This window comes from Nyctereutes procyonoides, unplaced genomic scaffold (genome assembly GCF_905146905.1).
Source record: "Nyctereutes procyonoides isolate TBG_1078 unplaced genomic scaffold, NYPRO_anot_genome, whole genome shotgun sequence".
NCBI lineage: Eukaryota > Metazoa > Chordata > Mammalia > Carnivora > Canidae > Nyctereutes > Nyctereutes procyonoides.
This window is the reverse complement of record NW_026575046.1, coordinates 19,520,223-19,638,971: the sequence shown is the minus strand read 5'-3', so window position 1 is coordinate 19,638,971 and position 118,749 is coordinate 19,520,223. Positions and strand designations below refer to the sequence as shown.

The window sequence follows — 118,749 nt, the reverse complement described above, 5'->3', positions numbered from 1 at the left end:
ATTTAACCTCCTCTTGATACATTTAACATACCTTTTAGCAAAGCTGTACCATTATCAGATTCCTTTTAAAAGTACAAAATATTTTAAAGTGTCTGAAGACATTTTAGAATGGAGACCAATCTTAAATTTTATTTTTTTCAAAGATTTTATTTTATTTATTTATGAGAAACAGACAGAGGCAGAGAGGGAGGCAGAGGCAGAGGGAGAAGCAGGCTCCCCGCAGAGCAGGGAGCCTGACATGGAGCTTGATCCCAGGACCCTGGGATCATGACCTGAGTCAGAGGCAGATGCTTACCTGACTGAACCATCCAGGCGCCCCTTAAATGTTTAAATATTGTATCTTTTCCTTATTTCAAAAGCATTTAAGGGTGACAGAAAAGATAGAAATGAACCTTAAATGGTTATTGCTAAGGGAAAGAAGCCAGTCTGAAAAGACTCCATGCTGTATGATTCCAATTAAGTAGACATTCTGAAAAAGGCAAAATGATAGAGACAGGAAAAAGAGGACAGAGTTGAACATGTGAAGCACAGGGGATTTTTAGGGTGGTGAAAATATTCTGACCCATAATAGTAGACACACTGCATTGAACAGTTGTCAAAATCTGTAGAACTTTACAGTGGAACTTGAACCTGAAGGTATGCAGATTTTAAAAAGTCAGTTGCAAGGCTGTGGTGTAGGGCCTAATATTAAGGTTCAATATTACATATTGTTGCCTTGACATCTGGTAATATTGAGAGGGCCTCAAAAGGCATAGTTATAGGTTCCCCTCCCCTTTCTGCTCCCACAGTTAAGTTTCTATAGCCAAACAACCCTCCTTACCAAAAGGCCAGGCATAGTTAGTGCTAATTCTTGAGTAGTGAGTTCAGTTCCCTGTCAGCATGTAGAATTATTCAAGTAACTAGTCACATTCTTCACAAGAACCAGGAGGGAATCCACCCTATTGATACTACAAATCCTGCCTTTTGAACCCACTGGTTGGTTGTTCTGTTCCTGATTGCAACCCCTGTTAGTATGTGACCAAGAGACCACTGCTGATGGTCCTCTGTTTGGTGGTGTGCATTTGGCCATCTGCATGACCCTAGGAGGGAATTCCTCCCTCAGCAACATGGTACATAAGAGATTAAAGCAAAAATTGGGGCATTCCAGAGCAGAATGCAGATTGTGACAACATAATCTATTGGTATTATACTACGTAAAACGTCCTCACTGAAGAGGGTGGAGGGCAAAGGTGCTTACCTAAGGAAATGGTGAAGTCCAGATTAGCACTTGGAAATGAGGGAGTCTATAAAACTAAAGACAAAAGGAACTGCACAGTTGTTATCCACAGAGGTAGGGTTAACAATTCTGATATTTCCATAAATACATCTGCTACTCTAAGCAATTAAGGAAAGGATTGTTAGATAATGGAAGCTAGGTTTCTTGCTGTTGGAGTGGGAGTTTACAGGTAAGCAAAGGAAAGAGACTAGGATAACCTATGTAGTGATGGATTAGAGTTGGTTGTATAAAATCATGTTTAGCTATTACAGATAGGGGCAGTTGTACATATAGCAATATTTAGAGATATGGGTATATTGATAGTATATACACATATATTTTCTTGCTCTGTCAGCTGAGAGAGTCTAGAAGCAAGGACACTTCAAACACCAAATCTTGGATTCTAATACTGCTCTCCAATAAAAGTAAGCAGGATACCTTGGAGAAATGGCTGATCCTAGCCCTGGGGCAGGAAATAATACAAGATGATTCTGGAACATCTTGTAGCGCCAGAAAGTAAGGAAGTGCTAAATAAAAACACAATAAAAATGACATTGATGAAGGTATGTCAAAAGGATACAGGAGCCAACTGAGAAAGCATCCACTGATCAAAGCTGGAACAATTTATTGCTCAAATTGCAATATTTGAATTGCAAGGGAATTGAATTATAACCCAGTTATAATAACCCGAAGGGAGAATTGGATTATAACCCAGTTATAAAATAAACATTCATGAATCTACACTGCTGTAAATAAATGATTGAATAAATGGGAGAGAAGAAGCAAATCTGTGAAGAATTCTAAATAACTTACGTAGATAGCATACCCTAAAGGCAGGGGAGCATAACTCTCCAATCCTTAATTGTGGGCTGTGGTTAGTGATTTCCTTCTATAGAATACAGAAAAGAATACAGTATGGAAAAAAGGAAAAAAAGAGTAAGTCTACAGTAGAGAAACCTGACAAACACGACCTCTGGCAGGTAATTAAGGTCAACACCAACAGTGATAAACCATGTACGTAAGTGTGAACCCTTGATATAAGATTAAAATGGACCATTGTCTGTGTTCCTCCTCCCAAACCACCAACAATCAGTCTAGGCATGAGAAAAACATCAAATTCCAAAAGAGAGGCAGTCTACAAAATACCTGACCAATACACCTCAATACTGTCAAGATCATTAAAACCAGGAATACCCGAGGAATTCTCACAGCCAAGAGGATCCTACAGGGGCATGATAACTAAATGCAATGTGGTCCTGGAACAGAAAAGGGAAATTTGGTAAAAATTAAGGAAATTAGAATGTAGTGTGGACTTCAGTTAATGATAATATATCAATATTGGTTCATTGATTGTTACAAATGTACCACAGAATGTAAGGTATTGATAACAGTAGAAACTGGCTGTGGAGTACATAAGAACTCTGTACTATCTTCGCATCTTTTCTTTAATGCTAAAGCTGTTCTAAAAAATACTAAAAAAGGGCAGCCCCGGTAGCTTAGCGGTTTAGCGTCGCCTTCAACCTGGGGCCAGATCCTGGAGACCAGGGATCCAGTCCCACATCAGGCTCCCTGCATGGAGCTTGCTTCTCCCTCTCCTGTGTCTCTGCCTCTCTCCCTCCCTCTCTCTCATGAATAAATAAATAAAATCTTAAAAAAAAAACAAAACTAAAAAAAAAAGCATCAGAGGCAGGGGTGGGGGGCACCTGGGTGACACAGTTGGTTAAGAGTCTGACACTTGATTTCAGCTCAGGTCATGACCTTATGGTATTGATATCAAGCTCCACATCAGATTCTGCACTGAGCATGGGGCCTGCTTGAGATTCTCTCTCCTTCCGCCCCTCCACCGCTCATGCCTTCTCTCTTAAAAAAAAAAAAAAAAAAGGATCTGGAGAGCTTAAAGAGTAATATTTCCCTTAAAGTAAATAAGGGAGCTTGGGCAAGCTGAAGTGAAGAGGCTTTGCATGTCTGTTTCTTACAGCATCCCTTCCAGTTTACAATACACCCCTCCACTGAGGACAGGACAGCAGCCCAGACCAGAGGGAGCTAAGCCGGGCAGCTGCATAGGAGTCAGTCTGTAAGGGATACTACACATCTCTGAGGTGCCAAATTATCACTCAAATTTGTATTTACCTGAACTCTTCCTGGAAAGGGGTAGTGAAAAAGAACCACTTTGCTAAATTACTTGTGGTGAGATAAGAGCTCCCCGGCTACAGAAAACCAGCTTAGATTGAATGTGTGCTTAGATGGCCTGTTGACTGCAGTCTAAGAAATGAGGTTCTAGTAACATCAGTGTCTTTGCTCCCTGGAACAATGCTCTGCAATCCTCTATTTTGTGCCTTTCCACTTATATAAATGTCAAACCAATAAAAATTTTTTAAAGATTTTTTTTTTTTAAGTAACCTCTGCATGCAACATAAGGCTCATACTCATGACCCTGAGATCAAAAGTTGCACACTCTTCTGACTGAGCCAGGAAGGCACTCCAATGTTGAACAAATTTTTAAATCATATTGTTTTGGTGCGCCTGGGTGGCTCAGTTGGTGGAGTGTCTGCCTTCTGCTCAGGTCATGATCCCAGGGTCCTGGGATCCAGTCCCACCCCCATCAGGCTCCCTGTTCAGTGGGGAGTCTGCTTCTCCCTCTACCACTCTCCCTTGCTTGTGATCTCTCTCTCTTAAATGAATAAATAAAATCTTAAAAAAAAAAAAAAAAAAGAATATTGGGATGCCTGGGTGGCTCAGCGGTTGAGTGCCTGCCTTTGGCCCAGGGTGTGATCCTGGAGTCCCAGGATCGAGTCCCACATTGGGCTCCCTGCATGGAGCCTACTTCTCCCTCTGTCTGTGTCTCTGCCTCTGTGTGTCTCTTATGAATAAATAAATAAAATCTTAAAAAAATATTGTTTTGAAGGGAACCAAACTGCTGGTCTGAATGGAGAGACAAATTATTAGCCCATTCAAGGTATCCAAGCATTTATCAGCTCCTTGTATTACCAAATTGAGTAAAAGCAAGACTAATAGCAACCAGAAACAGGACAGTCCAATTACTTTTCTCTCCATATAGTCTCAAGGATATTGTTTCCTTTAGCTGATAGGAACAGGGCAGCAAAGTTGTTACATTTTTTGTTGAAGGAATACACCTTCTGCTGCTGATCATGGATAGGTCTACATGCCTGGTACTCAGAGAATCAACTGGGAGATGGGTAGGGTTGATGTTTTCTCATTAATAAGAAATAAGCCAACCAGGATCAACCAGCCACTTGTACATAGAGATGGGCCAAGGGAGTCCTTGCAGACAGTGCTGATTTTCCCTAGAAAACAGTTCTAGGCCTATATCTATAAGGATAATTGAAGCTAAAGTTTGTCATCATGAGAGGGTTCTAAACATTTTTTTTTTTTTGCCTAAAAAGCTTTTTTTTTTTTTTTTTAAAGATTTTATTTATTGATTAGAGACACAGATTGAAGCAGAGACATAGGCAGAGGGAGGAGACACAGGCTCCCTGCAGGAGCCTGATGCGGGACTGGATCCTAAAACTCTAGGATCATGTCCTGAGCTGAAGGCAGACACTCAACTGCTGAGCCATATAGCATCCCTTGCCTAAAAAGTTTCTAATTAGGAGTTAGGAACCATCTAGTTAAATAGAGGAAAATAGTTCACAAACAAATTTTTATCACTAACATCTTGGAAGCTTCTAATATAAACTGTTCTTTTTTTCTGTCTCTTCCATAGGCTTATATTGCTTCTGGACTCTTCTAATTATCCATATTCTCCAAGTAAATCTTCTGTCCTTGGATCCCTTAATGCCCTACTTAATCTGCCATTTGTATGGTGATGACACCCAATCTGTATCTCTGGGCTGACTTTTCTTTGGAGTAATAGACCTGTATTACTAGTATCACCCTGGATATCCTTACCCGAATGTCTTTTAGACGCCCTAATGTTACAAGTAGAATTCATTATTTCTATTGAACCTCTATTCCCCATTCTCCCAAAAATCCCTCCAGAGGTCGAGAGGTAAGTAAGATTTCTTCCTCACCCTCTCTGTCCACACCAATCTCTGATGTTGCTAATTCCATGTCTATTTGAGATTTTTCTTCTTCATACATAGTACCTGTCTCATCATTTCATCACCAGTTCTCCTGTTTTATCACCACTTTGGTCTTGCTCTTTTCCAAACCATCCTCCATAATGAATTCAGAGTTTAATTTTTTTTTTTCTAACAGTTAAACACTTTTTGACTGTATGATATATGTATAAGGTTCAAAACCAAAAAGTTAAGTGTAAATATGGGAAAGTCTGCCCTTTGCACCTGACTTCTTGATCACCATTTTCCCTTACCAAAGGCACCCATAGCCATCAATTTCTTTAGTAAAAGTAATTCTAAAATGCACCTACTTTATATCTTCTGTGGTTCATCACTCCATAACGTCCAAATTGAGAAGTACATATGAGGATTTTTCAGGATTTACTGTTTGTCTTTTGTTTCTTCTAACAAATCCCTCTGTACATCCAGATTTCATCCCCTGTATCTACTTTGTTTTCCCTGAAAAGCCTAAGGCTTCTTTCCCTCTGTGATTTTGCATATGCTCTTCCCTCTGCCTGGGATGCCTTGTTCCCCATGTTTTCTCACACCCTGTGCCATCCTTCTTTGAGTACAGTGCAATACCCCTTGCCCTTCCCCTAAATATATTCAAGTTGAAGCTTTATGGACCTCCACAGATAAAGGTTATGCCTTCCCTTCATTCAACCCCTTTTAAAGGACCATAGAGTGGGGCACCTGGTTGGCTCAGTTGGGGGAGCATGCAACTCTTGATCTTGGGGTTTGAGCCCCATTTTGGGTGTAGAGATTAAAAATAAAATTTTTTAAAAAAGGACCATACATATGTCTTTATTGTAGCACCTAGGACATTGCTTTGCCATGTTGAAAGCAGTATTGTGTTCCTTTGTCTTTTGAGTCCTTAGAGTCTAGCAAACTAATACCTACTTGTTTAATAAATATTTAATATTAGTTACAATGTAACTACAACTAAGGTAAGGCCCTATTAGGCTGCATTAAGAGAAGTATAGTGCTCAGAATTTTTAGTTCTGGACACCATATTTAGAGAGAGAGAGAGAGAGACTGAAGAAGTGTAATATCCACCTGTCAGTGTACAGTTCACTAACACTGTGATGGCCTTAACAAGAAAAGACCAAGAGAATGCACAGCTCTCATAGGATCCCTGAAGGGCCGGAGGGGAAACAGCTGACAACTACTTAACTTCCTCCTGAAACCCAAGGTTCTCCAACAGGGTGTTGGGTCATTGTGGTTATGTCTTCATCAGTGCTGAGATGTACTGCAACTTATTTGTACTTATAAAAGCTGAACTACTGAAATCTGAAAACAGTTTACCTTTCCCCTCCCTCCTAAATTAGTGTGGAATCAAGGTCACTTCTGTAAAGTCACTCCTGCCCACTTACATTCCAATCTACTTGGCTTGAGAAAGGGGTAGAGTTACAACAGATGGGTCTGGAAACTGGGTGTAAACCAATTTGCTTATCTTCACTTCTAACCCGGGAGAATGTTGAGCATGTGAATACTATCTGAGTAGGAGGAAATAGAGAACAGTCATCCTAGACTATGAGCTCCTCCAGGGTAAGGGATTCCTCCATGAATTTTCATTTTGTATTTATCTACAGGGTCCGGCAGTGTTTGAAGAAGAAATGAGCGAGGGTTTGAGCATGGATCAATGCGAGGATGAAAGAGAGCGTGCAGGAAAATGTGACCAAAACTTGAATGAAGGAAAGAGAAAAAGCAAGCGATTAAAGAAGGCTTATTTACCTTCTTAGAAATTGTTAACTGAATTCAGTTTTTAATCATAAGGAAAAAAAAAAACAGCAATAAAAGCTGCTTAAATAGAGACTATGGAAGACCAAATAAGGTGACCTCTAAGTTCCCAGTCAAGCCTTTTTGATCCAAGATTCTCCGTTTTATTTCCCCAGTAATGCCTTTGAGTAAATGGTCGCATTTAATGAATATATATTAAATAAAACTATGATCTAAAATATTAGAACAGAAGCAAACTGATGTTTCTGTTAAAAAAAACCCATATAATTTTCTTAATTGGGTTTTCATAGTTTCGTGAAGAGATTGCCCATTGGTTTGCAAAATGCAGCTTCAGTTTGCTCCTTTGTAAAATGTTTTGTGGCTCAACCACACACGACTGAGGTACCTTGTGATTCTTTTTTCTTTTAGGTTAAAAGAAATAACAGAACTTTGCTAGGTTGAACTCTAGACATGATGCAGATTTAAAGTAATTTAAGATGATACTTCAGGGTAAGGAATTAAAGTTTTTCTTTTTCTATGAGAATCCAGTAATCTATTTCCGCTTTGTAGAGATCCAAGATGCCTGAGCTGCAGAAACTCAGGAGGCAACAAGTAAAGATGAAGAGACCACAGAGCAAAAAAACAGTTACCACTGCCCACTCCCCAAGTATGTTAGTAACCAGACTTCTTAACTTTATGGTCCTTCAGAATATGTGCAGTCCATAATACATCAGAAACTGATTATCCGAGGCTAGTTGTAACTGATGATGTAATTCTAAACTCAAGCTTTTGCTTCTCTTGCAGTATTTAATGCATGTTGTTTTGCTTTCATAAACAGAATATAACAGTCAGACGAGCTGGGTAACTTTGATTAGGAACAAAAAGGATAATACTTTTAGTCTTACTTTTTTATATTATTTTCTCGATGGGTTCAACTCTGTCCATTGACACTGGCCCAGATGCTATCACACTGCAAAACTGAGATCGTATCTTGTTTTTTTGGACACTTCACTTTGCCCACGTCAGTGGAATTCAACTGAGTAGTGAACTGGCTTAAACATTTAACACAGGGACGCCCGGGTGGCTCAGCGGTTGAGCACCTGCCTTTGGCTCAGGGTGTGATCCCAGGATCGAGTCCCACATCGGGCTCCTTGTGGGGAGCCTGCTTCTCCCCCCGCCTGTGTCTCTGCCGCTCTCTGGGTCTCTCCTGAATAAATAAGATCTTTAAAGAAATTTAATACCAACAAGCATATTTCACCCGCCCCCCCCCCCGTGACAGGCCACATCCCATTTGTATAGATGATAGACTAAATTGCACTCATCCCAAGTACGATAAATATTTGTCGGCTGACTTGGTTGATGCAACCATAAGCCTCGACTTCAGTTCAAAGTCCACATTTTACCGGAAACCTAAACATGTTAATTCCTACGTGTGTAACATCCCATTCCTGAGCACACGTACCGTTCGCACGATTCCCAACCGGCCCTTTCCCACGGGGCTTGCCTGGGGAAGGGAACTTGAGAAAGGCCTCCAGAGGCAGGAAGGCCCGACGACGCCACCCGGGCTGTCGAGGCGCCCAACAGCAACCGACGGGCTCACAGCACCAAGCGCAGCCGCAGCCGCAGCCGCAGCGGGACGGGTGCAGAGAGAGGGGGCCCCGTCGGAGACGCCAGGGGCACCTCCCGGTGGCTTTTCAGGTCCATCCGCGCCGCAAAAATGGGCAGGCTGGGAACCGGTGACCCCGCGCAGTCCCCGGCCGCGTCCCGCCGCCCGCCCGGCCCCGCCCTGGGCGCCGCAGGGAGAGCGGCCCCCTCCCCGGGAGTCGCCGGCAGCGGGGGCCGCCGCGGGCAGGACCGGCCGCTCCGCAGTCCCGGGGGCCCGGGCGGGACGCGGCGGCGCGAGGAACCGGGGCCCCGCCGCCCCGCCAGGGGGAGCGTGCGCGCCGGCGCCGGGGCGGGGGGAGCCCGAGGGGCGGGGGCCCGGCGGGCGCGGCTGGGCGGCGGCGCGGCGGCTCGGAGGCCCGGAGGCCGGCGGCCGGCGGCCCGCCCGCGTCCCCTCCCCGCCCCCCCGCCCCCGGCGCGGCCCTGCCCGCCCCCTCCGCCCCCTCCCGCGGCGCCATGCGCAGGCTCAGTTCCTGGAGGAAGATGGCGACGGCCGAGAAGCAGAAACACGACGGGCGGGTGAAGATCGGCCACTACATCCTGGGGGACACGCTGGGGGTCGGCACCTTCGGCAAAGTGAAGGGTGAGGACCGCGGGGGCGACGGTCGGCGGCGGCCGGCGACCCGCGCGACGCGCGCCTTCCGCGCCTCTCAGCCCCCGCCCCCCGCCCCGGCGTCCCTGCCCGGGCTCGGCAGCCCCCGGCCTGGCGGCGGCGGCAGCGGCGTCCGAGGCCGCGGCGGGACTGCGGCGCGACCCTGCCTGGCCGCGGGGGGGGGGGGGGAGGCGGTCGCCATGGCGACGGCGCCGCGGCCCGAGGGGCTCGGCTGGGCTGGGCTGGGCTGGGCTGGGCGCTGCGCGGCGCGGGGCGGGGCGGGGCGGGGCTGCGGAGGTGCGGGCTTGCCCAGGTGGGGCCGGCGGGGCTGCGCCGCGCTCCGGGGCCGGGCGGGGGTCCGGGCGGGGGGCCCGGGGAGAGGGTTAGGGTTAGCGGGGGCCGCGGCCGCTCCCTCGGCTGCGCGCCGGCCCCTCGCTCCCCTGGCGGCGCCCGGGCCGTCCGTGTTTCCGTCCTCTCTAGGAGGTTCTCCCCTGACCTGCCGGGGCCGATTCTCGAGTGTGCAGCGGGCGCCCCCTCCTCAGCCTCCCCCAGAAAGTAAGCTTGCTTTGGGGGTAGCTTACGGAAATTATTATCGTTTTTTTTTTAAGGGCCGTCTTGTTGGGAAGGATGACTAATTTTTGTTCGGAGCAGTTAATGAATATAAAACTGGTCCTGTATTTGCGATGCACGGTTTATGTTCTGAACGCAGACTCCGTGCCTTCAAGTGTCTCTGAGTTACCAGTTTTGCAGACTCTGTGCCAAACTTGGTAGGTAGTGCAGATGTTGCCCCCAGACGGTATTTATTAGCTCATTGACGTAGTTTGTTTCCATTTATTTTCACAGGATATGTATGTTTTAATAATTTAGCGCACATCATTTGAACCTTTTTAAAGGAAAGTATGGAATCTCTTACCCTTGTGTTTCAACACGATATTCTAGAAATAACACATTTGATCACGAGTCCACCAATTCTGGCACGAAAAGTTCAATTGCAAACTTTGTGAGGCATGAATGTTTTTTCTTTAAGATATTTGACTTATTAGGGATGTAGAGGAAGGAAGCATGAAACCGATAAATAAAATTCATGCATTGGCTTTGGATAAATAACCTAAGACTTGCACATACTAAGCTCTTGGTAAATGTTTGACTTGAAAGAAAAAAAAGTTGTGAAAGTCTGAACAGTGAATTTACTAACTGAGCCTTGCTTTACCGGAGCTAAATAAACATTTTCTGATTTTATCTAGGGATGGAAGAGGAGAACCCTTCCTTCTCTTGCTCTTTCTGAGTCATAGAACTGGAAAATTGCTGTATAGCCCCCAGGGAAGCAACTGCCTAAGCCTTCTTATGAAAATCAGCAAGGCCAACAATGTAAGAAAGTAAGAAGCAAATGCCAGAATAGGGTAATAAGAGCCATCAGGGTGGGTCTATATTAGGCCAGTAAGATGTCTCTGTGCGCTCAAAGTTATTTTTAGCCATGTTGTCAGTCTCTTTACTTGTTAGCAATTACTAACTGCTTTTAGTTGACAAATATTTGTAAGGAGTGCTCATTAATGCCCCAGAATAGTGATGACAGTTTTGATGCCCTTATTCCTCCCAGGGTTCTGCTTGGATTAGGATGCTCATCATTCTAATAAAGACCTGTGTAAAGTCAGGTCTCCTATTCATGTTTGCTAGGTAGCTTTTGGCATGGTGGTAAATAGGAAAGCAAGAGGAAATTTTTCATTTTCTGAATTTGATCTGTGATGTGTCTGTGACAAGAATCCTTCCAGTGAGGGCTGTTCCTTAGCCTTCATTCTTCCACATGTGCCTCTCTTGAATACTAAATACCATCAGCCTCTCCTCTCGTATCATAGAAAAGCTAATATTCATCAAAGAATCAAAGGTTTCATTGATAGGGTTGAATTTGTTCATAAATACATTGGTTGATACTGGTCAGAGTCCTCATCCAGTGCATTTTTAAGTTGTCAAGCAGTTGTGATGCTTTTTGCTCCAAGTATAGTAATAGAAAATCAACCTAGCCAAGAATATCTCTGTGCTTCTCTCCAAAGCACAGAAGCTTCAGCATACCTCTCATGAGTCTCATGGGCTCGTCTAGTCCTTGGGATCTGGGATGCCTTGTGCCAATTGGTTTAGGCTTATGTTCCTAAGTAGGTACTCGCAAGAGAGATAGTGTTACCCGTGGTGGAATATGGCCCACAGTTGAGTGTGTGTGTGGTGAGGGCATCTTCTTCTGATGTACTTAGTGGAGGGAGACAGGGTAAATACCTATACAGAATGGGTATTAATTGTTAGGAGAGAGAAAGGTGGACATAGATGCTCATTTTTTTTTTTTTAATTTTTATTTATTTATGATAGGCACACAGTGAGAGAGAGAGAGGCAGAGACACAGGCAGAGGGAGAAGCAGGCTCCATGCACTGGGAGCCCGACATGGGATTCGATCCCGGGACTCCAGGATCGCGCCCTGGGCCAAAGGCAGGCGCCAAACCACTGCGCCACCCAGGGATCCCCATAGATGCTCATTTGAGCAGGTTAAAACAGCTGTTACAATGGTGGTGTTGGTAACTTACACTAGCCTTAATTTGACAGGAATTCTTACGAATGATATGATTAGCCATGTATTTCAGTGGAGATAGTTTGGAGTAGATAGAGCTTTTAAAATTAGTTACACGTTGGTAAATATAACATAGGAAAGGAATCTAACAGAATATTAGATATTAGATGATATTAATCTACAATATCATCTAATATTAGATGATATTGATACACAGACAAATTCCCACTATGATATATGCTTAGAAGAAATTTTATTTTGGGGGGCGAAGGAAACTATAAATTTGCAGTGATATTTTGTTTCCTATTACAGGCTAAAAAAGTCATTTGGTAACTTAATGATATCATTGTGAGGGGAAAGTTTAAACAGACTACTAAGGTTGGTTTGGGATTATGCTTGAATTATCGTTTATATTTCCAAATTACCTTTTTTTAATCCTGGCTATCAGGGTGTTAGTCTCTATTCCCTTGCAGGGTCCACTCCCCTTTCCCTAGGTACAACAGTTATAAAAGCATGGATGAACAGAGAGTCATGTTACTATTGCAGTAAATTAAAATGGCAGTTTTTGTTAAGTTTTCCAAGAGAAGAGAAGATGGTCTCTTTAGTGGTGTAGGTGGTCTTCGGCAAATGAGTTGTTTATACACGCAACCTATTAAGTTGGGGAGCATTTTTCTACATAAAACTGCAATTTCAGGTAAATAGGTGAATCAGTCACAGTAGAGATTATTTAAAAATTTCTTTAAGGAGGGATGCCTGGGTGGTTTAGCACTTAAAGCGTCTGCCTTAGGCTTAAGGAGTGATCCTGGGACTTGGCGTGATTCTGGAGTCCCAGGATCCAGTCCCACAAGGGGCTCCCTGCAGGGAGCTTGCTTCTCCCTCTGCCTGTGTCTCTGCTTCTGCCTGTCTCTCTCTGTGTCTCTCATGAATAAACAAATAAAATCTTTAAACAAAAACAAAACAAAAATTTCTTTAAGGAGGGCAGTTCTTGGCTAGCTTAGTCAGTAGAGCATGCTACTCTTCTTCATCTTGGTTCATGAGTTCAAGTCCCCACATTGGATGCAGAGCTTACTAAAAAAAAAAAAGTCTTTAAGGAAAAAAGTTATGTATTGTATCTATCTATCTATCTATCTATATCAGTTTAGGTAGTCTCAAGTTTATGAGGTTAGGCCACAAAAACTGAAGAAGTAGAAGAGCATGTACTGTCATGTTATTTATGTAAACTTTAAAGTCATGCAAAAACACCCAAACATTGCTAATGAGAGTAAATTATTGCCACCCCTATAGAGTGTGATAGTATTTATTAAAGTTAGCCCAGCAATTCGACCTCTAGGAATTTATCCTATAGATATACTCCTGTGTGTAGGAAATAATGAATTTATTCATTCCCATATTGTTTATAAATACAAAGGGTTGGGAACAACCTTTCTAGTAGCACAATAGTTAAATTATGGTTATCCATACAATGATATGCCTTGCAAACATTAGAAAAAAACAAGATTTTATATAATTTAGGGAGCAATTTCCAAGGTGTATTTTTAAGAGGAAGAATAAGGGGATAGTAGAACAAATTAGAAGAGAGTATACCTACCATTTGTGTATAAAAAATAGGAGCAAATAAGGCATTTAAGTGTAACTACTTGCATATGTATGGATATACATACCCTTTATTTTATTTTTTTTAATTTTTTTAAATTTTTATTTATTTATGATAGAGAGAGAGAGAGAGAGAGAGAGAGAGAGAGAGGCAGAGAGGCAGAGACACAGGCAGAGGGAGAAGCAGGCTCCATGCACCCGGAGCCCGATATGGGATTCGATCCCGGGTCTCCAGGATCGCGCCCTGAGCCAAAGGCAGGCGCCAAACCGCTGCGCCACCCAGGGATCCCTAAACATACCCTTTAAAGATAAACATGAAACCATTACATTAGTTGTTCAGAGGAGAGGAACTAGGTAGCAGGGGGACATTTCACTATATATCCTTTTGTACTGTTTAATTGTCTGATGCAGGCATTAGAATATATATAAAATTAAATTTGTAGAAATAAACAGGGAAAACATTGTTACAGTATTGCTTATGGGTTCATACAGGAAGGGAAGACAAATACCACATTCGAAGTAGTGGTTACCTTTTGGGAGAGAGAAAGGAGAAAGAGATCTGGGAGGGGCATACAGAGCTTCATTTGCATCTGTGATGTTTTACTGCTTTAGCTAGTGGTGGGTGGAACATGGGTATTTGGTTTGCCTTTTGGGATGCCTGAAATGTTTTGTTAGGAAAACCTGCCTTTCTCAAATTTACACTTATAGCTTTTAAAGCTCACCCCTCTCTAGAATTATTTTCTTTATTCTTGTAGGAGTGAGGTTTTTTGTTTTGCTTTGTTTTTGTTTGTTTTTAAGATTTATATATTTATTTTAGAGAAAGAATGCGAGAATGGGGTGGATGAGGGAGGGGCAGAGGGAAAGAGAGAATCCTAAACAGGCCCCCGAAGTGCAGCTCCATTACAGGGTCCTGAGATCTTGACATGAGCTGAAATCAGGAGTCCTATGCTTAACCAACTGAGCCACCCACGCACCGAGTGAGATTCTTTTTACTCTTAATTTTAGAGTGGGAATTATATAGGTGATTAGAATATCTTTAGTAGATATTTCTTTGTGGTATCTCTTTCCTATTTAACATTTTCTCTTCCAAAGTATGATCTTGTTTCACTTTAGGATTTACATATCTGATTAGGAGAGCATTTGTTACAGTGTTCTACAGTTAGACAAAGTTCCCTTTAGAAAGCAGTAACATGTTAGCTAGTAGTTGACTAACTTGTGAGGGACACATTGTGAATCCTGGTAACCTTTGCTGTGAGTGACCTGCAAGTCTTCCCTGGCAGAAATACCTGTCTTCCCGTTTTGTTCAAAAAAGGTATCTTAGGAATGTGTGGGTGGCTCAGTCCATTAGACGTTGGACTCTTGATTTTCGCTCAGGTTGGGATCTCAGTGTCATGAGATGGAGCCACACATCAGGCTCTGCAGTGGGCATGGAGTCTGGTTAAGGCTCACTCTCTCCCTCTCTTTTTTTTTTTTTCTCCCTCTCTCTTTGTCCCTACCCCTGCTTGTTCTCTCTTTCTCATAAATAGATAGATAGATAAATAATTCTTTTAAAAAGCCCAGTATCTTAGCACTACTGTAAAAACAGTGACAGTCTGGGGTACCTGGCTGGCTCAGTGCTCGAGCATCTGCCTTTAGCTCAGGTCATGATCCTGAGGTCCTGGGATTGAGTCTCACATCAGACTCCCCCTATGGGGAGCCTGCCTCTCCCTCTGCCTATGTCTCTGCCTCTCTCTCTATCTCTCATGAATAAATAAATGAAATCTTTAAAAAACCCACAGAACAGTGACAGTTGGAAGAGTTAAGTTTTGAGCTTTTGGAAAGGGGAATGGTTCTCTTAATGCATATTCCTGACCAGGTCCACTTGTTATTGATGTAGCAGCAATTCATTTGTCTGCAACTGAATTTAGTTCAAAGGAGAATCTTTTGCGTAGTTTTATTGTTTTTTTTTTTTTTTAAGATTTTATTTGAGAGAGTGAGCGAGAGTGGAGGAGGGGCAGAGGGATAGGGAGAAGCAGACTCCCCTGATGAGCAGGGAGCCCAGTGTGGGGCTCACCCCAGGGCTCTGAGATAATGACCTGATCTGAAGGCAAATGCTTAACAGACTGAGTCACCAGGCACCCATCTTTTGCTTAGTTGTGAGGAAACAGTTTAGGGTTTGATATTGTGCCAAGTTTCTCCCCCCTCCGCCCCCAGTTTTCTGCATATTAATGGTGCAGTGGAGTAGATAGGTCATAAGACTTGGAGTCAGAAGACCTATTCCAACTTGATCACTTAATAGCTTTATTTAATCAAATTGCATAATCTCTTAGAGCCTCATAATTACCTATATCATAGGTTTGTTGTGAGGCTTAAGTGTGATGTTTTTTCTAAGCTATAAAACACTATTTTCGAAAGTATTGTTACTAAAATTCTAATGTTGAAGTTTGTTAATTGGGTTCAAGGCAAATATATTTGTTCCTATAATTAAAGAAAAGAACAGATTATGATATGATAGCTTTACATTACCAAGATTTTGCTGGGAAGAAAGAGGGAGAAAGACAATATTCAGAAGGGCTATTGCCTACTCTGAAAGAGAAAATATTTGAGCCATCAATTTTGGGACACTATTTGAAAACTGTGGCAGGAAAAGCCTGTATTTAAGTAAGACAGGTTAAAAATGTTTGACAGGTTTCTTTACTAGGCCATATAATAATTCAAAAGCCATTATTGTGTTAATATGCATAGTAGTTTCCAAAAGGGAGAGCATACATCCATTCCCAGACTTCCTTCCTTATGCTATCTTTTTCTGTGGAGAGTCTTCACTTCTAGTATTTTGTAAAGCATAATTCTTAAAATTCATTGTAATAATTTTAGCTTTATGAGTTTTGGAGCCCATAGAAAATTCAAATTCCCAAATTAGAGCATTGGAGAGAGGGCTGTAAGAGTTAACTCCAGGTAGGCTGTGAAGGGTGCAACACAACTTCAAAAAGCAGAAACCATGGAGCTGGAACCTAATAGCCTAGGAGCAAAAGAAGTCCTATCCAGCTAACTTCCACAGATGTCACTGTGTGAGGGGACAGAGGAGTAACTGATGCTCATCAAAGGTGAATATTATGTACAGCATGTTCCATTTAAGAATTCTTGGGCATGCGTAGTACCTATGAGAAAACCTGCTTTCAAAAAAGATTCTTTTGTTAACTTGTTAATCTTCATGGTGAATATCATATTTTAGAAAAAACAGTGTTTCCTAGGGCTGTAATAACAAAGTACCACAAACTCGGTGGCTTAAAACAACAAATTTATTCTCTCACAGTTCTGGAGGCCAAAAGTCCAAAATCAAGGGGTTTGTAGGGTTAACACTCTCTTGGAAGGTTCTTGGTGAGAGTCTCTTCCTTGCCTCTCCAAGCATTTGGTGGCTCCTGGTGTTCCTTGGCCTGTGGTAGCTAAATTCCATTCTGTGCCTCTGTCTTCCCTGGTCTCCTGTGGGTGTGTCTTTGTTCTCTCCTCTTCTTTTAAAGGATACCATTCATTTGATACAGAGCCCACTCTAAATCTAGGATGATTTCATCTTCAGATCCTTAATTGATTACATCTGCAAATACCCCATTTCCACATATGATCCATCCTAGGTTCTGGTGGAAACGAATTTGGGGTCCAGGGGCAACATTCAGTCTATTACACTTGTCATTTTATATGCTTTTTGGTTTTATGCTCTTGGTTTCTCCCTTATAATACTTTAATTTTCAAGAAACTTTTAAATTGGTCTGGTAGAATGAATGAATAAAGTGTGTTCTTAGTATCTTGTCTTAGAACACTGAAGTTGTTATGAGGCAGGTTTTTAGTAGACTGAATTAATTTTGTCATCTAGGAAAAAGATCGTAGTGGCAATGCCAGGGACATAGTAGGTGCAGATACTTAACTATTTCTTAAACGAATGAATGAATGTTTAGAATAATTCTCAGTGGTAATGGGGCAATCCAGTCCATTATTCTTTTCAAAACTGTAAGACTATAGGGGCGCCTGGGTGGCTCAGTTGGTTAAGCATCTGACTCTTGATTTTGCATGGTCTCAGGGTGGTGAGATGGAGCCCTGCCTTCAGTTAGGAACTCAGTGGGGATGGGGTGGAAGGTTCTCCATGGGGATTTCTCTCTCTCTCCCTCTCCCTCTGTCTCTCCTCCCACTTGAGTTCTGTCTCTTAAATAAATAAACCTTTTAAAAAAAACCTGTAAGACTATAAAGATTACTCTGATAATGTTCAACTTCTTAGATTTATGTTTTATTGAAAGGATATCTGTATTTGTATTATACTATGTGTAATGCCCTTTTGAGGATTATCTTTAAAAAAATTACCATATTTCACTTACTGTTTTGGGAATAGCACAAGTTTTTGAGACAGATGGGGTTCATGTTTTGATTCTGCTAGCCCCTAGCAGTGTGCCTTTGGGCAGGTTATTTCATTCTGGTTCCTCAGTTACCTGTAAAGTGTTGGTAATTATATCAGTCTTCAAGGGTTGATTAGAGTTAGAGAGTCAGTAGGTTTGGGCACAAAGTGGGTATGTCATGAATATTAACTACACAGTTGTATATCTTAATTACGTTATGTGTTACAAATCAACTAAATTTATGACTTAAACTCAAGTCTAATTCACCTGTTTTTTTTTTGTTTGTTTTTTTGTTTTACCTGTGTGCTCTTGTGTGATTGAATAAATGTTCCTATAGTTTTTAGGTAGTAGGTGAAATCACTGTCAAGTACTTGGTGCTAAGTGTGTATGTCTAGCAATAATATGTTGAAAATTAACCAAAGTCAGGAAATGGTTGAACTTTGGAAGCTGGAAATCTCAGGATTGGTAGTGATGGAAAGGGGGAGGATAGAGGTTGGTGGAATTTAAGCTTATGGGGATGGGAACTAGATGCATAGAAGTTAAAGCTATTAATTATTTAGCACTTATTATGGGCTTAAAGGGATGCTACTGAATCTATGTGGATAAGGAGGACAAATCAAAGAGCTGAGATAATTGGCCATATGAGAATTAAATCAGAAAATTTATGACTGATTAAATAGGGGTAGAGGGCAGGTTTGGCCTAAATAGTAATAGCCACCGTTTATTATCAAGCGCTTACTGTGCCAGCCAGGTGCTATGTAAAGTGCTTTACAAACCCTATTTTATGTATTCCTTACAATCACTCCTATGGAGTATGTGGTATTTTTATTTTTACAGACAAATGAATAGAAGGTTGAAGTAATTTAATTTGCCCAGATCAAACATTTTGTAAATAACTTTTATACTGGAAAAACCCAGGTCTGAGTATATATATATATGAAAATTTTGAAATCAAAATTTTGAGATCAAAACCCAGGTCTGAGTATATATATATAAGAAAATTTTGAGATCAATACATGAATGAATTTGAGAGAATCTGAGTGTGTATAAATATATATATATATATACACTCAGATTAAATGTATATATATTAAATATATATATATTTATTACTCCTAATGTTTAATGCTATCAGCTGCCCTTTTTCCCCCTAAAAATGTTCTATTGGTATACCAGCCATGAAAAAGGAATTAGTGCACTAATTTTCCCTTAAAAAAACCCAACTGATCATGTACCCTGCTTATTTATTTAGTTGTGTGTGTGTATGAGAGAGAGAGAATTTGATCTCGTTACAGTGGCTGTCGTAACACCTTCCCCTCCTCTGCTGCTGTTCAATTTTTGTTTGAATACTATTTATACAGTCATACTTTGGTGATTTCTGTTTCAAAAATGAAGAAGATATGCCTCTATTCTAATTTATAATTTGATGAAATGCTCATGTATTAGAAAAAAGTCTTCAGTTGTACCTTATTTGGTTATTGATTTCATTCTGCTTATTTAGCCTTCTTTTGGAGGGGGCTTCTATTCACAGGTGGAATAATATGCTACTCCCTGTTTCTTAAGAATTGAATTTTACTTGATTCCCAATTTTTGGTCTATCACCATCCCTCCTTGTCTTTCCAATTTCTTCCTCATTTTTGGTATGTGTTCAATAAAATTTTCTGTCACATTTCTGTAACTTACTGCTTTCTACATGATTTTTAACTGTTCTGTTGTCTTACTCTGCTTTTATTTCATAACTTCTATAATTTCTTTTTTTATTTAAAAGATTTTATTTTTTTATTTTATGTATTTATTTAAAAAAGATATTTTTATTCATGAGAGACACACACAATGAGAGAAAGGCAGAGACACAGGCAGAGGGAGAAGCAGGCTACATGCAGGGAGCCTGATGTGGGACTGGATCCTGGGACTCCAGGGTCACTCCTTGGGCCGAAGGCAGGCCTAAACCGCTGAGCCACCCAGGGATCCCCGAAGATTTTATTTTTAAGTAATTTTTATATCCCATCCAATGTGGGGCTCACACTTAAAACCCTGAGATCAAGAGTCCCATGCTCTACTGATTGAGCCATGCAGGCACACCATAACATCTATATTAGCACTTGGTGATAGCTAATTTTTTTCTAGAACATTAATGTAGTTCTTGGATGAGCATTGTTAATGTCTATTCTTTTTACTTTAGTCTTTTGTACTTTAAAACTTTTTGGTTTTCTTACTTTATAGTTATTTTGGTCATCTTTAGAGGCCAGGGAGGTCCCAAGGATCCAGGTTTTGGTCAGTAATGTTTTCTGTGGCAGCGTCACTGGCATATAGTTGATGCTTAATACATGAATAAATTTGAGAGAATGCTTTGAATCACCTTTTCCAGCTCCTTATTTAATGACAGAATATACTTGTGGAGTTTCAATAAGATCCAGTTGTTACCTAAAGTGAATTGGGGTTGAAATTAGGTTGAGTGGGGTGGGATATGAGAGGGGATTGGTTGATTTGTAATGAATTGGAGTTCAGTCCGAAATGGATTCTGCTGTAATATTCTTTCCAAATCAGAGCCTGACAGTTGTATCCAGCATTGTGGTGTTACCAGTCTTGTTTCATCTATGTAGGTAATGGGACAGGGTTTCTAATAAGCCATTGCTTGAAGGTTTTGTGGGTAGTTGGGACAGATGAGATTACTACTTGTTCAGGTATCAATAAACTAGGTCTAAGAAGATACTTCCTGAATTGGGGTTTAATAGTCAAGTTGACTCCTCTTAAATCACATTTGATTGGTTATAGGAGATTGGAGATAGCCTTACCAGAAATTAGAATATGCTTCTAATTTCCACAGTCCATTTCAGCTCTGATTATAGGTTTTTCTCTGTCCCTGATTTCATGATATTTTATGAGGTTTTTTTATTAGTAAATTTATTTTTTATTGGTGTTCAATTTGCCAACGTACAGAATAACACCCAGTGCTCATCCCATCAAGTGCCTACCTTAGTGCCCGCCACCCAGTCACCCCCATCCCCGCCCTCCTCCCCTTCCACCACCCCTAGTTCGTTTCCCAGAGTTTGGAGTCTTCCATGTTCTGTCTCCCTTTGTGATATTTCCCACTTATTTTTTCTCCTTTCCTCTTTATTCCCTTTCACTATTTTTTATATTCCCCAAATGAATGAGACCATATAATGTTTGTCCTTCTCCGATTGACTTACTTCGCTCAGCATAATATCCTCCAGTTCTATCCACGTCGAAGCAAATGGTGGGTATTTGTCATTTCTAATGGCTGAGTAATATTCCATTGTATACATAAACCACATCTTCTTTATCCATTCATCTTTCGATGGACACAGAGGCTCCTTCCACAGTTTGGCTATTGTGGACATTGCTGCTAGAAACATCGGGGTGCAGGTGTCCCAGCATTTCATTGCATCTGTATCTTTGGGGTAAATCCCCAGCAGTGCAATTGCTGGGTGTAGGGCAGATCTATTTTTAACTCTTTGAGGAACCCCACACAGTTTTCCAGAGTGGCTGCACCAGTTCACATTCCCACCAACAGGCAGGAGGGTTCCCCTTTCTCCACATCCTCTCCAACATTTGTGGTTTCCTGTCTTGTTAATTTTCCCCATTCTCACTGGTGTGAAGTGGTATCTCATTGTGGTTTTGATTTGTATTTCCCTGATGGCCAGTGATGTGGAGCATTTTCTCATGTGTCGTTGGCCATGTCTGTGTCTTCCTCTGTGAGATTTCTGTTCATGTCTTTTGCCCATTTCATGATTGGATTGTTTGTTTCTTTGCTGTTGAGTTTAATACAGTCTTTATAGATCTTGGAAATTAGCCCTTTATCTGATACGTCATTTGCAAATATCTTCTCCCATTCTGTAGGTTGATTTTGAGCTTTGTTGACTATCCTTTGCTGTGCAAAAGCTTCTTATCTTGATGAAGTCCCAATAGTTCATTTTTGCTTTTGTTTCTTTTGCCTTCGTGGATGTATCTTGCAAGAAGTTACTGTGGCTAAGTTCAAAAAGGGTGTTGCCTGTGTTCTCCTCTAGGATTTTGATGGAATCTTGTCTCACCTTTAGATCTTTCATCCATTTTGAGTTTATATTTGTGTATGGTGCAGGAGAGTGGTCTAGTTTCATTCTTCTGCATGTGAGGCCAGCATCACCTTAATTCCAAAACCAGACAAAGACCCCACCAAAAAGGAGAATTATAGATGAATATCCCTGATGAACATGGATGCAAAAATTCTCAACAAGATACTAGCCAATAGGATTCAACAGTATATTAAGGTTATTCACCATGACCAAGTAGGATTTATCCCCGGGATGCAAGGCTGGTTCAACACTTGAAAAGCAATCAGTGTGATTCATCATATCAGCAAGAGAAAAAACAAGAACCATATGATCCTCTCAATAGATGCAGAGAAAGCATTTGACAAAATACAGCATCCATTCCTGATCAAAACTCTTCAGAGTGTAGGGATAGAGGGAACATTCCTCAACATCTTCAAAGCCATCTAACGAAAAGCCCACAGCAAATATCATTCTCAATAGGGAAGCACTGGGAGCTTTTCCCCTAAGATCAGGAACAAGACAGGGATGTCCACTCTCACCACTGGTATTCAACATAGTACTAGAAGTCCTAGCCTCAGCAATCAGGCAACAAAAAGACATAAAAGGCATTCAAATTGGCAAAGAAGTCAGACTCTCCCTCTTCGCCGATGACATGATATTCTACATAAAAAACCCAAAAGACTCCACCCCAAGATTGCTAGAACTCATACAGCAATTCGGCAGTGTGGCAGGATACAAAATCAATGTCCAGAAGTCAGTGGCATTTCTATACACTAACAATGAGACTGAAAAAAAGAGAAATGAAGGAGTCAATCCCATTTACAATTGCACCCAAAAGCATAAGATACCTAGGAATAAACCTGACCAAAGAGGTAAAGGATCTATACCCTCAAAACTATAGAACACTTCTGAAAGAAATTGAGGAGGACACAAAGAGATGGAAAATATCCCATGCTCATGGATTGGAAGAATTAATATTGTGAAAATGTCAATGTTATCCAGGGCAATTTACACGTTTAATGCAATCCCTATCAAAATACCATGGGCTTTCTTCAGAGAGTTGGAACAAATTATTTTAAGATTTGTGTGGAATCAGAAAAGACCCCGAATAGCCAGGGGAATTTTAAAAAAGAAAACCATAGCTGGGGGCATCACAATGCCAGATTTCAGGTTGTACTACAAAGCTGTGGTCATCAAGACAGTGTGGTACTGGCACAAAAACAGACACACAGATCAATGGAATAGAATAGAGAATCCAGAAGTGGACCCTGAACTTTATGCTCAACTAATATTCGACAAAGGAGGAAAGACGATCCACTGGAAGAAAGACAGTCTCTTCAATAAATGGTGCTGGGAAAATTGGACATCCACATGCAGAAGAATTTTATGAGTTTTTGATGGAAGTTTGTCCAGTGCATTCTTAGCCTCTTGTCTTTCAGGAAACTTCTATAATTTCTTAGCCATGGATGGTTTTGAAATTAGTTGAGCTCTACAAACAGTGGTTATAAGAAAATTTTGAGATTGCATTTATATTGTAGTAGTTTAGAACTGGCATTTTTGATTCTGTGATAATGCTTTGGGTTAAGGTAGACTATGTCGCAGTTACACATTTGCTTATTTCCTGGAAAGACTTGCATTATAGAGGTATTGTGCAGGTTAAAGAACCTGGACAAAATGGGAGGTGAACTTAGGTGGTAAATTGTATTTTTGAAAAGGATTGAGACACTGACTTAAGCACTTTTCTTAGATTCCTACTTAACAAATACTTTTTTCTCCAAATGTGAAATATCTGTATAACCTAACCTTGGATTTAATATTAATAAGTAAAACATTTAAGAAAAGCAGCAAATGCTTTAAAACATTCAAAGTAATGAGGAAGTACCCCATCCCCTCCCCTCTCAACTGCAGGGGGTGTGGTGGGCAGAAGAGCTCATCACTCACTGTCTTGGGTAGCCGGTGGGGGGAAAATGTTGAACTGTTGAAAACCATTGGACCTGATGATCTGTAAAGTTCTCTTTAGTTTTAAAATTCTGTGCTTTTATTATTAAATCATCAAGAGCACATATTAAGTGAAGAGCAATGAGTCTTGTCTTTTAGAAAGATAATTATCTTGTTGCTCCCCCGTTTAACAGCCTGCAGTGGTTCATAATCCTTCAGAGTTTTTAAAGGGTGGGCAGGCTCAGCTCCATCCCAAATCCCAGATCAAGCAAAAAATCCTATTTAGATTGGAATAATGAGGGAAAAATCTTTGTTTAAAATAATGTTTTAAAAAGAAGTTTAGGGACGCCTGGGTAGCTCAGTGGTTGAGGCTCTGCCTTCAGTTCAGGGCATGATCCCGGGTCTCTGGGATTGAGTCCTGTATCACGTATAGCATTAATCTGCTAAGGGCTGCCATAACAAAATACACAGATTGAATGGCTTTAACAAGAGATATTTTATCACGGTCTGGAGGCTAAAAGGTTGAGATCAAGGTTTCAGTAGGGTTGATGCCTTCTAAGGTCTCTCTCCTTTAGCTCGCAGATGGCTAGCTTCCTCCCTGTGTCCTCACATGGTTTCCTGTATGTACCCCTGCTGCCTTTGTGTCCAGATTTCCTCTTAGAAGGATACCAGGAGTCAGGGTGTAGTAGGACGCCCAAAACGGTTTCATTTTAACAGTCACTTCTTTAAACACCCTATCTCCAAATACAGTCACATTCTGAGACCAGGGTTAGGGTTTCAACATAAGAATTTTGGGGAAGACACAATTCGGTATCTAACAAACATAAATAAGAAGGGATTTCTTATTTATCATTACCTTTGCTTTTCCGCTGGTAACCAAGATTGCCAAGATTGCTCTCACCTATTGGTCTTACAAACTGTGTTCTAATTTAGAAGAGAACATTTTTTTCCCCTAAAAAGCTAAAATCCTAAGTCACTTATTTAAAAATTAAAAAAAAATGCATACATATGTATTTCAAAAAGTCAAATAGTACTAAGAAGTATATTTGTAAAACAGAATTCCTTACTCTAACTTTCTATTAATTTCTTCTGTAGTTAGCTCTAGGTTGTTTTTTTTTAACCTCCATACTTCTAATTGATCTATGCATGCATACAAGCTATTTCGTAATTCTTATTGACAGATTTTGTTGTTGTTGACTTTCTGTTATGGTATATAAGGATTTCAGTTCCCTTATACCTTTTCCTCTACATCTTCATTCTTCTCATATAATTATATCATACTTAAAAAAATCCATACTTAGCATTGCATAATTGTGACTGTGTAAAAACTATTTGCCAGGCCAATACTGTGACTATTTTGTTTATAATTTTTCTTGGAGTTATTAAATTACCTTGTTTTTTCTATTTGCTTAGTTTTCTTTGAACTGGAGACTAAATTTCTCATATCTTCAAATACCTTCGTAAAATCTCTTCAATACAATATTCTGTACTTTCAAACCTGTAAGATAATTTATCAGTCTCCTCTTCCCTCAACCGTCTTGAATCTTCCATCGCATTTCTGTCTGGATTTGTTGCCTTCTGCTCATCTGTTACCTAGGACTTTGCCTCATTACCATATTGGGGATTCTTTTCGTTTTTCTCCTACACTGGATCCCTTCTTCACTGGAGATTACCTTTCTTGGTTTATTTGTCTGATTTTGATAGAATATATATTCTCTAGTAGGTTCTAAAGAAAGGGTAAATAAAAGCTAATTGTTTGGAGACTAATCACCATTGATTATCTCGGCATAGCATTCAAAATTTAAAGAAAATCACTTAATTTTTTAAAATTTAAAATAGAAATTGCATGTTCCTGAACGGAAACTTGAAAGGCTCAAAGGGCTATCTATAAGTAGAAGTGTGTCTGTAATATGAGGGAATTTTTTGGGATGATGGAACTGTTCTGTATTTGATTCTAATGGTGGTTTTATCCTTTTCTGTGTGTTAAGATCCACAGAATTATTCACCAAAAAAAAAGCTCAGTTTTTTTTTAAGTTCAGTTTGTGTGATAATTTAAGAACTAAAAAATAAGAATTTAAAAGGGCAAAAAAGGTACAGCAAAAAAAAAGTCTCTTTTCTTTTTCTCTCTGTTAGTTTTCCTTTCTGGAAGAAACCACTGTTAGCAGTTTCTTATGTATTCTCCCGCTTAATCACTCTTGAACATGTAAATAACATTTAGGGGCAAATCAAGCAGAACTGAAAGGAAGTTAAATTTGCTCAGTATTTTCTGAGAATGTGAAGATTACTACTCTTTGACTATATCTAAAATGTTATTAATCAAGCCTGGCACTAATTTGTTAAAATTATTTCTCCTACAGTTGGCAAACATGAATTGACTGGGCATAAAGTTGCTGTGAAGATACTCAATCGACAGAAGATTCGAAGCCTTGATGTGGTAGGAAAAATCCGCAGAGAAATTCAGAACCTCAAGCTTTTCAGGCATCCTCATATAATTAAACTGTAAGATCCGATTATATTAAATATAGTGATACCACTTCTTAATCATTTTTATTAACCTGCTTAATCTGACAAGTGAGAAAGATAACTGACATTTCTTGAATCATCCCTCAAGGTTTTAAAATTTCTGCCTGTTGATGTATTTATCTAAACCCCATTCATGGTCACTTAAACCTCTGTCCATGTTTTGCCCTTGTGCTTATCAGCTGTTAACTTTCTCATTCATTCTTGTCTTTTGGACATGCCGTCTGATAGATAACCTATGCTTCTGTTGCTGTAGAACCAACAGTGATAGGCTAGTAAGAAGTCTTCACCTTCAAATTCCACATGATGTCATTTAGCCTCACTAAATACAATAGCAAGGCAGTAGAAAGGGTTTTTTTCCCCAATCTGCTTATATCTGCTAAAACAAATAACAAAAGATAGAATTTCAGGAATCCAGTATTCAGAAAACAGTAGTATTATGGTTGTCTTGTAGTTGCCAGTTGTAGGGTCTGCATTTAAACTTACTGGTCAGTTTTCTTATGTGGGCTCAGTTCAAACTGCTTAGGGTTTTATATTGAACTGGCTGGCTCAAAATTTTTCACTCTCACCGCTTCTCATTTGCTGAGGTGCCATGGTTTTAAGGTACATATGGATGCTGATGACGCGTAAATACACATCTCCTGCTTTCATACCTCTTCCCTGAATTCCATTTCTATGCACTCACTGCCTACTTCACATCTCCATTCGGATGCCAGAACTGAACATTCTGTTACCGTCCCCCAAACCTGCTCTTCACACAGTTCTCACCCTCTTGAGTTAGTATCCGGTTCCTCAGGGCAGAAATGTAGGAACTATCCTGAACTTCGTTTTTTCTCTATGTTCCTGTCATCCATTCCATCTCTTCAAAATACATCTAGGATCTGAGTGTTTCTCAATTCCTTCATTGCCATCAGTATATTGTGAGCCACTGTCATCTCTGTCATGGACTCCTGCAGTAGCCTCTTGCTTCCACCTTTACCATCCACAGTCAGTTCTTCATATTGCTGCTGTAAATTAAAGTTACCCTTCCTTTTTAATAGATCAGATCCCACATGACTACTTTGCTTAAAACCTTCAATAGCTTTGCATCTCCCTTAGAGTAGAAGCCAAAGCCTCATCCTGGCTTGTAAGGTTCTCTGTCCTCTGGTCTCCAGTTACCTCTTTGACTCTACATTCTGTTTCTCTCTGCCAGTTCTCTTCGCTCTAGCCTTCTTACCTTCCTCAAACATACCAGGCAGGCTTCTACCTCAGGGCCTTTGCACTTGCTGTTCTCTCTGCCTGGTTCACCTTCTTCCTAGATCATAGTATGGTTTGTTCCCTTCTATCAGGTTCTGCTCAAATGTTACTTTTATCAGAGGGTACTTCCTTAAGCACCCTGTATGAGAGATTCCCCTTAGTTTGCTTTATTTCTCTTCATAGCATGTTCCACCACCTGAGATATTGCTTATTTATTTAGTGTCTGTTTCCTGGCTCCTGGAACATGAACTCCATGAAGGCAGAGAATTTGTTTTGTTCCCTGCAGTTTTCCCAGCTTCTAGCACAGTGCCTGGTATATTATAGGCGCTTAGTAAATATTTTCTGAATGAATGAATATACATGTTTTAATATTGGTAGATAATGTTTTCTCTCACCAGGTACCAGGTCATCAGTACACCATCTGATATTTTCATGGTGATGGAATATGTCTCAGGAGGAGAGCTATTTGATTATATCTGTAAAAATGGAAGGGTAAGCTGTTCTGATTTAATCCTGTATATATTTTGTAACTCCCCTTATTCCTTACTAGCTTCAAGATGTCAGAAAGCAATTTTGTTAAGAGGTCTACTTAATAACCAGTTCCCTGGTTGCTCAGTATTTTCTGAGAATGTGAAGAATCATAGAATCACATTTGTCTAGAATCATAACTCTTTAGAGTTAGAAAAGACCTTAAAGATATTTCCTTAGCCTGCTTACATAGATGTGGAAGCTGAGACTCACAGTTTATATGTTTACTCAAGGTCACGTGATTTATTAATGACGGAATTGGATTGAGACCCAGACCCCAGAACTCATGATCCTCCAACTCATGCTTTTAGGGTATACAAATACTTGTAACATATATCTTGAAGTATATATATGTAATCCCTACAAAATATATTAATACTTAAAGATCTAGGCCTTGCTAGTCAACCCTAGTCACATTTAAATTGCATTCATTTTTTGGTTTCAGAAATCTGATGTACCTGGAGTAGTAAGAACAGGCTTCATGAAGGAGGTAGGAATTAGACTTAAAGAATTTAGAGTTGGAAGGAACTTTAGAAGGCATTTGGAACAGTATCTTAAGTTGCAGACACAAAAAGTGAACACTGACCTCCCCTGCCCATACTTTTTTCTCATACCCAGGTTATATGGTATGCTAAAACCTCTTTCTAGAAGAGCTGTTATCTAGCAATAAGAAGTCATTTTTTCCCTCCCAATCTAAAGTTCTTTATATCATTCATTCATTTGTTCTATATAGCATATCTGTTTACTTTCGTCAAAATCAAGCTCATTAAATAACCAAGTTAATTTTGATTTTACCATTTTTTAACATGGTTCATTTCAATTTTTAGAAATTCTACTTCCCTATTCATTAACCCTCCCTCCCACCACCATGTTATACCTGGAAAAATGGAAACAGGCACAAGTTGAATTGGTATCTTGTTTTCCTATCTTTTCCATTTGTCATATCTTGGTTATTTTACTTTACATTATGGGAGTTTTCTTCAGTTTTTACCTATTGCATATTAACATTTCAGCTGTCATATTTTCTATTTCAAAGATCTTTCTTGTTTTCTGAAATATTCTTTTTTAAATAGCCAATTCTACTCTACAGATACAGTAACCTTATCTGAGGATATTTTTTTTAAGCTTTTAATGTTAATTCCAGTATAGTTAACAAACAATGTTATATTAGTTTCATGTGTATAATATAGTGATTCAGCAATTCTATGCTTGTCATGACAAGTGTACTTTTCATCCCCATCACCAGTTCACATCCCTCCACTCACCTCCCCTCTGGTTACCATTAGTTTGTTCTCTGCAGTTAAGAGTCAGCAATTGTAGTTCTTCTTTTTTTTTTTTTTTACGTCTGTCCTGCATTGTTACTGTATCTTCTTTGCTCTATTTTATTGGTCTTTGTCTTTTGTACATGGCCCTTCCTCAGATGTCTGGTGATTCTTGGTTGTCCACTTATATTTGATTTGAGCAAGGTACTAAATGCCAAACTTATGTAGGTGGAAGTTATTGATTGATGGGCCTTCCCATTGGTTGAATAGGTAGGGATCTGTCCATTTTATTAGGGTATACCAAATGTCCATAATTTCAAATATTTTCCCTTAGATCAGAAAGTTGCTCCAGAAGAAACCTTCTAATTTCTTTGAGGGCATTAGCTTAGCTGTCAGTACTCTGAGTGCTGAATTGGGAAGAGGCCTGCAAGTATGCTGACTTCCACTTAACCTTTGTGTTTTCCTTCTGATACCTCATCCCTGTGTTGGTGTCCTTGAGAACAGAGCTGGTTCAGCTTTCCTCAAAAGTAAATCACCATGGGTCTTATCCCCCAGTAGGCATGAGTTTAGAAATTCTTACTTTACCAATTGTCCTGTTTTTAGTTCTCTTCTCATTTCTCCCTTGCAAATTCCCAAGGCTTCTAAGCTTTTCCAGGGTTCTGTGTGCAGGCTAGTTTATTATTGGTTTCCACCCCTGTGGGCTTAGGTTTCTGATCTCTCTGGTGAAATCTAATTGTCATCCATCCATTGTACAGTTTGGAGATTCCTCTTTTTTTTAATTTAATTTTTTATTTAAATGCAATTTAGTTAACATATAGTGTATTATTAGTTTCAGATGTAGACTTTAGTGATTCATCAGTTGCATATGAAACCCAGTGCTTATTACACCAATTGCCCTCCCTAATGCCCATGAACTCCTCTTGATTACTACTGTCATTTCTCTTGTTCTTTTTGTCTTTATATGCTAATGTCATTTTAGTGATGTTTCAGTGTGGCGACAAAAGGTTCAGTCTGCCATGTTTAACTGGAAATATGCTTTAACTTTTCTAATCTTTTGTAGACTTCCCATCCTTCATCTTTTGTACTGTATTTGTCAGTACAGTATAATTTTCATTTTTGTAGCCTGTTTAATTTCCTATTACATTTTGTTTATAATCAGTTTTGTTTCACATTTAGGACACATTCTTTTCTTTCATTTAGTATATTTGATATAAGGTTATATTAAAAAGTGAACCTACATTTTTTCTAGAATGAAGTAAGATTGCTAACACATTGTTATTTTCTCTAGAGGAAGAGTATCTCATAGTACTTCAGTAGTTTTAATTTTGGTTTCAAAATAAATTATAGTTTATCTTTCCTTCCAGATTGTCCATGCTATGTGAAGTATAGAAGTCTGGTTTTAGAATGCTAATTTTTGGCCTCTGTTAAAGAATGCATATTAGAATCTTTTGCCTAGAGAATTAATAGGCTGTTTATTAAATGTGACTTCTTGGTGCAGGCTTATCCAAGTGATGGCTTACTTTGGGAAGAAATCATAAAATAAGAAAATATGGATAAATGGGATGAGGAGTTTTTTTTTTTTGAGTGAGGAGTTTTTAAAATTTTTAAAAATGTTAGTTGCTACTTAAGATAGCTTTTTTCGGGAAACAGACTGGAGATGCATGCTTTTTATATTTTATAAAACAGATGAATTAAGGCTTTTCTTTTGTTAAAAATAAACTGTATTTCAGGACATATAATTTGATTGCTTGCTAATTTGTTAACAATCTTGACTGTTACTTCCTCGTATAGTCTAAAATAGTATAATCCACCCCAACATAATTCTCTGTGCCCTTATTCTTCAGAATACTCCTTGATGTGATACTTATTTCTTTATTGTCTATTTTCATCAACTAGATTAGCGCCTTTGTTTTCTTCATTGCTGTATCTCGAGTGTCTGAAACAGTGCATGACACATTGAAGATGCTCAATAAATATTTGTTAAAGGAATGAAGGATTAAACATTTCCAATTTATAGGAGAAAACACATCTAGTTTCAAGTAGAAATTGAAACTATTTGGATAGCTCATGAAATAGGAAAGCAAGCTATTACAATGTAGTCACAAGAGTGATAACAGAAAGTTGAGTTACTGATTTGGGTTCCAAGATCCTCTTAGCAATTCATGCTCTATATATCCATCTTCTCCTTGTTTCAAAAGTATTTCAGGATGAGGTTCATTTGAAGGTTTTGTGGATTTTGACTGTCTTATAGGTTGGAGAATTGTAGGTAGAAGAATTTCTTCTGAAAAACCTTTAAAATGCTTCTCTACTTTTCTTAGCTGGATGAAAAAGAAAGTCGGCGTCTGTTTCAACAGATCCTTTCTGGTGTGGATTACTGTCACAGGCATATGGTGGTCCATAGAGATTTGAAACCTGAAAATGTCTTGCTTGATGCACACATGAATGCAAAGATAGCTGATTTTGGTAAGAGATTTTTTTTATAGTTTCACATATTATGTTTAATGAACATCGATAGCATTTTTCAGATAACCTTTACTTCTGTGCAATGGATTGAGTATACCAAAATAGTGTATCCTCACCATTTTGTCTATGAGCTTACAAAGAGGAGAGATAAGGAATTCTCTTCTTAGTTTTGTGTCTTTAAATTGAGTTTTATGATAGTAGGTAAATAATTTAAGTTGGCAGCCTTAGAAGCGTCATTTGGATAGAGACTTATTTGTGAAAGAGAAGGTAGCAACCTTATTTCCAGTGTGTTTTTTTGGTCAAGTATAGGGCAAAAAGAAAGACTGGAATGGAGTTGTTCAAGCTCTGAAAGCCAGATGGTTAATTATATGAACAAAATTATTTTTAAAAAATTAAAATATTTTAAATGATAGAAAAGCATAATTTCAGCTTTGAGGATCATTATTTTGTCAAAAATTTGAATTTTTCCTTTATTTCCTGTATAAATTGCCATTGACATTATTATATCTAAGAAAATGAATCTCTGCAACTCTCTTTTGCTTAGCTTCAGTTCAAATCAGAGGAGATTCGTATAACTATTTTCCTTAGTTTTGAATATATGTATTATAATTTATAGAGATTTATTGAACAATGTCAGTCAGCTCTGAGCTATTGATTTGCTACTGCTGCTGCTATTGTTGTTGTAACTGACTTATTTGACTTCCATATATTCCTCAGTTGTCATGATGATGATTTGCTTTTTTTTTTTTTTTTTTAAGATTTTATTTTAAATAATTTCTATACCCAACCTGGGGCTTGAACTCACAATCCAGAGATCAAGAGCTGCTTGCTAGCACCTAAACCACCCAGGAGCTGGTTTACCTAGTGCATTTTTGAGAAGGCAGAGATTTCTTTATGGAGTAAAATTATGAGGGAACTTTGATATTCAAAGTTACTGTTTTTTTGTTTTTTAAAGAATCAGAACAGGGGTTAACAGAAACTCTGATTTTTAATTCTTATACTCATCTGTTGTACATTTTTTTCCTAGTAATTTCTGTATTAATAAATTTAAATATATCAAATTTATTCTAGTAAGCAGAATAACCAATATCTTTATACTCATTAAATTCCAATAATGCACTTATTTTAAATGCTGAAACATTACAAGTTTTAGGGCATAATGGCAAAATATTTGGAAACAGTAAAGACGGAATTTGTTGAAGCAAAGGACAAAATGATGATTTATCACTTTAATGCAAACTCAGTTTTACTGTTCAATAGGGTTTTGTTTTTGTCCTTGGGAAATCTTGAAAAGTTGATTTTGTGCATTTTCAGGTCTTTCAAACATGATGTCAGATGGTGAATTTTTAAGAACAAGTTGTGGCTCACCCAACTATGCTGCACCAGAAGTAATTTCAGGAAGGTAGTATTTGACACCCTTTCTTCCACCCCAGTACATTTATAATTGCCTGTTTCTCTTAGATTTTGTCTGTCTGGAGTGTCATATTAAATTCTAGTGAAAGGATGGGCAGCCCGGGTGGCTTAGCAGTTTAGCGCCACCTTCAGCTCAGGGCGTGATCCTGGAGACCCGGGATCGAGTCCTATATCCGGCTCCCTTGCATGGAGTCTACTTCTCCCTCTGCCTGTGTCTCTGCCTCTCTCTCTCTCTCTCTCTCTCTCTCTCTCTTTCTCTTTCTCTCTCATGAATAAATAAAATCTTAAAAAATAAATAAATTCTAGTGAAAGGAAAGACATGTAAGTCTTATTCTTTCCTTATCCAGAAAATGTTATGTTTTAAGAATAAAACATAAGTAAGAATTAAGGATTCCATTTATGGAAGAGAATATTGGATTGGAAGTCAATACTGTATTTAAAGTAGTTAGATGAGAATACTTTTCACTTTTTTCCCCCTGTAGAAGAAATTGAAAGTTTAAAACTAGCAAGTTGTTTTTTTTTTTTAAGACTTATATTTATTTTAGAGCATGCATGTATGTGTGTGCAAGGGGGTAGGGGACCCGGGGGAGAAGGAGAGAGAATCCCTAGCAAATTCCCTGCAGAGTTTAGACTCCAATGCGGGGCTCAATCTCAGGACCCCAGGATTGTGCCTAAGCCAGAATCAAGAGTTGGATGCTTAAAAAAATAAATAAATAAATTAATTAAAAAAAAAAAAAGAGTTGGATGCTCAGCAGATTGAGCCACCTAGATATCCCTAAAACTAGCAAGTTTTAAAAGTCAGACATTAAAAACTTGAATATAGAAATACCTACTAGTTAGAAATGGTTTACTTAAATGAAGAGTTAAAAAGTGTAATGTGTGAGGGGCACCTGGGTGGCTCAGATGGTTAAGCGTCTGCCTTTGGCTCAGGTCATGATCTCCAAGTCCTGGGATTGAGCCCATCAGGCTCCCAGCTCAGCAGGGAGTTTGCTTCTCCCATTCCCTCTGCCTCTACCCTGCTTGTGCATGCTCTCTCTCTCTCTAATGAATAAATAAAAAATCTTAAAAAAAAAAGTGTAATGTGTACCTTTGATTTTTCAGAAAGAAGGCATTTTTTAAAAACAAATTATTTTATATAGAGGGAGGGCATAGCGTGCACACAAGTTGAGGGTGGGCAGGAGAGGGAGAGATCCTCAAGCAGACTCCTTGCTGAGCACAGAGCCTGATCCCAGAACCCTGGGATCATGACCCTCATGATCCAAAATCAAGAGTCAGACGCTTAACCAATGGAGCCACCCAGGCATCTGATAGAAAGGCATTTTGTAGTAGCTCTGTTTGTGATAAGATGTCTTGGGGAATTGGACTGAAGTATGATAAAATCTTCAGACTCATTTATTTTGAATTTTTCATTTTTTACATATTCCAGAGACTAAAGTATTAAAAGAATTCTAACCTCTCAATTTACTGACCGGCAGCATTGAGAACATGAGGATCTTTGTATAGTGCAGCTCTTCGAATAGTTTAGATGGCAGGAAAATTTAATTTTTTAGACTGTTCTTCACTTTACTACTGAAATTAAAAATAGACTATTAAGTTTACTAGTTTCTGTAATTAACTTTTAATAACTTTACACTCAAACCATGTTTCTTTGTTTGAATGTTTCACATCCTAATTCAGAATGCAGAAATATTATAGTGTTTTCATAAGCTTGCTTGCCTGCCTGCTTAGAGAAATTATATTTAGGTATGGCTATGGATAAGGCAGAAGTATCTAATTTTATTTATTGTTTTAAAAGATTTTTTTATTTATTTGAGAGAGAGCGCACAAGCATGAGCAGGGAGAGGGGCAGAGGGAGACAGAGAAGCAGACTCCCTGCCCAGCAGGGAGCCTGGACTCAGGGCTCCATCCCAGGACCCTGGGATCATGACCTGAGCTGAAGGTGTAGATGCTTAGCTTACCCAGGTGCTCCAGTTTTAAGTATCTGATTTTAAATTTATCAAGATTCATATCATCTTTTTATATCACTTAATGTTCAAAAAATAATTTCATTTGTATCATGTAAATTCTTTTAGAAAAAATAATTCGAGACCCAGCAACAGTGTTAATTAAATAAACAAAAGAAATGTATTCTAAATATGCATATATACATGGGCCATTACTGAAGTCTACTTTTCCAGTTTGGATAAGGTCTTTCTGTGAGGTCTGGATGAGTGGGAACTTGTACTCAAAGCAGTATCTATGGATCAGTTCAACAATTTATTTGACCAAAGCCAGACTTTGATCTAATAGTCTGCAATTAGTTAAGTCAGGTGTTTACAGTGTATTGTAAATACCAGTGTAGACTCTTCTGTGAACCAGTCAGCTTGGTTTTCTTCCACAGCCCCAGGCCCTTTTTGCCTTGGTAGGAGGTCTCGGGTTATTGGGAGAGAGTGGGTTTAGAGTTCATCACTAAAGAAAATTCTTTTTTTTTTTTTTTTAAAGATTTTATTTATTTATTCATGAAAGGCACAGAGAGAAAGGCAGAGACTAGGCAGAGGGAGAAGCAGGCTCCAGGCAGGGAGTCTGATGTGGGACTCGATCCTGAGACTGCAGATGCCACCCTGAGCCAGGGGCAGGTGCTCAACCGCTGAGCCACCCAGACGTCCCACTAAAGAAAATTCTTAATTGATGTTATGAGGACCATGGTAAAGTAGTAAGAACAGAAGTTTAGCTATAGTCTAAACTTAAAAAAATTTTTGACTTTTGTTTTCAAAGATAATACTGATAGAATTAGTATAGAATCTTTATGTGTAGTATGTAGCAGTGACTATAGAAACCATATTGTAATAATTCTTTATGAAGTATCCATATTTAAAATTTTTTATTAATTGATCGACTCTCAAGTTACTAATTATTTAATCGATTGGTATTTCCTGTTACAGATTGTATGCAGGTCCAGAGGTAGATATATGGAGCAGTGGGGTTATTCTCTATGCTTTATTATGTGGAACCCTTCCATTTGATGATGATCATGTGCCAACTCTTTTTAAGAAGATATGTGATGGGATCTTTTATACCCCTCAGTATTTAAATCCATCTGTGATTAGCCTTTTGAAACATATGCTCCAGGTGGATCCCATGAAGAGGGCCACAATCAAAGATATCAGGTAATAATGCAACTTGGAGATTATCAGATCGAATAGTTTCAACAATACAAGTTAAGTGAAAAAAATAGTTGGACAGTATATATAATGTAATGCCATTTTTATGTTAAAAATATAGTACATAGGCATGTTTATTTTATTTTAGTATTTAAAAATACTAAACTAGCTACCTTAGGGAAGGAAGATCAGTAGTAGGGAGGGCTTTCACTTTTTACTTATGCATCTTTCTTTTGAAATTGGAACAGTGAATATTATATTAGTTTTTAAATATGAAAAGGTAGGTCATGTGGAATAAAAAGGGCCCTGTTGGGATGTTACCTTTGTAGTTGTTCTTTAAAATTTTCTGTAGTGTGCCTCATATTTGACTTTTATGTAGTCTCATTAGGATTAATGCTTTTCACTAGTAGCAAGTTTCTGTGTCACTCTTTGAGTTCTGATCTCATGAGTTACTGTTTTTTTCTTTTGTTCATCTTAAGTAATGACATTTAATCAATGATGTGTGTGGTTTTTGGGTAGTATACATTGAATCACATGTGAAATTACTGGTTTCTAAGTTTCATATGGAAGGGCATGCTTATAACTACCAATGGAAAAGGACAAAATCATTCTTTAAAATTTTAAATATCTAAGTGAAAGATGCTTTTTCTTGTGTTTTACATATTTTTTCCAATTTAAATTGGAAAAGACTTAGAAAACACCCAAAAAATAGAGATCTAAAATGATGTTTAATTTATCACCCAGAAGATAGTCATTGTTCTTTTGGGTGTTTTCCTTTCTTGATGTTTTTAGTTTTAGCAGTTTTTGACATAGTTCAGGTCCTTTTATATATGGAGTTAGGACACTCTTAGTTCCTTCATTAAAAATAAGGAGATATTATCATCTTCATAGAGTTGTTTTATGAGGTGAGATAATGTGTTGGAAATATTTAGCCTAAAACCTACCATTATAGTAAGCATTCAATGAATGATACTTGTCTGTTTTTGTTGTTACGGTCTTTTCACTTAACATTATATCAGAAGAGAATTAAAATCACAAAATATGTTCTTTTTCTGAGCTGGAAATAAGCTCGTCTTCATCATTTGTCATTGTCATTTGTGCCAAAACTTTAATTAAAGTGTAGACATTTATTTTCCTGTTGGTACAACATTGCTTTCTCCCTCTTAAAACCAGAGGGAGGTTGTAGCATTTCCTCCAGTATATATACACAATGAAATGTGAGCCAGAGGAGGAAAGTCTCAGTTTGAAAAAATGAAAATATGAATATAAATGAATTCATATCCTAAATTCCCCAAACTGTTGCTTGCAGTCTCATTTGTCTCTACTCAAAATCCTCCTCCTGACCCTGCTGTTTTCTCTCAGGGAACATGAATGGTTTAAACAAGACCTTCCAAAATATCTTTTTCCCGAGGATCCATCGTATAGTTCAACTATGATTGATGATGAAGCCTTAAAAGAAGTATGTGAAAAATTTGAGTGCTCAGAAGAAGAAGTTCTCAGCTGCCTTTATAACAGAAATCACCAGGACCCTTTAGCAGTTGCCTACCACCTTATAATAGATAACAGGAGAATAATGAATGAGGCCAAAGATTTTTACTTGGCGACAAGCCCACCTGATTCTTTTCTCGATGATCACCATTTGACTCGGCCCCATCCTGAAAGAGTACCATTCTTGGTTGCTGAAACACCAAGGGCACGCCACACTCTCGATGAATTAAATCCACAGAAATCTAAGCACCAAGGTGTAAGGAAAGCAAAATGGCATTTGGGAATTAGAAGTCAAAGTCGACCAAATGATATCATGGCAGAAGTTTGTAGAGCAATTAAACAACTGGATTATGAATGGAAGGTAAGAAAAAAAGGACATTCTGATTGTAGTAAGCACATTTGGCAAACCTGTAGTTTATAAATTGTTTTCTAGAAGAATTGCTTTTGATTTTGCTTTCGTTCATACCATACACTAGGTTGTAAACCCTTATTATCTGCGTGTTCGAAGGAAAAATCTTGTGACAAGCACCTACTCCAAAATGAGTCTACAGTTATACCAAGTGGATAGTAGAACGTACTTACTGGATTTCCGTAGTATCGATGGTATGTACATCCCACAAAACAACATAGCTGACATACTAGACCTTGTTACCTAACTTGCCTTTTTAGTCTTTGATTCTTTTGAAGCTTCTTGAATTGTTCCTAATAATCAATAGTGAAAGAGTATAAATTGTGATTTTGTGCCTCTGTGATGTCAACTTTTGTGAATCATGTTTTTCTTGTAATGTTAGTGTATTGTCCTTTTAAGATTATCTTAAAGCGGGCAGCCCGGGTGGCTCAGCGGTTTAGCGCTGCCTTCAGCCCAGGGTGTGATCCTGGAGACCTGGGATTGAGTCCCACGTCAGGCTCCCTGCATGGAATTGAGCCTGCTTCTCCCTCTGCCTGTGTCTCTGCCTCTCTCTCTCTCTCTCTCTCTCTCTCTCTCTCTGTGTGTGTATGTCTCTCAGGAATAGATATATAAAATCTTTAAAAAAAAAAAAAAAGATTATCTTTATTAAAGCCAGATGCAGTCTGGTCCTAAAGGGATAGTTTCTGCCACATTTGTTTTTTTGGTATGGTTCATTTGGTAAGAAAATGTTTTATTTAGAAATAAATGTTGACTTTTTATTAAATATTTTTATATCTGATATTTAGTTTTGTTTTCATTCAAGAATTAAAGTACCATTAGCTTTTAGAGTTGATTGATAAGGCGGTGTGAACAGATTTGGTTAGTAGCTTATAGGACAAGGAATTATTTGTCAAGTAAAGTTTCTTGCACCCAGCCTTTTGCTCCCAGCCTGACACTAGACACATATCAGAGATACCCATCCTTTATGAATTTTGTGAGAGTTACATGATTCCAATTTTATCTACCTCTCAGTAAAGTGTTCTTAAGTAATCACTTTTATATGAATGCACTTTATAAGGATTCCTGTGACTAAAGCATCTTATGTTCAAGATAACTGTCATAATTAGTTAAAAATGACATTGTTAACCTTAACTTTAGACTGTTGTGCATTTCTGTTTACCTACAGTCATAAACAATCAGAGACAATCTGATGATCAAATCACTGAAATATTCAGACTTTTTAAGTTGGGTATTTTAATTGGTCATCAAAATGATGACCTTACTGCAGTATACAATCTTTAAAGTACCTCCTCAAATTTTTTTAAAGAAACATTAAATACTGTTTTACTGTTTTAATAGTTTGAAAATGGAAACCAGTACTCAGAAAATATGTCTTTGATTACCATTATGTAGTTTGTTAGAATATCTTAACTATTTAGACTGGGTTGAGGTAAATTATTAATTGCAGAAAGCAGGTATTTTTGTTCTTTTTATTTTTAAATGGGAAAAATATCTTTTATCCCAGTGTATGTATGAGTAGACTATAATAGACTTAGTAAATGGTGTGATAACCATAACATGGTTTGAAATTTATTTTTTTAAAGATTTATATATTTATTTGAGAGTGAGAAAGAAAGAAAGGGGGAGACGGAAAGAGAATCCTAAGCAGACTCTCCACTGAGTGTGGAGTCTGATGCAGGGTTCAGTCCTGTGACTCTGAGATCATGGCCTGAGCAAAATTAAGAGTTGGATGTTTAACTGACTGAGCCAGCCAGGCACCCTTGAAATTTATATAAATTCAGATTTCCCACGTGCAGACACTCTTAAATAAAACTAATTTATGTCATCTATTAAAAAGCCTGATGGAACACAGGTGATTTATAATTCAAGTAAATACTCTATCCTAGCATTATAAGAGTATAACTGTATATATAAATGTTCTCTCACAAACAGACCCTTTTTAATTAAGTACAAGTTTGGCAGTTCTTCATTGGCCAACTCAATTGAGTTAAGATATATTAACACTTTTACCTATGAATTTACCTATGAATTTTTTGTCTTCTTTAAACCAATGGATAGTACCTTCGTAGTATCAGAAGGACACAGGTTTGAGTGGTGATATACTGACCAGAGCTGTTTATCTCTCTGTCCAGATGGTGTTTATCTGCTAACAAATACCAATGCAGTCTGAATGGAATGGGTTTTATATTTCTCATCGTATTTGTATCAAATTTATAACCTTAAGTTTTTTAGCCCCTGGATTTGCCAGTTGAATGAGCATTTACTATTTTTGTACTCTGTTCCCAACTTTAGTTTTTTCTTGATTTCTGTTCGTTGGAATCGTGGCTCTTTTATGAGATCTTAAATCAAATATGAAGAGAAAGTGGGAGATTAAAAGCACTAAAATGACAGGAGATTCAGGTTCTAGCTTTATCTCTCTGTTCATTTGTCTTGTTTTATGGCAAGTCACTTCACTTTCTGGGGTTTATGTTTTCTTATCAATAGAACAAATAGTTGGATGAGGAGATTTCCAAGATTATTGCCAAATTTTAAGTGCATTTATTCTATGATTTTAATATAGAGGGATTAATTTTTATTGGTAAGGAAGAATGTTTATTGAAACCCATGTTACTAGTTTTTTGGGCTCTTACCTTTGGATTGCAAGACTGATGAATAACTATGTACTGTACCCAATCTTGATTAGCCATCAGAATACATGGAAGAATACATAAAAGGAAAAAAGGCAAGTGGTTTAACACAGACTCATCACCTCTATTTCAGAAAAATTCAAAATAAACATGGTCTTGATAGCTGGTCAGTGGTCTCACTCAAAGAAGCAAATTAAATACTATTAAACTTTTTGGGGGGTGTCATGGATTATAATACATTGAAATTTTTTTTGCCCAGATGAAATTACTGAAGCCAAATCAGGGACTGCTACTCCACAGAGATCGGGATCAGTTAGCAACTATCGATCTTGCCAAAGGAATGATTCAGATGCTGAGGCTCAAGGAAAATCCTCAGAAGCTTCTCTTACCTCATCTGTGACCTCACTTGACTCTTCTCCTGTTGATTTAACTCCAAGACCTGGAAGTCACACAATAGAATTTTTTGAGATGTGTGCAAATCTAATTAAAATTCTTGCACAGTAAACCTAAAACTTTGCTTATTTCTTTGATAGCAATAAGCATGCATAATAAATCATAGCCAAATGCTTCCATTTATAATCAAGTTATACATAATTATAACTGAGGATTGGCCTTTTGGAATGCAGTTTGCACAGGAATTGGAATATGATTCATAGTTAAAAGCCTAATGTGCAAAAATGAATTAAGATAATTTTGTTATTCATTGTTCAGTAGGCATATAGCATAATGTAATATTCACAATGAATTATAGGTCTCTCAGGCTCACTTGATTTTTGGCTATTTTATATTTAGTGTATACAGGGCTTTGTAGAATATTAATTTACCATAAAGGCCTTTATATATTGTTATATGTCGATGTTATATAACTGCTTCATAAATTTATTCAATAAATATTTGCCTAGAATCCCCAGAGACCTTTATAGGAAGTTTTGTTTTGGGGGCTCCTTATTTTCTTAAATAACAAGTATCTTCTGACAGTAGTCATGTCTGGATGATCTTCCATATCTCCTCCTTTAATATTCTTTAGTATCCGGTAAGCACATCAGAGATATTAGACACAATTAAAATCTTCTCTGTAGCTTGGTAAGTCCAAGAACACACAGAACCCATATATTCAGTTACTCTAGGCACTTAGGTAAATCTTACAATTTGTCTCACTATATTCTGTACATAAATTTCTTTTTGTCATGAGCTGAGTTGCATATACTATAAATGAATTGTGTTTTTTTTAAATGAATCATGTTTTTGTCAATCTCAAATTCTGCTGCTCATGTCAGTATTGAATGTATATAAAAAATTTCTAGTCATTCAATTATGTATCTTTTAAATTGATTTAGCACACAGAACATTTCTTATAAACTGTTTAAATGCTCAGATAAGACTTTTTCTCCCAAATTTTATCATGAACATTTTTAAAAACAGAAAAATTGAAAGGCTGTAGGGTGATCACGTGTGTATCTACCACTTAGATTCCACACTGGTTAACATTTTGCCATGATTGGTTTATATCTATATATGTATATAGATATAGTAGTGTGTATGTGTGTATTTATATATATATATATATATATATATATATATATATATACACACATACATATATGTAGGTATATATATATATATATGCTTTCTCCCCTGAACCATTTGGATGTTGCTGACATACTTAATCACCCTCAACACTTCAAGCCTCTCCTAAAAATAATGACATTTTCCTAAAAGAAACATACCACTACTATAAAATTACGAATTCCCTAATGTCATTTAATCATGCATATTTAGGTTTCCCATTTGTCCTCCAAATACTTTTATAGCTTGTTATTTCAAACCAGAATTCAGTGAAAGTTTACACATTGCATTTGGTTATGTCTGCATAACATTATTTCAATAAAATATGGAACAAATCAGTTAGTGCTTCTAATGGTCACATTTATTTTGGATTTTAATCACTTTAAAAAGTAGCATTCTAGGAACTGCCTAAAGATGCTTAATTAATCTTTTTGTAAGATCTATATTTTCTTTTCCTTGCTCTTTCCTTTTTCCCAGTAGTAGCATTCCATAACAGTTGTAAATGAAGATTTAAAGTCATCTGAGTTAAAATTGGTGTCATGTGTATGCTAATAAGAAATAAAAGATACTCGAGCACCCATAATTGCCTTATACTATTTTAACTTCAAGCATTGATTTTTTTTGGTCTCAATTATTTTTCCATTGCAAAAGAGCTACCATATTTCTCCTCTAATACCTTTGTATTATAGAACTGTTTTTGGCAAATACAGTGAGCACCTATGTAACCAGATGGTAATGTACTCAAGAGTCTTGATAACTTGTGTAGTTAACTGTAGTTGTAGATTTGGTTCCAGCACCCCTAGAAACTTGCACTGAATTCAAAAGAAATACCGTGCTTCTTTTTGTCCAGGGCTTGTCTATTCAACTTAGAAGCTGTATAAAGTAATAGGAGTTCAATTTAAATAATAAGTTCAAAACTGTATTTATAACTTGTATGTGGCCCTGTGTTTTGGGGATACTGATTTGATGTAGGGTCTATAAATGCAGCATTATGTTCCTGATGTTAAGAACAGAAGACTGTATTTTTAAGGTTACAGATTTGTATATAGAACTAAAACATCATCATAATGTCTATATAAGATGTTGGGGGTGAGGAAACAAAAGGAGGAACCAATTAAATCGGACCTTCTAAAAATTGTTAATTTTGTAAACTTTGCTTCTTGTTAAGTTATTGTGATTCCTTTTAGTTACTGAATTTTATTTTGAAGATATTTAAATATTGCACTTGTACAAATAGTATGATAAATGCACAGATTATTGCAGTAAATTCTTTTTTAAGCTGGGATATTTGAAATGACAACTTCTGGTTGAAAATGTCAAGGTTGCATCAGAATTTTCAAAAATTTATTGTAGTTTGCAAATTCTTACTAACTGATGATATAAGGGAGTCAATGCAAAGGATTTTTAATCTTTTTTTATTATCTTTTCAGCAATTTATATTTTTTGTGATTTTATGCAACCATATTTTTACTTTGTCTCGACAACTGAAAGATAAGGTTTTTGCCAGAAATGTACTGTATACATAGTTTTAAATATAACAGATTTTACTGATATGTAAAAATTTTGCCATTAAAATAAGTGATTTCTCACAGAGAGGAACTTTTCTACCAGGTTGGGGGAAATGGGAGCTTAATATATCTAATTTAATTTCGCTGAAATAAACGCCATTGCTTTTACTTTGATTATATTTTCTCTTGAGATGCTTTTGTAAGTTTTTCAGAGTTTTAAATGATTTATATCAAAAGTCCTGTGCTCTCACTCTCTACCCTCCGTTCCCTGCTTTTTGACCTTGCAGTGCTACCATTCACACTGAATGAATGCTTGATGGACTGTGTGGCTAGATGTAGAACTCTGCATCTGTGCTCTGACTGGCACCCCTGGAATGAAAGACAAATGAGTGTTGTTTAACTCTTTCCCCTTATCTCCAGTTCATCTTCTCCACTCACAGCAGAAATCTCATTTTCATGGTGACTTCTGACAAAATGAATGAAGTTCCACATACAACTATAAATTGGTTAATAGGGTAGAAATCAATCTTTGTAGTAAAGTATTTCTGAGAAGTGTCCATGTATGTTTTGATTTGGGTATATTTAAGTATATAATTTAAAATACTTTGACGTAGAAAATGGATGATAAAAAACACTTGTTACATTGTGCTTAATTTTTTTAACTCCAGGGAAAGCTAAAACACCTGTTCATAGCTGATCACCTGTGCACCTTTTGACAATGTGTCTATGAAATATGGTGCTTAAATAGATTTTAACACTTGAACAATAATTATTGTCTCAGCTAAATTACTGATTTTTTAATTTCATCTAAAAATTAACCACCTGAACAAAATATTAAGATATATGCAATAAAAGCCTAAATGGTTACCAGTTTTCCTTGGTTGTAAACATTGGATTTGGTTAGAATTCCACTACTATTAGAATTCAATTATAATGAAATCTCATATTCCAAACAGCATTGTTAGAGCTTGTGCTAGATTGTTGGCATTCTAAATCTTTAAAATAGTTTGACAATTGTAACAAAAGAAAACAGTACTAAAGAATGTTATGGGGTAGCCCGGGTGGCTCAGCGGTTTAGGGCCTGCCTTTGGCCTGGGGCGTGATCCTGGAGACCTGGGATCAGTCCCACATCGGGCTCCCTGCATGGAGCCTCTTCTCCCTCTGCCTGTGTCTCTGCCTCTTTCTCTCTCTCTCTCTCATGAATAAATAAAATCTTTAAAAAAAAAAAAGAATGTTATGAATAGCACATAAGATTGTTCTTTAGGGAACTTATAAATTGCTCTAGATACTTCCTTACCCTGACTGTATAAAATTGTATAATAAATTCTCGTTTGAAAAAATCAATACTTATTGAACTGTTCTATTGTAGACAAATAGACTGTTCTATTTATTGTGAATGCCAATAAATGTTAACTATGATGAATTTAGAGGATTTCTAGCAACTTGGAAAATGATCATATTGTCAATAAACAGCATGGGAAATGCATTAAATATATTTAGGTACATTAAGTTCACAGGCCAAAGTAAGTAGGGAATTGGTGGGTGAAGTGTGAAAACTCAGTGTTGGAGGTAGCCTTTACCAGAGTAAAATTATTGGAGAGTTTTAGGAAAGACCCCTAGAAAGGGGTACAACTTCAAGCTCCACTTAATTATTCACTCTCCAAACTATATCCCCTCAAATAGCTACTGTGAACCAAGCACTAAGAATGTGACCACAGGCATAAATCCTGCTCTGAGTGTCTTGTCAGGGAGATATATATATATTTTATTTTTTTGGGGGGATATATATATTTTAAAAGACTTATAAGAAGTATTTAACATAGAAAAGTGCACAAATCATAAATATATGGCTTGATAAATTTTCCTGTTTTAGGCTTGCAGTGAACATAGACGTGTCGACCCCCACCCATATTAAGAAACATTCCTCTACCTTTGTGTCCTTTATAATTAATATCATAAGTTATATACTCCTATATATTTCTATGATATGACTATATTATTGGCAACACCATCAATTGTTTTTCTTGAAGTAACAGGCTCTGTTCATTTTCATAAGGCCTCTCACATACTCAAGCCTGAAAAACTGGAGAGCTGGTTGCTTTTCTAAAATAAGAGTTGTATTCCCCAAAAATGTATCTAGTTCACAAGTGCTTTTACTTGAGATATCATATGTCCATACACAGCAGACGTACTTTATGACTATCAAGGGTCATTTTAATAAAATGATTTTTACTGCTTCATGGATATTCTTGAGTGATTTTTTTTTTGAGGGGGGGGGGTACTATGAGTATGGTGAAGAGTACAGTGACAAGCACGGTTTGGTATCATTGCCTTGCTTCCAGCTGAGCTGCCATCAATTTTACCCACCACTGCTTTTCTATTAACAGGGCAATGTCAACACTGTGAAAAATGGCAAATGATGTTTTCCTGTCAACACGAAAATACTTTGTAAAGGTCTTGGCAACCCTCCGGCGTCTGAGGATCACTTTGGAGAATCATTGTTCCACAAGCAGCGGTTCTCCATGGAGTAGGGGGAGAGGAACAATTTTTCTTCCAGGGACATTTGGCAATGGCTGGAGACATTTTTGGGTGTCCCAGCTGGTGGTAGTGGATGCTGATGACATCTCGTGGGTAGATTCCCGGGGATGCTGCTAAACCTCCCACCGCGCATAGGAGATTATGCAGTCTGAAAGACGATGCTGAGATCGAGAAAGCCTGGTGTACAAAGATGGTCTTCCTTTGCACAAGATAGCTACATCGATAAATTAATGATCTTAATTTTTTCCGTTTCCTTAACAGTTCCCTGTGTTCCATTTCCCCACTTTTATTATTTGCAAGACGCACACCACAGCTCCTTTCAAGTTAAAATTCTTCTGGGCCCAGCTGACTTGTTTTTTCCTACGGGAAGCCTACGGTGGAACCACGGGCCTCCCCGATCTGCTCCCCGGAACCCCTTCCCCGTGGAGTTGTGCTTGTCGTTTGCGTCTGGCCAGACCCTTGGCTAGGCTGTAAAGTCCTTTAGGGCAAGGTTCTATCGTAATGCTATCCCCTCAGAGAGCTTACTGTGCACCAAGCACTATATCCAATGCTATATCCCCCCTCCTACCCCCTCACCCCCCAGACCCTTTCCCCGGAGCCTCGTCTGTTTCACCTGCGGACTGGCCGGGGCTGCCTCCCCTCTGTGCGCACCTCCACCTGCGCAGCCGTAGTTTCCCGCGCTCACGCCCCGCGGCCGCCCGAGCGCCAGGGGCTCCGGGCCCCGGTGGCCCAGACTACAAATCCCAGAAGGCAACGGGCGTGCGGACGGCCGCGGTGGCTTCTGGGCTTTGTGGTCCGGAGACCGGGATTGGCAACCCGGCAACCGCTAGGGCTCCGAGAGTCGCCTCTTCCCGGCCCGCTTCTCTGCGCGGTTCCGACGCCCCGGGTCGGCCAGGCCGGTTTCTCGGGAGACCTGTGCCCCCACCAAAGGCAGGCCGCTGGGAGGTCGGGCGTGTTGGTTTCCGTTTCCGGTGGGCAAAGGGCGAGCACAATGTAAACACGGGACCAGGGGAGGGGAGTGGTCAGCAGGTACCTGGGGCTCCGCCGACTGCGGTGGGAGCCGGAGGAAGGGCCGGAGAAGGAGGCTGGTGGGCCTCGCCGGGAGGGGACGAGGGGCCTGGAGGCGTCGGAGCTGCGGCCCGACAGGGCGGTGGCAACGCGGGACGCTAAGGTGGGTCTCCCGAGGCGCACGATCCTGAGGGGTCGGGCCCTCCCGGACGCGGGCGGCAGGAGCGGCGGCCCGGCCCGGCCCGGCCCGGCCCGGCCCGGCCCTCAGCGGCGGGAGGGGCGGACGGAGCTGGCGGGTGGCGCCCGGGGCCGCCTTTCTGAGCCTCGCTCGGGAGCTCGCTAAGACGGGTCTCTCCGCGGTGACACTTCCGGGCACGCTGCTGCTCGACTCTCGGCTCCGAATCCGGCCCGGCCCCCGGAGGGTGCTGCTCCGATTTCCTGCCGCGGTTCACCCGGTGGTTTCTCGCCTTCGGCGCTGCGTCCTGCGGTGCAGCGAAGACCGACGGCGCGTGCGCCTGTGGCCGGGGAACTGTCCAGCCGCCCGCAGCAATTCGAATGCCCGCTGTCGGGGTCGTCCCGGCGAGAGGGCGTGGAGCACAGCACGGTTGTGTAGAGTTTCCGGGGTGTTCATGAGCCCTCAAGCCTATGAGATGAATCTGTGTTGTTTCCGGAGTTGAACGTGAAGCCTGTACGATTACGATTTGCCCATACGACTTCTTGTCCGAGTTAAAAAAAAAAAAAAAAAAAAAAAAAGTAAAGGCTCGTAGGTGCCTTGTGCACCCAACGGTAGATTCAGATAAGTCTTATTTTTTTTTCAGATAAGTCTTATTTATACGAAGTTTCAATTTCACGTTCAGATGACCTTAGAGGAACAATAAACTTACACTGATTAAGGTATCGGAATCAACTCCGAGAGTGTTGTTTTCCAGGCTAGAAAGTGTTTTGCAGATGTCCTAGGAGTCACTTTTTAGCCTTTTATTCTTTACTCATTTTATTTTATTTATTTATTTATGAATTATTTTATTCATGGGAGACGCAGAGAGAGAGAGGCAGAGACACAGGCAGAGGGAGAAGCAGGCTCCACGCAGGGAGCCCGACGTGGGACTCGATCCGGGGTCTCCAGGGTCAGGCAGGCCCTGGGCTGAAGGCAGGCCCTAAACCGCTGAGCCACCGGGGCTGCCCTAACTTTTATTTTTTTTAAAACTTCTCAGCCTCCCCTCCAGGAAGCCTCAAGTGTCTCCACTGAAGTCATAGAATCCTTTGTTTACTCTCTAATAGCACTTACTCTGGAGTGTATTGACCATACTTTTGTGGTCTCTAGACAATTCTGAAGAAAGTACAAAGCTCTGCAAATCGCCTTGGTAACAGATTGATGCCTTTCAGCCCCAGTGGGCCCTTAGCACCACACTCTTTATTCATCCCTTATTGCTGCGGTTCCCATTTTTCCATTCTCTGTAGTGTCTATTTCGGAACTTTTCTATTCCTCTCAAGTACCCAGATCTATTTCTTTTCTGTTTACCTGGAGCAGATGACTCGCTGCCTATTTCTCTGGGAAATGTGAAGCTTAGGAGTGTGAGATCCTTCATTATCTTTCCCCCCTACCCCTGAACTTGTCTGTACTTTTCATTCAATAGCGTGGATGTACTCTTTTCGCTCTCTTCAAGGCTAAACTTGTCAATTGCTAGTGGTCATCAGGCCTTTTGTACTCCTGTGGCATCATTCTCTCCTGATGTCCGCAGCCTCTGCTCTCCAGAAGAGCTTAAAGGATTGGTGAAGGAAGATGGCAGAAACACCTGAGGCGGTGTTGTGTGTGGCTTTTTTCATACGTGGTTGAGAACCACCATCTGGGGTCTTAGCCTGTACCTGTCTTTGACATTTAGAACAATGGTTTAGATTGGAGGATGAGGGAGGGTAATGGGAGTCTGATTACCTATTAATTCTTGAAAAATATATGTGGGTCTCTCTGTTCCTTTTTCCTTTCCTCTCCACCTTAACTCCTGCTCCCAATAATAAGTAGACCTGACCAGTGATTTCTAGTGTAGTTTGCCTATAGTAAATGCACCAGGTTTTCCTCTGTTAATAGGATTCCCACACTACCTGGTTCCTCACATTGATGATTTGGAAACAAAGTTCCATTTGGAAACTTGAAGCCAGAAAAATGTGATCGTCCTCATTCTTGTCGCCTTTAGGGACAATCATATCATAAATACAAGAGTTCTGATCGAGATATATTATCCTGAAATCTTACCGAGACCTTCCTAATGATTTATTCTCTTACATTGTCTTCACTCTGTGCCTCGAGCCTTCTGTTCCATAGTAACCACACTTCATTTTAAGCCATTTCTTGATTCTTCCCCTAAGTTCTTTAGAATCATCTTCAAACATAGGAAACTCATTCTCCTATTTTGTAATGGGTCTGGGGAGAGAGTTTGGCATTGTCCTTTCCCTAGTGTAGTTTGTAATCCATTACTCCTCTAGGCTTTTTGAGCAATCTCTTCTCAGATATGTGGTTCACCCATATCTGCCTGTGTATTTCTTGATTGCTGTAATTTATTGAAACTTCCTTGTATTCATTAGGAACTTAGGCACATGACCTGTAATTTTCTTACCCCTCCAAGTTCTGCCACTATCTTAGGCCTTTCCATGTGAATAACTTCAGTCACCTTTCCTTTTTTGTCCCCTTCCTTCTATTGATGACTTATATTTTACTTCAGCCATGCGCATCAGTAATGAAGACCCGACATCTGCTAGAACCTATCCACTACTTCTTTTCCCTCTCTCCCTTACTCTCACAATGCCCATTCTTTGATAATTTTATAAAGACCTCTGCTTCATTGCTTTTCCTTATCCCCCTAGTTGATTACTCCGTAGATCATAATCACCTCAAGGTTATAGACTCCCTAAGAACGGAATGAAAGGTTAGGTACCCTTCTCCAGAATGCACATAGATATAGAAAAAATTTACATACAATTCCAGGAGTTTCTCGATGTCTTTAAGCACATCCATGTAACTACTAAGAATTCTTGGATCCCTCAGTAAATCCCTTCTCTAAATAAATACTTGTTGAATGTTTCTTTGGTTTTCTTTAATATTGTTCCATCAATTGTCCTTTCTTTCTTATCCTTTCTTTTGATTTACAAAACAGTTTAACATTTGTTACCTTTTAAATTCACCTAATAGTTTTCTTGTGAATTAAGTTATTTACCAAGTTTGACTCTTCTAAAAACTTTTTATTGTGGAAAATTTCAAATGTGTATGAGAAAGGAAAGTACAAGGAATCCTGTGTACGTATCACCTAACTTTATTGGTTATCAGCTTAGAGCAATCTTTTCATCTATATTTCTCCTCTCTTGCATCCCTACCCTTGGTGATCACTTTGAAACAATTTCTAGCTATCATATAATTTCATGTGACATATTTTAGTATATATTTCTAAAAGATAAGCATTCTTATTATAAACTTGATTATAATACTATTATCATGGCTTCCACAATAGCAGTGATTCCTTAATATCATCAAATATCAAATCAGTGTTCTAATTTCCTTATTATTTCATAAATGTTTCCTCCTCATTGGTTTGTTGACATCCAGAGCTAAACAAGATGCATGCGTTATATTTGGTTAGTATGTCTCTGAAGTCTCTTTTTATCTCCATCTTTCTCTTTGTCCCTGGAAGTTTATTTTTTGAAGAAACCAGTTTTATTTTTCTTTAGTTTTTGTTATTTGCTGTCTTCATCTCTGATGTGTTATCTAGCATGCTCATCTATGTCACATGTTTCTTATAACTTGGTAGAGTTTGATAGGCTTGATATGATTCAGGATTAATTTTTGACTTCGTAGGTCAAAATTTTTGACCTTCATAGGTACTCCATAGGTGGTATGGCACTTTCACCAGGAGATACTATAGTCCAGTTGGCTTTCTTTATGATGTGAGCACCCTTTGTTGACTGTTGCTTTGATCCACTACTTAATTAGGTGTTTAAAAAGTGGTGACAGTCTCATTCTGTTCTCCCATTTTCATCTGTAATTTGGAGAACTTCTACAGAAGGCCAAGTTTGAATTTTAAAGCTGTTTTTTAAATAATTTTCCAGAATGGCTTCCTTTGGATGGAAGAGGAAAATTGGTGAGAAGGTCTCGAAGGTCACTTCCCAGCAATTTGAAGCTGAAGCTGCCGATGAGAAGGATGTAGCTGAGAATGAAGAAGGAAACTGGCTTCATGCCATTAAACGTAGGAAAGAAATTCTCCTTGAGGGCTGTGCTGAGAAAAGTAAGCAGCTGAAGGATGAAGGAGCTAGTTTGGCTGAAAATAAAAGGTATGTTTTTAGAGTTTTCTTATGGAGAACAGTTTACATTGCTGTCAGTAAGGAGATGAAGAGTTAGGAATCTGTTAATTCATGTTTTAAACATCTGACCTGGGTGCTAAATTAATCAGATAAATAAAAGTTTTAAAGACACCTTTAAACATTTTCCTGGAATCGGAAAGTTTGTAGAAGAGTCTTTAAGATGCTTGGAATGTCTGCTTTGCTGTCATTTTTGTTCTGTCTGAAGAAGAGTAAACGCTAAGTAAAATGTAATCCAAGTTATTGGTTGGTAGGAGATAGTTTAATTTCTGGAAACTCTGTCCTTGTGTTATTATATATACCAGACAAATTAGATGTTTCCTGAAGGACTTTGATGGCATGTATTTTTTTTAAGAGGTGTTCAGTTATCCTTTTCCATTGGCTTTTGTATATTTCAATAAATGCAGGTGCACAGGAATTTGATAGTAGTTTCATTTATCCTCAGCCCTTCCTCAGCTAAGCTCTTACACTTCTCCTAATCACCCTTCACTGTTACCCGTTTTCCTTTTTTTCCTACTTTCATGTTCCTTTTCCTCTGTCTCTGGGTAGGTCTTTCAGTGGGACCAAAAATCATTCTTTCACAAATTAATGAGGTCTGGACCCATTAGTTCATAGATTCTATAGAGAAAGCTGGAATTCTCTATATAGGCAAAGAAAATGATCTGTACCTGATACCACATACAAAGATGGACTCCACAGAGCTAAAAAACATCTCAGTGTGAAATGTAAAACTACACAGTGAATGAAAGAAAATATGGAAGGATATCTTTATAACCTAGAGGTAGAGAAGGACATTTTTATTTTCAAAAATTTCAAATCAATATTAGGGTTGAAAGAATAGTTTAGCCCTTGTATTCCTTCTGTCTAGATTCAAAAATTACTAATAGTTGCTTTATCTATTTCTGTGCAACATATACATACATTGACGTATGTAATTGTAAATTTACAATTTGTTTGTGATCTGTTTCAAAGTATGTTGTAGACATAATCCTAATTTAGCATGCTTTTTATAAGAATAAAAATATTTGGGGGCATCTGGCTAGCTCAGTCAGTGAAGCATATCCCACTTGATCTCTAGGTTGTGAGTTCAAGCCCATGTTAGGCAGGAAGGCTACTTAAAAGAATAAAGATGCCTCTTACTAAACACTAATATGCAGTCCATATTTAGATTTTTCTAATTTTCACTGAAATGTCTCTTACAGTTTTTTTTTTTTTTTTAAACCAGGATCCAATCAGAGCTCATACATTTTCATTTGGTTGTTATATCTCTTTAGTGTTTACTTAGGTCCCCTACTTTATCATCCATGATATTGGCATTTTTGAAGAGTCTAGACCAGTTTTCTATTTGATTGTTCCCTTATGGATGTCATTTAACTGGTTCCTCTATCTCATGCATTTCTTCTAAACTGAAGTGTGGAGATTTGATTTAGATTCCGATTAACTTTTTGACAAGAATACTTAATAATCAAGTTTGCACTTTCTATTGTATCATATTGAGAGGAAATAACATCCGGTTGTCGTCAATGGAGCCATTTGAAAGATCTCATGCCTATGTCTGTTTTCTGTGTTTAATATCTGCTGAAAGTCATATTTTAATAAAAATCTTGAAACATTTATCCTTGGTGAAGGAAATATATTAGAGAATTATACTGGGCAGCCCGGGTGGCTCAGCGGTTTAGCGCTGCTTTCAGCCCAGGGTGTAATCCTGGAGAACTGGGATCGAGTCCCGCGTAGGGCTCCCTGCATGGAGCCTGCTTCTCCCTCTGCCTTTGTCTCTGCCTCTGCCTCTGTGTGTGTGTGTGTGTGTCTTTCTCATGAATAAATAAATAAATAATTTTAAAAAAATTAAAAAAAAAGAATTATACTGATCATCACGAGGAGTGGTTTTTTTTTTTGTTTTTTTTTTTTTTTGCATTAAGGATGATTTTGAGAAGGTATATGTATGGTCAGTGGGAGTAATATCTGAATAGGTCTATGTTTAGGACAGAACACTCTTCAGCTCACCTAGAGATCTAAAATCAGGCCAGTGTGCTTTTGACTGGTATCTTCTATGTGGTAGTGAAACATTTGAGAAATTAAAGTAGTACTGAACAAAAAGCAATTTTTTCTTTTTTTTTTTTTTTCCTTCTTCCTTAATTAAAATTGGTCAGGGTGGTTATAAGATTCCTTGTCAGTCATTTTAGTCATGAATGAGTCAGAGTTGAGGAAACAACATTTTAGTTTCTAGGTCTGTTCTTATTTTTGATTCTTGGAGTAATCTTTTATTAATGTATTTTAATATTTATATAAAACATCAAATGGTGCCTAAACTATAGTATATTAGTACCTCAAATTGGAAAACAATTATGGAAAATAAATATCAATCAAGCGCAATTAACAGCCTAATGTTACATTATGAATTCTACATGTGGTATTAGTTTTTTTGTAAAACTGTGCAAGATTGAGCATTCTGTCTTAGTCAGAAGAAAACCCACTATAAATTTTCCACATTTATGAAATCACTTTCAGAACATCCATAAAACATCTTTAGAAATTCCTGTAAATGCCTGTTAAAAGTTCATTAACTTTGTTTTTGCCTTTTTCTCTAGACCACACTAGTGTGCAGGAGGAAAAAGCAATTTGGTTATTACCATGGGAGTCCCTCTGAATTTCCTGTGGTACAAGAGAGATAGCAACTTTGTAGATAAACAAAATAACTCTTGTTTTCTGCCTCCATGTCAAAACATTGAGTCATTTCACCAAAATCAGCTGGGTTGGGTGTTTTATTTTGAATGGAGAACACTGTGAAATGATGGAGTTTGTTGCTGGTCAGCATTTGTTTTGGAATAATATATACACAGCTTTAGAAGATAACTAAACAGAATAAAAGGAATCTAGTGGGTTGAACAGTTTGGCTATGCTGTGCCAAAACTAAATAGAAATATAGTTTAAAAAGGCCTAAGGTAATATTAAACTTGATTTAAGTAATATGAGGAATAAAAAATAATATAAGGAGGAATAGTGAAGCTAAATTAAAAGAAAACGAACAAAACCTCAGTCCCTGTCTTCTGAATCAGCTTCATCTTTAAGCATTCTCATTTCCACTATGTTTTAGCCATGCTGTCTTCCTTGTGTTTTTGAACACAGTTTTTATACAACTTTGTCCTATGATGCTCTGTCTGAAAAGTCTTATCTTCTGTTTTCTGATGTCTATGTTCTTGTCCTCTTGATCTCTGCCCACATGTTGTCATCTCTGTGAGCCCCTTTCTGAGCTCATTTCCCGTTTGAATTCATCACATCAACCTTTTCTAACTTTTAGCATTTCTCCCTTTTTGAAGTTACCTTACACACTTATTGAGCTATTTGTTTATATGCTGTTTGGTTCCCTACTGTAGGAATGTAGGCTTCAGGACAGTAGGGACTTTGACTTTTCTACTCTGTATTCAGCACTTAGAACAATTTGTGTCACTTACCAGACCCTCAAATAGAACTATAAACATAATGTAATTCCAATAAAAATTCTAGCAGGCTTGATTTTGTAGTAATTGACAAGCTTGTACTAAAATTCATAGGGAAATGCAAAGAATCTAGACTGGCCAAAACAATTTTATGGAACAAAAAAATATGTAGAGAACTTAGGCTACTTTATTTCATTACCACATTCTTGAATGCTGTGCCTTAATAGTGTGAGAATGGACATCTACAGATCATGAAAAGAATGTAAGGTACAGAAATGACTCACATTTATGTCGTAGCTGATCCAAGTTAAAAATTCTGGTTATCAAAAGGCATAATTAAAAAAATGAATATTTGGGCACCAGGGTGGCTCAGTGGTTGAGTATCTGCCTTTGGCTCAGGTAGTGATACCAGGCCCGGAGTCCTGGGATTGAGGTCTGTATCAGGCTCCCTACTGGGAGTCTGCTTATGTCTCTGCCTCTCTCTGTGTGTCTCTCATGAATAAATAAATAAAATCTTAAAAAATAAAAGAAAATGAAAATTCAGGCTACAGACTGAGACATTTTCCTAGACTGTATAAAGTACTCTCATAATTCAGTGGCAAGACACTAGCCAGTTAAAAAATAGTTAAAAAGGCTGACCTAAAACTTTATAAGAGAAGATATATGAATGGCCACTAAGCACATGAAAAGCTGCTCAGCATGATTAGTCACCAGAAAACTTCAAATTAAAACCACAGCATAGTACTACATAACCACTAGAATGCTAAAATTGAAAAGACTGACAATATCAAGTGATGATGTAAAGCAACTCAAATTTTCAGCCATTGTTCATGAAAATGTAAAATAGTTTTACTATTTTGGTAAACAGTCTGACTGTTTCCTGTAAAGTTAAACATACACTTTGCCATACAATCCAGCAATCTACTCCCTCCTAGATATTTATTCAGGAGAAAGGAAAACATATATTCACTGAAAGACTTATCTAACAGTGTTCCTCGTAGTTTTATTCACAGTGGCCATGAAATGGAAATAATCAAAATGTTCATAGCAGGTAAATGGATAAATTGTGGTATATCCATCCGGTAGTACCCTATGGAGCGATGAAAAGGAATGATGATGCATCCAAAAATTACTATGTTCAGAGAAGGAAATCAAAGAATGTATACTATCTGATTTCATCTATGTAAAACTCTCTAAAGACAGATCTAATCTGTAGTGACAATCCTACTGAGTGATGAAAAAGGAGTGATTGATGCATCCAAAAATCATTATGTTCAGAGAAAAAGAAAGAGGGCACACTGTCTGATTCCATCTATGTAAATCCCTAAATGGGACTGTAATCTATAGTGTTTGTCTGGAACTAGAAATTGGGGTGGGTTGACTGCGAAAGGGCATAGGGAACTTTTTGGGTTAATAATAATGTTCTTGGGCAGCCCCGGCAGCTTAGCGGTTTAGTGCTGCCTTCAGTCCAGGGCGTGATCCTGGAGACCCTGGATCGAGTCCCACGTCAGGCTCCCTGCAGGGAGCCTGCTTCTCCCTCTGCCTGTGTCTCTGCCTCTCTTACTCTCTGTGTCTCTCACGAATAGATAAATAAAATCTAAAATAATAATAATAATAATAATAATAAGGTTCTGTAATGTGAATGGTTATAGTATCTACCTAGGTGTGTACATTTTTAAAAACTCATTGAAGAGGATACTTAAAATGGGTACATGTTTTGGCATTTAAATTATACTCCAATACATTTGATAAAAAAATCAGGGGTGCCTGGGTGACTTAGTCGGTTTAGCATCCAACTCTTGATTTTGGCCTAGGTCATGGTCTCAGGGTCATGTATTAGCCTCTTAATTTACTTCCTAGGCTCTGGGAGCAGTGGTAGAAGTCCCCAGTCTGGAAATGGGGAGGGGAACTTTGCAGTTGCACATATTCCCAGTTGTCAAGTTAAAATTTTTTTTTAAATTTTTATTTGTTTATGATAGTCACAGAGAGAGAGAGAAAGAGAGAGAGAGGCGCAGAGACACAGGCAAAGGGAGAAGCAGGCTCCATGCACTGGGAACCTGACCTGGGATTCGATCACGGGTCTCCAGGATCGTGCCCTGGGCCAAAGGCAGGCGCCAAACCACTGCGCCACCCAGGGATCCCCGTCAAGTTAGAATTTACCTCAAGTTAGCATCTCAGAAGTTGTATAAAATTGTGTATAAAATCATGTCACCTTGTTTTTTGTTTTTTTTGTATAAAATGATGGTAGGGATTAAGTGCATCAAAATACGGAACAGCTTTGAACTTGGGGTGAGTACTAATCATGAGAATGGTAGAGAAGTAGGATTCTGGAGGAATTGCTAGAGATGGAGGAAGGGAGGAAAGGTGATGAAGGAGAGAGAGGTACTTCTACTTCCTAGGATACAAGCCTTTGCCTCCTTGTGATTTTCTTTCTTTTCTTCTCTCCTTCCTTCCTTTTCTTTCTTTCCTCTATCTTTTTTGCACTGAATATTTTCTTATTTAGTTTTATTTAGCCCTTAGAGTGTTATCTGGACACATGAAATGGAGCCCACTCCAAGTATGTTAATGTCATCCTTCCTCCAAAGGCAGCACAGTTCTTTAGCATTTCAGAGTCTCCTGCTGTTGGTTTACTTCATTACTAACTACTCTGGAAAAACTTTGGTTTACAATGGAATAGTTTTTAAAGATTTTATTTATTTATTCATGAGAGAGGCAGAGACACAGGCAGAGGGAGAAGCAGGCTCCCTCCAGGGAGCCTGATGCAGGACTTGATCCCAGGATTCCGGAATCACAACCTGAGCCAAAGGCAGATGCTCAATCACTGAGCCACCCAGGTGCCCTTGGTTTTTAAGATTTGAAGTTCTACCTTTATGATTCTTTGTAACCAAAAACTGGTGTTCTATCTAAACACTAAGTAATTTTGATGATTTACAGGGACAGTATTGTGAGTATAGTGATTAAGAGTGTGGATTTTGAAGTCATTTTACCTCTGTTCAGATCCTATTATTTCTGTCTGTATAACCTTTGGTATATCATTAATTTTTTGAGTGTCAGTTTCCTCCTGTGTCGAATGGTAAGACTTCTCTCAGACTATTGCGGAATTAAAAGGCAAGTCCATGTAAAAAGAACTTAACATGTCACCTAGCACCTGGGAAACATTTGATAGATGTACTCCAGATATTATATTTTAGGATTTTATATGTGATTGGTACATTTCATGTAATATTAAGATTTTTTACAAGTTATTTTGTTCAGACACCTTTTTCTAGAATTGTTACTAACTGGGATAAACCTTTCCAGAGTCACAGTGTGAGTCCCAACTTTGATAGGTTGGCTTTCAAGGTTTCAGCCACTAGATGGTGATATTTGATTATGTCCAGTTTTCTCTGTGGGAATTAGTGTGTATGTGTGAAGAAGAAATATAATTAGAATTTACCATGAATTTTGTCTCTTGTCTAGAAAAGTATACCTACCAAAGTGAATCTGAGGGCAGTCTGGCCACGTGGCATGCATTTTATTGGCTTCAGCATGGATCTACTTAATGATTGTGAGCTTCATTTAGATGTCATCTGTTCCTCCCTCTCTTTTGGATTCTTCTCACTGATGTACAAGTATATCTTGATAACAGCCATTTAAAAAGCTTCCCTTGCCTGCACATGCCCCACCATTTCTTCATTCCCCTTTCACCACCAGCTCCATTTCTTGATGAATCATCCTCTGGGTCTAATCCATTACGTTTCTATTCCCACTGGCCTACTGCAGCCCCTCTAGTGAAGGTTATATAACCTCCGGACATTATGTCTCTTTTCTCATTCATTGTCCTTGTCATCATTCAGCATAGTTGACCCCTGTCTTCCTGAATACACTGCTCTCTCATCTACAGCACCACGCTCACAGTTTTTCTTTTGTCTCACTGTCCATTTCTTTAAAATTTTTTTTAAAGATTTTATTTATTTATTCATGAGAGACACAGAGAGAGAGGCAGAGACACAGGCAGAGGGAGAAGCAGACTCCATGCCGGGAGCCTTATGTGGGACTCCATCCGAAACTCCAGGATCATGCCCTGAGCCGAGGGCAGACACTCAACCACTGAGCCACCCAGGTGTCCCTCACTGTCCATTTCTTAATCTTTGCTTCCTCTTCTTGTGTTCATTTTCTAAATCTCCAGTGCTTACTTTATACTCACTTGGATGTCTAATTAGTATCTTAAATTGAACATGTACTAAGCAGAACTTTGCTTTTTCTTTCAAATATCTGGTACTTTTTAGTCTTCCCCATGTCAGTAAAAGGCATCACTATTTGCCCAGTTACTTAAGCCTAAAAGCCTGGAGTCAGTTCCACTGGTTTATGTGCCAGTAAAGAGCTAATCAGCCCCAGTCACTTCCAACTGCCTGCCCTTTTTGCTGTTCTTATGGCCATTAGGCCCTGGAAGCAGCTGCTGCTGTTATAGACCAAACAGCCCACATTTATGGTCCTAAATGACAACCCGAGACCATCACACCTTGACACTGGCCGGATTGGACTTATAGATGCTCTGAAGGGAGTGGGTCACACACTGAGAAGTATGGGAGGAGTTAAAACGTGGGGTAGAATTTGGTGGGAGACAGTATGGAAGGGAGTCTGCAGATTATTTTCCCTTCTACTCACTGGACAGTTTCCAAGACACACAGGTTTTATACAGTCTTCTGAAGAAGTTCTACAAGATTAGCAATCATCTGTTTGTTTTTGAAGCTATTGCCAGCTTAGCAGATGCCTTATATTTATTCTCTTTCCTGCCTCACTCTCTTTTTTACCCTTACTCTTGCTTCCCTGGGATCCTACTCCCCACAAAGACTAAGCTTAGGCTTTAGGCTCTGTTTCCCAGGGAACCCAAACTAAGATGTCATCATGGATTCTCTTCTTTCTTTTGTTCCTAATATCCAGGTTAAGTTGACCTTATTTTTTAAACATATTCTTTTTTTTTTTTTTTAAGATTTTATTTATTTATTTGTGAGAGAGAGAACGAGGGAAAGTGAGCAGGGAGTCTGACACAGGACTATATCCCAGGACTCTGGGATCATGATCTGATCTGATGGCAGCCGCTTAATCAACTGAGCCATGCAGGCGCCCTTCTCTTTTTTTTCAAGTATATTTTAAATCTTTTTTATCCTCTCTGTTTTCATTGCTGGCATCTAATCTACTACTAATGTCTTACCTGGATCATTCAGGTAGTCTCCTGTTTCCCTGTGCTCATTCTTATACCTCCCTGAGCCTGATTGATCTTTTGAAAATGTAAATTGTGTCTATGTGTTGCATTAAAACTCTACAGATTCCCCATCACACATGTAATTAAAGCCACAGTCATAACCATGGCCTCCTAGTTCCTAAGATATCGTGGCTTAGTTTGCCTCTTGTACCTCTCATTCTCCTTCCTCCTGTTGCCGTAACCATGCTGGTTTTCTTTCTTCAAAATGAGGTGTTAGGCCTTTCCTTGGCTTGGGTTCTTTTGTCTGGAATGGAACTTTCCCCATATCTTAGCTGACCACATTTTGTCAGTCAGATCATAGCTAAAATACCTTTCTAGAGAGGTCTTTTCTGACCACACATTTGGAGTCACTCCTTTTCACATCCCTCCACTTTTTTTTTTTCATCTGCACTCATCATATTTTAACTTAGGTTTGTTGTCTTTCTCTGCCTTCTTCCTGCATGCAAACATTCTAGAATATAAGATCTAGAAAAACAGTAGGGTTCGTTTTTTATCTTGTTGAATGCTGCATCCTCAGTACCTAGAATACTACCTGTCCCAGAATAGATGCTTAATAAATATTTATCAAGTGAACAAGCTGATAACTATAAAGCTCATTAAACTTGAAGCCATAGTAAATTAGGAATCTAATTGGGAGCAAAGTAGTTAAACACTTTGACATTTCTGTCCAATAAATGAGTGTGCTAACCTACTTGGCTTGATCACCAGCTGTTCTTTACCTCAGCATAGGGCTTACCTCACCCTGCCCTCGTGCAACCCCTGGGCCCATTCTCTTTGCTTCCTTCCTTGTGCTAGTTCGCCAGCATGCTGTTAAGGTTGCCTTTAAACTGGCGGAATCAATGTCATTTATTAACCATAGTGACTTTAAACCAAGTTTTTATCTTGTAATGCTTCCTATCCAACAGCTGCAGCAGGGCTGTGTCTGTTCAGTCTGTTCCAAGCTGAAGTTGAATTAAGCGATATGCTTAGAAGTTATAAGAAACCATTGATTTGTTGGGTGCCAACTTTCCTGTGATCCCAAAATGGAGGATCTGGGTGGTGCTACCCTTTATTTGTAGGAGAAGTACATCAAAGAGATGAAAAATGAGGGAGGAGAGAGAATTCAATAAGCTTATGATAGTGAAGTAGATGCCCACTGGTTGCTGCTTCCTTTTAGCCAGTGGAGAACAGCTCACTTGTGTCTGTAAACCTTTGCGTGTCCTGTAGGCATAAAGCACATTTCACTTAGCAAAGCCTCTGTTGCCAGCCGTGACAGCGTCTTCAAAATAAAAGCAGCGTAATTGAGGGGGTGGAATGGACATTTTTATTTTGCCCTGAAATCTGTGTGCCTGTGTTTGCACATGTCAGTGTTTGTATGTGTATCTGTGTGTACATGCTGCCTAATGAAAAGAGAAAACACAGTGAGTGATGGTCAGTGTCATCTCGAACTGCTTAGTTTCATTTGGACTTTGTGATAATGTAAGTGGCTTGTGGGGGTGGGAGGGCGTGGTGGGGGAAGCCACCCTGTTTCTCAGTAACAGTGTTGTTGGCATTTTGGGCAGGACAGGTCTTTGTTGGTGAGGATTGCCCCTTGCTTGCTGGATGTTAACATCCATGAACCCTTGTCACTAGTGCCTCTAAGTCATAATGACAACCCAAACTGCCTTTATAAATGGATATAAATAGCTGCCATGGGGTGATAAGTGTTCTGGTTAAGTTAGGCAGAAAATAGAACTGAAAGTGAAAAGAACATTTGACAAATGTGACAAATTTTAAGTGGTCAATAAAGTTTTATTGGACATAAGCATGCACATTTGTTTATATATTATATGTGGCTGTTTTTTGTGCCACAGCAGAATTGAGCAGTTGTGGCAGACCGTATGCCCACAAAGCCTAAAATACTCATTATATGGAGCTTTTACTCTACTGACTTTGGTCTCCGGACCAGCCCTTTTCTCAAAAGCTGAGGCTCCTGAAACCTCACACATCCCAGGGTCTTAAAGTCCTTCTACTCTACCTAGAATTTTAATTTCTTGGTTCTTTCTACCTATATTCCCATTCTCCTAGCCTTGGGATTTCTTGTAATTTCTATACGTGGAATGGTAAGATGGAACAAAGTAAGAATTAAGGCATTTGCTACTTTTGTTTTAGGGTAAAACTTGTTTTCATTCCTTTCCTTTTTTTTAAATGTATTTTCAGCATACTAGCTATTGTCCCCACTTTTCATGTCTTTCATGCTTTTTTCTTTTTTTCTTTTTCTTTTTTTGCTACTTTCTGAGACTTCTCTTGGAGAAGGTAGGACAAATGAGGTAGATAGAATCTGGGATGTTAACACCTTCTATATGCCTGGCCACGTTCTGGGTGTTGTAGAGAGTACAGGTGAATGTACCCTTTGGTCCTTCAACTCATTAGTAAAGAGAAGATAAAAATACATAGAAAAATTAGACAAAAATTAAATGGGAGACAGCATTGGGGTAGTTGGAAAAGCATTAGTCTTGTAGTTGTAAGAGCTACCTTTCTGGTTTTTACAGGATTAATACCACGTGTCTGAGGACTAGTTCCATAGCTGCTCTCTATCTTTGTTTGCTCCTCAGTAAAATGAGAACAAATAATGCCAATGGTCGGGGACTTTTATGAGCACTAAGTGAATGAACTTTTTGTGAGAATAATTGTATATTAAGTGATGCTATTGAAAGTACGTTGTAAAACATACAGTACTTTAGGACTACCAGTGTTACTATGTAGTCAGATGAGTGGTACTCATGGTCTTCATGAAGAAAGGAATTTTACCTTGGGCTTAAAGGAGAGAGAGCCTTTGAATAGTGAAGAGGGGTAAGGAGTGCAATCCTAGATATGCATGTGTTTGTGTGCTGGGGGGCCCCACATGAACAAAGATGTGATCTGTGGGTGGGGATTGGGCACATACACAGCTGAGTGGAGCAGAGGTGTGGGTGGGGAGTGGTAGAGAAAAGATTGGACTGATAAACTAATACAGGAAGAAATAGATTCACTGGTGTTAAGTTCTCCAGAATTTACTACCACTACATTTCTTAGAATATTATGAATAGGAGGATTATTATGAAGGTATAACTTAATTTTTCAGAGAATAGAACATAGCACATTTCCAAAGCTTTTCATGTTGTGTCTGAAGTAATATTTGGAAATATTTAGAGGTAGGCTTGAAATCACCCATAATTTGCCTGAAGAAGTACAAGCACTTTCTTTTTAGGTGACATAGTTACCACTTTTAGACATGATATCATTAAAGCTTAGTGGATAATTGCACCAAGAGACTAAATTTCTGTGATGTATATAGTTTTTGTTAAGAACATTATAGGGAATAGCTATGAATAGTTGAAATGGATGTTAAGTATTGTTGAAAGTCATGTACTTTTCCCCCTCCATTTGTCTGTTTACATACAAAAGTTTTTCTAATGCTTTTCTGAGGTGTATCCTACATGGTCATGTGGACTTCATACTTTTTAATAAGTTGCTGGCTTAATTCTTTAGGATTTTTATTTAGCATATGTATTACAAAGTCTTCAGTGATTATTAGGATTCTCTTTTTTCAGATAATGTATCTTTCTTAGGACAGAAGCATTCTTTATTTTTATTACTAGATTGTGCAAATATGCTGAAATGCATTAGGGCTCTTAAGATTATTACATTTTTAACTGTGGTATTTAAAGCTTTGGCTTAGGCACTGGCAGCTATTTTGTGGTCAGGGCCGTATTGTCTTTGTTTATCCCACAGAGACTGTATACCACTCTTTGTGTCTACCTTATTCCTTCAGAAATTATTGATATATGTGAAGTCCTATCATGTTAGGCGCTACAGCTGCATATATCTTGGTGTACACAGAACTTCCGGCTTAAACAAACAGAGAAATAAGTGTAAAATTTTAAGTTCTGTAAGGAAAAGTAACTGGATATCATGAGCCAATAGTCACAAGAATGATCTAGGGAAGGGAGTCACAGCCTCTCAGAGGAAGCAAGATGGCAGGTCGATTGGGTTTAGCTAGGGAAGGGAGCCCTCTTTATTATTTTGCCTTTTGCATAATTTGTGGTTGAATCATATACTTATTAAAATAAGGCAGCTTGCTATAGTCCTGCCCATTTACTTAATGTTTTAATTTGATCCAAGTTATTCCATGATACTGGAATTAATTCCTAGTGAATTTTATTTTGTGACATTTGTGTGTATATTCAATGAGTGAATAATATGGATGATAAAATAATTTTAAAGGATCTCTATATCAGAAGTAGAAATTGGGAGATTGGGACTCCTGGGTGGCTCAGTGGTTGAGCATCTGATGCCTTTGGCTCGGGTTATGATCCTGGGGTCCTGGGATCGAGTCCTGCATTGGACTCCCCACAAGGAGCCTGCTTCTCCTTCTGCCTGTGTCTCTGCCTCTCTCTGTGTGTCTCTCATGAAGAAATAAATAAAATCTTTTAAAAAAAAGAAATTGGGATATTAAAATTGTGACTTTTTACTTTTTTTAGAAAACTCGTGTCTAGTATGGCAAGGAGAACAGGGCAATTACTTTCAGTACAATAACAACTAAGAAACATCCTGCACTAGGTAGGAGTTGACATCATTGTTTTAATTTGCTTTGGAAAATGACCTTTATTCAGTGTGTATACACCTTGATGTAATTACAGAGCTCCTTTTACTGTTTCCAGAGGCAATTGATCCACCCTAAATTGTTTGTCCTTGTCTGTAATAAATTAGACACTTTTAAAATATGTTCTTTTGTGTAAGTAAATAGTTTAAGTTTAAATTATTACTGAAAGTGGGCTTTATGACTTAACCTAATCCCGTGTACAATAATTTCAATAAGTTATAGTGACTAAAACTCGGGGCAATTGAGAATTTAAAGTATGGTTACATCTTCTCCCTTGCCTAATAGGATCACGCAGGGACTCTGGTCTGAGCATCATCTCAGGACTTCTTCCCAATCCACTTCCCTTCTCAATACATATGTCTTGAGCAAATATGCAGTGATTAGGAAGTATGTTTTTCTCTTTTATTGCCTTTTTGTTCAATTTTCTTTCTTTCTGAGCTTAAGTTATGGAAATTAGATTCCTTATGATAAATGTTCATTGTATTGCTTACACATTATTTTGTCCTTGCTTTCTTCAGAATGCTACTCCAAATTCTACACAGAGAAACTCCAAATAACTTACACATTTTGTTTTTGGTTTAATTTAGAAAATTGAGGGATCCCTGGGTGGTGCAGCGGTTTGGCGCCTGCCTTTGGCCCAGGGCGCGATCCTGGAGACCTGGGATCGAATCCCACGTCGGGCTCCTGGTGCATGGAGCCTGCTTCTCCCTCTGCCTGTGTCTCTGCCTCTCTCTCTCTCTCTCTCTCTCTCTCTCTCTCTCTGTGACTATCATAAATAAATAAAAATTTAAAAAACATTTAGAAAATTGATCATTGTCTAAAAGTTGGAACCTGATATACCTACATTGGAAGTCACACATCTTTCACTCAAATTAAGTCTATCTAAAACTACTTTCAATATCATTATAATGTCTATATGAAAGCTCTTACAAAATCAAGGAGTAAACTAAGCCTTTAATTTCAAATATTATATCCTTAACAAAGGAAAGCCACTTCCAATAAGAAAATATAAACTGAGCCAGAAAGGTTATCTTATCATGAAACATTTTTGGACACAATTATTGTAAATATTATTAGATACATTATATAAAATAAGGTGAAAACTTTAAAGTTCTTGATGACATAGTTTTTAATGAGGAAATAAAATTATGAATGTTAGTATTAGCTAGGGATTTGCTAAAAATGTAGCTGTGTAGAAATAGCTTTTAGGGGAGGGGAAGTACCTGACTGGCTCATTCGGTAGAGCATGCAGCTTTTAATCTCAGGATTGTGAGTTCAAGCCCCACACTGGGCATGAGGCCTACTTAAATTCGAGTAATCTCTACACCCAACATGGGATAGAAATAGCTTTTAAATTTGTTTCGGTATTTCCATATAAGGATGTAAAATTATTGATAGAAGTCAAATAGAAATCTGTCATGCTATTAGTGGAAAGTGGTACTCATTTGTGGCTAGTTTCATTTTACTTGACATAGAAAAAAATCCTATAGCATTTCTGCTTAAGTGGATTCTGCATTTATGAGTTTACCCACTCACTAAAATATATTAATAACCCCCAAATCAATGCTCATGGTGATTTCACAATCATTAGTGGACATGCAAAGACCTGAGAAAAATTTGAGTGCCCGCTGCATATGTTCCCAGGTGAGTTACACAAGGTGAAGAACTTTGCCTTCTTGTTTCAGCTCCCATACTGTAAATAGGCACCCTTTTTGTGGCCTAATGTTATATTTTCTACATTTTTTGCTTTTGTTGGTGATTTTGCTGTTTAAAATGGTGCCCAAGTATAGTTCAGAAGTGTATCTGGTGTTCCTAAGGACAAGAAGGCCATGATGTGAATGATCACAGATTTTTATAGAGAAAATATGTGTGTTCAGTAAGCTTTGTGCAGGCATGAGTTACAGTGCTGTTGGCCATGAGTTCAGTGTTAATGAATCAGGAATATTTATTAAATAAGATGTCTTTATTTATTTTTAAATATTTATTTATTCATGAGAGATACACAGAGAGGCAGAGATATAGGCAGAGGGAGAAGTGAGCTCTCTGCAGGGAGCCCCAGGTGGGACTTGATCCCAGGACCCTGGGATCACGACTTGAGCCAAAGGCAGATGCTCAACCACTGAGCCACCCAGGGGCCCCTAAATAAGATGTCTTTAAACAGAAACACATAAAACAAGGCTATATGTTGATAAGTTGGTAAAAATATGACCAGCCACTTGCAGGAACTTAACCCTGTATTTTCCCTATGAGCAATGATTCAGTATTTGCTAAATTAAGTCTCTACAACAACTTTGTGGAACATAACTATGGGAATGAGAATCAACTATATCTGGAATAAAGCTTTTGAGTTTATTAGTATTTTAGTGTATCAGCTTTTCTTTTTATCAAGAACTTAAATAATTAGAACAAATAATTAAAATTTACTCTAAAGCTGTGTAAAATCTAAGTCTTTCGAATTCAGCAAAGATAAAATTATATTCAACATCATTTGACATTTGTTGATTTATATTCTGCTCTCCTCACCCAAAATAGCATAGTATATTAATTTCTTATATCTTTTTTTATTCAGCAAACATTTATGTAGTGCTTTTGTTAGACATTGCTGCAAAGAAGATATTACATAAGCATCTTTTGTGGGTGACACGAGAGAAATTGTTTTTTTTTTAATTTTTTTTATTTATTTATGATAGTCACACACACAGAGAGAGAGGGGGGCAGAGACACAGGCAGAGGGAGAAGCAGGCTCCATGCACCAGGAGCCCGACGTGGGATTCGATCCCGGGTCTCCAGGATCGCGCCCTGGGCCAAAGGCAGGCGCCAAACCGCTGCGCCACCCAGGGATCCCCAAGAAATTGTTTTGATACGGAGTAAAGAGGACTATTTAGAAAGTTCTTCAGATGGTATAAAAGGAGAGTATTTAATTAAATGGGGGAATAGACCCATTGAAGAGTGTTTGAGACGATTTCTGGGAGGGAAGGGCATGAGAGTGGAGTCAGGAAAGACAAACTGGAATTAGCTGACAAACACTGTTTGACAACAGTGTTCCAACCACAGAAGTCTAGTCAAGAGGAGGCCAGAGGAAAACCTTAATTGAATTTTTGATAATCCTAGCAAGGAAGGCTGACTACACTAAATAGGAGCAGCAACAGTGGGTTGAAGGGTGAATCAGAGAGAGAATTGATGACTCATGTAACCCAGGGAAAGTATAATCAAAGATGACTTGGTGGTGCTGTTCTCCGAGCCAAGGTTGCCAGGGTAGAGTAAGTTTGGAGTAGGAGCTGGTAATGAGCAGTCTGGACATGTGTTTGAGATATATGTCAACCTTCTCTTGATTTTATAATCCTGGTCAGTTATCTTCTCATTTCTCTCTTGGGTATTCACGGAAAAACTTCCCCAGGGAGTTGTCCGCAGTCCTTGTCTCTCCTTTCTTCCTTCCACCTCACACCTCAGTCTGGTTTCTGCTGTTTCACTCAGTGCTCCCATTGACGTACACGTTACTACTTCTCCCTGAGGTACAACCTGTCACTCACTGTGACACACTTCTTGTTTTCTATGAAATCACATACACTCCTGAATTTCTTCTTCCTTTCTTTCTCTGCTTCTCAGCTGTCTTTGTTAGCCCTTTCTTCTCTGCATGACTTCTGAATTTTGAAAACTCCAGCCCTGGTATCTTTTTTCCTTCTCATTTACTCTCTTTCTCTGTGTAATATTAGCAAGGGCCATGATTTGTTTAACTTATTGGTACAATTTTTAATGAAAAGAACAATACACATGCACATGATTATACTTTTTTTCTTTTTTTAAAATAGACTCTGTGTTCAGTTTGGAGTCCAGTGTAAGGCTTGAACTCAACACTGTGAGATCAAGACCTGAGCCAAGATCAAGAGACAGACAATTAACCAACTGAGCCACCCAGGCACCCTGTATGCATATGATTTTAAAAGGCAAATGCAATAATAACAAAGGATATACAATGAAAAGTACATTTTGCTCTCACTCTTGTCCTCTGGTCTATTACTTCACTTTCCCACAGGCGACCAATTACCAATTCCTTGATATCTTGCCGCAGATAATCTTTAGATTTATAAGCATATGGACCTGTTATTTCTTTAAACGTCATAAGTGGTAGCGTTCTAAATATATACACCATTTCCCTTGCCTTTTTTACTTAATATATCTTAGAGATTGTTTTGTATTATTACGCGTAGAACTGCCTTTAAAAAAAAATGACTATCTAGTTGATCTCTTACTATCCAGACTCTTACTTTCTAAAACCAGGAACCAGAAAGATTTAGATATGAGGGGATACTGGCATTTCATTGCATGATGTATTAAATGTATCTTGCCATCTCTCTTTTAAGAAAGGATCTTTTTATCTTTAATTTTTACAAATGGTACAGTGACTGCCCTTTCATTGATAAAAGTGTGTACGTATACAGGCCACTTCAAAATGGAGATTTATAGAAATGGAATTGGTGGGTCAAACTGGATGTGCATTTAAAAAAACATATTTTGGGGAGCCTGGGTGGCACAGTTGGTTAAGTGTCCAACTCTTGGTTTCAGCTCAGGTTGTGCTCTTAGAGTTGTAAGATCGAGTCCAGCATCTGGCTCCGTGCTCAGTGCTAGTTTGCTTAATATTCTCTGTCTCACAACCCCTCTGTCACCCCCCCCCCCCCCGCCCCATCCAGTGTGTTCTCTTTCTCTAAAAAGTAAAAAAGCATACTTTCCCCTTTTTTGGATATAGTGTTCCAAATGACAGATGGGTTTTAAAGGTCATGTGCATGTGAGCTGATATTTTTCCTCACCAGCAGTTGTTTACAGGTTTGTCATTTTTATTTCTAAGGGTTTTTTTTTGTGTGTGTGTAGTTTTTTTTTTTTACTTTTTGGAGGAGAAAAAATTCTCTGTACTTCATAAGGGTTTGAAAAGAGTGTTCATGTACATGTTCTTTTGTTGTTTACACAACTTAGGTTGAAAGTAATTGTTCATTTGAAGTAGAGCTTTTAAACGTGCTGGTTTATATGCATGTATTTTGAAGACTAGATTGAGGAGAGAGGACATGAGAGGCTTGCTTTTGCTTTGTGTTTCGTTATAAGGATTTTTCCCTCTTTTCTGTAAGACTAAAAATAAATATTTTATTTATTTTATTTTTTTAAAGATTTTATTTATTTACTCATAGAGACAGACAGAGAGAGGCAGAGACACAGGCAGAAGGAGAAGCAGGATCCATGCAGAGAGCCTGACATGGGACTTGATCCAGGGTCTCCAGGATCATGCCCTGGGCTGCAGGCGACGCTAAACCGCTGCGCCACCGGGGCTACCCTAAAAATAAATATTTTAAAAGTATAATTTTAGTTGTTAAACATGTAAGCTAATTTTTAGAGGATTAAACAGCCTAGATATAATTTGTAATTTAAAAGGTTTTTTTTTTTAAAGATTTATTTTTAAACAATCTCTTTACCCAGTGTGGGGCTCGAACTCACAACCCTGAGATCAAGAGTCACATGCTTGAGCTAGAATGTGTTATGCTAAGTGAAGTAAGTCAGAGAAAGACAAGTACCATACGATCTCACTCATACATGGAATTTAAGAAAGAAAACAGATGGACATATGAAAAGGGGGAAAAGAAAAAAAGAAGAGAGAAATAAGCCATAAGACACTCCTAATGACAGAGAAAAAACTGAGAGTTGATGCAGGGAGGTGAGTGGGGGGATGGACCAAGTAGGTGATGAGGATTAAGGAGGGTACTTTGATGATGAGCAATGGGTTTTGTTTGTAAGTGATGAATCACCGAATTCTACTCCAGAAATCAATATTGCACTGTATGTTAAATACCTAAAATTAAAAAAAAAAAAAAAGAATATTGTTGATGCAGGCAGAAGTAGGGAAACACAGCATTGTGGTAGCACCTCATAAAAATGAGGTGAATAATGGTCACACTGTGTTCCTAAAATTCTAGTAGTCTTTCATGGAGAATTAAACATAGTGTTCAAATAGTTATCTCTTCAGTACCTAGCAGGGGCCCCTGTTAGGGAAGAAGATATTAACCATGGTCCAGGCAGTAAGTCTGATAGCCATCTCTGCATATTTAGATTTGGTTCACCTGGAAACAAAGACTACCAGCTTTTGCGGGTTTTGCGGGGTGAGTGTGAAGCATATGGTTCTATATAGCCTGCTACTACAAAATAGCAATAGCTACTGCTACAGCCTTAATGGCAGCGAAGGTGTCCTGTAAAATACATTCCCACCATGTCCACCCTCACCCTGCTGCTAGCCAGGGAGTTGGCTCTGTGGCAAACTTATTTTCAGGTATCTGTAGCCCATTTGTCATTTGCCAAGATAATGTAAGACCCTGGAAAATGGCACTGCCCATTTGTGTTCCTTGCTAATCAAGGAACTGTCTAGCAAGGTGGAAACAATGTGCTTTTTTATGTTCTTCAACTTCCTATTTTCTACCAAATTTTGCCTTTATTTCTTTATTTCACTGACCTCTGTTTAAATAATATTTTAATTAATTAATTATTAATTTATTATTTATTATATTTATTAATTAATATTTAAATAATATTCAGTGCATATTAGCCCACATTTTGGTGGTTATGTTTGGTTTGGATCTTCCAATATTCAGTAGGAAGTGATATAGAAGAAAACATACAGGGGAAATGAAGGGTCTGGAAAACAGGTAACAATGCGTAATTCAAGAGAAAATAGCACATGATAGGGCTTAATTCACTATGAAAGATATTATCAATGGTTCACGACCTTGGTGTTTATTATGTTAACATTACCTGGTTCAAAAAATATAGATGCCTAGGCCCTCTTCTGAGAATATCTGTTTTGGATGAGCTGAGGCAGGGACCAGCTGTGTGTGTTATGTGTGTTGTGTTGTATATTTCTTCCCTTCTAGAACTCCCTAGATTATTCTGGTGTAGCCAAGAATTAAAATTAGTAGATTGGGCAGCCCCAGTAGCTCAGCAGTTTGGCCCCACCTTCGACCCAGGGTGTGATCCTGGAGACCTGGGATCGAGTCCCACGTCAGCCTCCCTGCGTGGAGCCTGCTTCTCCCTCAGCCTGTGTCTCTGCCTCCCTCTCTCTCTTTGTCTCTCGTGAATAAATAAATAAAATCTTAAAAAAATAAATAAATAAAAATAAAACTAGTAGATTATATGTTTTCTGTTTAGTTCTAGAAAGCAGAATTAGTAGCATTAGGGGAAAGATACAGAATAGAAAATTTCAACTCATTATAATGGAAAACATTTTGGTAAATAGAACTTTCTCTTTCTAGAAATATTCGAGTACATATGAGTTAACCACTTGTGAAGGATCCTGTGAAAATGAATGCTTTGGACAACACATAGGACTTAGTCCTTCCTTAATTTTATTTAAAAAAGAAAGTGTTTCAGTGCTTCTGCAGATTTGGCATATAATATGCTAAGATCAGTTTTAGGCAGAATGAGGTACCTGTGGCACAACTTCGTGGGGATGTTAGTTGACTCTGGAGCTTTTATAAGAAAAACCTAACTAGGAGGACGTCAGTGAAAAGGTGGTAGTGTAGGGATGCCTGGGTGGCTGAGCGGTTGGGCGGCTGCCTTCCGCTCAGGTCGTGATCCCGGGATCCAGGATCAAGTCCCGCATCGGGCTCCCTGTGGGGAGCCTGCTTCTTCCTCTGCATGTGTCTCTGCCTCTCTCTCCCTCTGTGTCTCTTATGAATAAATAAATAAATCTTAAAAAAAACAAAGGCGGTAGTGGAAATCACCATCTCTAAACTGTTTTTCATTCATTTGACCCATTTTTTATAAGTACATGTGTGAATAGTGATGAAAAGTCAGTGCCTGAGCTCATGGAATGTACATATGAGGAAACTTAAAACTGAAGAATCTTTTTATTTTTTTCAAGATTTATTTATTTATTTATTTATTTTAGAGGGAGAGAAAGTATGAGCTGGGGGTGGTTCAGGGAAGGGGCAAAGGAGGAGAGAATCTTAAGCAGACTCCTCACTGAGCATGGAGCCTGATGGAGGGCTCAGTCCTACGACCCTGAGATCATGACCTGAGCCAAAATCAAGAGTCAGACACTCAACCTAGCCACCCAGTTGCCCCAAAACTGAAAAGTCTTTACACAATTACCAGGCAGCTTTTTAGTGTTCTGTGTCAGCTGGATTGCTTCAGTAGAGCCCAGGATTGCAACTGGATTGTAATTCTTCGGCAAAGTCCTTTGCACTACATCTAACGTGTGTGACATTTGCAGATATTGAGGTTGATGAAAAGGGAAATTTTGGTGGTGATTTCTCAGCCCAGAACATAAAATTGGAGAAAGATTTTTCTTTTTAATTTTTAAAGATTTTATTTATTTATTCATGAGAGACACAGAGGGAGAGAGAGACAGACACAGGCAGAGGGAGAAGCAGGCTCCCTACAAGGAGCCCGATGCAGGACTTGATCCCAGACCCCAGGATCACACCCTGAGCCAAAGGCAGATGCTCAACTGCTGAGCCACTCAGGCGTCATTGGAAAAAGATTTCTAGGATCTCTTTTATTTGCATTTGTCTTTTTCTCTTTTGCCGTCCTTTCCCTTTATCTCTTCATTTTTCTTGCTTTTGTAACATTATTATTGTCATTAGTTCTTGAATAGAGTTATTTTTTGATCTACAATTATTCCTTAGTACTTAATTTTAAAATTTGGTCATGTACTCTCAAGGACTTACTGAAAATATACTAATGTGACTTAACCACAGATATCGAGAGGCAATTCAAAAATGGGATGAAGCGCTGCAGTTAACCCCAGATGATGCTACCCTGTATGAGATGAAGTCACAGGTAATGATTATGAAGAATTTCACTTTCCTTATGAAATCTCACTGTATTGTGTTCATGTGTTTGGTGAGCAGTAATTAGCCAAAATAGCATTTCTTTCCATTATAATTCTCAAGTATGTCTTTTTTCAAATTTTTTCAATATTTCCTTTACAAATATGTTACCATATTATTATTGATGGCCCTGGATGATAAAATATTATTGCTGTATCATTTATGGCTCTGTCTTTTGCATGAAATTAGAAAGTCATTTATTTTCACAATGATGTTAACTTATTTCAACCTATGGTAAGATATGAACAGATGACTATCTTTGAGGAAGTCACTGGTGATTTCTTAAATAAATATGTTTGCTTTCCTTGGAAATAAATGGTAGTGGACTGAGCAATAGCTTTGTTTCTTTAGAATGAGGATGGATTGGACTCTGAATGATGGTATCTCTCTGAAAATGACCTACTCCTTGGCAAAAGGTCAGAATAGACTCAATTTATTAATAGTTTAAAAATAACAATTTAAAAAATACATGTCTAATATTTTGTGGGAAAGTCTATAAAGAAAATCCCTGAGCACTTGGATTAAAGTTATCCAAAAGACTTTCAAATCTTTAACAGAGTATCAAATATATTTTTGGCAGACAATAATTGCAATTCAGCCTTGATCTGCACTCCATACAGATACTTTCAGATGATGATCTCAAACATAAGGCACATTCTTTATCAGCTTTGATTTTAATTTAACCAAGAAAACTGCAAGTAAATTATGTTCATTGAATGAAGTGCTCTGAGGACCTTCATTTGGATCTTTAATTTTCAGTCTTGACTATGTATATGTTAAAGGCAGTATTTCTGGTGAACTAAAATGAAATAAATAGTTTGAAATAAATAGTTTAATTTGTAACCTGAGAATGATAGTTGTGTTGCAAATCTTGTGAAATGTGAATGGTTTTAAAGATGATAGATAAAATCTAGTCCTTTCCCACAGACTGAAGTAGAAAGTTCTGGAACTCCCTATTTTTCTGCTTTGTATGGTTTGAAAAACCCAGTTGTGGGGAGGCCTAGGGAGTGTTTAAATGATTTCTGTACCATGAAGATGTTCATAGGATGGGTGGTTGAACAAATTTAAATTTACCTCGTTTAACATTAAGACCTGGGGTCCCCTGAAAACCACATTGTAAATAGAATAATCAGAAGTGGAATTAAGAATTCTAATGTCGGGGATCCCTGGGTGGCTCAGAGGTTTGGCACCTGCCTTCGGCCCAGGGCGTGATCCTGGAGTCCAGGGATCGAGTCCCACGTCAGGCTCCCTGCATGGAGCCTGCTTCTCCCTCTGCCTGTGTCTCTGCCTCTCTCTCTGTATCTCTCATGAATAAATAAATAAAATTAAAAAAAAAAAAAAAAGAATTCTAATGTCTCTGAGCCACCATAGCAAGATCATGACCACCTTTTTAACCAGATGGACAACAGAGTTCAATAACTGAAAAGGGGATAATTTATAGTTTCATAGTTATTTTAGAAATAAGAAGAATATATATTCATTCCTGATCCTGAATGGCAGAGAAGGGGATCAAAACCACTGAACCACTATATTTACCAGACTAAAAATTTTTTTAAATGAAAAAGTTTGCATATGGTTATTCATTAGTAGTTCACTAATTTATGAATATTACTGACAGGTTTTGTTTCTTTTATTTGGCTCTAGGTCCTCATGTCTCTTCATGAAATGTTCCCAGCAGTACATGCAGCTGAAATGGCTGTCCAGAGAAATCCACATTCATGGGAGTCTTGGCAGACTTTGGGACGTGCTCAGCTTGGATTAGGAGAGATAGTCCTGGTAAGGAAGTCAGATTATTATAATGATGAAATTTTATTCTGACCTGTTTTGATTAGCTGAACCACACCTCTGCAAAAAGTAAATAGCAAATTACCTCTTAAAGGTATTAAGCCATAAACACAGAACAAAGTTATTACTGAACATCCTTTTCTGTTGTAAACATCAATTATATTAGAGGCAGAATATTTTTTTCAGGGGGTGCCTGAAAAAAGGCACCCCGAGGTGGCTCAGTCAGTTAAGCATCTGACTCCTGGTTTTGGCTTAGGTCATGATCTTATGGGTTGTGAGATTGAGCCCCATGTTGGGCTTCATGCTCAGTGGGATGGCTGCTTGAGATTCCCTCCCTCTGACCCTTCCCCCCCAAAATAGAGAAATAAAATATTTTTTAAAAAGAATTTTTTTTGTTATTAGACATCATGAAAATTTTTTTAAAGATATTTATTTATTTATTTATTTATTTATTTATTTATTTATTTATTTGAGACAGAATGAGAGAGAGAGAAAATGAGAGAGGCAGAGACACAGGCAGAGGGAGAAGCAGGCTCCATGCAGGGAGCCCGACGTGGGACTCGATCCTGGGTCTCCAGGATCAGGTCCTGGGCTGAAGGTGGCACTAAACCTCTGAGCCACCTGGGCTGCCTATGAAAATTTTTTTTAAATGGCATTTGGTAAACATTCAAATATAAAGAAAGAAATTTTTAGGATAATTTTTTGCAGCATTAAATTTCCCACATTATAAAGTGATACCAGTATCTCATGGAGACAAAACCACTAATAGATTATATAGAGGAAGGAAGAAAGTAGAATATGGGAGAGTAATGATGATAAATAATAAATAAATAAATAAATAAATAAATAAATAAATAAATAGTATTTATAAAATAATAAAAATATTTATTTATTTAGATTTTATTCATTTATTCATGAGAGACACATAATGGTTACATGTTCCTGGTGTGAATTGACCCTTTTATCATTCTTTAATGTCCTTTCTTGTCTCTTGTGACAGTCAATACATGTTAGCGTTATTTGGATCTAAGCTCTTGTCTTCAAAGGTGGGCATTCTTGGTACCTTCCTGATCATGGTTTAACCAAGAAATCTCTAGACTCTTATGTCTGCTGGTCTGCAGAAGCAGAACAATGCACTTGATTTATCTTGAACTATAATAGTGTTACATGTACTTTAATGGATTTGGAGTCCTCAGCAGCAATTTGTCAGGCACTTTCTTTCACACTTTTTTAACTTCTTTTTTTTCATCTTAATCATCATCCAGTGTTTAGGGCCCAGCCCTAATTTCTATCCTTAGAAACATTGTGTTTTAAAAAATATATACAAATATATGTATATATATTTTAAGAAGGTAGATAGATATTGTAGATTATATCAATCCACTCATTTTTTTTAAAAACAAAACAAATAAACAAACTGATTTTTTTTTAATCTCCCCTAGGCAATTCGAAGTTTTCAGGTCGCCCTTCACATCTATCCAATGAACCCTGAAATATGGAAAGAAGACCTTTCTTGGGCAAGAACACTACAGGAGCAGCAGAAGGTAGCACAGAAGATTAAAAAGTGTGAAGCATCATCAGAAGGAACACATTTCTCACCCAAGTCAATTCCTGACTATGACTTTGAAAGTGATGAGATTGTTGCTGTTTGTGCGGCAATTGCTGAGAAACAGAAGACGGTTCCAGCAAATAAAACAATGGTTATTGTGTCAGCTTCTGGGACTATAGAGACGGTCACCGAAAAGGAAGACGGTGCTACCCCACCAGATGGCTCTGTTTTTATCAAAGCCCGATGAAGTAGCAGGAATCCTTTGAGTCTGTCTTTTTGATTGCCACTTAAAATTTTAGGCACAGAGATGTTTACTGTGGAGAAACCGAGCAAAACTCCTGTTTGTAAAATGAGTTTTGCAGCTGAGACATATAAAAACTAAAAGGTAGACTTACTGTATAGTGTTTGGGCCATGCTTTGATAAGTTAGGATTTCAACCTCTTAAGTTTAGAGTTCTGAGTCCAGTGGCTTTTGATTCATAAACTTAATTTAATCCAAAAATATAAGTGGATGCATTTTGAAGACACAACTTGAAAAGTGAATTCTCTAGTAGTGAATAACTTGATGGCCAGTGTTATTAAAATGTTGACTCTGACTTTTGTTTCATGATAAAGGAAGTCAGTGATTTCTTTCCCTGCTTAGAAATATACTGCTCTTACTATTCACCCTTCTGTTTTTCTGGTTGCATTAGAGTAAGTCTGCCACAAAGCTTGAATATTTTTGAGATTCATTTTGTTTCAAAATTGTCATTTGGTTACATGTGGAATCTTTGAAAGTTTGGCTGAAAATGCATGCATGTGTACATTCTAAACATTTTCTGAAGTTTCTCTTAATTCTGTATATTTTTTGACTTTAAAATTATTATGACAGTGATAGTTGCCCCCTTCAGTATTAGATATGTGAAATACTGATAAATGTCAGAATGACAGTTTTATTTTCTTAGTTGTTAAAGTAGATAGTGTTCCTTACCACAAGTTTGAGATGTTTGTTTGAGATGTGCATTTTTAAAAAACGAATGGCTCTTATACATGTGTCATAACAAATTGTACTGCTGCATTGTCCCAGTCAAAAGCAGTATTTTCTCCTTATTTTTTAAAATCTTAGAAACTCTGAAAATAACTTATCTTTTGCTTATAACTTTCCGCTTGGAAGTCCTTTTCTAGATAACTTTTTGGGAACTACTCAATTAAATTACAATTATAATTTTAAATAGCTAGATTATATCTTTCTAAAAGTAAGAAAGTAGGGATGTTAATGAGTGCCAGTGAGTGCATAACTTAGGCACAATACATAGAACCTAAAACATGACTTATGGTGAAATCCCATGAGTAGACAAGGGTATATATAAAGAAATATGTCATTGAAAGCCACAGTCATATTCACAAATCAAAACTGTCATTACTAATGTGAATTATTTTTATACTACATATATTGTAGTACAATTATATAGACTACTGGGTACTGTTACTTCTGACACTCAGGAAGCTATTATTGCTGGAAGATTAATTTTATCCTTGTTAGAAATGAAAGTAAGCTATTTTAAGGAATCTTACCTTAACCTGTTGGAGCATGTGAGTAATGTTCTACATTTTTCTGAGATGATCTTTTTTTCCTTTTTAAATTTTTACTTAAATTCTAGTTAGTTGACATGCAGTGTAATACTGGTTTCAGGAGTAGAATTCAGCAGTTCATCACTTACATACAACATCCAGTGCTCATCATAACAAGTGCCCTCCTTAGACGTATCACCCATTTAGCCCATCCCCTACCTTCTGAGATGATTTAAACAATTTTTCCTGTAGTGGAATGTTTACCTCTTTTTTTCCCCAGAGTATTGTATTTTTCCCCAAATTTACATCAGAAAGTTAGCTCTGGTTAGAGAGATTGGTTTTAAAGTAATCTAAAAATCAAATGCTCGTTACATTTTATTTTGTTTAATAAAGAATATTCTCCCAAAGTGGATACTTTGGCATTTACAGAAGTGAGCATTCACTCTTTAGTATGTTGTTTTGAGTATTGGGTTTTTGTTTATCATGTAATTTGTGAATAAATATTTTTTCCTGCATTTTAAAGATTTGCCTCTTTGTATTGTTAGCTTTTGAAAAATTAGATTGATTTAATTTCTTTGTTATGTGAGAATAAAATATGTAAAGCACCTTATATGATATCTTGCATAGGATGTATTCAGTAAATGTTAGCTATTTCTATGAAGAACTTTAATTAGTTTAGAGTTATTTAACCTCAGTTTCTCCTGATTTTAAGAAGGTAGGAAAACTTTCTAATCTTTATCTGAAAGTGAGGAGTCACTACTTTTGATATTATAGGACAATGGTTATCATTTGGAATTATTTTTGTCATAAAGTCTATGCCTCAACTCTAAAAGAGGCATCCTGACCCAGGATGGAGGGCATGTAACCCCTAGATTCTACTAAGGAACACAGTTTATGCTGTATTGATATTGGTAGGCCACATTAGTCTCTTTCTTGTTCAGATGTAAGACATAAGGAGGAAGACATAAAATGGAGGGGAAAAAGGAAAAATGAACTATGAAGAAGGAAGAAGGAAGGCACCTCATTTATACATGCCCCAGAAGATGCTCAGCTAACACTCTTCTATGCATGGAGAGAAAGATACATATATCATTTTATAAGGATGTGGATACTGCTACACAGACATTTGGTAAGCTTGTTAACTACAATACCAAATACTTCTGAATCTGAAAGAAAAATAGTTGAATATGATAGTGATATAATTAAAGATGTTTAATATACCTTCTGAAATAACATTAAACACTATATTGAATATAATTTGTATTATTCTTATTTGAAAATTGTATGGCATAAACACTCACTAGTCAGAACACCACATCCAGATCATGCCTGATAATTTGAGAATCCATATATTATTCTCTAGACAGTAGGTTTTTAGATTATAGAATATTTATCTTAAATGTGCTAACAAATACTACACAAACATTGAAGTCATGCAAGGTATAGATCACAGAACCCAGATCTACTGCAGTTGGGGCCTAGGAACAGAATTTATGGTAGCAGTCTTAGTATAAGGAGCTTTAAATTGATATTATGATAAAACTATAGTGAAGAAAAGAAGTTTTATCAGAGAAAGCTAGAGTTGCCATGATTATACCTGACCACCATAGCCTCAGTTTGAAAATTATGCTTTATGTAAATGATGTCAAAAGCTTGTTTCACTGCCTTTCCCAGCAGTAAGAAAATTTTCTCAAAAAAATTTTTTTTTAAAAAATTCAGACTTTGTGAGCCAGTAGCCTTTCTAAATTGACTCTGGACCAGCCACTCTGAGCTTTGATTTCATGACATAATGTGTATCTACATGAGTTGTGAGTTGACACAAGAACCAGTTCTATGACTATCTTAAAATCAACTGGTATATTAAATATATTTTTTTCCAGAGAGATTTTTATTAAGCCAATGGTGTATACTTTGTAACTGATGACATTTTAGGATTGGGAAAGTAAGTGTTTGGGTTTTTTAAAATCCGTAATAAAATACAGAAATTTGTAAGTAATTGATTCATTACCAGAGTAAATTAAAATGAAGTATGTCACTTTAGTCACTTGCAATTAAATATGCCCACTTGAATGCAAGGGAAGGGGTAGCCCTATGACTGGTGTACCATGAATTGTGCCTTAACATGTGTTGGATGTGAACCTGCTGTGTTTGCCAAGGTAGAAAACAGGTTGAGAAATGTTGACATTTTGTTGGGAAGACAAAGGTAGAAACACCTTGCTAGGTGTTTCTTTACACATCCATTAAGCAAGGAATCCTGTATAGGAGGACTGCCCATTCCTTGGTGAGCAGATCTGTCTAATTTTGGGTTAGATATTAGGTGGCCATTATTGGTACAAACCTAAATTACATCCTTTAACCTAGACCCTTCAGCAATACATCTGATATACTGAATGTCCATTAGTCTGGCTTGGTCTCTCAAGTGGCTCAGAAGTTAGGAGGGGACAGGAAGTATTATTTCTTGATTTCCTCAAACTCCAAAAAAAATAGTGAAAATTATAGTTCAAAGTAAGCATGAGATAAATTAAAAAACCAAATTGGGAATTTTTTTCTAGTTTTGTAAGTCATGGAAATTCTATTGGAAATGGATAATGTCAATTACAAGACAATATGTAAACATTTGTTCAGAGTATCCAAAAGGATACCCTGAATGTGGAAGATCACAGTATTAACTCTAGATTTAATTAGAAGGAATGACTGTAAAATGAATCATACTTTCTTCCCACTTTGTCAACTTTCTTAAGAGTGTAATTTACATATAATAAAATGCACCCTGTATTATAAATTTACAGTTTGAGGAGTTTTAACAAATGTGAACAACCACACAATCACCATTTCTATCAAGATGTAGAATATTTCCATCGTGCAAAAGTCTGTAATGCCATTTGCAATGAGTTCCCCTCCACCCCAACAACCAGCACTGTTCAACTACTGATGACTTTATGTGATTAAAAATTATATTTGACTTTTCTAGAATTTCAAATAAATCACAGTATTTACTCAGTGTCTGACACATTTAGCTCAGCATAATGCTTCAGAAATCCATCCATGTCAAGAGTCTTCTTGACAAGACTCATTGTGTATATCAGCAATATGTTTTATTTTTTATTGCTGAGTATTAGTCTGTTGTACGGTTAAACTACAATTTATAGCTATTCATGTATGTTGATGGACATCTAGGTTGTTGAACATCTAAGTTTTGGTTTCTTATGAATAAAGCTGCTATGTGCATATGTCTCAGGTCTGTGTGTGGATATGTGTTTTCATTTCTGTTGGTGAAATACCTGGAGATACGATTGTTGAGTCTTTTTTTTTTTTTCAAGGATTTTTTTTATTTATTCATGGGAGACACAGAGAGGCAGAGACATAGGCAGAGGGAAAAGCAGGCTCCCCATGGGGAGTCCGATGTGGGACTCCATCGCTGGACCCCAGGATCACACCCTGAGATGAAGGCAGGAGCTCAGCCGCTGAGCCACCCAGGCGTCCAGGGATTGTTGAGTTTTATGGTAAGTTGTATGCGTGTAACTTTAGGGGAAACTGTGAAACTTTTCCAAGTATTTGTGCCATTTTGCATTCTGACAAGCAGTGTATTTTTAAAAGTATTCAGTTGCTCCGTATCCTTGTCAATGCTTGATATTGTCATTGTTTTTCATTTTAACCACTTTGGTGGATGGGTAGTATATCTCATTGTTTTAATATGCATTTCCCTGCTGATGTTAAACATTTTTCATATGCTTACTTGACATTTGTATATGTTTTGGGATTTACCTGTTCAAATATTTTGCTGATTTTTTATTTGGGTTATCTAATTGTTGAACTGTAAGAATTTTTTCTCTATTCTGGATAAAAACTTTATGAGATATTTGCATTGTAAATATCTTATCCCCATCTGTGGTTTGCATTTTTGTTTTCTTAATGATAACTTTGGAAGAGCAGAATTTTAAAATTTTGATGAAGCCCAATTTATATATATACATACATTATGTTTAAATGTGTGTGTATGTATATATATATATATATATGATTGTGCTTTTTGTGTGCTAGAAATCTACTTACTCCAAGATCAGAAAGATTTTCTATTTTTTCTCTATAAGTTCTACAGTTTAAGCTTTTATAATTAGGTATGTGATCCATTTGAATTTAGTTTTTATGTGCTGTACAAGGTAAAGGCCAAGGTTCATTTTTTATTTTTTTTTTTGTTTTTGTTTTTGTTTTTTTTTTAATTTTATAAATTAATTTTTATTGGTGTTCAATTTACCAACATACAGAATAACACCCAGTGCTCATCCCGTTAAGTGTACCCCTCAGTGCCCGTCACCCATTCACCCCCACCCCCCGCCCTCCTCCCCCTCCACCATCCCTAGTTCATTTCCCAGAGTTAGAAGTCTTTATGTTCTGTCTCCCTTTCTGATATTTCTCACACATATCTTCTCCCTTCCCTTATATTCCCTTTCACTATTATTCATATTCCCCAAATGAATGAGAACATACTCTGTTTGTCCTTCTCTGGTTACTGTGGCCAAGTTCAAAAAGGGTGTTGCCTGAGTTCTCCTCTGGGATTTTGATGGAATCTTGTCTCACATTTAGATCTTTCATCTATTTTGAGTTTATCTTTGTGTATGGTGCAAGAGAGTGGTCCAGTTTCATTCTTCTGCATGTGGATGTCCAATTTTCCCAGCACCATTTATTGAAGAGACTGTCTTTCTTCCAGTGGATCGTCTTTCCTCCTTTATCGTATATTAGTTGAGCATAAAGTTCAGGGTCCACTTCTGGGTTCTCTGTTCTGTTCCATTGATCTATATGTCTGTTTTTGTGCCAGTACCACACTGTCTTGATGAACACAGCTTTGTAGTACAACCTGAAATCTGGCATTGTGATGCCCCCAGATATGGTTTTCTTTTTTTAAAATTCCCCTGGCTGTTTGGGGTCTTTTCTGATTCCACACAAATCTTAAAATAATTTGTTCTAAGTCTCTGAAGAAAGTCCATGGTATTTTGATAGGGATTGCATTATACATGTAAATTGCCCTGGGTAACATTGACATTTTCACAATATTAATTCTGCCAATCCATGAGCATGGAATATTTTTCCATCTCTTTGTGTCTTCCTCAATTTCTTTCAGAAGTGTTCTATAGTTTTTAGGGTATATTTTGAGAACCATTTGAATGGTAAATGGTTCTCCAACCTTTTATTTTCAGGTTGTAGGTGTCCTTCTGTCTAAAATGAGTCTCTTGTAGACAGCAAATAGATGGGTCCTGCTTTTTTATCCAGTCTGAAACCCTGCGCCTTTTGATGGGGTCATTAAGCCCATTCACGTTCAGAGTTACTATTGACAGATATGAGTTTAGTGTCATCATGATATCTATTTAGTCCTTGTTTTTGTGGATTGTTCCACTGAACTTCTTCTTAAAGGGGAGTTTTAAGAGTCCCCCTTAAAATTTCTTGCAGAGCTGGTTTGGAGGTCACATATTCTTTCAGTTCCTGCCTGTCTTGGAAGCTCTTTATCTCTCCTTCCATTTTGAATGAGAGCCTTGCTGGATAGAGTATTCTTGGTTGCATGTTCTTCTCATTTAGGACCCTGAATATATCCTGCCAGCCCTTTCTGGCCTGCCAGGTCTCTGTGGAGAGGTCTGCCATTACCCTAATATTCCTCCCCATGAAAGTCAGGGACTTCTTGTCTCTTGCTGCTTTAAGGATCTTCTCTTTATCTTTGGAATTTGCAAGCTTCACTATTAAATGTCGAGGTGTTGAACGGTTTTTATTGATTTTAGGGGGGGATCTCTCTATTTCCTGGATCTGAATGCCTGTTTCCCTTCCCAGATTGGGAAAGTTTTCAGCTAGGATTTGTTCAAATACATATTCTGGCCCTCTGTCCCTTTCGGTGCCCTCGGGAACCCCAATTAAACGTAGGTTTTTCTTCCTTAGGGTGTCATTTAATTCCCTTAATCTGTCTTCATGGTCCTTTAATTGTTTGTCTCTTTTTTCCTCAGTTTCCCTCTTTGCCATTAACTTGTCTTCTATGTCACTCACTCGTTCTTCCACCTCGTTAACCCTCGTCGTTAGGACTTCTAGTTTGGATTGCATCTCATTCAGTTGATTTTTAATTTCTGCCTGATTGGATCTAAATTCTGCAGTCATGAAGTCTCGTGAGGCCTTAATGCTTTTTTCTAGAGCCACCAGTAGCTGTATAATGGTGCTTCTGAATTGGCTTTCTGACATTGAAGTGTAATCCAGATTTTGTAACTCTGTGGGAGAGAGGGCTGTTTCTGATTCTTTCTTTTGAGGTGAGGTTTTCCTTCTAGTCATTTTGCTCAGTGCAGAGTGGCCAAAAACAAGTTGTATTGGAACACGGGGGAGTATCACTGGTCCGTCCAGCTGGTCTTCTGGGGGAGGGGCCTGCTGTGCTGATTTTCAGGTGTTAGCACTTGGGGGAGCTGCTCTGCCCCTGCCTGCTGCAGGGCTCAGCGGGGGTTGTTTACCCCGTGGGGCCCCAGGAGGAACAGCCGCAGTTGCTATGGCAACTCTGGAAGCCTGGATTCAGCCTCCGCAGGAACTACGGGGCTCGGGGCTCTCGGTTCTCCGTCCGCAGGGCCTGGAGGCTCCGGGGCGGGGCCGCTGATCTGCTCAGCTCGGGGCAGGAGCGTCCTCGCTGTCCTGGGCCCTCCCGGCCTCTGCCTGTCCCGGGGGAGGCCGGATCCTGGGCTGTGTCCCGGCGCCCTGTGCTCCGGGGCCTGCGCTGGTGGATTCGCGCTCCCGCCCCGCAGCCCCTCCGCGGAGCCGCCGCCCGAGCCCCTCCGAGCTGCTCCAGTGGGTCCCTCCGTGCGCGCTGCAGCCCTTAGGGAGCTCGGAGCACTCCCCTGCGCTCGCAGGTGTCTGTTAGTGTCCCAGGGAGCCCGAGGGCATCCCCGCCCTCCTGGGTCCTGCTCCACCTCCCTGCGGGCCCCTTTCCGCCCGCCCGGGAAGGTTGGTGCAGCTCCTGCTCCTCCGGGACGGGGCTCTCCTGTCCTGGGGACACTCGCCCCGGCCTCAGCCCGGCTCCTCGCGGGGCCCCTCCCCCTCGGAGGCCTTTTGTTCCTTTATTTCTTTTTCCCCGTCTTCCTACCTTGATAGAAGCGCGGACTCTTCTCACTGTAGCATTCCCGCTGGTCTCTCTTTACATCTCAGGCCGAATTCGTAACTTTTCAGGATGGTTTGAAGGTTATCTAGGTAATTTGGTGGGGACAGGTGATTTGGGGACCCTGCTCTTCCGCCATCTTGCCCCTCCCCTCCCAAGGTTCATTTTTTAAAAAAATTATTTATTTGTAATGTCTACACCCAACTTGGGGCTCAAACTCAAAACCCTGAGATCAAGAGTTGCATGCTCTACTGACTTAGCCAGTTCAATGTCCTGAGGTTCATTTTTTAGTGCCAATTATTGAAGCACTATTTGGTGAAAAACTGTTCTTTCCTTTAAAATACCTTGCATCTTGAAAATCAGTTCACCATTTCTTTGCAGGTCTGAGTTCTGTATTCTGCTACAATGACCTGTATATTTATTCTGACACCGATTCCACACTGTCTTAATTTCTGTGACTTAAAAATTGTAGTCTTAAAAATCAGCGTGGTTTTTCCAATTTTACCCCCTCCCCGGTTGTTTGGCTATTCTACTTTCTTTGCTCTTTCATATACAGCTTTTTCTTTAAAAAAATTTTTTTTGTCCTTCCATGTACATTTTAGAATTAACTTGTCTCTATAGACAAGTCTGCTAGGATTTTAATTGGAATTGCATTGGATCTACAAATCAGTTTGGGAAGAATTGCCATCTTAACAATATCATATCTTTGAATTCATGATTGTGGTGTAACTGTCATTGTTTTAGGTCTTTAATTTCTCTTAGTGATGTTTCTTGGTTTTCTGTGAATAGGTCTTGCCCATATGTTTGTTGCTTATCTCTAAATATTTTATATTTTTTGATGCAATCACAAGGGGTGTTTTTAAAATTTTATTTTCCAATTTGATACTACTACATAGAGACACAATAGATTTTGTGTGTGTGTTGATCTTGTAGCCTGCCACCTTGATACTTCATTTATTAGCTGAATTAGCTTTTTGTAGATTCCTTATAATATTCTATCCATATAAATATGTCTTGGTGAATAAAGACAGTTTTTCTTCTTCCTTTTCAAATTATGCCATTTAGGGATGCCTGGGTGGCTCAGTGGTTGAGCATCTGCCTTTGGCTCAGGGCGTGATCCCAGGGTACTGGGATTGAGTCCCACATTGGGCTCCACGTAGGGAGCCTGCTTCCTCTTCTGCTTTTGTCTCTGCCTCTCTCTGTGTGTCTCTCATGAATAAATAAATAAGATCTTAAAAAAAAAACCCAAATTATGCCTTTTATTTCCATCTCTTGCCTTATTGCACTGGCTAGAACCTCCACTACAATGTTAAATAGAAGCAGTGAGAGTGGACATTCTTGCCTTGTTGGTAGTCTTGTGGTCTTTCACCATTAAGTATGATGGCACCTATAGTGTTGTTGTTGTTGTTGTTTTACCTATAGTGTTTTTATACATGTCTTTTACTAAATTGAGGAAGTTCCCCCATAATTAAATTTTGTTAAATGTATTTTTTCCATCTATCAGAAGATTTTATAATTTTTCTTTTATCCTGTTTATATGATGAGTTACATATGTTTTTCAAGTGGCAAATCAACTGCATTTCTGGGATAAATCCTATTTAGTCATGCTGGATTATCCTTTTTAGATCTTTCTTGATTCAAATTGGTAATACTTTATTAAGGATTTTTATGTATATGTTCACAAGGAATTTGGTCTGTAGTTCTCTTGTAGTTCTTGAATCAGAATAATGCTGACCTCATTTGTAAAAAAGTGGAGTATTTCCACCTACTCTTTTCTCAAAGAGTTTCTGTAGATTTGGTATTTCTTTCAATAGCGTTTACTAGAACTAACAAGTAAAGTCACCTGGGCCTAGTGTTTTCTTCTGGGAAGGGTTTTAAATTATAAAATCAGTTTTAAAATAGCTACATTGTAGGTCTTATCAATTATGCCACTTTGAGTGATAGTATGGTTTTATTTAAATTAAGATCCAAAAAAAGTCCATTCTTTGCATCTGTTGTTATGTCTCTTAATCTTTTATTTACTTTATTTTTATTTTTTAGAAGATTTTATTTATTTATTAGAGAGAAAACATGCAGGAGTGGGGTTGGGGAAAGAGCATATGGAGATGGAGAAGCAGAGTCCTTGCTGAGCAGGGAGCCAGACATGGGGCCTGATCCCAGGATCTCAGGATCATGACCTGAGCCAAAGGCAGATGCTTAACTGACTGAGCCACCCAAGAGCCCCTCTTAAACTTTTATAATATAGGTTCCCCTTCCTTTTTTTCCTTGCAATTTATTTTTTCAAGGAACAGAATCATTTGTCCTTAAGAATTTTCTACATTTTGTGCTTTGTTTATTGCATCCCACCTAATGTCATTAATGTTCCTTTATATTTACATTTCCTATCAATTTATCAGAATTGTTCAATTTTTGGGCAAAAATACATTATAGGTGTCTTTGGGTCCTTAGACCAGAAGTAAAATATTTCTGATGTCTCTATAGTTTCAGTAGCCATGGACTATCATTGCCTAGATCTGTTATTTTACTAGCATCTAAAAAGTGTTGTTAGTCTTTTCGTGCTAGAAAACTTTTTTTTTTTTAAATATGTAATGCTCCCCACACAGGCAAATGGCCATTCAGCTTTCTTTTCTTTTAAGATTTTATTTGTTTATTCATGAGAGACACCCACAAAGGCAGAGACAGGCAGAGAGAGAGAGAGAGAGGCAGGCTCTATGCAGGGAGCCCGATGTGGGACTTGATCCTAGGACTCCAGGATCACTCCCTGGACCGAAGGCAGGCACTCAACCACTGAGCCACCCAGGGGTCCCTAGAAAACTTCTTTTAAAAAAAACCCAAACTTCCCCTCATCAACTATTTTATGGCCTTGGGAAACAATTTATGTAGTAAAAGTAGTCTATTTAGTGGAGGCTTTGTTCTTTCCCTTTATTTAGCACTTTTCAAAATAAGATGTTTGTTCCTTAGTGTCCTCCAAAGGTGACTAGTGAGGTATTTCATCTTGTTTTGGTATCATTGTGAAGTCAGGCATTGAGACATATTTGATATGTTTCAATCCCTACATTTATTATTCATACGGTGGTGTTGTACACACCTCAACTTCAGAAGATAGTGTCAAGTTCATTTTTTCAAAATGATTATATCAATTTTATACCTCACTAACAGTGTATGAGAATCTTGAAAGCACACTTGGTATTTTCAGACTATAAAATTTTTACAAATTGGATTGGTATCTATCATTGCTGTGGGGTGTTCCGATTGAGTTAGGGGCCTATGGCATGGGTGGTGAAAGAAGTGTATTGAGTACACTGCCAGGAAGCAGCCAGCAGGACAGCAAAGAAGAGACAGTGTCCTGGGCCACGGCGTTGAGGGGCCACCTATGTACAGACAGGTGAGGGCTATGGGGGTTGTGCAGAACTTCCTCTTTTTTTGGTAACCTTAGGAACTGTGTCTGGTTGTAAAGAGCCTGTTGGTCAGTGAGGGTCTACAACTTTGTGAGTCTGTTGGTGTCAGCGTGGTGGTCACTGTGGGCCCTTTTGCCTTGCTTATTTCTGCTGCTCGAGCCTGTTGCCTAAAAGCAGCATCTCTAGTTGTGATTTCATTTTTAGAAATTTATGACATGGGATCCCTGGGTGGCGCAGCGGTTTGGCGCCTGCCTTTGGCCCAGGGCGCGATCCTGGAGACCCGGGATCGAATCCCACGTCGGGCTCCCGGTGCATGGAGCCTGCTTCTCCCTCTATGTCTCTGCGCCTCTCTCTGTCTCTCTCTCTCTCTCTCTCTCTCTCTCTGTGACTATCATAAATAAATAAAAATTAAAAAAAAAAGAAATTTATGACATGAACTTGATTTTGTGCTATAGATGAATTGATTTAGCTCTCTTACATTCCCCTGATATATTTATTTATGACTCCTGCCTCCATTCCCAGTAAAATTGATTATAATTTTGGCTTCAATCTATGTTCATGATTTAATAGGACTAGGTAATTATTACACAGTAGTGTCATCTCGTATATATTAGTTTACCTTTTTTGTACTTTGTTTCTCTTGGAGTCAATAATTGCTTTTGTTGTTCTGTAGCTTTATATATATATTACTAATTTTTCCCTTGACTATCTAATAGAAATGTAATACTACTGTCAGTATTACCAAACATTAAGTAGTCTGTCAAATTTTTTTGTGGGTGGGAGCAGTAAAACAAAGTTTATTGGGTGATAATACAAAGCTCCCAAAGAGGGAGGAGACCTGAGAGGGTTGCCCTGTCAAAGTTTTTTTTTTTAACTTTAGAGAGATTCTAGAACCCCCTCTCCTGCCTCAGTCTGGTTGCACATCCTCTTGGTTGGCTACAGAGCTTTTGCCTTGAGCTCTTGCTTTCAGAATGCTCTTTGCATCTTCCTTGCATTGAATCTTGTTTCAACCCTTCTCAAAAGGAAATAATGACCTAATTGTTCAGATTTAGTGCATGGACTTGCCATGGTTAACAGTTTTTTTTGGACATGGGAATATTTGATGTACTCTTCTTTTATCTCCCAAGCTGTGGATGGATGACCTAGAAAGGTAAGGATAAGATAATGAATGAATGGTAGAGACATTGATATTGATATAAGGCTAAGAGGCCCCAGCTATCCTTCTTTTTTTTCCAAAATGCTACCAGCCTTCAACTAAAGCCCCAGGTGTGACCCAAGACAGCACCATGCCAAACAACAGGGTCAAATGTTCTCTTTTGCTGTGAGGCTGTTTCTCTCTGATTCCATTTCTTGTGTACCTGGAGAGCCACCTTGCGATTGTATTGGAGCAGCTCAGATTTACATTTGAAGGTGGTGGGGAGAGCAGTGGAAGAGAGCACACTTCCCAGTTTGTTTTGTTCTGAAGCTATTACAAGGACAGGTTCACTGCCATCTGAAAGGAGATCATTACTATTGAATCTTTCATAAGTTGAAATGGTGTCAAGTAAAGAAGCAATTACCATTAATTTATATGGGAAAAATTTTGAGTTTTCTCAAACTCCCAAAATAACCTCTCTTAGACTTTATATATATATATAAAGTTTTTTTTTTTTGAAAAAAATCCACTTTACTGAGTCACACCCAGCTGTAAACATGTCACCATGAGAGCCCCACTCCAATCCCCAGGCCACACAGTCAGCAGGGATGAAATGACTGGGGTGCAGGGGGTGGGTCACCGGGGTAGGCGCCAAGCAGGGCAGCGGGCAGGCAAATGCAGCAGGCTCTGCGGTTCCGGGAGGAAGCCCCGGGGAGAGTGGGGACAGGGCAGGAGAGAGGGCCCAAGCTGCCAGGACACTCAGAGCCAGGGCCCTAAGGGACCAGATGGCTTAGGAAGCCTCTTCCCGAAGGCTCCCCACTATATATATATATATATATATATATATATATATATATATATATATATATAATCTTTGAACACATTTTGCCAAAGAATGCACACAAGAACTCCAGATAAAGCAAAGATACTCACAGACATGGTTCAAGCTCTGGCGGCTTGGTGGTGAGATGCTGAGCATGGGTCCTGGGGCAGGCTCGTGAGCCACCATCATTGCTCAGGGTTGCGCACCTCTATAATGGCTCAAGACAAAACCAATGCTGAGTGCTATTTTTGCTTTTCACCCTTTTTGGCAAAAGCCAAGATCTTCTTTGGATTTCTTTTGGTTAGTGAAAACAGATACTAATGTAGGTGTTTTGTAGAAGCAAAGTGATGTAATGCAAACTCTGGGAAAGTGAAGAGTGCCTATAGTTTAGGGAAAATGTCTCATATCATGCAGATAGCTCTGTATTAAATTTAAGGCCAAAGGCATAGCTGACAGTAACTATTACTATGCCTTGGTTTTCCCATGCTTTTGTGTTTGTGACCCCAGTAAGAAACTCATGGAGAGAGTAGCTGTACTTTGGGAAAGGACTTTTATATTCCATGGTTTTCTCATCAGGGTACTACTTTAATGGCTGTATCAATCTCACAGTCTTCCCTAACACACTTGACTTGTTGGTTAGATTGTCTTAAAGACTATTAGTTGGAGTTAAGATTATCTTTCTGTCTGCTGTGTCCTATCGGGACCAGGTAGAGTTTAACACCAGCCAGTGAGAAAAACAGAACTTTCTTTCATTGAAAGTTTGAAGCTCCAGATGTTTGGGAACAAGTTTCCTGCAACAAACTGTCTTCATATAACATAGCTGGTACGTTTTATAGATAGATGTGGAATGGATGACAAACACTGCTGAAGTTTTTCTTCCTTGGCTGTTCTTTTAATAAACCAGACTCAGGGATGCCTGGGTCGCTTAGTGGTTGAGCGTCTGCCTTTGGCTCAGGTCGTGATCCTGGGGTCCTGGGATCTAGTCCCGCATTGGGCTCCCTGCAAGGAGCCTTTCTCCCTCTGCCTATGTCTCTGCATCTCTCTCATCTTATCTCATGAATAAATAAATTCTAAAAAAAAAAAAAAAGGCCAGAATCAACAATCAAAAGCCATTGTCATGGACTGAATTATATATATCTCCTTGGAATTTATATGGTAAAGCCCTCTCCCTGACCCCATGTAACTGTAGTTGGAAGTAGGGTCTTTGAGGAGATAATTCCGGTTAAGCAAAGTCATAAGGGTTGGCCCTAATCTAGTATGAGTAGTGTCTTTATAAGAAAAGAGACATCAGGGAAGCAGATACACAGAGAGGAGGCCATGTGACAGCAGAGCTAGAAAATGGCCATGTCAAGGCAAGGAGAGAGGCCTTAGGATATAAGCCAAGCCTTGTCGGCACCTTGATCTTAGACCTCCGGCCTCCAGAACTGTGAAAAAATAGATTTCTGCTTGAAGCCACATAGTCTGTGGTATTTTGTTATGGTAGCCCTAACAAACTAAGATGGACATATAACGCAATTTAAAAATGCACAAAGGGTTTGGGGCACATGGGTGGCTCAGTGGTTGAGTGACTGCCTTCGGCTCAGGTTGTGATGCCAGGGCCCTGAGACCGATTCCCTCATTGGGATCCCCACAGGGGAGCCTGCTTCTCCTTCTGCTTCTCCTTCTGATAAATAAAATCTTAAAAAAAATAAAAATAAAAGATAAAAATGCACAAAGGATTAGAATAGACATTTCTCTAGAGAATATATACAAATGGTCAGTAAGCATGAACAAAGATTCTCAATATCATTGGTCACTAGGGAAATGCAAATCAAAATCACAGTGAGGTACCATTTCATATCCATTAGAATGGCTATAACCAAAAAAGACAGTAATACATATTGATGAGGATATGGAGAAATTGAAACTCTTGTATGTTGCTGGTGGGAATGTAAAATGGTGGAAGGCACTTGGGAAAACAGTTTGGCAGTTCCTCAAAAAATTAAACATAGTTAACATGACCCAGCAATTTTATTCCCAAGTATATAGAGAACTGCAAACATGTTCACATAAAAACTTGTATACAAATGCTACTATCAGAAATACAGAAATATTTTTTTAAAAAGCAAATACAGAAGTATTATTTAGCCATAAAAAGGAAATGAAGCACTGATTCATGCTACATGGATGAACCTTGAAAATATTATGCTAAGAGAAAAAAGCCTGATATTGAAGGCCACATATTGTAGGATTCCATTTATGTCCGGAAGAGGAGAATCCATAAAGTGGTTTTCAGGTGTTAAGGAGAAGGGAGAATGTGGAGTGACTGCGGACGGCCAGGTATATGGTTGCATTCTGTGAACATACTAAATAGGAGGCAAACTTTATAATATGTGGATTTTTGTTTTAATTAAATAAGCCAGAATCCGTATTCTGGATGGTGAACCTGAAGTGAAGTATGAGTGAGACTATGCTTTGAGTAGGAGTAATGTTAACTTGTGAATGAGGCTTTGTTTTTCCTCCATTAACACAGGTGACATAAAGTATATGCAGTATATTATGATATCTGTATTTCATTTATATACAAATCCAGGGATTCTCATTGCCCGTATACATGGGAGAAAAATGAAAGCCTCTTTCACAGGTAAAATATTCTCTGAAAATGTTGTTTCTTAGGCATCGGTTAGCCTGGTAAAATAGAGCATCTCAGGCTGGGGCCAGAAGCTCCTTTTCTAAGCTGCCTCTATCTCAACTGAGAATCACTGTGCCTTCAGGTCTGTAAAGATGCTAGTCCTGTTTTTCTGACATCATCCAAAGAGATATTTAAAAACTTGCAAATGGCCAATCACAACCTCATTCCCGGGGATTACTCTGAATGTGTCCTCATACTGGTACCATCGGAGTCACCTAGGAACTTTAGAAGTGTATGCACTCCAGACATACAGAATCGGAAACTGTTCTCACGAGCTCTCCAGATGACTCTGGTGCATGATCAAGTCTGGAAAGTACTGATTCAAAGAATTTACAAGTCGAAAGGACCACAAGCTTATGTGGATTGTGATATTTGAGTTCTCCACATGCAACGAGTTAGGCATAATTCGGTCTCCCCTGTACTCTCCCCTCCACCCATACAAATGTGATTTTGAGTACACCTTACACCCTGATCTTGCTTTCTAAATATCATTCTCCATTAAGTGGATCCAAGACTGTACTATTGTAACTTTTCTATAAATTTGACATTACTTCAAAGTAAGACAATGTAAATATTCCAATTTAAAAGGATGTAATGATGACCTGAAATAACAACAAAAAAATCACACAAGTTTTCCAAAACTGATGATATGGAACTCAGACTGAGTGTATTTATTTATTATAATCTCCAAAATAATTTCAGTTGGTACAACTGCTTCTTAAAACCATATCAACTACCAGGCTCAGAATTTAATTACAACCAAGCAATTCACAAAAACACTTTAAGCAACAAAACATGCTTAGTAGTTCCTTGAGAAAGGTCCTTCAAATGTGTACAGCATCACTGGGTGTTACACAAAACTGCTAGAAGGTTATCCTCATGTGTCCAATTTCCTAATGTTGTTAAACTCCTATGGCATCTGTGATACTTGCACATCTCATCATAAAGGCCTTCATGGGGCAATGTGCCTTCTTCCTCTTACATTTTAAAGGATATTCTAGATCATTCCTTAGGAAAGTAAAACTATGAACAGTTTAAGAGGGAAAACAAGTTGCTTAGACTTCTTTTATATTACACACTTCAATGATGGGTTATTTAAGACTTTTTAAAATTTGTCATATTTTAAAAAGTATCAGTGGGGAGGAAAGTAGAAAATATTTACCAGCGGTTAGCTTCTCCTGAAATCAGTTTTCTGAATACATGTAGCATCACTAAAAATTTTTCACTATGTATTATAATACATAGCTTGGAAAGAACTTTAATATTTTGGACTATAGTCTTCATGTCTTAAAATAGTATTTTGCTTTATTCCTTTTATAATACTAAACTCTTTCTTTTAAAAATTTATATCTGTTTTATAGCTATGAGTCTCATTGTATATTTTCCACATCTTGGCCTGACCTTGTTTATGAAAAAAATCTAACATCTGCAACTTCAGCTGGTTATACTGGGAAGAGGAGGGTTACCATAATTTTATTATACCTTGTATTAACAATAAACCTTCTCACAGAGAAGAAAATACTTTAAATACCTTAAATCATATTTACAACAATAAAATTCACATTTCATGCTTTAGTGAGACACTTAAATCACAAGATCAGTCCTCATAGTTTATTGGAATAGAGCCCTTCTGTACCTGGCCTGCTGCTGTGTGCCAGATAAAAAGCTCTGGATGTTATGAAAATAGCAAAACTTATGCCATCCTCCTATCAAGTAGAAAAACTGAGGGTAGGCCTTCCCAGCCATCAAGTGGTGACAGAAATCCTGTGTCATAGTGAAGTGACAACCAATGCGCTTCAGACCATGGGTCCCGTATGAATCAACTTGATTGTTTGAAAAGTGCTAGAGAGCCCAGATGTTCTTTAATGTGAGTTGAAGGACAAAACAGCCCTTCTGAGCACAGCCAAACACCTCATTTATGTGTCTATTGCACAGGATTTTATATGCTTCCAGAAATAGTGCTGTATTTCCTTCCTTAGCTACTATATACATTTCTCTGATAAGTTCAGTGTTTCATTGGGAAATGTGACTTGCAGAGAGTTCCCCTTTGGGCCAGGGCCAGACTGGTGGCTGCTTCCACCAACTTCGTCCACCAATAAAACACTCTCTGAATCCTGCCCCTGGGAGGAGTCCGAGGTCTCGGATATTCGCAAAGTCCTCAGGGAGGTGGTGTCTGCCTGGGGCAGGCCCATGCCAGGGACACCGGGAAGCAGATTCCTGCCTCCAAGCCCGTTTTCGCTGAGGTCGGGCATGTAGAGGAGGGTCTGAGATGTGCTGCTGGTCTCCTTCAGCTCCCGGGAGAGGAAGGAGCGAGAGTGGCCGGACATGGCAGAGGATGTCCTTCTGCTCTCTGAGCAGTGCTGTCCCGAGCGGTCTCTGCGGGACCCGCCGATGCGGCAGAAGAGGCATTTAATCTTCTCTATTGCTTTGCTGAGCACGGTCTTCCGCAGAAGGATGTATATCCAGGGGTCCAGGATAGGGTTCACAGCAGCAATTCGGATGGCCTGCAAGTCTGGGTTTTTGCTGATTTCTTGCACCAAACGTGGCTGATACAACTGGTTGATGAACACCCGTACCTGCATAAACGAGATGCCCACGTTTAGCTTTTGTCATTAATCAACTGGGGAAATATTTGCATCAGTGTCTAACCTAATAACATTAGCTAGCTGCCCTCTTTTCTGTTATTAAGTGCCAAGAAAGAGCAGCTTACACAACAAGCCTCAGAGAAACCGGCAATTGCACAATCACATTTGTTTTGAGTTCATGTAACATTAATATTTCTGTAAACTACCTTATGGGTGTCTAGATGGTTTACAAAAATGCAGTGTATGTACAGGCAACACATGCATGAAGTTCCTTGAGAAACATTTTATTAACTTCATTTCTGTGAGTGCTTTTAAGTTTTTGTTATTCAATGAAGTATCTTCCCTCCATCCATGGTCACTGATTTCCCTTCTTCAAGCTGCCTTTTTATATAAATGAGACCCATTCTTTAAGTCAACTAACCATCCAATGATCACAGAAAAGTCCACAGGTTTCTTTACTATAAAGTCCATTGGTGGGCAGCCGGGGTGGCTCAGCGGTTTAGCACCGCCTTTAGCCCAGGGCATGATCCTGGGGACCCAGGATCGAGTCCCATGTCAGGCTCCCTACATGGAGCCTGCTTCTCCCTCTGCCTTTGTCTCTGCCTCTCTCTCTCTGTCTCTCATAAATAAATAAAATCTTTAAAAAAAAAATAAAGTCCATTGGAAACTTTCAAACCACTAGCTGAATCTCCTATCATCCAGAATGACCAGAGAATAGTTTCTATTTTCTCCATACAGTCCGTTTTACCAGTTATAATAATAATCCTCTAGTATTATCAATTCTTCCCTCAAAAACCTCTTCCAATCTTTCCCCCTGCACTGCATTTCTGTCCTGACCTCTGTCTTTCCTGACCTTTGTCTTTCCCTTGTACTGCATTTTCTCACGTGAATTACTGTATCAGCCACCCAAGTTGTTTTCCCACCTCCAATTCCTCTCCTCTCCAATCCGTCCTCCAAACTGCCACCAAAGGATTCTTTCTAGAAAGCAGATTTGATTGGGCTACTCAACTGCTAAACTTTCAGTGGCTCCTTGCTGCTTGCAAACTGTAGTTTTGCTCAATAACCACCATTAGGTCAATCCTCCCCAAAAACTCCCGTCAGAATCATTCCCTCCTGGGGCGCCTGGGTGGCTCAAGTCAGTGAAGTGCCTGCCTTTGGCTCAGGTCTGCTCAGCAGGAAGCCTGCTGCTTCCCCTGCTTGTGATCTCTCTCTCTCAAATAAATAAATAAATAAAATCTCAAAAAAAAAAAAAAGGGAAAGGAATAAAGAATCAGTCCCTCCTTTGTGTCTACATAGCATTTGAGCCAAGTGCTGAAAACACCTCTGCGCAGACCAATAGGGAAGACAGGTTCGTTCTACTGCAATTTGAGCTATTTATGGCAAAAGGCACATCTGCCAGCCCACCAGAGGATGGGTAGGCATAAATGAAGGAGATGCAAGGACGACCTAACGACCTGTGTGCTGTCTTATTTTTGGCAGTTCACAAATTTTTTTCTTATTATAATCACTATTTACTCATATTCTTTCATGCATTTAATCATTTAATAACAGGCATTTATTGTGTATTAGGCGTTGCCATAGGTCTGGCCACAAAAACTTGCATTAAATACCACAAACTTCTCGAAGGCAGGGAGTAATCTACAGCACAGAAGACAGGAAGGAAGACCAGCTGTGACTGCAGGGAGATGAACGGAAATGGGAGAGGTGCATAAGTGGGCTCGCCTACCCCAGAGCAAGAGGGGAGGGCGTTAGAGGGTGCCTCCTGTGGGAGGAGGAGGCTAGCCTAGAGTTTTTGATGGATAAAGGAGAGTTTGCTAAATTTAGAAGGAGGGACATAGCATTTCTTTCTTTTTTTAAAAAAATATTTTATTTATTTATTCATGAGAGACACAGACTGAGAGAGAGGCAGAGAGACACAGGCAGAGGGAGAAGCAGGCTCCATGCAGGGAATCCAAAGTAGGACTTGATCCCGGGACTCCAGGATCACACCCTGGACTGAAGGCAGGCACTAAACCGCTGAGCCACCTAGGGATCCCCGGGACATAGCATTTCAAATAGAGGTAATTCCATGTGTAAAGTCATGGAAGAATGAAATTATATTTATTGATAAATAAATATATTTATTTGTATAAATATATTCTAATGAAATATATTTCATTCTAACAAATGCCAATTTCTGGGAACTTCAAATGACGTAATGAAGAGAGCATGAATATATATATAAACTTAAAGACGACTACAGTTTGTTCCTTAGAGGAAAAAGCACTTGCTAAATGTACACTCTTAAATTTACTCTTAGAGTATTGTTATTATTGTCTAGATCTTACCTGTAATTCCACTAGGATCTTTTATATAAAAATCTCACTTCATATAAAAAGTGGTTTTAAGATAACTGACCTCCGTCTTTAGCAATTATTTAATAATTATTACTTGCCCTTAGTAATTACTTTAGGTTAGGGAGAAGTAAGAGGGAAGTCTCAGCCAAGGAGGATGCATAAAAACCGTAAGGAGAAAAAACTCACAAAAACAGAGCTGGAGCCATATAACTAGGGGCCACTATCTCTAACTTTAACAAGACTTGAGGACAGTGCTACTTTACCAGGCGGTATAAGTAATATTCATGGTATATGAATCACCATGAAATAAAGAGAAGGGATATTTTAGAAAGATTTCTAACAGTTTAGATAAAATAAGTTTAAGATGTTTAAAGAAATAAATTGCATTAATCTGCAAAACTCAACTCATGAGAAACTTGTTTGTAGATGAAGCTAGATCAGTGAGTTGTAACCATATTTCTATTTCTTCCTTAGCGGGAATTCAGACGTTGATCAGCTACAGGTCTACAGTCCTTTCCTAAGAAATTATTGTTTTTCATTTGTGGTTATTTTGTTGTTATTCATTTGTTTTGGTTTTGGTTGCAAAACCTGACCTAACCTTATTTTGGCAGTAAAACCTGAACTGAACTAGATGGTGAAGCTATTTTTACTGTATTTATTCTACTTAGTATAAGTATTCCTGTGTTCTGCTTCAGAGATATTGTCCCAATTACATATTATACAATATATGACAAATTAGATTTCTAAAAGCCAAGAAATTTAGAATTCTAAAACATATCTGGCCTTAAATGTTTTGGATAAGGGATTGTGGTCCTGTAAATCTCATAGAATAAAATAAAATGGTCAAATGGCTCTAAGTGGCATGAAATTCCTACTTTAGTCTCTGGAAGATAGCTATATAAAAAGTGAACTAGAATAAACAGAAGTATATGATGTCTTAAAATACTTTCAGAAACTGTTTGGATAAATGATACTAACAAGACAAAACAGGATTGATAGTCTATCTATAAAAAACTAGTGAAACAAAGCATTTTGGTTTCTTCTTGCCATAATCTTTTTTTTAAAGATTTTATTTATTTATTAGAGAGGGAGGGAGGGAGAGAGAGAGAGAGGGAGGGAGGGAGGGAGAGAAAGAGAGAGAGAGAAAGCGCACATGCACGCAGGGGGGAAACAGAGGGAGAGGGAGAAGCAGGCTCTCCACTGAGCAGGGAGCTGGATGTGGAACTCGATCCCAGGACTCTGGGATCATGACCTGAGCCAAAAGTAGATGCTTAATGGACTGAGCCACCCAGGTGCCCCTTTATTACTATAATCTTTACTGAGTCCCTGAGCTATGTTTGGGCACTGAGAGATGCCCTCCCGTCTATGGGCCTTTGTTCAGGTGAAGTGTTACCAAGACCTGAAGGCTTTGAGAACTTATCAAGCCACCCTGTTGGTGGCTGATTCTGGTCTGAGACCCAGGTCTCTGGATAACTTCCATGTTGCTCTTTCTGTCCTACAGTCTGGCTGGCTTTCTGTTTAAGAATAATTTCCTGACAATGGAATTCCTGGCAAAAAGCATGGGGTTTATATATTATTCACATGACATACTACGTTCCTAAAGATGAAAAAAATAATGGACTTAAATCTGTTAGCACCAGGCCTTCCTTCCCTGTTCATGTCTTTAGGAAAAAAACCTAGGCAGGGTCTGGGAGAACTTGCGACAGCCTCTGGGTGGCAGTGTTGCTCCACCTGGGAGGTTTGGGTCCACAGGCTCCCCCCTAAGCAGCAGCTTGCAGAGCCATCTCTAAAGACCCTCTTTCGGAACAGAATCCTAGTTAAGTCTGCACTTTGCACATTTCTGAGATTTTTAACATTGAAATCTTTTGCTGCTGGTTGCCTCTCCCACCACTTCCTCAAAGGAAACATGGTTAGTACTGAAAGGAGGAAAATTTTTGAACAGTTGGAATGGATATAAAAGGAATTAAATTTGTAGCTATTTGCCGGAAATGTATTAGGAGTTAGCATTTTATTTTAAAATCTGTGACGTTTTAGAAAAGCCAGAGTGTTGTAAAAAATAATAATAATGGGCTTTAGTAATCAAAGGTGACAAGAAGAAAGGAAAGCATCACATCAATCTGTGTCTCACTTCATCCACAGCCGTAGTTGATTTTGACTAGTGTCCAAGGGAATGAAGGAAGCCCTATTTTAGAGTTCCATGGGTGGGGGCGTGTGTGTGCAAGCTTACAATTAATATAAGCCACTGAACCTGGCTATTTAATGTCATTTAAGCAAAGGGGAGCCCACAGGATAGCAATAAAGAGGAGTATGAAAAGCAACATTTCAAGTTCAGATAAAAACAGTCTCAAAAGTTGGTCAAATTATTTGAAAAAGAAAAGACAAACCAGTTTTCCTTTGTAGCATGTACTCATTGGAGATGGACTTGACGTGGAGAAAAAGACAAAAATGAACAAAAGCTCCATGCACTCCATAATGCTTGAAAGAGTTTAGCAATCTCTGCCTCATTTTAAAGGTTACTTGGTTTGCTCTCCCCAAAGCAGGGGACAGTCCAGATTAAGGTGGGAATATCGACAGCAGTACTCCAGTGTCAAATGGGGAGGTGAAAGCACTTTTCTGGAATTCCTGTCCAACAGGCCTTGTATGCTTCACAAATAAACATGTTCAGGCAGTTTTCAGGGTTGGAAGAAGACTGTTCCTGATGAAACAACCTCTGCATCAGGGGAAAAAGACACCTTAAAACAGTACACTGGATACCAAAACCATATATACTCTCTTGCAATTTTAAAAGTGAATCTATTTTTTTAGGAGCTGCAGATGTATGCATGTGGTTTATCTTTGATATTGGCAGGCATCACAATATCCTAAACTTCTTGAAGATGATGCAGATTCAGGAGCATTGGAACATAACTTGGAGAAAATATGATAAATCCAAAACTAGGTGTGATGACAGGAGAGCTACAGGGAGGCTGTATGTTGTAGAGGTACATGTACAACTCTGAATCAAACGTATCTCTGTTCAAATCCTGGCTCTGCTCCTTCTAATTAATGTACAAATTATGAAAGTGCTTCGTACCATGCCTAGCACATAACATATATGTCTGCTGTCCTCGCTTTTTTGGTAACCCATATGTGGAAGTTTGGCTACTGTGGAATATATGAGTAATTTCAAAACCACAGCTTAGAAGTAGCTTTGAGGTGATGATTTGGTATCAAAAACATGTACTTCCTATGTAAGAAAAACCTGTTAGCAGGGAATGTCTAATTGAAAAAGAACGTTGAAATTTTGATTGGACTGATTTAGTAACTGACTGTCAAAGTACAAACACTTTCCAGTAAATGACAAGATCCTGGAGTGGGATTTGTGTGTGCTATGTGTTCTGTTCCAAGAACATAAATGGAATTATCTGTGTGTGTTCAGTTATCTAATTGCCCTGTAAAGAATCCAAAATTGACACAGCTGTTACTAGAAATTCTTACTACTTTTTTTTTTTTAATGACAAAAAAAAAAAAAAAAAAGATCTTTAAATAAAAGAGAGTGGAAAGAGTTCTTGCCTGTGTGGCTCCGTTCTTCCCTCCGGGTCACTAACTAGTCATTTTCTGCAGGCAAATTACTTAATCTCTACAGGTCAGTCTCTACACTGAAAATATATTTCTGAAGTGTTGTGTTTTGTTTTGTTTTTTTTTTAACTCTGACTTTAATCACTTCATCTCTGGGGGGATGGGGAGAGAATCTTGTCAGTAGATGTTCCATAAAACCAAGCTTTGACAGGTCAGTAAAGCACAGAAGTCCATGAGACTAAGACACCCCCAACCCCCTCCTCCCAGCAAGTTGCAGAAGGATATAGATTCCTCATCCACAGTTGAGAAAACTGAGGAGCAGAGTGAAAATACAGGCTAGCCCTGCTTTCCTCACGATTCAGAGAAGATGCTGGATATGGGAATACCTTTCTTTGCTGTGCTACTCTGCAGTTTTCAACATTTCTACCACTAGGTCTGTGATTCCATGGTGATGGCTAAAACACTGCTTTCAGGATTTGCTATTTTTTTTTAACTTAGCCAAATTTATTTGAAAAATAATGAAATCCTTCAAGTTGTGCTGTAAGAGTACTCAAATTGATGGCATTACTCTTATGCCTTTAAATGTGATTTGTGCTCATCTGAAATCCTATCAGTTGTCCTAGGACTCCACTTCCAGTCTGCCTGCAGTAAACAAAAATGTATCTATTAACACAGTTTTCCTCTGCTATAATAAATCTTTCTTGATCCAATGTCTTGAAGGCTTTATAGAGACAACTGGTTTATAGTAAACAACCAAATAAACACTCACAGGAAGTTATTTTCCTAAAGATCTGTGTTTTACTTGTCCGAGGCAGAAGATGAATCAAATTGGCCATTCTACCCCTAACAGAGATGAATACTTGTTACTTCAGAGTAAGGAGAAAGAAAATAAGAAAAGGAAGTAAAGCAGTATGCAGGGCCTTGGCTTGCCTCTGCACGGGGAAAAAAAAATGCCTTTTCAAGTCCTATAGCATAACTGTTTAGCCCTGAGGTGCAAGATTTGATTTTATTGTTCTCTTGACATTAGTAACTGCAAAACTGGGCACCAGAAGTTGATCTAGCTACAGTATTTAACACTGGGACCTTAGGAGGCTGTCTTGCTTGCATATTTCTGAAGAATTCAATCCCTTATATTTATCTCGAGCACAGACTCTTTCGTTTCTTCAGCTTTTTCTGTGTTTAAAAACAACCAGAGACTGGTTTTATACAGAAGAATAGGCAAAATGACAAGAACCACCTTCCCACTAAATCTTTGTCATGTAACGTTGTCGAATGTCCTTACACCTTCTCCGCTCATTGATTATGACTCATTTTAGAAAATTTCTCAAGTTTAGCATTTTCTTAGATCTACGACTAATTTCCCAAGTTTTCCCGAGTTTCCATTCCAAGCTCTATTTATGAGACATGTGTTTTGGATAACAAATCAAAATTTACTTTTTTTTCTATAAAACTCAGTATCAAGTGCCCTCTAAGAGCCACCGCAGTTTTCCTTCCCTGGTGTCCAAAAGACAAAATTTGGCTGCCTTTCAGTGACTGCTTGTTAACCTTATACACGATGTCAACCTTTCTGAAATTCCAAGTAAACTATTTGCTCTATTAGCCTTGCCAACACATTTTAAGTGTTTTGAAGGATTTGATTTTCCTCAAATAGGATTAGCAACTAACTTGATCGATAAAGGTAAAAAAGGTGCTTCATTAGTTTCCTTGGAACTGAAGATGAAGATAGGTCCGATTGCTTTAATGTCAGGGTTCAGAAACTTTAAACTTAATTTACAAATGGAATATGAGAAACATGAAAACACAAGAAAGCTGTAGAAGTAAGCCAAGGAAGACTATAATTATGGGTCAATTCCCCTTTTAACTCTTCCAGTAACAGCCAAACTGTGGGTGGGTAGTGTAATGACTTCACTGTTTTATCATTAATTTACAATTAAACTGATTCTGAAATTAGAATTTGCTAGCCAGAACTAAAGGCTAAGCACTGAAGCTACTATGGCTTGTATGATTCCTTTATCACTTAAAAGGGCATGTGAGTACTTTTACTACGTGATTCCTTCTTATCTGAGCCAGTTTCAATTTTCAGAGTAAAATTTCTTAGTATCTACTGCACATTACTGACTTTATGTTAACAGTGGATAGTATTTGCTAGTTAAAATATGGCTAATTTGCAGGCTAGAAATATAGCTCCTATAGTTCCTTGTCTCTAGCTTCTCAAATACCTTCAAAGGCCTTGTGATAAATAGCTCTGCACCACAGGGGCCAGGACTACCACTTCAGCCCAAGAAAGCAATTCACCTGTCACTGTGCAATCATCAAGAGCTTCATACACTTACCTTCCTGTTTTAAAAATATGTGTATGTTGCTAAACCTCTTGCTCTAATTCCTCAGTTCCTTAAAGTGGATGTTCTGTACATAACAGCCACTCACTTTGTCATTTACTGTTCTGCAAAACAGAAGGCAGCAGCCAGAGAAGGGAGCCCTAGCAGGAGCAGGCTTGTTTCTTCCAAAATCTCACTCTATTCTGAGTTGCCATTACAGACAGTAAAATATATTTATGTGGTAAATTATATCGGGTCCTGGAACGGTTTAAAGGCCCTTCTGGCCAATTATATTTATTTCTGTTTATACAAATTGTCAAGAAGCTACTGTACGCTGGCTCTTAGCCACATCTAGGTTCCTTTCGTTTACACTCACTTTTATCAGATATAATATTTTTATATTAAAGATCCCTGGACCGTATTGGTAAGAGAAAGAAGGGTATAACGCATGCTCATTACATTTCTTTTCCCTTGTTCCCAATCATCAGAAGAGAAGCCCTCTGTTTTTGAGTTGGTAGTTTAGCGTATCTAGAAATGCAGTGTTTTGAGAGATGGAAAAACTCAGAACCTATTGCTTTCAAGAGAAACTCTAGAATAGGTATTATGTGTAGGAGTCCATCAGTTTCTGGTGCATTCCCTCTTAATGACAGGCAAAGTAGAGAGCCAGGTGCATTTTCAACCTTTCTGCTTGTAATATTTTAAAAGCTAATCCAAAGGCAATTTTAAAGAAGGCGGTGTCCTAAAAGTGAAAAAGTGAAGTGTGCCAAAACTCAGATGCACACACTGTACAAAGGCCAAAATTAGAAATGTTCTAGGAGTGAGACATGATGTAATATTATATGAACAGGGTTTGGAGTCAGGTGGGTCTGAGGTTCATCACAAGCTGCAGAGTTTCGGCTTGGCAATAATTACACGACCGTCTCTAGAGCTTCCCCTCCTTTAGAATGGCAGTGTACCTCTCACAGTTGTTGAGAATTCGAATTCAATAACCCATGTACATCAGCCTGCCTTTAGGAGGCCCCTTGAGAAACCTGGCTTCCTGGTCCCAAGAAAGAAATACGGAACCTCCAGTGGGAATCGAGACCCACGTGTGCAATGAGAGGTCTTCCCAGGGCAGAGCACGGTAAAGAGCAGGGCATCTAGCCTGACGCCGTAGTTCTGCTAGATTATTTTAAGCAAGTCACGCCCTGTGTAACGTGAGGGCGTTAGACTAGACCCAAACGCATCCAATCTCTCTAGCTCTAAACTTCTACATAATCTACCAAAACAAACCAACCCCCCCCCCAAAAAAAACCCATACATAAATCAAAGCACCCCACCCCAGTGCCCTAAGGAATGGTGTATAACAAAGAGAGATCACTACCCCCCCCCCCGAAAGTTTCCGGTATCTGTGGTTCTCGGTGGAGGACGGGGCTCAGTCACGCTACAGCGGTTCCCCTCCACATCTGACAGTGGCAGGTGTTCCCGGAAGGCTCAAGGCCAATGTCAGGCAGCGGGGGGTGGGGGTGGGGCGGGGGGGGTAGGGGCTGTCCCGGGAGAGAAAGGAAACCAGGCTTTCGGAGAAAGAAACTCAGGGGCCCAGGAGAAAAGCACCTGCTGCATCTCATTAGGGATGCGGCGTTAGAGGAGGCTGGGCCTGCTCTGGGTGTCGGAAGCCCACCCCGACCCGGAGGGCGGTGGATGCGGGAACAGGGCCTGCACGGGCCCCACGCCCGGCCACTCACCACGAGCGGGATGGAGCAGATGAGCACCACCAGGGAGGTGGCGATGAGCAGGATGACCATCTGGATCTCGGCGCCCGCTATCCCGCGGAAACTCCGGCGGCGGCGAAAGTCGCTGAGGCGCGGCAGCGCGGGGGAGGCGGCGGCCGGGTGGCTGCGGCAGAGCGCGGAGGGCACCGCGAGCGCGCCGGCCGCGGGGTGCTGCTCCGTGCCCAGCGACGTGCGGCGCATGAACTGGCGGTGCATGCGGAGCAGCGCGCCGCACACCAGCACGTTGCACAGCACGGTGGCCAGGATGAGGAAGGAGCTGAAGCCCGCGTACATGTAGGAGAAGGCGGCGTGCGCCGTCACGTTGGTGGTCCAGTCAATGAAGCACCAGGTGTCCGGGTACTGCAGCCGCGAGCTGCCCAGGCCCATGTTGGGCAGCGCGCAGAAGAGCACGTTGGACGCATAGACCGCGACGAGCGTGAGGCCCGCCAGCCGCTTGTCCACGTAGTGGCTGTAGAAGTAGGCGTGGTTGATGGCCAGGTAGCGCTCGATACTCATGGCACAGATGATGCTGAGGCCGGACAGGCTGAAGAAGAGCAGGATGAAGGTGCTGTACTCGCACAGTGCCTCGCCTCCCGGCCACTGGCCCTTCATGTACGTGGCGATGGTCACCGGACTCACCAGCAGCGTGCCCAGCAGGTCGGTGACCGCCAGCCCGCACACCAGCGTGTAGAAGGTCGTCTCCTTCTGCTCCTTGCGCGACTTGCACAGCACCACGATGGCCACCAGGTTGCCCACTACCCCGAAGATGAACATCACCGCCGGGATGGTCACCGGGCTGTTCGGACGGTCGGGGGTGGAGGAGGCGGACGCGTTGGCCCCGGGAGTGGACATGGCGGTGGCCCTGGGCACGCGCGGCCTTGGATGGAGTTCGAGGCTGGGTCTGGGGGCGGGAGAGGCAAAGACCGGTGAGCGGAAATGACCGCTTGCAAGGGGTCAGACCCGCGCCCCAGAAACACGATGTGATGAGAAAAAAAAAAAAAAAAAGAGGAACAGCCGGATCCTGGGTCGTGGCTTGTGGCCACTTACCACCTTGGGCCACACCGAAATCCCCAGGCTCCGGACACGTCCTTCCAGAAGCACCACTCCACCGCCTTTAGGACCGGCCGGTTGATGCCGCCGCTCTCCTCCCCGCCGCCCCCAACGCTCCCCGCCGCCAAGACGAACAGGACCCATCGCAAGGGATGAGCGAGTGCTTCGCCCTCACTCCCGACACCTTGCCTGGCAATGAAACCCTCGCCGGGGGCGAGGTGCGGGCGGCAGCGCGGAGGGCGCGCCCGCTCCTCCCGGGAGCGCAGCACCGCCCGCCCTCGGCCGGGGCCCCCGAGCCCTCCTCTCACCTGCGGTGGCCGCGGCGGGGGCGGCCGCGGAGGCCCCCAGGGTCAAGACTCAGACGTCCCCGACACGCCTCCACCCGGCCTCGGCGCGGGGCCGGGCAAGCCTCTGCCCCGTCACAGCCGGGGCTCGGTGGCTGCCAGGCTTCCGGAACGGGGGTCACAGTGGCAAGCTTTCGAACACCTGGGAGAACCAGAAGGGCAGCGAGATGGGTCAGTGCAGTCCGATCCTGGGTTTCGTCCTTCGGCCTTCCTCCTCCTCCTCCTGTCTCCCGCTCCCTCAGAGGCGGGCCCGAGCCCGCAGGTCGGGTCCCCGGGCGGCCGGCGCCCAGGTGAGGGGCCGCGCGCAGGTGGCACGGAGCCTCCGCCCGGCTTCTGGCCGCCCCCCTCCTCGGCCCCGGGCAGCTATCGGGGCTGGCGGCTGCCGCGGAGGCTGCTTCCGACGCCCCGGGGGCGGCTCGAGGTCCCCTCGGCCTGAGGCTCTGACCTGGTTGCGTTCATCTTCCTCCTCTCGGCCGCGGCTTCCCAGCTCTGCTCTCGCCTTCCAGCCTCTGTACTAACTTTTCTGCTGCTCCAAGTTTCTCCGACCGAGGCGGGGACGCCCAGCGCGCGGCCCGGGCGCCCATTGGCTGGCCGGGCAGGGGGCGGGGCCTGCGCGCCGGCTGGGGGCGGGGCTCCGGGCTGCGCGCGCGGGCCGGCTCCCCGCGGCCTGCCCCGCCTGCTCGGGGCCGGGGTCCCGGAGACGTGGGCGCGCGCCCCGGGCAGGTGGGCCCCGTGCGCCCCGGGGGAGCCCGGCCGCCGTCCGCGAGCCCTGCCGGCCGCTGCGCCCTGGGCGTCCAGGGGGGCGGACTCCGAACCCGGCACGTCTTCCCCCCACTGCCGCCCGCTCCGAGTGGGCTGTGTCTCGCACCTGCCGCACGTGGGTCTGCACCTCTGGGTGCTGGGAAGGGCGGGCCGCCTGCTTAGAGCCCCACCTCGGAGCGGTCGAGGTGTGTGCGCGCGGCCGCGGGGGCGCAGGGGGGGAGGGGCGCGTGCCCCGGCGCGAAGGCGGGCGCGCGGGAGGGGCCGCGGGAGGGGCGAGGCGTGCCGGGCGGGGCGAGGGCGGCCGCGGGGGACTCGGGGTGTCGGGGGGAAGCAGGCGGTCGGCCGGCCGGCGGCGCCCAGGGTGCGCCTTGGCTCCGCGGGGCATCCCCGGGCGCTGGCGGCGGAGCCCTGCGGCAGCGGGGACAGGTGACCCGCAGGTGCCGCGCGGGCGCCGGGACCTTCCTCCTCCTCCGGGCGGGCGGGCCGAGCTCCGAGCCCTGGCCCCGGGGCGCTCCCGTTGGGCACTTGCCCCACGAAGGCTTTGCCGCGCCGGGTGACCGAGGGCGCGACGGGGACTCGCAGGTCACTCGAGGGGAGGACCCCGCGGTCCTGGCCTCCGCGATGACTCCTGGAACGGCCGCGGTGCTCTGCCTTTTTTTCTTGGAGCGGTTGATTTACTTGGTGGGGGGTGTGTTTGCACCCTCCTTATTCCCTTCTTCGTACTCTGGTTCCCAAAATCAGGACCGAAAACAAAAAAGAAAGGATTGCAAAACTCCGTGGTGTGATTCTAACGGCTTCGTCGTGTGTTTCCTTTTTTTTTTTTTTTTTTTTTTTGAGCATTAAGAGATCGTGTGGGCCTTTTAAATTCCTAGAAAAATTTCTTTCCAAGTGCCCACACATGCATTTCAACCTATTGTATCTCCTCATAGATTAAACAGATAACTAGATTCTTTGATATGATAAGCAGGTACTCGTTCCTTAAATGTTATTTCTTGAATAAACAAACTTCCTAAGAATTGATCCGGCCCTCCTGTTACTGTCCAATGGCACGGTAACAGATGAGCAACAGGAGAACCAGAGAGGGCATTCCAGACTTCAGCTCAGTACAGGACATGAAATCCCTGCACTCACTCTTAGAGATGCCATATGGATATGTTAATATGGCATTATTCTATTGTTTAACCTGTTTCCCCATGAATATTGGTGATTTGGAAGGAGTCTATAAAAATAATTGCTGGCAATTGGTCAGTTTCCTGGTCTCCTCTCAGTCAGGGTAACTAATAACCACTTCTGTCGTCTATACCTTTCTTTGAGTAGTAACCTCTAGGGTTGTGTCAGTGAGTACAAGTCAACTCTAGAAAAATGAAACTGCACGTTCTACCCCTATTTTTCCCTAACCACATTACATCACTATCACCCTGTCAGGTGGTTGTCAGTAAATATATGAAGGGGAGGTGGGAAGTTCCACTTATACTCATTTTATTCTAATGATTTTTTTAAAATTACTTTTCATTTGAAGTTCCTCAAATGGGAAACAGGATTGGGGTACGTGTTAATTTTTTTGAGGATGAAGAATATATTAAATATAACAAGTGGGACACAATGCTGAAATATTAGTGACAGGTTGTAGCATGTCATTGGTAAGCTGGGCTTATTATCAATGGAACTGTCTTTTTTTTTTTTTTTTTCTTTACTGGTCCTTTAAATTGTCTTTCCACAGAAGCTCTAGGAAGATTAAAATAAAATGAGAAATCAGGAGACCAAATGAAAAAAAAAATTAATGAGGTTTACCTGTACCCTCTTTGGTAGATGATTCTTAAAGCTAAAGTTTAGCCTTCAGAACTAGAATGTGAAGGTTAGGAAACAACGATTTTGTTTCCTTAATTTGGAAAACTGGGACATTGTAGTTTCCCTCACACTCTGCCAGCAATCTACATTGCAAAAGGAAATAAAGAATTTTCATGAACACATAGACAATTCTTGTCATTGTATATTTCAAGGAAGAGATTTTTAGTCTAAACATTGTTTTATATCCTTCCTTGCAGTTTTCACCTCAATCCCTCCTTCTCGTACTGGAAGACCTGGGTTCAATGTTAAATCCTCCTTGTTTGAAGTTTTGAACTAGCCCAAGAACTGCCTGACTGATCAAGTTGATTGCTTTCTTTTACCTAATTATTTGATGACTATTTTGAGTCAACTCCCCAAGGTGGGAACCTGTTTAAAAGCAAAGGCTGAAAAAAAAAAAAAATAAAAAAAAAAAAAATAAAAGCAAAGGCTGCTGGGAGCCTACCCACTGCATTCCCTTTGACTAAGTTGAATCTTCCATGGATCAAAGGAATGGATAAGAAAGAGGTAGTAATTCCTGGGAAGAAGGCAGCAGCATGAATCAGATCTGACCTGGATCCCTTACTAAGCCTAACCTGGCCAGACCTTAGAGCATTCCTAAAGCACTAACATTCATGTAGCAGACCTGTGCAAATTGTGTTTGCTTTCTTTTATGACCGGCCAGATGGATACTAAAAACAGTGAAAAAGGCATCTATGTGGTGCAGAAATACAGCACCCTTGGACACATTTGCCTTCCATGTGTTCACTCAGTTGGTTCAGTGGATGACGTGTGGCATCAAGCTGACCTAGGGCATGAGGGAAGGTCCACAGTTGTGGTTATGGCCTTCTAATGACTGCCTTCTCTTTTTAGTGGTACATTTCAAATGTGTGGTCCCCAATTATTATCATTTTCAGATGATGAATTTTAAGCTGAGTCCAGTACCTGGAGTTTGTATGTATGTCAGTACTGTGATTAACTCCCCAACATCTTTATGGGGTGATAAATTAACTGCTATGGAGGCAGGTTGCCACCAACTGACTCCTTCAAGTTGCTTCCTTCTCCAGCGGTTTTACTCCTCAAACTGATGGCTTTCTACCCTTTTTATTTTTCACTTCTTTTTTTCTCCCAAGTATTTCCAGTGCATTTCCATTGTGTATGGGGCCAGTGGGCAAAGAAAGAGGATTGTTCACTTAATGTTGCCCATTTTTGAAGGTCTAGGTGGAGAGGGAAAGCCTTACTAGTTCAGAAGTCTCTTCTATAGGAAGATGGACATTTTAAAAAATTATTTATTTGACAAAGAGGGAGAGTGAGCGCAAGCAGGGGTAGTGGCAGGCAGAAGGAGAGGGAGAAGAAGGCTCTCTGCTGAGCAGGGAGCCCAACATGAAGTTCCATTCCAGGACTCTAGGATCATGACCTGAGCCAAAGGCAGACGCTTAATGGACTGAGCCACCCACATGCTCCAGAAGATGGACATTCTGATTATATTTCAGTTTCTTCTCACACCCATCTATCTCTCTGAGGCATCAGTCTAGGCCATTTGAAAGATGGAACCTACGACTTGAGAGAATCCATCACTTGAGTGTGTATGATGCTTAGTGAATCCCTGCGACAGAAGTTCAAAGCTCTTAACTGGGGAGCAGAGTGAGAAATGTAGGATTGCCATTTTTTGAAATTTAAACCAAAAATTAACCTCTGGCCTGGCCTGCTCCTTGACCTCCAGCTTAATGGGTGTTGATCACAAAGCACACTAAAGGGGCACCTGGATGGCTCAGTTGGTTAAGCGCCTGTCTGCCTTTGGCTCAGGTTATGATCCCAGGGTCCTGGGATTGAGCCTCATGTCCTGCTTCCTGCTCAGTGAGGAGCCTGCTTCTCCCTCTCTCTGCCTACTGCTCCCTCTGCTTGTGCTCTCTTGTTCTTTCTGTCAGATAAATGAATAAAATCTTAAAAAAAAAAAAAAAAGCGAAAACAAAGTTCTGAGTTGAAACTGCTGTATCTTGAAGATATGAGTCTGAGGCAGGTTACTTCCTCTCCTTGAAAGTAAATGAATGAGATGAGAGGCTAATTTTATAAGAAAACTTAGTCTTTTTTTTTTAAATAGCTACAGTGTTTCATCTAAAAAGAAATGAGATTTGATTGCACATATAAAAAAGCAGTTTTGAATATGATTTTTCTGATGCCAAGGTATTTCGTCTATGTTCCAATGAAATAATAGATTATAGGTTAAGAAGAGCTATAAAACTTACCTAAGGAATTTTTGGAGAAAGATTCATTCATTGAATCTAATAGAAGAAAAGCAAGTACGTTTTGAGGCTATCTAATGTGAGGGCTGAACATCAGCTATAGATTTTTTTTTCTCTCAATTGCAAATTAGTATAAAGTGTCAATTGTTAAAAAGACCTGAAATTTTAGTAGCTGAAAGAACAGGATATACTTCTCGAAATTGTCTTGCTGTGTTCATGATTTGTCTTCATCTCTGATCATATTACATTGTTTAGTTTTGCCTTCCTTTTCCTGGCTTGCATCTCATCTTTTGCTTCCCAAATTGAACACTTAAAAAAAAATCCCCCCAAAAGAATAGAAATAAAATATATTTTCCTCTTGAGGAGGAGGATATACGCTAGATAAGGTTTTTACCTGGGCTCCCCTAATTTTGGAGATCCTTTGTACAGACTCCATTGGGTTCTTACATGCTGTACGGTCACCTGGCCTTGAAGGCGTGCTGCTAGAAATGCCCATTTTATGAAGTGTCCATAAATCCTAGGTTATCAGAGAAAGTCTAAGAGTCGTTCTTTTTGGATTAGATGATAGACCATTCAAATTTTAACCCCAAATCAAATCTTTTAGCCTTTGCCAAAGGCAAGTCTCAACAGAGGAAAGATTTTAAAAAATATATTTTTTAAAAAATTAGTAATTGGTATTTTTCAAAGATTTTCCCTTGGTATTTTTTAAGGGTTAATTTGCTTTCTTAGACTTCGACAAAATGTGTTTTTGTATTGCCTTTTTTTCCTGTGTTTTTCTTTTTTAAAAAAATTGTATTTATTTAAGTGATCTCTACATCCAATGTGGGGCTCGAACCATGACCCCAGGGTCACCAGTCAGATTTTGCTCCGACTGAGCCAGCCAGGTGCCCCTCCCTGTGTTTTTCTAAAATGAGATCTGTGCAAGAGAGTTAGAAGGTTCCATCTGCTGCTTTACAAAATTGCTCAAACCCCGCTTTCAGAGAAAGAGGCCCAAGATCTGTAGCTTTAGAAAAGCTGTATTTATCAGAAATTCCTATTTCAGGAATTTATCAGTTATGCCTGAGTAACCCCTGCACTGCTGTGTGCAGGTTAGTGGGGCTCTTGTTTATTTTTAGAAATTTGAGGTAATCATTTCCCTTGCAGAGCCAGTATCAACTCTATAATCCCTGAGCTAATGTGTTAATTGTAGTGGCATTTTAAGCTTTGGGCAAATGCTAACATCTCATTTCCCCCTTCCATCCATAATAATGGTAAAAGCTTTCCTATAATTCAAATGAAGGCTCACTGTGAGAGCTTTCCTTTACACAACCCCTCCCTGCTCTGCTGCAGTGGGTCCCCACGCCTTCTGACAATAGCAGCCATTTCTTAAATCCTTAAATCCACCTTAAATCCACAAACCCTAGGATCTCGACAACCAGGATTCTAGAAAACTTCTGAAATTAACCAAGCCAAGCAGATCTCCCCTCTTTCTTTTTCTCCCTACCCTTTCATTTCTCTATCAGCAATATCAATAAGTAACATTTAGTATGCACTTACCATGTACCAGGCAATGTGCAGTGTTCTTCGTGAATTTTTTTGCCTTATGTTATAAATTAGGATACAGAGATGGAGAGAAGTTAAGTAATTCTTTTTTTTCATCCTAAAGATTTTATTTTTAAGTAATCTCTACACCCAATGTGGGGCTCAAACTCACAGCCCCGAGATCTAGTTGCATGCTCCACTGACCGAGCCAGCCTGGTGCCCCGATTTTTCAAGGTCACAGAGCTCATAATTGCTGCAACAGAGAGTGCAAGTCGCTAGCACTGAATTAGAGTCTCCTTCCCCGGCACTGGGCAGGGACCTACTCCTAAAGGCCTCAGCCCATCCCTTAAAAAATGAACAAAAAGACCAACACATTATAATAAAGAATATAGGTAAAATTTTTCTGGGTGGTAATGGTATATTCAGCCTAAGCATCCACCACCCATTCCTCTGCCCCTAGAAAGTAGGTACAAAAAACAGGAAGTAGAAAATTCAGTGTTTTCTGATTTGAGTTTATAGCCACTTATTTTAATTTCCTGTTTTTATGGGCAGTAGTCTGCCAGACTTGCAACTAGCAAGGAGACCGTTAACAATTTCTACGACATTTATTTTTTTTATTTTTAAGATCTTATCTATTTATTCTTGAGAGACACACAGAGAGAAGCAGAGACACAGGCAGAGGGAGAAGCAGGGTCCTCGCAGGGAGACGACGTGGGACTCGATCCCTGGACCTGGGATCACGGGATCACAACCCCAGCCAAAGGCAGACGCTCAACCACTGAGCCACCCGGGCGTCTCTTTCTATGGCATTTAAATGATCAAATACTTCCTTATGAAACTCTGGCTTATTCTGTTCACAGACACAGAGCCCAAATCAACTTTCCTGCTTAGATTGAGCCTATAGTGGAGAGTGGTGTCAATAACATGAAAAAGCATTGATCAGGTATGAACTATAGGCCATAGATTATACTAAGCCCTTTCTATTTATCTTAAATAAGTTTATGGTAAACCTGGAAGGGAGTTAGCATTATTGCACCTGCAGCTCTATCAGGATATAAAGTCAGTAAGAAGATCTGCATTCATTTGGACATCTCTTTTAAGGGAGGTGGTGTGGGAATGGGAATAATCAAGAAAGATTAGCATAAACTCAGGGAAGGGGGTGGGGGGAAATACAGAAATACATCATCTGTCCCTTTTTGTCTTTCTAGACTCATTACAGACATTGCTAACCAATAGCATCACTCTTTCCTTTAAGGGCCCACCACCAGTTTACTAGCAATGGCACAAGAAATGAAATTTATTTGCCCTGCTTGATCTAGCATGTGATGTGTACAGAGTCGGTTTTAGGAGACCATAATTGGTGGCGATTTTGTACACCTGTGTTGATATGTGCATATAATCCTTTTTGCTTATATTATGAAAGGGCTATGAAGATCAATTATCAGGATTTTTTGCTTTTGCGGGCAAAGTTTGTATGAAGAGAATGTGAAAATAAATAAATAATTAAAAATAATTTAAAAATAATAAAAAGAAGAAGAGAAAGTGAAATAAGTATAGCAGGAGAGAGATCATGGTCATTAAATATCCAACTAGCAAAAAAAATCTCACGTGGCATAGAGGGTCTTGCAAAGCATATTCCCTTATTAGATGCTTCAAGAATGTCTAGAATGTATCTAATAGTATAATAAATGGTTTTATGCAAAATACCCACATTTGCAAGTCAGGGAGCAGCAGGACACAAATTGAAGGGGCAGGAACAGATTGTGCTGGAGTCTGACTCTGGCATTTTAGTCTGAATGTTTTCAGTTCTAACAGGTAAATATTACAGTACCTCAAATAGAATTTTGGGAGCCAAATAGGGAGTAAATGATTGAAATAAAGATGAATTGCAATCATTGAAACATAACTATCCAGTAGGTATTATAATGTCTAAACATACACAAAAATGAACATTTGGAAAACTGAGTCATTTAAAACCTCTGGCATAGAAGTTGGTTAAAATAATAGAGCTCTTTGGGGACTATTTCCGAAAATTTCCCTAAATGTTTATTATTTGGGGACTCTAAGGTAGAATACATATTTTTAAATTATCTTTATACAAATCAGACTCTTGTTTATCTCCTCTATCAAAAGGGTAAAATGCAATTTACTTCTTCATTATGAATGTGGCATGGTGCACAATTAATTTTAGAACTAGAGAGAGGAGAAAACTCCATTTTTAGTCTCAGTTTGCACCGGCCTTAAATTCCAGGTCGAGTTTTTTCAGACTGATTACGTTGGAGTGCATTAGTGTTAAATGTTACACTTCCAAGAGCTGAATCATTTTCCTAAATGTTTTCCTGAGCTCCAGTGTTTGGTAAGGAACCTCAGTAGAATACAGCTTTCTAGTTAATAAATATTTTTGAACAAAAGAAGAAAACACATTCTATAGAATAAAAATTCACTTGAGGGCCACCTGGGTGGCTGAGTCGGTTAACCATTCAGCTGTTGATTTTGGCTCAGGTCATAATTTCTGGGTCAAGGATAGGCTCCCCACTCAGCAGGGAGTCAGCTTGTCTCCCTCTCCCCCTGCCCCTCCCCCTGCTTGTGCTTGCACTCTCATTCCCTCTCTCTCTCTCTCCCTTTCTCTCTCTCGATAAATAAATCTATTTTTTAAAGATTTATTTATTTATTCATGAGAGACACAGAGAGAGAGAAAGAGAGGCAGAGACACAGGCAGAGGGAGAAGCAGGCCCCATGCAGGAGCCTGATGTGGGACTTGATCCCAGGACTCCAGGATCATGTCCTGAGCCTCAAGGCAGGCATTAAATGATTGAGCCACCCAGGGATCCCCTCGATAAATAAATCTTTTAAAAAGTTCACTTGATAACTTCCATACAGTATGGAGGAAGAATATATTGAAAGTTTGATCATTGGGAAATTATAAGTATTTAAGAGTAATATACTCAAAATGGTCTGTGAATTGATGTGTGGTTAGATGAAGGAACACTTCTTAACACATCAGCCTTCTTCTGTGTTAATACTCAACTTCATTAAAAAAGAATGCTAAAGAAAGGGTATTAGCATTTTCGTTGCTTTGAGTCTTAGTTCTTAATTTTATTTGAAAATGCAATAGAAAGAAATAGTCATATACTTTGACTTTAAAGCATTCGTTTAAAAGAAACAAAAAGCAGAATCAGACCCATAAGAGAACAAATTGATGGTGGCCAGAGGGAAGTGGGGTAGAGGGATGGGCAAAACGGGCGATACAGGCTACCAGTATGGGATGAATAAGTCACTGGGATAAAAGGCACAGCAGAGGGAATACAATCCATGGTATTGTGATAGCACGTTATGGTGACAGATGGTAGCTGCTCTGGCGGTGAGCATAGCATGATGTGTAGAAGAGCTGAATCACTATGTTGTACACCTGAAACTAATGTAATGTCATTATTATGTAATGTAATGTCAGCTACACTCAAAGAAAAATGTTTTAAAAAGCATTAGCTCAGTGACTATAGGATATTTCCCCCATGGTAACATAAACACTTAAAGATAAGAATCCCTGAAGAAGACAAACATTTAGTGTTTTTATAGCAAAGCATTTGAAGGAGGGAGGGTGGAAGAAATGAAAGGAGCTAGAAGGAGGGGAAGGACCAAAGAGAGAGAGAAAGAAAAAAAAAAAAAAAAAGAAAATGACCCAGTGGTATAACAGGTACACATTTTGTCAGAGTCCCACCGTAGATCAAATCTGATGTTGTGGACATGTTGCTTCTGAACTTCCATCTGCAAGTCTGGAAGGCAACAAATACAAACCTGAATGAAAAGCTTGTGTGTCATTAACTACTATTAATAATGTAGGAGATTTAGGTGACTTGCTAGAAGTTATTTATATTCTTTTAGAATGCCCAATATCATTCCAAGTGTTTCAATTCCCCAAGGTGAATTACCTTTCCCTGAGAGACCAACACTTCGAGAATGACAAGAGGAAATATTGTTTCATACTATTTTTTTTTACCACTATAAAAGTATTCTGAATATACTAATAGGGATACAATGTAAATTGTTATTCACAATATCTATTTGTATAATGTATGGACTCAAAAAGAAAAATTAACTTTTTGAAAATTAGTACAGCTTAGAACCTGTTTTCTTTTTTTTTTTTGACTTTTATTTATTTATTCATGAGAAACATAGAGAGAGGCAGAGACATAGGCAGAAGGAGAAGCAGGCTCCCTGTGGGGAGCCCCATGTGAGACTTGATCCCAAAACCCCAGGATCACGACCTGAGCCAAAGGCAGAGGCTCAACCACTGAGCCACCCAGGTGCCCCTGTTTTCAATACCGATCCTGCCTAGAAGAAAAGCTTTCATGGACAAATATGTTTTGCGGATGCTGTACTCTAGTCCTCTGTTAGAAAGTCTCATTGCACGTTGTTTTTTAAAAGAGCCTGGGATG

At 39.5% G+C, this 118,749-nt stretch overlaps 3 protein-coding genes across 8 annotated transcripts; 2 read left to right on the top strand and 1 right to left on the bottom strand.

The window, feature by feature from the left end:
- The first annotated feature begins 9,132 nt into the window (after positions 1–9,132).
- Positions 9,133–46,207, top strand: PRKAA1 (protein kinase AMP-activated catalytic subunit alpha 1). Of its 6 annotated transcripts, none has more exons than XM_055325051.1 (10): positions 9,196–9,298; positions 10,552–10,675; positions 26,161–26,302; positions 27,958–28,051; positions 31,668–31,812; positions 33,127–33,214; positions 36,147–36,371; positions 37,728–38,214; positions 38,330–38,456; positions 41,149–46,207. In XM_055325051.1, the coding sequence occupies exons 4-10, from the start codon at positions 27,992–27,994 to the stop codon at positions 41,391–41,393; spliced, it is 1,377 nt and encodes a 458-aa protein (XP_055181026.1). In that variant the 5' UTR covers positions 9,196–9,298; positions 10,552–10,675; positions 26,161–26,302; positions 27,958–27,991; the 3' UTR covers positions 41,394–46,207. The 6 variants fall into 6 exon arrangements, with proteins under 6 accessions (XP_055181023.1, XP_055181026.1, XP_055181028.1 ...); XM_055325050.1 differs by lacking the exon at positions 9,196–9,298 and adding an exon at positions 9,738–9,862; XM_055325048.1 differs by lacking the exon at positions 10,552–10,675 and having other exon boundaries at positions 9,133–9,298.
- Positions 46,208–47,232: 1,025 nt separating this feature from the next.
- On the top strand, positions 47,233–82,122 carry TTC33 (tetratricopeptide repeat domain 33). Its single transcript, XM_055325047.1, has 5 exons — positions 47,233–47,672; positions 51,602–51,823; positions 73,868–73,949; positions 75,644–75,775; positions 77,227–82,122. The coding sequence occupies exons 2-5, from the start codon at positions 51,603–51,605 to the stop codon at positions 77,578–77,580; spliced, it is 789 nt and encodes a 262-aa protein (XP_055181022.1). The 5' UTR covers positions 47,233–47,672; position 51,602; the 3' UTR covers positions 77,581–82,122.
- Positions 82,123–94,663: 12,541 nt separating this feature from the next.
- On the bottom strand, positions 94,664–108,057 carry PTGER4 (prostaglandin E receptor 4). The gene is made up of 3 exons (XM_055325528.1): positions 107,928–108,057; positions 106,543–107,470; positions 94,664–96,597 (listed from the first exon to the last, which is right to left on the bottom strand). Exons 2-3 carry the CDS (start codon positions 107,419–107,421, stop codon positions 96,004–96,006), a joined length of 1,473 nt encoding a protein of 490 aa, XP_055181503.1. The 5' UTR covers positions 107,422–107,470; positions 107,928–108,057; the 3' UTR covers positions 94,664–96,003.
- Between the last annotated feature and the right edge of the window lie 10,692 nt (positions 108,058–118,749).

Excerpts from the sequence above, each read along its gene's own strand:
- PRKAA1 (XM_055325048.1), top strand. The coding sequence starts at position 9,172 with ATGCGCAGGCTCAGTTCCTGGAGGAAGATGGCGACGGCCGAGAAGCAG. Across the intron at positions 26,303-27,957 it reads CATCCTCATATAATTAAACT|GTACCAGGTCATCAGTACAC; the intron begins GTAAGATCCGAT and ends TTCTCTCACCAG. Across the intron at positions 33,215-36,146 it reads CCAGAAGTAATTTCAGGAAG|ATTGTATGCAGGTCCAGAGG; the intron begins GTAGTATTTGAC and ends TTCCTGTTACAG.
- TTC33 (XM_055325047.1), top strand. The coding sequence starts at position 51,603 with ATGGCTTCCTTTGGATGGAAGAGGAAAATTGGTGAGAAGGTCTCGAAG. Across the intron at positions 51,824-73,867 it reads AGTTTGGCTGAAAATAAAAG|ATATCGAGAGGCAATTCAAA; the intron begins GTATGTTTTTAG and ends ACTTAACCACAG. Across the intron at positions 75,776-77,226 it reads GATTAGGAGAGATAGTCCTG|GCAATTCGAAGTTTTCAGGT; the intron begins GTAAGGAAGTCA and ends AATCTCCCCTAG.
- PTGER4 (XM_055325528.1), bottom strand. The coding sequence starts at position 107,421 with ATGTCCACTCCCGGGGCCAACGCGTCCGCCTCCTCCACCCCCGACCGT. Across the intron at positions 96,598-106,542 it reads TCTGCTCCATCCCGCTCGTG|GTACGGGTGTTCATCAACCA; the intron begins GTGAGTGGCCGG and ends TCGTTTATGCAG.